This window comes from Grus americana, chromosome 2, assembly GCF_028858705.1.
Source record: "Grus americana isolate bGruAme1 chromosome 2, bGruAme1.mat, whole genome shotgun sequence".
In the NCBI taxonomy this organism is placed as follows: domain Eukaryota; kingdom Metazoa; phylum Chordata; class Aves; order Gruiformes; family Gruidae; genus Grus; species Grus americana.
The window spans coordinates 52,933,869-53,078,047 of record NC_072853.1 but is presented as its reverse complement, the minus strand read 5'-3'; the positions used below and the strand labels follow the sequence as shown (position 1 = coordinate 53,078,047).

The following is a 144,179-nucleotide window of genomic DNA, read 5'->3' as shown; positions in this document are numbered from 1 at the left end:
AATTTGGACTACCCCTTCTACCATAGGAAATTCTAGTCTACTTTAGAGCAAGGCATCAGTCCTTGCCAAGTCAAAGATTTCAATTTACCCAAAACAAAGCCAGTTCCTGCATATTGATTGCTCTCCCTAGCTGTAAATTATCACTGATTACTCTGAGAGCAGAAGTGTTGATAGTTTCCTGCCATTACTGACCTAACTGAAATTAAGTCTACAGTATAATTTTGTATTTATAGCAACTAAAATATGGCTGGAGTGCCTTAGTGTTTCAAAGTTGTTGTTTTCTTTTGCTTTAAATAAAGCCCTACAAAATAAAAAATACCAATCTCTTTTTTGGTCAGCCCTGCTTAAATGAAGTCTATAGATTGGTTCAAAAGTAAGTTCTGGAGGACTGATAATCCCTTAAAATATGTATAGGATTCATGTCAGTAATCTTAATTCACAATGCTTAAGAATTCAGCATTCCTTCATATCTGAGGCTTAAACATCTTCATGTGGCATGGTGCAGTGAGAGGGAGGAGGATTTTGAAAATATTAGGTGATGGTAGCTTGGGATCCATACTGAAGTACAAGCCCCCAGACCCTGCTTGTCCAGAGAAGCTCAGGACATGCAGTAACACCAAATCTATGTTCCCTCTGGTCAAACCCCCTCAGATTATTTCCTTCCAGACAGATTTCCACATCCTCTCAACCACAAGATACTGGTCCCCTGTTGGGCTGCTCCTCATCACAGCCAAGCACCGACCTGGCACAAATCCTAACCTGTAGGGATTTCTCTAATAAAGAACTGGAGCATCTTAATGGGGTAAAGAGAGGGAGGACTGCACAATTATAGTTCATATGCAGTTGACTGAATGAGTACCTTCAGTTCCCAGAGCTGTCAATCCGATCTTTTTCACAGATCACTTTTTTCCATCTTAAGAATACACATGTCCATGCTAGACCAAATTGTAGTGTCTCTTTTCAAGTAAAATGGGATCAAATGCATCAGCATAGTCAAACAGAAACAGACTGTGTTACCCTTTTCATTTGCTTTCAAATTTCATATGGGAAAAATAATGTGTCCAGAAAAACAGAAATAGAGGCAAGAACAAATAGCTGAAAACTAGAACTGCCTCTTTTGGGATCTTCTGTCAGCAACGCCAATGTTCCTAAAGTAGCTCTCATAATCTGACTCCTTCTGAAAAGTAGACGGCAAACAGTACAGTCAAAATAAGTATTTTACTAAAGGATCTTTTGCATGGCTGGTGATACTAAGTAATTAAACACATAAAGTATTAATTTATATTTTCACAATTCTTTCTCCATTCTTACTATGTGCAGACAGAATTAATCATCATAGGGAGAATTAGATCTCTACATACGAATGAATAAGAGTTGCTGTCAAATACAGAAAAATGAACTAACATCTCAGAAGGGAACCTTTGCAGCGCAATCACATGGAGAAATCTATGCATAACAGAGGCTGATACAAAAACCACTTCATTATCACTTTTAGGGAAAATATTTTTAAAAATCTTAAAATCTGCTTTCTTAATTCTATAAACGAATAAGTGCTGCAAACATGCAAATCTGCAGTGTACCATCTGCTGTTCGCTTTCTTGAGATAGATGATTATGCCATCCTCCTGAGACACAGTGAATAATGAAGTTGCGTAGTGTTGCTTTATATTGTTTGTGAGGTCATATCTGAGGCCCACTGTTCTATGTAAGAAGCAAAACTGTAGTCACAGCAGCAAATTCCCGGACAAGGTTTAGATTCAACAATGCAAACTAATTTGGAGTTCACTGTATCCATTTGCTTCTTTTACATTCTGCTGGTCATAAAAAAGAGCAAAGGATGTAACCAGGGTTGATGGAGGTGAGGAAAATTCACTTGCACCCTTTGAAATAAATTACAGAGGTTCCTTTTCACTTATTTATGGTGTGATTTTTTTAAAAAAAATTTAACTTCATGGAAATCCATCTAGCCTGGAGAAGGGAGATGCTGGGGGGGACATGAGAAGGGGGAGCTCCATCATGAGTACCAGAGAGCTCAATCTCAGGCTGCTGACCATGAAACTCGTCCTGTGGCCTCCTATGAGCCTGAGGTCAGGAGCTGAAAGTAGAATAACAAGGAGGGGAAAGGAGGTTTTGACAGACATCTTAAATACTCTTGGATTTTTTTTGCCATCATAATGCTTAATTCTGCGAATGAATGTGCAGTGTTGAGAACTACAAAGTAAATGGTGAAAATAGGGAATGTGGGGGTTTTTTCCTCTAGTAAAGAAGTATTAGTAGTTTGGGGGGCTTTTGTCATATCACATCTGTAGCCTTGTGAAGTGTGCTGAGCTCAAGCTGTAATCACAGGCTGGGTCAGCTGATTTAGATGAGTAGTGCTCAGGACAGTCAGTACAGCAGCGTTACAGGAGGTATTGTACCTCCTGGAGATCTGGACCATTACCTGTTTGTGATTGAAAGAGGTTTGGGTTAGAAGATAGCAACTGCTAGAAAAAGATTATTGACAGTAGCTACTCAGAGCAACACTCATGGCCTAAAGCAGGAAGAACAGCAAGTTGCAGCAGAAAATGTTCATCTGACCAGAATAAGCATTCAGCAAGACACCCTTACCATCCATATCCATTTATTCTTAATACTGTTTTAAACTAAAGTAACTCTTCAAAGTATAAAGACCGGAAATATGCAGTAGAAATTTCATTATTAGGGAAGCATTTTTTCCTCTGTTAAGTTACCTTCAAGTGGATTAATAACTAGTGCCTGTGCCTGTTCCAGCCCTTAAAGGTCTAGGTAACACATTTTTTTTTCCCTAGATGTCAAAGGACTGTCGTGATTTAACCAGGCCAGCAGCTAAAACAACCACACAGCTGTTCGCTCGCTCCCCTGCCCCTTCCCAGTGGGATGGGGGAGAGAATTGAAAATCAAAAAAAAGATGTAAAACTTGTGGATTGAGATAAAGACAGGTTAATAGGACAGAAAAGGAAGATAACAACAACAACAATAATAATAACAACAAGTGATGAACAGCACAATTTCTCACAACCCAAAAAGTTGATGCTCAGCAAGACCCTGAGCTTCCCCACCTCCTGGCCCACCTCCCAGCTATATACAGAGCATGACGTCATATGGTATGGAATATCCCTTTGGCCAGTTTGGATCAGCTGTCCTGGCTGTGTCCCCTCCCAGCTTCTTGGGCACCCCCGCCTTCTCGTTGGCAGGGCAGTACGCGAAGCTGAAAAGTCCCTGACTGCTTGGCAACAATTAAAAACATCAGTGTGTTATCAACTTTGTTCTCATCCTAAATCCAAAGCACAGCACTGTACCAGCTGCTAAGAAGAAAATTAACTCTATCCCAGCTGAAACCAGGACACCAGAAAAAAGCATTCAAATGCAGCACTTGCTTCTCTAGGCAGGAGCAATTCAGCCTAAAACTGTAGAAATGTCAATCATAAGACACTACTGAGCAAGAGCTACCAAAAATATGCAATCTTGCCATGAAATTTAGAATCAAAATCGTTGTGCTCCCTCCTGGAACTCCCACCTCTAATGGGACACTTAGGAGAAAACAACATGCAGAGGAAATGCTTTTATTACTGCAGAATTAATTTTAATTATTGGAAAGCCATTTTTTTCTCACCAGTCAGAAAGTACATATAAAATCACACCACCAACAAATTTCATTTATGCTCTTACTGTGTCTGAGTTTGAGCATTTTTACCCTCTCTCTCAAGTGAGAATTATAGCTGAGATTTTCCCCAAAACATTTAAAGGAATTAAGCTCTGCATTCTTGTTAGACAGCAGCAGGACGTGAACGTCTACATTCTCCAGGTAACTCCAAAAGTCCCATCAGCCACCGTTGACTATACCATCGTACTGCTGGAGCCTCAGAAGAAAGCATCTCTGGATAGTAACCCATCATTTAGCACAAAGGCTGAACACTCAGATATGCCTCTGTGTCTGTGCTTGTCCCGCTTGCTTTTATGATTTTTTTTTTACGGGGCTGATTTTCTGCAGCAAAGGGGGAAAACGCCTGTAATGAGATAAAACTTTGCAAAGACAAGTATCATCTGTATTACGCAGACAGGAGGTTCCCTTGGAGATCTTCACATGAATTCTTGCCACAGACAAGACAGGAAACTTGTCGCTTGCTCCAGGAGTGCCTCACTGTGCACCTGGCATTTCAAACCAAGTTCAGTGCGCACGTTCAGCAGACTGGATCCCACACACCATTTCTTTGGTATACTTGTTTTCCTCTTATTTTGGGCAGTGTTGCAGAGAACCCTCTTTGGGGACCAGATTTCATAAGTTAGGCATGATTTCAGTCATGGGACCCCTCAGGTTCAGTGAAATAAAACAAACAGATGTTTCAAGTTTGGGAAGGAATGGAACAGTGGAAATCAAGAGTGAAGATGCTGACAAGATCTAAAAATTAATAGCCAACTTTTTCTACTACACAGTACCAGATTCATTTTTCTCCAAGTCTAGTCACAAAATCTAATTCTCAAAGCTATCTGTTTTATTTCTTAGATCCCAAAGTGATGCAAGTGAGGAAGGGGGAACCATTACCTTTAGGGCATGTCTTTACGCTTTTGCCCAAAATTGACACTTTGCCTAGCACAGTGTACATCAGTTTAGAACACAAGGTTTAGGGGTAAGATCCTTCTTTTTGCTTTTGCTCTGTTCAATGCCCAACAAAATTAAATCAATTTATTTTAGATGTTTGCTAAATGCTAGTAATTAGGTAAAGAAAACACAGGGCTTGAAGATAGCAGCTAACCCAAACTTCGCTTTGATATTCATTCTGCTTATGTTGTTGACTTTGGAGTCCATACATTTTGGTGTTTAAACATGTCTAACATAGGTACACCTCCAAGGAGGCTTCTGTGAAGGAAAGCCTTGGAGCACCCCAGTGGCTAGTGGCAGTGCTGGCAGAGCCCAAGGGCTCTGTGCTTGGCAATCCAACCAGGTAGAAGACATAATGCCAGTGAAAATAATTTGTCACGGGCTTATTATTACAAGACGACCATCAAAGTTGGAAAAGAAAATAAGATATACTTGGGAAACCCACTCATTTGCATATGTAATCAAACATTCAGTGGGGCTTGCAAAAGTCTCCATTTCAAGTGATGGACCCTTGAAATAGCACTAATGAAAACACTTCTGTTCTATATTTCCTGTGTGTACTTTAATTTCATTTATGAAAATGAAGGCTTGATTGTATATTTTCCTCTGCCATTTGGTAGCCTGCCATCAAAACTCTAAGTGACATGACACACAATGGATTTATGCACCATGAAGCAGGCACAGTAGGGGTTTGGGGTATTTGTGTTTTATTTCCAGTCGAACAATACACAGGGAGCTGTCACACTAACAAGGTATATAATGATTGACTTGCTCAGCCACTCTGAGACCTTTACTCTGATACAACTGAAATCTCAATAAACAGGAAATTTATATTTGAACAGCTGCTTGTTTTGAAATGCTGTGCTTTATCCGCTTCCTTTTCTGAACAGTACATATGGTTCATTCCTATTTAATTGAAAAAAAATTTCATTTGTTCAAGTTGAGCCATACTTGTACATATTGAAGTTCTTAATGTGAGGTTTTGCTTTGTTCTTTTCACACTTCTCTTTTTATTTAATATGCGATTTGTCCTTTTGATGTTCACAGTTTGCAGACTATCCATAGCACTGTAACTCTGAAATCTCTAATGCTGCAAGTCTCTTCTATTGGAGGCATCATAATACAAAAACATGAATACAGCCATCCTGTATGTCCAAAATCCATAGAATAATTTCACTATTGTTACTTATGGGCTCATTAAACATCAGACTCGCAGCCTTGTAATGGTGTCTATGGTCCTTTATCTCCTACAACAATCATAAGACAACAAAGTCTCTGCAAAGCAATGTCTCCCTGAAGCTTGGTTGTGTGAGTTTTGGGTGCAGGGATGCTGCCTGGACCCCTCTCCAAACAACTCTAGAACAGATTCAGGGACGTATAAACTAGGGCTCTCCCACTCTTACTTGCTGCATAAACAATCGTCAGTAAAAATTAGCATTAAGCAATTTACATCTAAAGTAAGGCAACAATTTCATCTTTTAGCTGTGAGGAGGGTTTGATCCAGCTAATTAATTTTTATCCTCAAATTCTGAGGCAAAAAGTCCTACTTTGTAAGTATTAGGTGTTGCACAGTACAATTTTAATTCCTTAGGCAGTAGGGATAGACTTCTTGCTACTGGATCACACAACAGCTCAGCTGAGTTTGGAAGGCACCAAAGGTGCTATTTGTTCTTTATTGAGTGCTTCGATCCATCTTAAAGCTGATCTCCTGGTCTAGGAATGATCAAGGACATCAGCCGTGACAGCTACCATAACCTCTGCAACAAGCAGGTTATGCAACTGCAGCACACGGAGCAGGAGCTAGTGCCCCCACCATGACAGATGTAACTCAGTCTATACGTGCAGTCTTTGCCATTTCATTAAATATAAAGAGTCAGTTTTAAACCTTGAAAGTTCTCCTGTCATTTTTCTGTGCCCACACATTTGAGCCAAACAGTGGGGCTCTGTGCAAAACGATCACTCAACTACTGAGCATTTGGCAAGTGAGGAGGCACAAGTCAAAATCCTCAGCCATGATAAATCAATACTCCCTGATTTATATTAGCTGAAGTTCTGGCAGTGCAAGCGTCTAGGTAAAGCAGCCACGCTAGACGAAGTGAGGAGGTGTGTGCCACTCTTTCACCACAAAACAAGGCCCAGCATTCAGCTTCTCATCTCCTAGCATCATTTTATATGAATCAAAACAGGCTCCAGCATGAAGAGTTCGGGTTAGTTTGTCCCTGAGCAGTGATCTCTCTCTCATATCTTTTAATTTACATAAGAATACGTCGGTAATAAATCATTTCTGTCATGTGAGATGTGCAGCATTCATTGAAATTCACTGGCAGCAACTGAAGAAACATACCTGCAACAGGCAACTAGGCTACGCCTTGTGGGTGAGCTTTTCTGGGTGTAGATGTGTATCACCCAACACTCTACTAAAACAAGATTGGCCACTGTCTGGTTTTATACCAACAAAGACTGGAGAGAGGGACACGTGGAAATATTAACAAAGGTAGAACTGAGCACACATCATTTCCCTTTTGAACCTGTGGAGCTTCAGCTCATTGATCTTTTTCCTAGCACTGGGTATTTCGCTTAAAGGAGGGAGGCATGGGTAGAATTCCTCTGACAGCAGGAACTTTCTACATCGGACAGCACTGACCATGCCTGTGGGTTGGTTTTTTCCTTAGTTAACTATTTACCTTACTATAATGTTGCTTATATTTTGCTTTGACAACAGTATGTAAGTGGGTAGATTAAAAGCAGGGCTTGATATCTCATCTATGTCAGCCAGATGACACATCCTCTGCTTCTTCAGACAGGTTGCAGATAAACAAAATGCTTCTCCTTAAACACAGTTTACCTCGCGTGAACAATCTATAAGTAACCTACAACTGTTGCCAAACTGTAACAGCAGAAGTCCCTTCGCGTTTGTCAGGAGGTCAATCTTCCCTCTTTTCTAACTTTTTTGCAGTCGTTCTGTTGTAAAGTTTCCCTGTCTTTCAAGGTGGCCAGTGGAGGGAGTTGGCAGCACATTCCCCCTTTCCATGCTGAAGCTGCCCTTTCAATGCTCCCAGTCCATTACAGAGGTTGTAATAGCGACGTTCTGCACTGGCAGCTTTCCCGCCTGAGGCACAAAATTAGGTTTGTTTTGTCTTGCAGTGGAGCATATATTTGTGATCCACGATTCACCTCAAAGGCCATAGCCAAACTAGCAACAGCAGCTTTAGGAGCTGCTGTGATTAAATCAGCTGCAAAGACAAAAGGAACCAGAAACGAGCTTGCTGCTTGCCAGAGGAGCAACAAGAAATAATTAGCTGCAGATTGGGATGTCCCAGGGTCTCTGTGTCTGTATCAATACTGGTAAAGAAAACTGTGACCAAGTGCTTGCTCCTTTTGCGTACAATTCTTTTAACTCCAGCAAGGCAGCCTCAGACAGGTGCCTCCCGCCGCCTCTGCTCCTGCCCATCCCTCCCTCAGCACCCGCGGCCGTGCTCGCAGGTCCCCGTGCCTGGTACGGGCAAACCGGCTCCTCGTGGGGCCGGGAGGCAGTGGGGAGCCCTGCCCTGGGGTGGGGAGAGCTGTGGGATGGCTGAGCACACGCTCCCCACGCCTCTGGGGCTGCTGTGAGGGGAACAGCTTGCTAATGCCTGCAGGGATGGCCGGGGTGCAGAGCGATGCTACACGGTGTTTTCAGGCTCTGCATGCGTGTTCACAGGGAACAGCCGTGCTGCGTTTCGTAGGTATGCTGAAAGCTTTAGTCCACTGAGAGAGGTCCTTAAGGATTCTCCATTGCTTTTCCTGTTATCTGTACAAAAAGCCAAACCAGACCTATTTTCTTTCATTATAGCAGGGGATGAAAAATAGCCTGGAAGCCTGTAGTCAGTTTTGTCAGCTGAATGAAGTATTTGCTCTCATCGGGACTCAGAAATACTCACACTCAGCTTTGGATCCTCACCTTCCCTAAAACACGTATGTGTTGATGTGAGCCCCTGGGTTAAAACCCTTCCTTGCAGACTTCTTCCCAGAGATATGGGGAAGGAGGGGTCTTTTCTTCTTCTTCTGTACTTGCATTGCCACAGGTAACGCCAAAGAAAATGATTTTGTGTGATTGCAATTTCTTTGGACAGATATATGAAGTCTGACTTGCCTTTCAGTTCTGAACAAATTGTTCCCTATGTTGTTTTGCATTATGAATATCTTGGGATGTTTGTTTGGTTTTTCCCTGGCTTGCAAATTAAAAAAATAATATAAAAGGAAAAGTATAGTTATGTGTTTAAGCCATCTTTTAATCAACACCGCACAAAAATTGCTTCCCTAGATATTTGAAATAGCAGCACTGCAATTCTTATATACCTTTAGATACTGAATTTAATCAAATGAAATCTAGTTAATGTAGAAAAATACTCCCAAAATAGGCTTTAATGACTGAGGACTTACCAGAAAAATCTTCGGAAATACACAAATGCAACAAAGCACATTAGATTTCAAGAAACATAGTCTTATGAGAGCCACCCAAACTCAGAGTTTGTTCACATACCAATGAATGCTACATAGTCTTGTCATCTTCAGGGAAAATCAGCCTTTAGGTCCTACTCTGAGTAACATCCCTGTTTAAAAAGGGTGCAGCCACAAACACTCAGATCCCACTGAAGTCAACGGCACTGAAACGATATTGGCCTGTGGGTATGTGACTCAGTGCTTTCCTGAACAGGTGTGGGTTTCATCTCGGCTTAAAAGCATCGCCTGACCGAGGGTTTAAATGAACCCTGTCAGCTCAGTCAGCAGCTGCTGTGAGCCAAACTGCAGCATCAGTTTTTAAAAAGAATTCCCTGTTCCTCAATATTCTTCATAAAGTCTAAAGAAATAAAGAAGCGGTGCTTTACTCTTTACTGATATAAAACCTTCGCCTTTATGTTATACGCTGGAAGAACATAAAACATGCCTTTCATCCAAGGCCTCCATCGATTCACCTTCAAAAATTCTTACTTCCATAATTATTAATTTTCCTTGTTACTTTAATATTTGTGTCCTGTTGAACTCCAAATGTCTAAATCAATACATTTTTATCTTTTAAGCAGCTGACAGAACAGGCATGTATTGGAGCACAGATGCCACTAAAACTTGTCTTCGCATGCCGAGGTAACTGCTGGACTCTTACATTACTGGCACAGTGACTAAACCATTTCTAGTCATCAAACAGATTCAGACATCTTTGAACTGTCCCTCTTCAGTAATTAAGTATTATTATTCTACATTACCAATGGGAAGCGAAGGCCAAGGGTCCCATCCAGCAAGCTTTGAGGCTGGATGTCTCGGTGATTTACTCCAGCCTCCACAGAAAATAAGTGCAGAGCAGGGACTTATGCTCATATTTCTGGCAGGAGTCTAACCCCTTCACATCAACTGCTCAGAGAAGTAAGCACTATATTTATATTTAGTCCACGCTAATCTAAATTTACCTCACAGCCTCCTAACACTGTGAACCTTCATCTAGTTTAAGAGTCTGTCACAAAGGTTATCTGAAACCTCATTCACTTTTTCATAGATAAAGCTCTCCTACCAGATGCAGCTTTGACATAAAGCAGGCAAGAATTTCAGATATGCTTTCCTGAGTGTTAGTAAAAGAGGCTTGAAACTTTGCTACGACGAGGAAGGCAGGCTTGCAATTGCCTCAGAGTTGCAAATCAGAAGCAATCTCATTACTGCTGGTGGCATTGATCTCATCAGTATTGGTGGCATGGCAAAGGTACAACACCGAGGTGAGTCCGGACGCAGACCCATCCCTTTCACTAGTAACCCTCAGAAATGGATTGCGATGCAGTTGCAGCTCAGCTCTTTTATGACGCAGTACATAGAAGAGCATAAAGCTGACAAGCTTTATAGGCTGGAAAAATTACAAGAAGGCTCAGGTTCTCAAAAGAACTTGGGAGTTTTAATGTTTTGTCCAGACTGAGACGTCTCCAGAGGTCCAGAGCTCCAGAGAATGATGAGCTCCTGTCTTATGAATAAAAATCTCTATTTTGAAATTCACAGGTGGAAGCTCCCAAAATAAAATTCATTTTCAAAAGTTTTGGTCACAATATAACTTCTTGCTCTGTTCTCTTCTTAAGCCTGAGAACTAAATCTGGTTTTGAGTGTGTGCGCATGTACAGATTTGTGTTTGGATATAATACTTAATACTGTACGCTCTAGTCAACATATAACAAGTCATAATTGCATTGGAACTGTCAGAACCACCTGTCCATTTGTATTTTAGAAATTCTTTTTCTCCTGTACATAGACACATGGCCACTTTGCTTCAGGTCATTGCTTGAGGGTCTTTTTTGTACCATGAGGCTATCAATCAATATGCAGTCATGGTATCAGCCGTGCTAAAGCACTTAGCGGGGAGGATCGTGTAAAATTTCCTTTCTTCCAACCTATTCAGACAGAAGAAAAAATAAATATAAACTGAATTTTTTTAAGGCTCCATTAAATGTTTGTCCACGTTTGAGGAGAAAATTCAGGTCACCTATCCCTCAAGCACTCCTTAGAGTTCATTAAAATAAATAAATAAATAAATAAATAAATAAATAAATAAATAAAAGGCAGTGCAAACTTCTAACAGTTATAACCATCACTTAGAAAGGATGAAAGTGTCCTTATAAACTAATAAGTCTGTAAAACATTGCATAGGGAATCACAGACCCTCTGCTTCTCTTAGCTTGTTTCCTAGAGATGGCTAGCCATAGGAAATAAATAGAAAAATGGCATTAATCTGTTGTTATATTTTACCCACAAGCCTATTTACTTAATATTTTCTTACTGCAGGAGCTGTAAAATGAAGAAGTTTATGGCTTGTATGAAGCTCAATAAGGATGATGATTCATCTCTAGAACAAATGTTTGGACATAAAAAAAGGACGATTCAAGAAATTACATCTGCCCTAATATAGACCCGTTTGTGAAGAGTACTGTCCCTACCTCTACCACTGACTGACTCAGTTCACCTTTTCACTGGTGACCCACCAACAGATCACTTACTCCTCTTCTAGATTTTCCTGACACAGGTAAAGTGCTGGAAGGCTCCTTCACATTAGTTAATTAAATTTGCATCAGTCTGCACTCTGGTACTGAGAGCTACAGGCATGGACTAGCCCTGTCCATGCCGTTCAACTCTCCTAGCCTCCAAGAGGCCAAACTGCCTTTTGGGAGTTGCTAGCTCCTGAGTCACTCCATGAGTTGGCTGCGAGCTGTTATTTTCTGTGGGTCACAAGCGTGCCATTCATAGGCTGTTGCGGCAATAACAATACAGACAATCAGGTGCTTGTGCCCTGGAGCCTTCCCTGGCTCCACTTAATTTCTTTGCATAGATGTAGCCATTTGCTCAGCTCAGCCTTCCCCAAGTTCATCAACTTTTATTTTTTTTGCACCTCTCAAAAGCAGACGAGGTTTGCAACAGCTTCCCAACTCTGATCACCTTCATAACAGTAAGGGCAAATATTTCCTACATGGTAAATACAGGCATTATATTTAGGCATGAACAAGCAGATGACTGGTTTGGGGCCTGGGATCATCACTTATTTGATCTTTTAACAGCTGCAAGAGTTTTAAAGCAAGGCACGGTGAGGGACTGCCAAAAAAAACAGCGAGCGTGGTCCTGACGTGTCGCCACCACTGGACAAGGAGAACTAAACCCAAGGGAAGAGAGACCCAACAGCATGCATGTGCTATGGCTGTGGCGTACACATGACCACAAGAGACCAGTTTACCACCAGTTAATGGCTAGCCCTGGTCAGGTGACCTACAAAAAACTGGTTCTGGGTTTCCCCTTGCCTGTGTCAAGTACAAAACAAAACACAACCGTTGAACACAGGCAGAATTCCTTCTAATTCAGTGGTGGGGAAGACTACATGCTTTCATAAGGTCTGCAAATGCAACTCAGCTGACAAGTGTTAACTCTCTAATCTACGGTAACTCCATCTTTTGTGTTTCTGCTTGCATTCCCTAAGATGAAAAGACATTAAGGATCTTTTGAGCAAGAACAACATTGAAAAGCAGGAAAAGAGACATCACAGCTCGTGGAGCTGACACCGTGCTTTGAATTCTCATCTACAATCAAGCCAGTTTGCATAGTTTTCTGCCCATGAAGAAAGGGCTTGCAGTACTATACATGAGATTTATTTCTCGGTTGCAGTGATATAGCATTATCAAACAACCCCTCCATAAATAAGGATCACATCCACAAGAAGCCTTAACAACTACCCATGAGAAATTTAGGAGAGTAAACATCAAAGTGAGGCACTTTAATTAAACCTCTAATATAGCTGAAAGCCAGTTTTGGAAAGAAATGGCTGGATTACGAGAAAACATTAGATGACTAAGGGAATCCATTCCAATGGAAGTGAAATCTTGTGCTTTTAATGGAGAAAAAAAAAAAAAAACCAAACAAGTCTCAATTGGAAAATGACAGTGACACTTCTCATACATAAAGTGTCTGGGTTAGCAAGTAATTTGTTGATCTCAGCTACATCATCAGATCAATGAAGATTCAGAATAAGAATATGCTTCAGATTTTTCCAGGATCACAGCAATTTCCAAATTCCAAGATTTCTCTCTCCTGATGAGAAATCATGTAGCTTCTACTTCTAGCTAGGTATATTTGAGGTGCTACACATTTGTTCTTTATCTTCTACATGCAGCTCTACAAATAAAAGGTATCTATTTCAGTGTTGACTTTCATCATCATTACTCTGGCATTCATAAAAATTCTATTCAGTTTCCTTCAGTACATATTTTCCTACTAATTCACAGTACCTATTGATCTAGGCAGCATTTTGTGATTTCTTAGCCATTGACTAATGATTTAAGTTAATACATTGTTCAGTAAGCTTAATATTTAGTATTAGTATAATATATATATTATATACTTTTAAGTTCTAAGGAGCTTCTAGATATAAAGGAGTATATCACAGGCTCTGCGCTAAGGAGATAGCATTCTGGGGAGAATGTTAATGAGACCCCACAGAAAATTACTTTAATGCATTATGTATGGACAAATTGAATTTTGGAAGGAAATACCAAAAACTATTTAATAACATTAAGCATAACATTAAAAAGCAAGCCATTGTTATCAAGCATTATAAAGGCAACAGCATTATCAGAGGTATCAGAAGTTACAACTTCATTACACATAATTCCTTTTGCCATAGATCAGCTTTGCTTTTCCATTTGACTTGTCGGCCTGGTTTGAAAATTCCTTTCCCTGTCTTGACAAATGAGCATCAATCATCTGTCTCCTCAGTTTACCTTGTTCCCATGCCCAGATCACAAGCGTAGGTAACCCTCCTTCTGCTTTTCAGTGTCTCCTGCTCCCCCCTTTCTCTTCCTTCTGTTGGCACGTGCTCATGAAGTTCTCCAGACCTTGCCTCTCTCTACTCTCACTTCTTTTTTCCCTCTCCCTCGCAAGGTCTGTCCCCCTGACCCACAGCATACCCCCACCTCCTGTTTCCTCTGTTGCCCCTCTCCCCAGCCTGGGCAACACTGTCCACTCTGAATTCATTCCTTTCTCCTCCCCTTCTCCTTCAGTTCTTCAGTTCTTCCACGTCCCTAGCCAAAAAAAACCCCTCTATACTTCTATACTTTACTTGAATCCCACATTTCCAAAGCTGACAGCTTTTCACCATCTTTAATTCAGTTCTTTGGCCATCTTTTCCTTTTCCTCCTCCATTTCACCCTTCCCAGTCATACACTTCTCCTGCTGCACAGCATTTCACCAACTTATTTTGAATTAAAATTGTCAGGTTTTTCAAAACTCCTTCCTTTCCAAGACTTTTCTTCTCCTGCAGGACATGTAGGACATGTAATCTGCAATATTCATTCTAAGCAGACAAGCATCTCATTAGTTTCTTCCAAGCCTGTCTTTTAATCCAGCTGGCACTCTTTCACTCCCTATTACTTCTATTTCTCAATTTCCTCAGGATTATCCACCTCACTATATAAGTGTCTTTTTAAAAATAAACCATCTTTGACTGCACTCTCCTGTCTACCAGCCATCCCATCCAGCCTTTTTTGTCTGCAAGTGTATTCTGCAGCTCTTCCAATCAAGTTCAGTCTTAAGCCCTCTTTTTTCTAAATTCTTTCCTTTGCCCTCCAGTGAAGAAGCCACATTTTCACCAAAGTCCCTCAAGAATCATTCCTCACAAAAGCCAGAACTAATATCCTTTGTCACCCTCTCCAACCTGCCTGCAAGACTCTTCCTCTTGGAAAGCTGCTCTCCATGGACTTTGACTCATCTATGTCTTGATTCTCCTCTTTTCCTTCTAACCGCACTTTCAGCATACGTTTCAAAGGATTTTCCTCATTCTTCCCTCCAGTTTTCTACAGAAGCCTTCTACACCTGGGCTCTGTCTCTGTTTCTTTTCATGTTGTCTCCAGATAATTCATTTACAGATAATTATGCAGATAATCAAATTCCAGATAATTTCATCTGCAAAATAAATAAATAAAGTACCTGCTCCATGTTTCAGCCATCTGCTTAAGAGTGGCACGGTCAGAGTAGGGCTCTTCATCTTTCCCTCTGACATTTTTCCCTTTTTTCTGTCACTATGGAAATACCACTGTCCTGCCTCTTCTCCAGCTCCTCACACCCATAGCCTTGGCACAGCCTTTACCTTAATCCCTAGTTGATTCTTACTCCCTGTTTTTACATTACAGTTATATGTTACATGCTTTTATTCTCATTCATAACCTAAAACACTCCTCCAGGCTCTCACCATCTCCAGTCTTGCCTAACATCATCTTCTACAAATTCATCAAATATAACATTGCTACCTATTTCCATTCATAACATTACAGCAAAGAAAACTTTCCTTGCCTTTTGCTCTGAGCATGTGATTTCACTTTTCACAGCCTTCCCCCTCTCCATTCACACCAAACATCAGCTTCTTGTCTCCGTTCTTCACAGCTTGTCTCCGCAGTATTTATCATCTTTCATATACTATAAGTGACAGTAACATTTAACACCCATTCCCACAGCACACTTGGCAGGAACAGGCATTCAGGGCCAAAAGCAGAAGAGAGGTGAATTAACATGCCTTGCATGAAGCCGACGCGGTGTGCCCAAGCACAGACACAGCCACTTATCCTATCTTTGCTGGGAATTTACTCATCTGTAGCCTGGGGAGCAAGAGAAAGCTTAATTCATGTGAGATAAAGTAGGAAGAGGCATCCCTTCTGGATCAGCCCCTCAGCAGGTGGTAGTGTGTGGTGAAGACGGAGTCCAGGAGCCAGAGGTAAAGAGCCACTGGGCTGACATTGGCAGCATTGGTCTGTGCTCAGTTATAAAATATCCATCAGCCATCAGAAGTATCCCTAAAAAGCTAAAGATGGAAATGACCGAAACTCAAAGGTGTGTTGTTGGCGGAGAGCTCAGGTACAGGACTCCATAACAGACTGTGCCAAACAATCTCCAAATACTCAAACGCAACAGCTCAGTACAGCTAGCAGGTAAATTTTTTCCCAGAGTCAGAGCTGAGTTAACACCTACAACCAAAAGGGTCTTACAAAAAATATTCTCCAAAGTTAGCATGTCAGCCTCTTAGTCTTTCTTTTGAGCTGTCCTCCTAAAAATATGCATAAAAGGCAGTCACCAGGTATGGATGCATAAGGTAGCTGAAAGAGACTCTGCCGAACTGTGCAGTGCACGCAGCCTGTCCACTCATCTGTCCCTCCGTCCTCAGATCAGTGCTGTTCACCTGCCTGGACTGAGCACCTTCCCCTCATCCGCTAGGCTGAATGTGAAGCTTTTGTATCGATAAATGACAGCATTTGGGACTTCAGCTACCTAATCTGTAGATGCATGCAGATACAAAATTATGACAGCTAAATACCGTCATTTAACCTGGAAAATTTTCTGGTATCAAATCTGATTTGGTTTCCCATTGGTTTGCCCATTAATAGCAAACTGTCTGGGCATTTGGGTTAAAAAGCCTCACACACAGAAACGGGCTTTTTTGTCCAAATAGAGATTGAACAAACCTCAAAGGTTTGCCCTTCATCAGTTGTGATGTAATGTTTTTCATTAACTGTATTTCTTTCCAGTACCTATATTTTTTACCATATAACAGAATGAACAAAAACTAGGATTGTCCTTACGGTGTCCGAAGGGCCATGCTTCTCAAGCAGAGGAGCCCAATCTGTTTCTGGAAGCCCTGTGTTCAATCAGAAAGTCAAATGAAGTTATTTATAAATCCATACTTGTTAAAAAGGAAGAGAAAATGAGTAAATCTCCCTGACTAAATCTTCCCAAAATCTTGGGCGCCTCTTCCACCTTCAAAAGGTGCCTTTAACAGGCTCATACCCTGTAGAGACGGTTCCTAGAAAGCCGGGCGCAGCCTGCAGCGCTGGCCAGCTGTGCCCGTGAACAAAGCCGGGCTCCAGGCACCGCAGCTCACGCGGGGCGGATGAGCAAAGCCCCTGCCTTCCCGTTTCTGCGGGGTGATAAGTGAAACTGCTTGCAAACAGCAGGGCTCCATACCAGCTCAATCCCCCTTCTGCAACAATATTGCAGGCACTCCTGTTTTCTAATGTCTTGCTGGCTTAAAACACTATGTTTTTTAGTTGTCTCTTCTACTTTACAGGGTGACCAGGAAGATTTATCAGCAATTTAGCGTGGAGAGAAAAGGGGCAGGAGCAGTCGACTGTCAATGTTAGACTACCAGAGAAGAACACATCCCCCACGAGCATAGTGCCTTCAGAAAAAAATGGAGGGCCTCCCTGCACAGATCCTTACAGCAATTGAGTCTGAAGAAATATGCCTCCCCCGAGACTCTTCTTATGGCTGCCAGAGTTATGAGGGCCACACGCTGCCACATTAATAAATGCGGTGTGTTTAATTAGCACATACATGTTGTCTTGTATTTGTTTTGAAATCATACAAAACTACATGAATTGTGCAAACTCCCTGCATTAAAATGACAAAATAAATTGTGTCTTCGTTCGGCAGCAAGTTGTGCCGGTAACACACTGCAGAAAAAAAGGTTGAAAACGAGAGAGAGGAAGGAAAAATAAATGAGAAACTAAATTAAAGAGATACTGAAGGAAGGGAAAGAGTTAATCGGCTTCTTCTTAGGGCACTAAAAATTGAAGGAAGATTTCAAGGCATTAGCAGAGCTAGCATTTCTGGAATGTAAAATAGCATTCGTATTACACAGCTCAATACCATGCTAGGAATCGATACTCTCTGAAATGCAGGAGAATTTAAGAAGGTCGTTGCTTTGTGTAATCATGGTCCTTTCGGTAGCGCCTCCCCATGGGATTAGCAGGCAGATAGTTTCTTATGGAGGGTTGACAACTTTTCTTCTTAATGAATATGAAGGTTCTCTCAGGTCAATGGCAAGATAATGGGGAAAGGAATATTTCCAGATCCCAGGTTCATTAAAACCTGAAATCTGTACTGAAGAGCGTAGCATAGCTTTCCTCATGTGAGGAGGTCGTGCTCAGCCGTATCAGCAGAGATGTTCCCACTAACCATCTACCCGGTGAATGCGGAGGTGCTGCAGCGTGAGGTCCTTGGCTGGCCCTTCCTTCTTGGCTTGATAGAGCCTGAATTTATTTCCTTAAGGGCATGGTTCGAGGTCTGCTGATAATGTCAGCATTTCTCTGAGGGGTTTCAGTGGACAGCCAAGTTATCACTGATGGCCTGATTGTGATTTTATTTATCTGTTTATATTTGAACTTGCTTTACATTTATTGTCTGCAGTTGCATACGTGACCTCAGAGACCTTTCAAAATTAAGAACACTTTATTAATGCAAATATGAGCTCCATGTCATTTTTTCTTGTCTGTGCAGTTCCTAGCAGAGTGGGGGTTTTGTCTGTGACTGAGCTCCTAGTTGCTATGGCAATAGAAGTAATAAATAAATAGTAAAAATAATACATTGGAATAAAATATTCTGATTTTGTGAGCATGTTCTCTAGAACAGTAATAATAGCACTTCCTACATTTTAGTGTTTCTGAGCAATATTTCCATACTGGGGTGCCTCAAAACACTTGTTAACAATGTCATGCCTTATACACGCTATAAAATGGTAACACAGCTCTACCACATATTGCTGCAGCTTTTTGGCAGTGCTGGTCATGGCTTTGGTTCTCTGTCGTCAGAGGTGTACCCGGGAGAAGCTATGTTTGCGTGTGTATGCGTGCACGCACGTGCGCGTCCCAGAGCCAGGCAAGTCCAACCTGGTGAGTTCGTACATATGAAGGACAAGCAGTAACTTCATGGGCTTCTCTCTCTCTCTAGACACCGTAATGTGCAATGTTTCATTCGAATAAAAACTCTTTTACACTTCTCTGGCTGTGCAAGAAAGCCACAAAATAGCTATAATTTGCATTTATACTCACTTTAAAGATTTTTATTTATCTTATAAAGAAGAATTAAGCTCATCGAGCCAAGATATGATTTTGCAACATAAAGCTGTAGATCAAGAGTCATATTAGGAAGTACTGCACAATCGATGCTTCCTGAACAATCTCAAAATTATGAGATTTCTGTCTCCATTTTTTCTGAATATGTACAAATATGCATCTCCATTGTAGATGGGCATAAGAGTTCTAGAATCAAAATAATGCAGAAAAATAGCAGGGTTTCTTCCTGTTTTGCAGGAAAAATAACAAATACTGGTGAAAACTGAAGTGTCTGCAGATTTGTTTCTTTATTGAAACAAAATTATATTTACTCCAATAAGAACGATACATACAGAGATAAATAGATATGTTCACATGTGAGTGCGTTTACCTCACAGAAACTGCTGCTAAGTATATTTATAAAATAAGGAAGTATAAACCTTTGTTCTTGAATAGTGACAGATATACCTGATAATACCCAGCAACTCTGCTGGTCATTGACATGCTTAAGTATATTTTTGCCTGTTGACACATTTCTAAAATATGTGAAAAATTAGATGTTAAAAATAGAAAGCATAAACATTAGTGGCTTGCAAACAAAAAGGAAGGTTAAATCCACAGGGCTCAGACACAGTACAAAGACCTGATGATACTGCGCAGATATAAAAGAAGCTCATATGTCTAAAGATAAACCTTGAAAAATGAAGTTGATAACTCTATGCGTCTTCATTGCAATATATTTAACTACATAGGTCTAAGGACCAGAAGTAACACAGCCAATCGAATATGGGAATTGCAGTTGCTTACTACTGCAAGTTTTAAAATAAAGTGACTTCTTCTGAAATAGTTATTAGTTAAAGAAAGCATTTCTGAAGAACTAAGGTACAGCAGTAACAATATCATAGTAAACGGGCTTTTTTCAGCTTTTTTCTAAATTTCTTTTGTTTCTCATAGCAGGCCTCAGCAGAAAAAAATGGGAAATTAAAAAAATACGTATATTTTTCCTACCTTTTTCCAAATCCTCTGGTTACAGAAGACTCCTTCCTCCAACTCACTTCTTCATACAAGTAGAGTGTAATATGACTTTCCAACCTAACAAACATCCTTTGAAAGAAGACATTACATGGGAGAAAATTTAACCTACAGTTCAACCCCACCCAAAGGAAGGTTCTGCTCTTCTGCTCCTTCGGGGCAGCAGGTTGTTAAAGATCACTGCAACTTTCTCATGGGGAAACAAATGGCCAAACATGCAACAGTGGGGAGCAGTAGGATGTGACCCCCATTTCTCCAGCTCACAACTTAATCGGGCTTCTGCCTGATGCTGTGTCCCGCAGGGGTGACATCCCTCCTAACCGTGCCTAGCAGATGACACCCTGAACAGTAAGTAGGTGAGGTAACAGTAAGTGGATCCTGCCAAACAGCCAAACGTTTGGTTATGTCAGGACTTTAGGCAATCAAGTGGGTGCCTGCCCACGGAAAGCTGCTGTATGTTACCAGGACAAAGAGAGAGACCAGTGAACTTCAAACATCTGTACTGCTGGGTGGGAGGTACATGAACACAGTGCTGTCTTAGGCACCAAGCCATCTCTTCCTCCTGGTGGCTCCAGCCCTCAATGTCAAACACTAGGATACACCTACCACCAACCTACAAAGCAAATTTATCATGACAAGCACAATGATCCAGGAGCAACAGCTGCCCAGCAACTTGTCCCTGCTCTCACTCAGATCAAAGAGACAAGCTGCTTGTTAACAAGCAGCAGTAACCTAATGCACACTTTTAATGCCAACTTTTACCAAAACTGAGAGTCTTCTAGTGTATTCCAAATCCAAAATCCAGCAGGAGAAATGAAGGAATAGGAGCTGATAAAAGACAAGCCTAATACTTCTTCTCTGTATCTTTATCCTCCAAAGGTGGAAAGACATTCAGTGTTGTTGGTTAGGGAGCCAAATTTTGAAATGGTAAGTAGAGGCAAGCTTAAGGTACAGTAGCAAGCCTGTGTCATTTATACTTATTAAGCCTAAAAATCAAGATGTAAAATAAGATCTGCATAGTCTGTACAGAGTTAGAATAAAATATAGAACATAATCTGAATTGTAAGGCTAAGTTTGGTTACTCTTCGTCTTTCCTGTTGAGCAGAGCCTAGCTTACCAAAGGGCCACTCACCCTCCCTCCATACCTTGGGCGAAGGCATTGGGCCACCCCTTCGGCACTGATCCGCTGAGAAGGTTTCCAGGTTTCCCTGTTGAGACTTCATTAAACAGAATAGCGTTCGTGCTCGATATCTTTTTACATCAACGGCCACATTAAAGTACTGCCCATGTGCAGACTGAGAAAGAAAGCAGAGGGCCTGGTGGCTGCAAGACTGGGGGGGTGGGGGGGAATGCAAGTAACTGTGGGGGCTGGGGAAAGGCACCTGGTTTGGAGCTCAAGATCATTGCTACAATTACTCCCAGCAGAACTGGAAGTCATAATTCCCTCCTTTATCTGCTGAAACTCTTGACAAAATGCTTCCCAGGTCCTTAAAAAACAGATCTGCTGGCTTTCTGCTGGCTTGGAAACATAACAAAACCCCAGCACCCAATCTAACCTCCATGTGCATGTCACTTGTGATTCATCTGATATGAATCCAACCTTCTTTTCCACCTAAGATTATATATTCATTACAGAAAGAAGTCCCCTCTGCAGCCGCTTGGCCTTTCCCATGATGAATGGTCTAAGATACTCAACAAAGCGATGGATCTGTCAACACAAGACAATTTGATTTGTGTCTGTCCCTATCAGAACAGACCTCAGTGCTGAAGCACAGCTCCTTGTCAGTCCAAACCATTACCTGAAGTTTTTCCTGGCCACGTTGCCTGTCTGCTGGCACCGACGGATTTTGCTGGTTGGGTCAAGTCCTCTTTCCTGGAGGTATCTTCTTATTCTGCAGCACTATTTCCCTCTTTGAGCCACAGAACAGAGCTCCTGCTGAATTCACAGAGTCCCACTCACCTTTGCTTGTGATCATTAGAGACTCTCTGTTGTGGAACGTGCCCCAGTGGCAGCACAGGTGGTATGTTGTGGAAGCATCGCTGACATGGAATTATTTCTCACCATAGGGGGAAGGACACAGCCTGTTATTTTTATCTTTATAAACCCATCTGGACATCTTCAGCTCACCAGATTTTTTTTCTGATTAAGGCAGCCAGACTCTAACAAACTCCTGCTGGCTTATGTCTTTCACTGCAATGTGGAGCATCTTAATTCCAAGTGGTCAGAGTAAGGCAGCAGCATTTCCCTGCCCCTTTCGCATTCCTACAGCAATGAGCCTGGGCTGATTACTCTGCATGCAGAAAGTCATCGAAAGCCAAAGGGAATTCTCTACTTGAAAGGATTTTAGCCACAAAATGCAGCAAGCACCAGCAACTCTCAGTGAGCTTCAAAGGAATAATGGGTGCATAGCATATCTGATGAACAAATGATATAGTACATATGATATTCTTTGGATATTCTAAATCTTGGCAGGTATTTTAGCAGTATTTCTTTTTGCCTAGGTGGTAATGCTATAGCTTTGTACAACTGGGTGTGTATACGTAGGAAAAGAGAACTGTTCGAAACAAAAACAATTAAAGATTTTGACCAAGCTGGTGAAAGTCTCACACTGGGTGAAAAATTGTGTGATTTCTTTAATGTTTCAGTGTAATCACTGCAAGTTATTAGGCAAGTTGCTGAACCAGCTAAAGCTGGTATTCAAATATATGGCTTTGCATTACAAAAGTATACTGAAACACTGTTAGATTTACTTGTGGTTTAGTTGCAAAAAATTCACTCCTAAATTCGAACTCAGGCATTGGAGTAGTACGGAAAGCATAACCATGTTGTCATACAGTGCTTTCTCATGGTGCTTGTTCCAGAGGCATTGTTATAGAAACAGAAGTCAGAATGCTCGTGATACATAAAAAGTAGCTGCACTGGGCTTAAACACAAAGTGAAATAACTTGTAAGTCATAACAAGAAATTTAAAAAAGGTCTAAATTGTAAACAAGGCTGGAAGAATGGACAGGAAAGAATAACTCAGATAAAATTTGGGGGTTTTAATGAGCTGTGACTTTTCCATAACCTCCAACAACAGCCAGCCTGTATCCTGCCTGGGAATATGCAAGAAATGATACTTTGACTATAGATACTGAGTCTTCAGGGGTGGTTATGCATGTAAAAATGTAATTTATCAAATAGCAAGATCATATAGTGCATAATTAAAATGGGAAATTCATTGTTAAAATAAAGTTAAAAATAAAAGTGGATGTTAAAAGGGAGCCATCAGATCGATGGAGGTCCAACTGGTCTGTTAAATGGTCATTTAAAGGCAGCTTACAGAGTAGCAAGTCCTTAATTTACTGATGGCCAGATGATCATTTTGGCAAAGATGGTCCTTCAACATGCCATAATTAAACTTCTCTTAACCTGTTGGTTACCACCAGAAACAGGCTGCAGGACTAGCCTTTGGCCCTGTCCGTATGGATGCTGTTAGGCTCTTGCCATTAGAGCTGAGCAGGAAAGTAGTCAGTCCCCATTTCTCACAATTCAACTGTGGAGAAACCAAGTTCTTCCCCTTGGATGCCTTCTGAAGGTCTCTGGGTACAGCAGAGCCTTTGGACACCCTCTGCTCCTGTCTCGCACTCCCAGGCTGTGCCCGCCTGGTCCCCACGCAGGTGTACGGGCAAGGCATTTGTTGCCATTTAAAGCCCATTTTTCCATCTGGAATCCACCTATAGCAGGGGAATCTAACAAACTCCTGCTGGTTTGTGTGTTCACTGTGTTACCAAGCATCCTAATTCCAGGCAGAAGCATTTCACTACAGAGTCAGAGGACACATATACCCTTTTTATCAGTACACAACCCCAGTTGTATGTATGCCCACAGGAAGAAGAGTTTTCCGTGCAGAGAATGACTCAGACTAGGTCAAAGCAGAGATATAAGGAGAGTAGAGAAAAATGAACAGTAACTGCAGTTTATAAAAGGTGGCATTTATCTTACCAGAGTGACAGATGCTCACTGTGAAGTTACAAGGGAGTATTGTGATTTTCTGACTCTGAAGCCCACCCTTTAGGAACCACTGATCTGGAATATGAAAAGACTGCACATGCTGAAAAAGTCATCTTTAATAAGACAGGGTCAGATTGCAATGAAGCTCACTCACATTGAGTGGCATTTTCCTTCTGCTTGTGGCTCCATTGACATTAACACCATCAGTATTGGTAAACATAAGGCGTTGGCCAATACTGACTGCAGCTGCACTCCTGTTGGGTGTTGATAATGGATAATTAATAGTTTTCAATAGATCCAATAGAGTTCAGTATTTTTATTTTCTCTGAGTGCCCGGCTCTACTAGATGGTAACAACAGTATGGGGTTCCCCAGGTTATCTAATTAATTTTACCTCCCTGTCCCATGGTACCTCCGGCTGTACTAGGGCTCAGGAGCATGAGCTGCAACAACTACCAGGCATGAAGTTGACTCTCTGTTTATAAGATTAAACAATGACTAAGCTTAGCAAAAGGCATAAACAGTGGTGTAATAAGGCTGTCATGGCACTATAACTAGAATGAAATGAAACTGTTATAAAACATAACTGCATTTTATTATAGCAAAGTCAAACGCAGTCAGAAAACTGCTTCCTTTCAGTATAAATGTTCCACCTGTCTGCATACAGCGTGCTACACAAAGTCCCCGGTTTAATCACCTCTTAGCTGTGTCATGACTCTTTCCTGATACAAAACACAGCAATGCACCCAACCAGCTAGGGAAACCAGAAATCATTAAACCATAGTCTGAAAAAGTCTGGCCAGTCTTCCTTAGTTTTTGTGTAATTATTGGCCGGGGGGGGGAAATACGTAAAATCTGTAGAAGCTGTACAAAAGCAGATTAGCCATTCAATTTGTACCAGAGACGAGTTGTGCCTTGTAATACCTATCTGTCAGACCGTGCTGGGGAGAGATGCCACGAGAGCGGAGAGGAACCTGGCCGCAGCCTGCTTGTGGAGAAAGTGCACTGGTCCTCTCTCATTCCGGCCACAAGTTTGTTTTCAGAGGCACCTCTCCGAGGAGGAATGAGCTGGATTTCACACAGGCTACGGTGCCCCATAACCTGCATGATTCCCGCGGTCTGGCAGGAAAGTCATCGACGCACAGAAAGTCTCAGGAGGAAAGGGAGCTGAGGAGAATGACCATGTACAGTTTTACAGCAGGCGGGTAGCAACAGAGGTTGGACTGGGTGGGCTGGGTTGGGCTGGCCTCGCTCGGCTTTGCTTGGTTTGTTTCCCTGCAACTGAGGAACATCTCTTTGCTCAGGTATCACTTGAACAGGGAACCTCCCGTTTTTCGCTTATGCTTATAAATCTTAGCTCTCCTGAAACAGGGATGTCACAAGGTAATATTTGCAAGGTCATGAGGTAACCTGATTTTAAAAACTCAGATCAGCTCATTAAATTAAACTCGCTGATTTACCATACAAGACCAGAGAATCCAGGATACATAAAAGCCAAGTCAGAAAAGAAAAGAAAGAAACTGTGAAAAAAGTTTCTTCTTTTTTTTTTTAAAGCACTGAGAATTTTTGAGAAAAGCAGAGATGTAAAGCAAAAAACTTGGAACCAGAAGATACAAACTTCCCCTTGATTCTAAACTTAGCTCAGCCACTGGCCCACCGTGCAGATGACTCACTGCACTTCCTTGAACTTAAATCATGCCTCTTACAAAACTTGTTAAAGAAAGACGTCACTGTAAATTAGATGTTGTGTCTAAGTTTAGCTATGGCCAATACATAAATATTGGACCTTTAATGTGTTATCATTTTTGTCCGATTTAGAAATATGTGTATATACATACACATATGTGTATATACACATAGCAAGGGAGAGAAAGATTTCTTTGCGTTATTTTTACAATTTAATTTACATATATTGTTATTTTGCTGGTGACATAAGAGCTCACAACCGATTAAAAGTTTAACCATTTTCAGAGCTGATTCCCACACCGCCCAAGCACTCTTTATTCTCTCAAACTGTCAGGGAAGTTTCAATCCCATCCAAGCGGTGGGAGCTGAGAGAGTACACGTTCGGCATATAACATACATGAAGGCTGATTTCTTGTGACACTAATCTTCACTCCTAAGGGAAAGGCAGTCATTTATTCATCACTCTACCACTCAAAAGTAACCATTCTTCTCACCATGGAGATAAATGTCAAAACAGAGATCAGCCATAGGCTGAGTCTAATCTAATCTGTCCAAAATGAATATATATTTAGATCTGTTGTCAAATCTTGAATGGTAAACCCTTTAGCCTGGGCAACTATTTTCTCAGTCTGCCCTCTCCATCTATAAATATACATACCACATTATCAGAGGAGCATATTGACCCTGCAAAAATGGGCAGGATATGAAGCTGACCAACCTTTCCAATGTGAGCAAAGAGTCAGAGGACAAAGCCCAAGACTTTCAGAAATGTGTGATAGAGAGGAAATAACACAAAATTTTTGTTAAAGTGTCTCTACCCTTTAACACCCATCTGAAATCAGCGGGCCCTTCACTCCCAAGTGGTTGATCCAGCAAATGAGAAAACAGGCTCCAACCTGGCTATTTCTTTTGAGGGACCTGTGGAAGATGACAATAGAAATTCCCTTTCTTGTAAAACTATTCATTCTGAACATCCCTCTCCTTTCTCCATTTCACATGTCCATGTTGAGGATGTCACCTGGGAGGAGTTTGTTCATGCTAGACCCAATTATATCTATGCAGTTCCTCATATCCTGACCTTGAGATCCTGGAGCACACCACAGAAGAACCAGAAGTGACTGCTATTTTTCTGTCCAACTTCTTTACTTCATACTACCATAAATCTCCATGACGTTCTTTTTGGAGTATCTGAAACTCATCTCAGAGCCTGAAGAGAAAGAGGTCTTCTCTCTGTGATCCACATAAAGAAATTATACTGTTTCAGAGATCAATACATCTATCTATCTTAGATATTTCATTACTGAAGTTGTAAAACAGTCTTGTATAAATGGCAAACATAAGATGCTTGTCTCCGCTGCTTGTAAAGCGGCATATTTCTGGTTCTGAAATATCCTTGTTCAAAACTAAAACCCATTCTGAGGCTTTGATAAACCCTATGAACAGCCAGTTAACTAATTATTGCAAAAGATGCATTAGGTTTTACATTTATACTGCCTTAGAAGTTCAACCACCTTACCTCTAATATATCATGTACTACTTCTCTTCCTCCAGGTAAGTAACTGAGCCATGGTCAGCTTTAGCAAAAAGCACTTCCAGACATCCCATGTATGTTTAGAGTGATCGGGCCCTCAGCTACACCAGGATGGGATTGCTTCTAGGAACCCAAGTGCAAAAGAAGGATATTTGGCCAGCAGCCTGCTATGAGTCACTCTGACTTCGTCTGTCCCAGGATTTGCACTTAGACTGGGCCAAATCCTTCTCTGGCATAATTACACCGATCTGCACCAGAGCTGGGTTAGCCCCATGTATCACGATGCACAAATACACAAATGACATTGCTGGAATTGGTCTGCTCTTTCTAAAGGTGACAGGAACAGGTGCCAGGTGACAGCTGAGGCAACAAAACATGGTAAGTGCAGGAAAAAAATTAATGTCTCCCAGAGTGAGCTCAGTAAGGTAAACTGTCTTGAAAAAGTGCTTTAACACAACTTAACATAAAGTAGTACAAAGTATGAACCAAGAATAATGGCGTCACTTCCAGGCCAGGGCCTCTGTGCATGTGAAGTAATCATCTGGAAAAGAAGCTAGGTGTGGGAAAGGATTATGAACAGATCATCAGCAAATGCGACCTTTCTTAGCAATGAGCAGCACCTGAGGAAGAAAAGGAAAGTTACTACTTTTTGCCACATCCTCGAGGTGTATTGCTGGGTACTGTGACCGTTTCTAGTCTCAACACTTTAGCAAGGATGTTAATAAATACAAATGGTTCAGCAATAATGCTCTCTGTGGAAAACCTCCTTCATGGTGAGCCCTTAAAGATCAACCTTGCTACCTCAAAGATAGGGCACAGAGGAGAGTAAATCTTTGCCTAAGACTACCTACATGGAGGGGAAAATCTACAGGCATTAGAGATTCTTCAGCAGGTTACAAATCTCTTTGACTGAAAAATGAGACAAACTGAAACAAGGAACAGAGTGCTAAACTGCCACATTTGGAACAACTTATCCAGCAAATTTGCCACTCCTGCAAATCTTGCAATCGATACTGCTGTCATACAGAATAGCTCACTCAGAAATTAAATGCTAAATGAAGGACTCCATGAAATCCTATGCCCTGTATTATCTAAGATAGAGTAGATGATCATAAGAGTTCCCTTGGGTCTTAAAAATCTATGAGCGTAGTTAAGAGGACATGTACTTCTAGAAGCTAAGCATGAGATCCTTAAAATTTTCAGGGATGTGCTTTCCCTAAAGGTTTTTCCTGAAGAAAAATGAAATGATTTAGCCTAGATCTGGAAATTAAGCTGCAAAAGTATCAAGTAACAAGCCCCCAAAAGATGAAAGTTCTTCCTGATTTTCTGTTTTCCTTAAGTCTAGGTGAAAATGTATAGAACCAATAGATGAATTTTGGTTTTTGAAGAAGGCTGAAAGGCTCCAGAGGAACGTGGAGAGGAGGTCAGCACCCTCACAAGCAAATCTTGCGAAAGGCAGATGCTGGCCACAGCCAGGTTCACACCAGGGCTCTACAGAAATTGGTTCTTTCAGGCTGTTCTGGTTTTGATGACCAGTGTAGCTCTGTGACAGATGTGGTGTTGCACCACATTTCTGAGGGCTGGAATCTGGAGCAGTCTGTACTGTTCTGTTCAGCCTCTTTCACTGACTAACTGGAGTTTGTCATTTTGACTGAATGTCAGGAAGTTTTTACAATGCGAGGCTCCAAAATCATGTTTTGTCTAGTCATTCTTGGTTCCTCAGCCAGCTTTCTCCATTTCTGCTGCTAGTCATATAGCAGCATATAGAACATCAGCAATCCCCACAAAACTCATCCCATAAGACTCAGTATTGCACATTTTCCAAGTGCGTAATTTCAGATGGCAGTTTAAATCACTGGGAATAGACCTAAGCTTCTTCATGAAATCATATTTGATTTCTAAGTTCTCTCAGTGTTTTGGTAAAGAGGAATTTCAGTAAAGTGAGGCTAGAACCATCTCTATGTCATTTACACCAGAATTTCCATCTTCTGCACATATTCAACAGGTGCCAGGACTTGATGAAGAAGACCTTATTTTTCAGGTCGATCACTCCCAAGTTTCATCCTCTAGCTACCAATACCAAGAAGGTCTTCAGCTTGGATCTCTTAAGCATGTTTTCAGTTTAGATGGGCAGGAAATGTAGTGTGTGTGATTATATGTATGAGCAGTGCATAATTACTGAATAAACCTAACAGCAGTTTTTCACTGTATGGTGCCTTTGGGAAGCAGTGACTTGATTTTCTTACGCTATCAGTCTGAGAAATCATTGTCCTCTCCCCCCTCCCCCCATAGGTATTTTTTTGCATTCTTCTCTGACCCAGTCTGCATTTAATCAGAACTTTTATCTTACTTTTCACTAATTCCTAACACATACCACTGATACCACCCACTTTCTAAGTTCTCTCAGTGTTTTCCAGTTAGCCGGTAAAATGCGGTTGTTGAAGCTAGCCCGTAAGAAGAATTCGTGGCAGAAAAGATATGACCAGTTTGTTTCAAATTCTGGACTTAGAGTTTTGAAAAATAAATTGCTAGGAAATTGTCATTTAATTCCTGTGCTTTGTTTTTTAATCGTATGATCTTAGAAGGAAATGGAGTTTAGTTTAAACTAAATTGCTGTTACTTTCCAACATACTTGAATAAAGTCCCTGAGCTACAATAAAAATAATAATCATAAGCAGCTGTTGCTAAAGTGAAGATGAGAGGTCGGATATTCTGACCTCCACTTTGTGCCGACAAACTACCCTGTCTGTCCTTTTTCGTTGCAGGCACCTATTACCCTGTAAAACCTAAGTAACTCTTTGTTGTGTTGCAGTATCATTTTTTAGGACAGCCCAGTACAATTTTAATCCAAAGAAAGATGCTGCCGTTGCCCAAGACGGGTGACGCTGGGAAGCACATTATCACATACAGAATGTTCATTAAAAGCGGATTAGGTGAAGATCTCATCAAACATACCGATTCCGCTTAAAATACAGGGCTTCTAAGCACAGGAATTGTTAGAGGAATGGACGATAGGCACCGACTGGGTTGGTCTGCATATTTTAGAAAGTAATATTGAGCTGGTGTGTGTGGGACTAGGCTTTTTACTTTGGCAGTTCTGTTTAGTTTACTCGAACAGAGGAGTAACCATCAGTAAAAATGTTAGAGGTTATTTGATGATAAAATGTGCAGACTTAATAAAAAGATATCCCAGGCATGAAAAGTTAGAAGAACGCTGCTTAAAAATGAACTAATTTAACAAAAAAAAAAAAAAATCATGAAATGCAGCTTTCACTGTTAGGTTCCTCTCCCCCAAACATTAGACGAAATTGCATTGTTTACAAAAATTTATTAATACAAACTTTACACACTTTATATAACAGTTATCAAAGTCCTAGTTATAGATATCATGTGTGTAATAATACTTTAAGTTCTTTTTATATTCATTTGCACACAAAATAAGTTCTCCAAGACTAACATCTACCTACTATGACTGTATCTCAAATCTGCTCAAATTTTGGTAAGGCTGTTGGCGCTTCTGAAAAAAAAAAAAAACACACAAAGAATAATAACCTAGGTGATCACTTCATAATGCTTGCGACTAGCCACTGAACTCTAACTGATAAGGTCATAAATAAAACGTCAAGAGAGCCCTATGTCATTAACACCACAGCCGACACAAACACAGCAAACTCTGCCCATTGCCAAAGAACAGAAGTACGACTAAAACGCAAGCCGATGTGTTGCAGCATCGTAGGGCCACTAAATAGCCATCCGTGAACTCGTGGCGATTTACAAGGTGAAGAGAAGGCACGAAAGCTGCAAACTGCGCCCCGCGTTCCTCCGCCCCAGGACCCCGCACCGGCGGCGGGCGGGCAGCGCCGGCAGGGCGGGCGGAGCTGCCAGGGCAGCCCGGGCAGGCGCTGCCGGCAGTGCGGGCAGCCCGGACGAGCGCCAGCAACGCAGGCAGCCCGGGCAGGCGGTGTCGGCAGTGCAGGCAGCCAGGAGAAGCAGTGCCGGCAGCGCCTGCCCGCTCCGCCGAGCTCTGCCCGCGCCTTTGCCTCCTCCTCGGCGGCTCTGCCCGGCCGGGGAAGGAGGTTTTTTACCCGCGACTTTTTTTTTTTTTTTTTTTGGGGGGGGGGTTGCTTTCCGACGTCTTGGATGCGGGGCTCGTTTTGTGTCTTTGGAAAGACTCCTCTAAGGTTTGTGTGGTGAGCTGGAAGGAAGCAGGTACCTACATGTCCTCCTTCGCCACCTGCCCGGGCGGAGGGACGGGGCCAGCCCCCGGCCGGGTTCGCTGCTGCTTTACTGTCCCCCGGGCGGAAGGTAAGATAGGAGTCCGTACATAGAGAGATGAGGTGAAAATGGTTTATCTCGTTAGAAACCGGACCACAGGTGAACACTACACATTCTTTTATGACAAAAGTTTGTTTTATGAAACAAATTTTACTAAGCAATAAGCCAGAATGTAGAAAAATACATTTTACCTCCAAACTCAATAAACAAGGAACAAAAACTTTCGTAGTAGTGCATAATTCTTTAGTGGTAGCTACAACAGGGGTTCCTAAACTTGTACAATAAGAGCTTGCATAAAACAGAACATAGGAGTGAGAGAGCGTTCACAATCTTTTTTTTTTTTTTCCCCCAAAAGAACATAACCCAAAAAGGTGACTCAGATGGGTTAAACAGAGCTCGGAAAAGTGCGAAGAGAGGATGAGAGGCGGGAGGGTCTACGAGAAAAAACAATCAAAGAAAAGAGCAACTCCGACCGAAAAATGCAAAGGCGAGAACCCTGCTCATTACACATGATGAGAAGCATGGACAGCACTGGAGAGTAACACACTGTACTTTGCATCCAGGTCCAGTACCGAGCTGCCCGGGGCAGTTGGGTAGCGGATCGGAGGTGGGATCGCCTCATCTTCCCTCGACCCTGCGGTACCGGCTCCGGCACCGACTCGGGCACCGGGGGCGCGCCGAGGGCTCCCCCGCTCACTTCCCCACTCTTTCCAAACGGGTCCTGTCTCCGCTTTTGCTTTGTTCTGCAACTCTGCCCAGCCAGCCAGAAGAGCAGTGCACGGGGCTTAGTATTTACTATCCTTGCTGCTGGTTTGGGATTTAGGGGTTGGGGATTTGGCTTTGGCTTTTCTTTGTTTTGTTTTGATTTTTTTGTTTTGGTTTGGTTTGGTTTTTTTAACTATTTCTCCCTCCAATAGACAACAGAGATGCACAATTTGGATCGAGCTGTTGTTTTCACAAGAGAATTATCCTCTAAGCTCATTGTTTGAGGAGACACTAATACAGATACAACTGGAATCAAAGAAAGCAGGAGGGAAAAAAAAATCGAAATCTAGAGGAAAGGGGACGCTGCCCCTTCAGAGAGGCTAGTGGCAAAGGAGCCTGCCTTGAGACTCACCGGGGGAAGAATCTGCTTCACCAATTCTCCCAAATCATTTTCCTCATAATCCCCTGGAAGCAGGGCATCCTTCTCTATGTACAGTAGCAAATGGTGAAAATTAATGTCTTCGACCCTGTCGCGGATAAAAATACTATCCTTTTAATTTCCATTACAAAAATAGGAGTAATATTCAAAACAATGATTGTCTTTTTTTTTCTATTTATTTTATATAAAAACATAAACAGCTCAGGCGAATTCTTGTTCTTGTGCAGGCTTTATATGAAGAATTGTTCTTTAGTATTCGTAGTAGTATTTATATATATATATTTATATATTATATATAACTTAATGATTGGTCCACAAAGTAGATCTGTGCGTTTCTCTAGTGCTTTTGTACAAAAGAAAAACAATATTATTATCAAAATATTCATTTAATGGCTTTACTTCATACATAAATACATGTTTAGATAACACAGGAGCGGTGATTGTTCAGTCAGTTTGGAAATGACTTTTGTTTTTGTTTAGATTTTTTGTTGTTGTTGGGTTTCTCTCTCTCTCTCTCTCTCTCTCTCTCTCTCTTAGGACTTTGTATACACAGGAGTGGCTGGTTACTCATCGCTACAAATACGCTACTCGGCGTCCTTTGTTTTTAACTCTTTGTTTATACCTTTTCCCCAGGACGGCTGCTAAGTATTTCTTGACAGCCATTTGTTTCCGGTAGCGGCTGTAGCTGTCCGTGAAGATGCCGTCTATGTGCCGCTTGGTCAGCGGTTCCGCCTCGTCCCCCAGGCCGCCGCTGGCACCGCTGCAAGCACCGAGAAGCACAGCTGCATCAGGCGGGGCCGCTCCGCCCCTTCCGCGCCCCTCCGCGCCCCTCCGCGCCGCCTCTCCCCCCCCCCCACACACACACACCCCGGCCCTAAGCAGCCCCCGGCGCAACACGTTGCGCGGAAGATGCGCGGGGAGACAAAGGCCGCGCCGAAACCCGCTCCCGACGTGGTGCGCGCAAGTGGCGGCGGCGGCGGGAGAGACAATATCTCCTCGCCATGAATTATTCATTGCGGCAGGGAAAGCTGCTCTCCCCGGGGCTTTATTAACGTGTTACCTTCTGCCGAAGGGCGGCGGGTGGCACCGGGCTCGCCCCTGCCCCGCCGGCGGCGGGGACCCCCGGGGACCCCTGCCCGGCGCCTGGGGGTGCGCAGGGCTGCAGCCGAGTCCCCCCCGCCCCGCTTCAGCCAAGCCCTCGGTCATCGCTTCCGACAGACTGCTCCACCCCCCAGCAGACCGGGGAGGCTGCCCAACTTCTTAATTTTAAACCAGCCAGTTGCAAAAAATTATAGAGACATATATATGCACACATATATATGTATATACACACAGACATATATATACACGCATATATGCATGCGTGTGTATATGTATGTGTCCGAGCGTATTAAACCAAACCAAGCTCCGTGACAGCCGGGCTCACCCTGCGCCGGGAGCGGGCTGGGAGCCACGGCCGGGGGCGGCTGAGGTTTGGGGAGCCGGACTCCCCCAGCCCCACCGCCGGCGCAACAAATTCCCAGCCCCGGCCGGGGCAGCTTTGTTCCCTCCAGCCGCGGCCTCTTAAGCACCTCCGCTCCAACAGCACCAACGCCCACCGCGGAACAGAAAGAGCAGAAACCCTTACCCGACCCGCTTGGCCATCAGGGAGTGCAGATATTTCCTGGCGGATAACTGGCCCAGGAGTTTCCTGTAGGCTTTGTTGAAGATCCCATCGGCGTGCCTGGGCGGAGGGAAGAGCCTGCGGATGAGCGGCGAGGCCCGGGAGCGGGCTGCGGCGGGCTGCGGGAGCCCGGGCGGTGGCGGTGACCGTCCCTCCCCGCCGGCGAGCGGAGGGCGGCATCTCCCCGCGTCCCCCGGGACCCCTCTTCCCCACCCAGACCCCTCCCCGCTGCACTTGCTCGGCTCCGCGCTGGCTGGGCATTTCTGCTCCGTTTGCGGGAGCATCGCTAGCCCTCCCCGCCGCGGGCGGCTCCTCCGCTCCCTCCCCCGCGCTGCTGGAGGTAAGGCGGCTTTTCCATTTCTTCTAAGCTTTGACCTGGGCACCGAGACCCGGGCAGCATGGTCGTTTGTTTGGGCTCGGGATTTATTTTTTGTTGTTGTTGTTGCTGTTGGCTTGTTGGGTATTATTATTATTATTTTCCCCCAATCGGCTCGGCCAGACCCGTTTTGCTCCCGGCTCAAAATTCACGCCTGACACCCCGCGAGTTGCAGTCACCTCTTTTCCGGTGGGTAATACAAGGTGTACATCTCGCCGATCATGGAGGACGGATTCGCTATACCGAGGGGCTCGTGGTCATACGCGAAGTCCTGCAGGGTGTTCCCGTCCTCGTCGTAGACTTCATCCTCCAGCCTGGCAACGAGAGCAGCAAGGGGAAGGAGTCAGCCGGGCTCCGCGGGGCGCTCCGCTCCCCGCCGCCGGCTCCCGGCTGCCTTGGTGGTCACCCCCCGGCGGAGCCGACCCGGGCGCCCCGGGAGCCCCGGCCGTCTGCCCCCATCCTCTCCCTGCGCCCGCCCGCTCCCCATCCCCGCCCTCCGCCTCCTCTGCGGGGCAGGACCACGGGGGAGGGAACACACCCGCCGTCAGACGTGCTCCGAGAAAAGCCCCAAACATCCCCCCACCCCCGCCCCCCACCCCCCGGTCCTCCGCCCTGGCCCGAGAAACAGCCCCTCTCTGCCACAGCCACGGCTGGCGTTTCCCGAGCGGAGCGCACGCACAGGCGTGCAGGCTGCCGCGCATACACGCACACACACGCGTTTGTGTGCCAGGAGCTGGGCGGGAGCCAAAGCAGCCTCTCCGGCGGAGACGGGGCGATGAGCGGCAGCCCCCGCCGCCGGGGCCGGAGGCCGCGCCCCGCTCCTCCCCGTAGCGCCCGCCGGGCCGGGGGAAGGCTTCGCCTGTTGTTGTTTTTCGTTGAATGGTGCCTCTGCCCTTTGAGATCTCGCCAGTTTTGTCCCCCCGCAAGCCCTCCTCCACCCCACCCCCGCTCTCTGCCTCCCTCTCTGCAGTACGATGTAGGTCATTGTACGTTACAGGCAGCTATTTTTGTCTGTGAGCTTTAGCGGAGGTATTAATAATAGATGCCGCTAAAGTGTTTCACTCCTGCTAATTCAGGCGTTTGAATGAAGAGAGCCGGATCGCTGCCGGCTAATGGCCCCGCGGGCCACCGAGTCCGCTGCCCTGCAGTCCCTGTGCCCGGGGAGGGGGCTGCTCTGAGCCAGCCTCGACGGGCTCCTGGTTCGTGCAAGGACACCTCGAAGCCCCCAAAAGGACACCCTCCTCAGACAGTCTAGCGCACCCGGCATCGCCCCCCGCGCACAGCTGAGCCGCCCGGCGGTGTCCCCCGTAGGGCACCCCGGAATAGAGCCAAGCGCCGGTGGGGCAGAACAACAGCACCGAGCCCAAAACTCCCCCCAAGCCAAGCAACACCAGTCGCCCAAAGCAGGCTGCAAGCAGGGTGGGACCAGGCTGCCAGCGGCCATCCCGGACCTGGTGCCTTGCGCCCCCAGCCATGTCCCAGCATCGGAAATTCGCTTCTTCCGACGCCTCTGGGGGTCCCCCACTCCCGCCCCAAACACAGCGGGGTCCAAACGCTCCCGGCTCCCAGGTGAAAAGGGACAACCCAAGCATCAGCCTGCGCTGGAGTCCAGCAAGACAACTCCGAACAGGTATAGACAACCAAACAACCTTGTGCCAGCCGCTTTCCCCCTTGAGAAGGGAGGTCGTGTAAAGACAGGTAAAGACGGGAAGAGACTGAATCCCCGTCAACTCCACTGCTGCTACAGGACCCATGACAGCTCTCGCATGCTTGCAACCAACGGCGCCCCCTCCCCCGCCCCGTTACCCCGCCCCGAAAGCGGCCCGGAGAGCGCCGGGGCCCGTGCAGGACAGGGGGCAGGCGGGGGGGAGCTGCTGGGCCCCGCCGAGATGCCTCCGGGACCTCGGCCCGCTCCCGCCGAGACGCAGCAGAGCTGGTGTCCCTCTCCCCGGGGACGAAAGGCTGCAGGTTAACTGCGCCGGGATCCCGGGGAGCGGCCCTGGTGAAAGCCAGTGCTGCAGCCGGGGGGGACCCCCCTCCCTGTCTGACCCTCCCTGCGGCTCCTCTCCCGGGGCGGAGGGAGTGGGCACGCAGCCGAAGTGGAGGGGGTTTCGTTTGTTGGCTCCCCCTCCACATCCCCTTCTATTTTCCTCCCCGGTAAGATTCCCCTGCCCTTAGCAAAGCCGCGGTCCCGGCGGAGCCCCCGGGGAGGGGGACGGACCTACCTGAGCGCCGGGTACTGAAGTCCGGCCGCAGGTGAGCAGTAGACGCTGCAGTGCATAATTATGCCATAGACCAGGAGTGCTAGGATCGCTTTGCTACACATTGCCACTCTGTGCGGGAGGGAAAGGAAAACCGCTGTCAAAAAAAAAAAAAGCCCCCAAAAATACCACCCCACGACCCACCAAGCCCCCGGCCGAGCCTGCGGGGGAGGGAGGGAGCGCGGCCCCTGGGAGCAAACGCTCTGGGCAGCGGGGTGCCGGCGCGGAGCGGCGCGGAGAGGCGCGGAGCGGTGCCCGGCGTAGAGCGCTGCCGCCGCCGCCCGCCCCGTCGGTGCCCGCCCGCCCCGGGAGTGCTGCGGGAAGGCCCGGCGAGCCGCCTAGTGTCCTTACCATTAAACTCTAAACACCCGGCACTAAGAGCGTTTGGCTGCGAAACTAAAAGGGCAGGTCTTTAAAAAAGAAGAAGAAAAAAAAAGACCAAAATGGGGAGGGGGGGGGAATAGAGCTGTCTCCCAAGTTGCGGCCGAAAGGAGTTAAAACCCTCGTAGCATCGCCTCTCCGATGGGCGAAGGACCCGCGGGATGAAGACGACGCAAAAGCAGCAGTTAGTTGTTTGCTGGTTTTAGGGGAATCCACTCCAAAAAGAAAAAGAGAGGAAGGAAAAAAAAAAAAAACGGGAAAGGAAAAAAAGTTTGCAGGTAGCAGCGCAGATCTGGAGTGGAGTCTGCAAGGGAAGGGAGAAAGAGGGATGGAGAGAGATGTCGCCGGAGAAGGGAGCGCAGGGGAAGGGGGAAGAGAGCGAGCGAGCCCGGGAGGGAGCGGAGGCGGGGAGCCGCGGGCTGGCTGCGTGAGATGTTGTCTTCCCCAGATCTCTCCCCTCACTGAGCGCCTTCAGCCTTCTCCTCTTCTTCTCTTCCTGCTCGGTGGCTCCAAACTTGACCAGCCTTCCGCAGCCTTCCGTCTGATACGCAATTAGCAACAAAATCTTTGCAAACACCCCGTTTCAGCAAGAGCCCTCTTCGTAAACATTTGCCTGCTTGTTACCTTAGAGGACGGGCAATATTGTTTGTTGCCCCCGTGGTGGTGTCCGGATTTTTATTCATGAATCAAATGCTTTTTTTTTTTTCCCAGTCACGTAATAATCGGGTATCAGAAAAGACGTCACCACCCCAATTCCTCAAGGAACACAGTTCTGTGTCGTCCTCAAAGATGAGCTTATCAGGAGTCATAAAGCTTCTCATAAACATCAACTCACACTTCCCCCCTCCCCTGAAAAAAATTAGAAAAAAAACCCCAAACCACTAAAACCAACAACCAAAACAGCAACACACAGAAAAACCCCACAACCTACCCCACAAACCTAAAAGGATGCTCGCCACGGTCAAGTTTTACCTGCCGTGGGAAGGGACCAGGAGGTGGAGGAGGGTGGTTTGGGTTGGGGCGGGGGGTCCCCGGACTTGGCGGGCTCCCCCGCGGCTTTGCTCCGCGGCTCTCCGCGGGGCCAGCTCACCGGCACCGGAGCCCGGGGCCGCGGTTGGGCGCGGGCCCCCGCGGAGCCGCCCGACGCTGAGCGCGCAGGTGGAACAGACCCGACGCGGAACCCCCACTTCCACGGAGATTTGGGGATCGGAGTGCCTTTTTTTTTTTTCGCTAAGCCCCCTCTTTTTTCTCTCTCTCTTTTTTTTTTTAAGGATTGTTAATATTGTTCTCATTACGCAAGTCTCCCCCCAGGGAAACCAGCAGCGCCGTAACCGCTCCGCGTGTGCCGCAGCCGCGGGGCGCGGGGGACGGGCCCCACGGCCGCCCCGTGGGGAGTGGCCCACGCACGGCCACCTCGGCCCGGGAGCGGTGGGATCTGCTTCCCCCCCCTCAGCCCCTTGGCCCGACCCTCTCCCCTCCCCTCCTTGTGCAGAGACAGATGTGCGACTCTCAGCGCTTTGCAGACCGGGAGGGGAGAGGATCGCCATGAGAAAGAAAAAAAATGGAGAGAAAAAAAAAGAAAAGAAAAAGTTGATTTGCCGGAGGGGCTGGGAGGGAAATCCCTTCTCTGGGGAGTTCCCCGCCGCCGGGATTATTTTCCCCCAAGTGATGCGGTGGGCGGCGAGCGCCGGACGCGGACCACCGGCCGGCTCCCGGCCGCTGCGATTGCGCTCGTCTGCGCGCTCTCCTCCCTCAGCGGCCGAAAATCAGCCTTTCATTTCCGAGAATTACCCGAAGTAATACAGGCTGCAGGAGCCATTACTGCACATTTTAATTATTGGGATCATAAGCAGAGAGTTCAGGAAGCAGCAATAATTTAGTTCTCCTGTTTCCTATTTGAATGGGTTTGGTGTAACATGCTTAGACGAGTTATTTGAACCCAAATCGATTTCTCAAAAAACAGCAACAACAAAAAACACACCATACAATTACATTCCTATTATGGTCATTTAAGGTTTCGATATTTTTTTTCCGGATATAAAGGAAATTTAACGTGAATTAATTATTCCCGTAGAAATGGCCACCGACGCGATGCCGGGCTCGGGTGTGACAGGACTCAGGACTCAACAGGACGTTATCCCAGGTTGTCATTCCGTCACGGGCGTGTCGGGCCGGGAAAGGCTCCCGACGGGAGAAGGGAATACGCATGGGAACCGGCGGAGCGATGGGTTTCCCCGCCTGCGGGCGCTGCGCCAGCGCGGATCGTCCGTGAGCGGAGGGCGCCACCGCGCGGGCAGCAGCGCGCCTGCGGCCGCCGCCGCGGAAACACCGTGCCGGGGGCGGGGGGGGGGAGGGGGGGGGTAGGTGTGCCCGTTCGGGAGAGCCCCCGCGATTCCTCGCCGGGGTTCCCGGCCCCGACTTGTGAAAGCAGCTGGTGGGGAAAGGGCTGCTCTGTGCCTTAACCGGGTTGTGGGGGGCTGCTGGGTTTTGGGGTGTTTGGGGGTTTTTGTTGTTGTTGTTGACTCTGCGATAGCGGGTGTAAATATAGGCTTTTCTAGAAACAAGCGTGGCAGGGATTAGGAGGATAATTTCAGTTTGCAGGCTTGAATTGCACAATCGGCCTAAAGAATAGGAAAGAACTATACACCAGAATCACGGGCCAGAATCACGTTTTTAAAGCTGTGGCTGTTTTCACTTTAGAAAAGCTACTTTCAGCTGCTTTTCATTTACACCATCTCATTTGCTCTCTTCCTTCCGCACTCCCCCAGTTCCTTACGCAAAGTACCGGGATGCCTGAAATACTGGGCATCAACAGCACAGAGAGACAGATTCCTGTAAAATAGACCCAAAGCTCCAGACCCTGTGTAGCAGCCCGGTGCCTCCCCTGTGGTACTGCACACGCAGGAGCAATGTCAGGATGGTTTGCAAAAAAATACAGCTTCTAGGCTTCTCGTTTGGGGTGAGTAACTCACACGTGATTCAAGCCAATAAAAGTCTCATAGCATCTCAGTCTACTTCACGGGGGGGGGTGGGGGGGGTGCAGCGTGAATATGCATATGACATGATTGCAGTTCAGGCTGAATAAGTAAAGGTTTAAATCTGGTCTCCGTGTATAAGTAAATTTCTAGATAACTCTGTCATTTCAAGGCTGAGAGGGATTTAAGGTTTATAATAGTTGCCTCTAAGGCAAACTCCTAAGGCAGCATCTGAAGAAAAGTAGGTTTTTCACTGGCAGAATTTCCATCATCCCAGCTTAAATTAGACCTTTTAATTTACCTGACTATGCTATTTAAAATATCTATTTTATTAACTAGAGTATTATAATTCTACTGATATTTCTAGGGGAGCTTACATCTTCTGAGCCTTGTTAAGCCTGACCGGGACTGACTGCTCTAAAACCCACTGCCATAGGTTTAATTCAAAGGAACATATTTCATCATGTATCATGATGGGTATCTTTTCCACTCTTCAGAAAACCCCTTTTTTTTGCATAATTATGCATATTGCTATAAAAAATACCACTAGTAATCTATCAAACTGTCAGGAACTTTATTGGTTCATAAAGCCGGATGGTATCTCATGCACACTTGTCAGAAGTCCAGCCACTATATTCATATTTTCTCAGTGCGTCCCACCTTAGCTGCGAATTTTAGAAGGAACCTAGAAAACTGACAGATCTGGAATGTGTGATTTTATCATGAAAGGGCACAAGTTTTTCTGCCAATATAGAAAAGGATTAATTCTTCTTTCTCAAAAGTAAACAATCCTGCCAATCCAGCTGTCTCTTTCTCTCTCTCACACAGTATGGGTTTATCATTTCTCTTGTTATTACCTTTCCCCAGCCCTCTTATTTTACTGGGGTGGCTTGGGGAACCCATTGCAGACCAGTCTGCCGATGAGTACATGTCTGCATCAGCTTTATGAACATAAACACCAGCCTTCATATTTTCTTGGCTTTCCAGTCTCCTCCTCCCCGACAGCTAGCTCCTAGGAAGGACAGACTTGTCAGAGGGGAAAATAACTCATCCATGAAGTCATTCAGGTGTATCTGTGGTCATCTGATAGCAGCTTATTAGGGGATTGCCTGGCAGAAGAACAGAAGTTATTAAAGCTCAAGCAGGGGAAGCCAGGGCTGGGTGGACATTTCAGCACCTCCAGCTGCGACATGGCACTCGCAATGGAGGCGGGAAATTCCTGCTTTCCTCATCACGGCTATATTGCAATCGACTTGGAGACAGAGAACACTGAAATGTCTTATTTGCAAAGTTGTTTTTCTTTTATTAAATTGTCCCCTCTTGTGCTTTCTTCTTTAAGTAAAAGCAGCGGCATGTTTAGGCACACTGTGGAAAGCATATACATCTGTATGCTTCCTTGCATCTGCTGCAGACCAAAGAAGCAAAGTTATAGTCCATCCTACCCCGAGGGATGTTCTGGGCAGGAGGTACAAACAATGGCAAAAATGGAGAGCAACAACCAGGTTGCAGTACTGGGACTGCAGCCCTCTCAAGACATGAGAGAGGCAAGCCTTGCCTGGTGGCCGGGACCCTGGCCAGCCTCTTCGCAGGTGACCGCCAAGCATTAGCAAAGTCTTTGTGAGGATCTTCTAAATAATTCCTTGCTGCCTTTTATCACCTTAATTATATTTCCAAATAAACAGTAAAAAAACATTCTTAAGTATATGCACTCTGTGGAAAAGGGCTGGGATTTTTTTCTCCTTTTTTTTCTGAAGTGAGGAGGCAGGACAGCGTTTCCCAGGGCAGCCATGTGGGAGCACCAGGAGTGCAGTCATCCCACTCTTGCCCCTGCTTAGAGCTCATGGTGAGAAACAAGGCCAGGGGGTTGCCAGTGTCTTGCAGGATTACCCACACAGAAGCTCAGTTTTCAATCTTACGTGGTGGGCGTCCTCCTCCCCCTTTTCAGTAAATGAAGCCGGTTGACAACACAGAGGCAAAGGAAGAGTCATTCCCATTCAGACACAAAGGCAAGAAAAGCACTTTCTAGATGAATGAAAGACCAAACAGTGGACTTGGTTCCACAAGGAGGTACCACCACGCTGTGCATGTGACAGCTCATTTCCTTGGCTGGCCAATACAGTTGCATAATGTCCCGTCTTTCACCCAAGTAAATTCATATGCTACAAGAGAAGAAAAAAAATATTTTCTTTGATGCTTTTTGACAATGCATCTTTGATCAATCATTTATACATGAAAAGTAGAGAAATAAATTATGAAAGACAAACAACAACAACAAAATCACCTTTGAAGGTTTAATATTCCGAAGGCCTCCTCTACACTAAAGCCAGCAACCTATAAAAATGCCACTACAGGTTTTGCTAGTCCGCAGGGCAGAATAAAAGCCTTTAGCACTAGCAGTAGGTCTAGGTCTATTTCTATGGTCTCATTTCCATTTTTGTCCAGTGTTCAGAGGAGGGTAAATCCTTAAGCAGATTGAATATACAAAATTTCACAGAATGCTGCCAAGCTACAATAATTTATACCGGACAAATAATGGCCACAGTACCTTTGTGTTCCAGGCTGTTTCAGATGCAGCTGTAACCCAGTGTGAACAGCAAGTACTGCTTTTGTACCCAAATGTGACAGAATTTTGGGTACACTTTTAGAAACAGTGGGACTGCCATGTGCCTGTGTCCAGAAACCAAAATCCATCTGTAGTTCTGAGGTATCACTAATGGCATAGCTAAAGTTATTCATAGTTTAGATTTACCAGAAATAGTTGGAACAAATTAATAATGAATTAGAACATTTCTTATCATTGCAGGAGTGAGAGGGAATAAATAGAATCATCCATATTTTCTTATTACAAAACAGTGTGCAGCCTATTACCAAACACTAATCTGGTGTTGCTTGTGCTGGAAAACTGTTGAAGGGTCCCTGGCTTCTGACAGCGCAGCTTAATTCAGTCTGACGGGAGCAAGGCTGTGCAGAAGCGGGCCAGGGCGGGCAGGTGAGGACCATCCCAACAGGGGTGAATCCCAGCCTGCCAGAGCCGGGTGCCGCTCAATAATTCCAATTAACCATGCTAAAGACAACAGAGATGGGTCATGCAAAGCCCAGTAAATATCAATCAGAACCGCATATTGTGATGAGAGAATAACAAAGTCTGTCTCATTAAGGAAAAGAGAAAAGACATTTGGTTGGGCATAGAAATCTGTCCTTGGTGACTCGTGCACCCTGCAGTGCGGTGTCTGTCTCACGGGGCTGCAGTCCATGCTGGACACAGCCGAAATTGCCCCATGTGTGGGAGCCCTTCATGCAGCTTAGCTCTCCGTTTTGTGTGTAGTGAGCAATGGGAAGAGCTCCTGCATCCCAGTGCAGCGCAGGAGGGTCCCCGCTCGGCCAGACGCATGGCTCCAGAAAGACGCAGTGTGTGGGGTGAGACCAGGAGCTGGGTTTGCTGGCCTCCGTGCCGGGAGCTGGTGGGACAGCAGACACTAGGGCCGTGAGCCAGACACCGGGGCCAGGAGCCAGCATGAGCTTTTTGGCTGCTGTTGTAACTGGGCTCGCAGAAAGCACTGGCACATTTGCACGGCGGCTGTCCCCAGCGAGGTCAAGAGTGGGATTTCTCCATCAGCAGCCCACACCAACAGCCACTTCTCCGGCTGTGTGAGACCAGGGGCTATTTTAGCACCTGATTGCCTTTAACTGCTGGTTTCTGGGCTTCCCAGGCTCTGAAATATGCCATAATCAAACAGCATGAAAAGAATATCTAACTGCAGACATGACCCACTGGGGGATATTTAAGGGCCAAAGCCTATAATTATAAGGCAGCATCACTGTTTTAAAACATTTTGTATTCATTTAACTTCAATATAGTACTTGGGTCTACTTAGCCTAAAGAGAAATGGGTGATTCTTAGTTGTTATATTTAAAGATAGCACAAAGAATTTCTTGTATGTGGCCTTATGGCCTGATCCATCTCTATCCTCTAATAAAATGTATTTCTGTAACAGCTGAGGCAATTAATCACTTAAACAGGATTGGATTACAATCTCCATTACTTGAAAATCTTTAAAGTCAGGCTTGCTGTCTTTCTAAAAGATCCCAAGGTATTGAGCCAAATTCTTTGCCCTGCTTTATGCAAAGGTCAGACTGGATGTTCGTAATGGCCTCTTGTAATGTCAAAAATCAGTCTCTGACCCTTGTAATGCCACAGGAAAGACTCTCACTGATTTCAGACAGAACTGCACTAGTTTTATTGACCTTTCTCATTAGGAATGAAGATCGTTGCAGAAACTCCTATGTGATTTCATAACTCCAGGTACGTGTCTATTGAGCTCATTATGTAAATACTGCTGCCTTTGGTCCTTTTTGAATTTCATAGCAGATTACAGAACTCAACACAATCAGAAGTTGCTAGGACACTGCAACAGTGAACTTTCTCTTTCAACCCCCAAATTTGTGTTGAATCTCCAGAGGTAACTGGATTTTTCAACAGCAACAATGAAATAATACATTATGATACTCTGGATATGTTTAAAATCCTGAAAGTTTAATATAGTATTTTTCAATGTAGTGAAATTCCTTTTCCTGGGGCTTTCTTTACCAAGTGTAAGTATATTGCTGACTTCTCACATGGGTGTTCAGAAAAAGTAATTAATTGTATATAATTTGGGGTGATTCTCTGACATATTTCAGTCTACAGCAAAAACAGTTTTCTTCCAAGTCTCAGCAACACTTGAGATTGTTCTAAGATATATTCATTGGTTTTGTTTTAACTATCATCTGAAATGAATGTTTTACCACTGGTTAAAGACCTTTAGTTAGCTTCTCTGATTTAAAATGTGGGGGTGACAAGAATTTGCTCTCAAACACAATAGACAAGAAGTATGAGCAAGGAATTATAGAAACAACATTATCTTGATACCTAAAGCTAACAATTAAAGACAGCTTGGCTTTGGGATTTTGGTTTAATTTATTTTTTTTTTAATAAGTACTCCACAGGGAGATATCTTTATATGTTGCATTTACCTCTCTGGGAAAAAAAAAAATCCTTTCATTCCATTCAAAAAAAAGCCATTGCCAAGAACATTATCTATCCAAAGCTCTCTTCTACGGAAAGTAAATAACTCTGTTTTGAATATAAATCATAACTTTATCTCCTCAGATCATTCTACCATTTCTGTTCTGAGCCAGGGATTGCTTCTTATGTACTGTTCATTTCCACATATCCTCTGTTTCTTTCCTCCCATTCCTAATGTAGAATATTTTTTGCAATTATCCCAGAGCCTGAACTACAAAGTAAATACTGGAATATGGGTATAAAGTTCTATTTATGAAAGGGGCAAATAGTTGTTCAGTACTGAGAAAATTATGCTAAAACCCCTACATCATAAATTTAGGAAAAAAACTTCTTTCTAAATGAAACACGAGCTGCATGTGGTCTGCTGATGATATGCCCATACTTATTCTATGGGTTCTTCATCATTATAAAATATGCTATAATTATGTAATAACTTCAATCCAAAAATATTACTACTAATCTCACAATGCTCTTATAAGGCATATATTTATTAATATATTCCATTTATTTTACCCAGTACAGTATGAAATACAGCAAATTCAGTGACTTCCTTGGGAGCAGATAGCTAAAAAACAGAATAGCTCTAAAATAAATACCTGATCCCATTGATGTCAAAGGCAAAGATCCTAATGACCTTAGTGAGGTCAGATGATCACTTTTGGTTATCTGACTCCAATTTTTTGCCAGCAGTGGAGGTTTATTACGCAGGACTAACACCTCCCTTGCCTCCAAACACTCAATGCCATTAATCTATAAAGTAAATATCTGCTGATGAGTTCTGTCATGGATTCAGGGGAGTCTAGTATTCAGTCTCTATAAAGAGTGATTTTAGTTAAAGAAGGTCCTGTCCCACTCCCCAAAATAGCAGTCGTTGGGTCACGGTCTCCATGAGTGCATGTAGAAATCAGCATCACTTAAATCGCAAAGAAAACTATGCCTCCAAAAAAGAAAATGTACTGTGAATGACATGAAACACCGGTGAATTCTTGTAGTTGTTGTTAGTTTGAAGATGATTAATATCTGGAACTAAACTAAAAATAATTAAAACCACATTACTCATCTCAGAGAACAAGGTAATCAAAGGAGACTTTGCAACAGAGCAAAAGCTGCCCTTCAAAAGTAATCTTTCCCCATCTTCCAGTGTTGATTAGTGAACAATACTGTTAGTCATTACACTCAATATAGTTGGTATCCTTCCTTGATTTTCCTGGGGGAAGAAGAGGCAGTAGGGAGAGCTGAATCATGAGTTTTCCTCATATTTTTTCTTAATGACCAATAGCATGCTCTGCTGTTCTGGAACACAGCACCAGGTAATGTCAGAACAGTCACTGGAGTGTGTTAGAAAGATGGCAAAAATTCCTAAGCATTGATTCACAGCCTAAAAGCATAAACTTGCTATGAGGATGTGAAGAGAAGGGTTATGTCCAATGATTCCTCCTGTTTTCAAAGGCTGCATTTGGTTTAGGAAGCTAAACCTCTTGTAAATTCTTTCTCTGGATCACTCCTCCCTACTTCTATAGATACTAAAGCATGGCAGACAAACCACCCTAGAATGCATGATTCATGGTTATAAAATTTAGGAATGGTTAACAGGGAACAGCGCTGCAAAACATCAAATCCTTGTGGTATTCTGAGCTGTGCTACATTAGTCCTAAGCCTAAATGAGCCTGCATTGAAAGGGAAGCTCATCTTGAAGAAGAAAATAGTTTCTCTGCTCCAGTTAGACGATATAAAACTGAAAGGTCACAGAGATATTAAACTCAAAGTTTTAGAACTAGTAAGAAACAGAGAAAAGGTGAGGGGGTTGTGGGTTTCTCTTTTCAGATGTTTCTGTGGAAGGAGCAAAGTGGGGTGAAGTTGGGTACGGCTCTTTAATTCCACAGAGATCTGTGAGCAAAGCCCTCGCAGTTGCTTAAACTCACAGCTACTGCCTTGCTCTTGCTGAGTGCTGCATAACCTGCAACTCCCAGTGAACTATTATTACATGTCACTAGTATCCTTCGGTGGCCTGGAGTCCTGGTTAGAAATGCAGCAAGTTTTAAATATGTAAATACAATGAATGGGAGTGTTGAATACTTGACTTCCTCAGGACTGGGCTGTTAATGGTGCCTGCATAGTACCGGGTGTAGGAACTGTTTATTTCACATTATCTTACAACTTCAGACTGTCTTCTAAGTGAAACGTTAAGGCAGGGGTAAAAGGAAAGCTTTCTGGGGTAAGAGCTTTGCACTAGTCTCCTGAGGGAACCAGCAGAAGCTGTACCTCTGATGGAAACTCCTAAACATCATTTCTACAAAGCACCTGAAAGTATGTCATAAGGAAAACCCTGGCTCTGACAGAAGCAGTATTGCACAGAGAACAGTAAAGTTCATATAAATGTATTTCAAAGAAGCCCTGTGACGCACTCTTTAATAACTCAGCCCCAGATTCCCCCTCTTTCTATCACATCCACATCACTGTTTTGCTTTGGCAAAAGCTACAGCAGTAAAAGATGCATGCATCCATCCCATCCCATCCCATACCATCCTGTCCTGTCCACCCTCAGCCAGCCATAACCTGCTAAATGTCACAGACACATCATATACAACAGAGGTATCACAAATATACCAAGGAGGGGTTGATTTGCAACAGAAAAACCCAATTGTACTCCCACCATAGCGTCACCAAGGCATCGGCACAGAAGACAGTTGCAGCCTCCTGTGTCAGTGATTTTCTCATTTTGCTGGCTGCTAGATCTGTTACAGATTAGGTTGAGAGCATCAATATTAGAAGAGCTGAATTGGGAGTATCTGCTGCTCCCCTGGGCTCTTACACCCCTGCTGCGTGAGACCTGTTGCAGCCACGCGAGCGCTGTGGGTGCAGGGTACGCTCGCACCAGAAGACGCTGGGGGTCTGGCTAACTTACCCAAGGGCTTGACGTTTTACTGTGTTTGCACGGCATCTTCAGATGCCACTGACCCTAGAAGACAGAAAGTGGTGGCCCTGCTGTAGGGCATCTGAGTGACAACAGGAAGGGAGGATTTGTGCAGGAGCAGGCATATGCCCAGGCTGGTCTTTATTTAACCAGACTGAGAAACAGCAGCCCCGAGGACATCATAGCAGCCCCAAGGACATAGCAGCCCTGGCTTTTGTGCACCACAATCCTTAGAGTCCCCATAAACAGCTCTGCAGACTGGGGGGTACCAGCACACGGTGGGAGTACGTGGCCAGATGCTACTTTATGTCAGACATTTCGCCGAGGAAGCGCAAATCCGTCGTGCCACCTTGTGGCTGCTACATTACAGCTGGCACAGGGGGAAGGCACCCCTCCTTCTGCTCCGCAGACATGCTCTTAGAATAAAAGCACTTTGCCTCCTGCAAGCCATGGGGATGTCAATCTATCACTTTCGGGCAGGTGTGAGCCCTCGCCCCGAGTATCTCCTTCGGGCACGTTAAGGGGCCTGAGTCATCCTGAAGAGCACTTGGAAGAAGCAACCGGGTCTCCAAGGTGAACGGGGGCAGACACGAGTGCCGATCCCGCTGGCTCTGCCCGCGAGCCGCACGGAAAAATCGCCTCCCGGTTTGGGTACGCGATGTTCTAAGTGAGGTCCATGGCTGGCCATGGTGAGAAAAACATTTTCTTGTTCTCTCCCGGTGCATTATGAAAACCCACTAAAAGGAGCTTTTCGCACCACAAAACCTTTTAAAGGGATTCTGTCAACACAAAAGCAAACATTGACAGCAGTTGCCTTTAAAAGTACTTGAGTCTTCAAACTCTGAAAGATACTTCTTAATTTAAAATTTTTATTTTTTTTTTTAATTTTCCAGACTTGGTCTACTCTGAGGCTTCAGAGAAATGTTTTCTGTAATTGCATGAGTAAGAAAATGTATCATGAGATTAATTCCCATAACAATTTTTAAAACGATTTGTAAACATATTCTTCACAAAATGGATACTCAAATACATGGATCTTTGCCTCAGTAATAGTATAAAATTGCTGCAGGGAAAATTTACCAGACATATTGAGAGGAGTACAAGTCCCATTAGTATGTGGTGTCCATGGCCCAGGTCATGTCACCAAGCAGTCAATATTCTGCTGTATTTTCTTCCTCTTCTCCTTTAGCCTTCATCCATGTGTATCGGCATCCGGCACTGGATGATAGGATGCACAAAGATGATTTTTCTAACACAGATTTTCCTCCACTTTTGATGATATTAAGAGGCAAGTTGCCACAGAGAGAGCAACGTGCCCATCTCATATACTTCAAGTACAGTGCTACCATTGCCGTCTCTGGGAAAACATATGGATGGGCCACCACTTTCACCCCTTTCATCTCTCAGCAATTAGAGAAGTCATTTTTCTTAAAAAGGGGTGGGCACTCAGAGTTCTGTCTCCTGAAACTTCTCCCTTGGCTGCCATTCTGATCATCTCATTACTGTAAAACTTGTATAAATGCTTCCTACAGAGCAATTTCAGCATAGGAATTTGCAAGTCAAAGCAGCCTATTCATTTATAAATTACCAGTCTTCCATATTTTGGAGATAACTTCCAGCTCTGGCCACTGCAGCATGCAGTTAAGTAAGAAAAAACTAGAAGATCTTAGTGCTGGTACTGTTGAGAAGGAATTGTGTGCTACAGTCAGTTTTTGTACTGAGAGAAACTAGTATTACAGTAGGAAGTGTCCACTGTTTTGGAATAGTACCAACCACCAGCTTATTTTGTGTTTGAAAAGGTTTTTATTTGTTCATTCAATAGGAAGCATCAAAGATGTTAATAGCTAAAAATTAATCACCCTGCACGAAAATATCCTGCTTCCAGAAATAATCATGCAAGTGATAAAACCATGGGTCAGCCATTGCTTCGCAAAGAGTTTTTAATCTCTAACAAAAGGGCAATCCACAGCTTGCATTGATATCTTGGCACCCAGAGAGTGGCCAACCTGGTTGGACAGCTAGTGAAAATGAAATTTCAGATTTTCAGAACCAATTCAGCCTGTAAAGACTTTGGAGCTCAGGTTGACAGCCAACCCTGACACCTGTCAATAACAGTTACTTTGCAATGTTATGCACAAACAGTTCCCAAAAGGGCTTTAATGTTTTGACCTTATATCATGAACTCAGAGGCAATCACTGGAGAACATCCTTTTGTAAGACATAGCTATAAAAAATGCAAAATACATAATACAAAATTCAACTCTGGGATTTTGGGTTGGTTTTTTTTAGGATTAAAATAATGCCTCCAAAGAACAAGCAAAACCATTTCGTCTCGGTGCAATGCAAACCCTGAAGAACTATACGATGACTGCAACACACTAACCTTTGAAGAATATAAAGGATCCATATGGAACATTCTGCATCTGAGGAATATCAACTCTGGATCATGTGGGAAAGTCTAAAATAAGGACATGACTAAGCTGGCCTCTTTAATGACTAGAAAATGAAACAAAATGGAAAATACCCACCTTCCAGGCCTCACCCTGTGCAGTGACCTGGAAAAGAAAACCAATTGGCACCAGCAATCAAGTTTTCCTGTATTATCTTCCCAGGGGGTTGATTACACCATCCTAAATGTGGGTGACTGCTTGAGGTCCAAAATTCTTTACACTGTAGTTATTCCTCAGAAATCCAAACATAATTAGAAAAGCAGAAATATAGAGTGGTAGCCAGTACACAGTATGGCATACAGCAACAACAGTTCAGAACTGCCCATCAGGAGGGGTAACAAAACAAGGCTACCAGCATGCTAGCTGTGAAGTTTATGATTTTCAAGGCATCTTTTACAAAAGGAGTAGGAAAGTAGCTCAGAAATTAGAAAAGAATTGCAGTATCACATCTGTTTCTCCCAAATGGGCAATTTTTGTATTTCAAAAAAAAAAAAAAAAAAGCACATATTCTCAAAGTACCATTCACCAGAACTCATTCTCTTCTAATCTGTTTCTAAGAAAAAGTGCTAGTTTTATCTTGCATACATGAGTTGATCAAAGAATACTTGAAAAGTAAAGTTCTGAAACCAACAAAAGCCTTTAAGCATGCTAAATAGGTGATAGGTTTGTTTCATTTACATTTCTACCTTGCATTACTCTCAAACAAACAAAGAACAGCAAATGTTCTTCCAATATTAGCTTATTACACTGACAGAGAGTTTCTCAATGTTCCCCTCACATTTTTATTCATATTATGATCAATTCACAACGTACTGCTAGTACAGGCAGTGTATTATGCCAGGCACTGTATGCACCTGTTTGAAACAGCTCTCATCCAAAGGCTTCACAATCTGAACAGAGAGGACGGGCATGAATGAGAAACCGTAGGCACAAGAGAGGTTGCCTTCCCCGTGATTATCCAGGGAAATTGGTCTCAAAATGGGAGATCAACTCCACATCTCCAAATCTGCTGTTCTGCCTCTTTCGCCACGCTACTTCGCAATACACAACTGGGGTTTTTTTACTTTTTCTTTTTTTTATGGTTTGGGGGTTTAATAAGGCTTGGTCTCACTGGCAAATTCCAGCTAGAGACCACAGGGAATGTTTTCTGTAAAACGCAAGTCCAATGTCTCTGGCCAAATTTGTGCCTGCTAGCTAACCCACGCTATTACTGCAGTGTTAACTACTTTGCTTGCGGTGTTCACACTTGAAACAGAGATCAAATTGTATGGACATTTTTTTTCCCTACAACTTTGATAAACAAGCATTCCTGCTGCTTGCACTCCTGCAGGGAATTCTCATTCAGCACTATCATTTCCAATTCCTCAGCCTATTGAGTACTGTTGACGTTTTATTTCATAGCAGACAGAAGAGCATGAAGTGATTTTTTTTTACCTACAAGCTTGTAAATCCTCTTGGAGGCCTTAAGGAGGAAACAATATCAAGCTATGTAGGAAAAGAACAGTAAAATTCACATGAAAACTGCATATATCCTTATTTTTATAACTACAGTGGAGGTCAGCTGGTATTAAAGATGACATGTACTTATCCATATTTCACTTTATATGCTAATTACACGCACTTTTTTATTACAAGGTCTGGAAAAAAATGCCCTTCTGTAACAATATGATGAACCTTCATCTTACATAACTTTAGTTGGAAACTGTTCTCAGGAAAGATTGGTTAATATTTATAAAGTGCTTCAAAGATGAAAGAAGCATACTTACACATTTTGTTGCATTCATGGCATTACTATAAGCTTAAACCTGAACTGAACGTTTCTTCTGTTGAACTGGAATCCGAACTGAGAAACATTTTAGCAGTAGATATTTTTCTTCACTTCTACTGAGAGCTTCAGCCCTGAGGTGATGAAATCACCCTGAATGCCACATGGAGAAAATGCCATTCAGTAAGCAGTGATTTTCTAGTTGGAAAGACCAAGAAAGTAATTTGTGGCCTTTTACATCTTTAATGCAGGACAGAGTTTAGTCATTTTGGACAGAGATGGATTAGATGTGTCTGGGTGAGTGACCTGAGGGCAATTCATTAATTAGGAAGAACATGCAGCTGCGTATGGGTAAAATTAGGAAGGAAACACATTTGCAGATGCATGAATGACAGCATCAACAATTCCTTCTCAATTCTTGCTTTTATGCTATCATAAAATCTTGATGTTATTCTGCAAATTGATAATTTATTTTTACAGATTCTAGAGGTGCCTCTGTAAGTACAGGTGGATGAACTCCACACAAGCGATATCCTATTCCAAATTGCTTTTATCCAGCTCCTCATGGTTCATTTCAGATCTGCAGTCCATGGTGTTTTGGCCAAGACAAAAAAGTGTGGTTAATTGACATATGAAACTAGGTGTGGGAGCTGAATGGCCTTTCTCGTGGGTAGCTGTACCCAGAGCACAGGTAGTGGGTGATAAGTAAAAAAGATCAGACTTAGTAGTGAGAGAGGTCAGGAAATTAAGTAACTTTTATGAAGTTGTACACATCCGATGCTGTCTCTCAATTTGCAAATTTCTGATGAATAAGAATGCTTACAGAAATCCTATTTAACCAATACCGCCAAAATAATGAATGTCATTATACCAGTCACCATTTCCCTGCTCTTCTGAGAAAATAATTGTTTAGAGACTACAGACTCAGGCAGTTTGAAATCAGCTGTCCTTAAACATGATGGAAGAGGAGGAAGGGTTGACAGTGCAGTACGTTCTCATTTAAAAGAAGATTTTTCTCTATATACTGTGCTTCAAAGCTCAGCCATAATTTCCATTTGCACTTAATTTCATTAGTGACAGAAGATACTGAAAGAGGGGAAGAGAAAACAGCTAAGCAAGCAGAATTGCAAAATTCTGTGCTTAATATGAGAATTGAGGATATCAATATTTTCCTCCATATGCTTTACAAATTAAGAGGTCCCGGTTCTCATATTTAGACCACCTGGAATTGCTTTGAGGTTCTAAAATATTAAAAAGAAAAAGATTTAATATGCTGTATTTTCCACTCATATTTCATGCCTTGGAAGTTTAGCCAAGGTGTATGAACTAAAAAGAATACAGCAAAGTCCTTAGACATTTGATGCAGTAAGTGAAGTAGTTTTCTTTGTAGCCAAAGGTGCTGTTGGATTATTCTTCCCTAAAATGATCAGGAGTATCTCTGGTTGAGATAATCGTTCAGTCCCCTACCAGCTCAACTTTCAATTCCCGTTCCTCCCAAAACCAAAAACATTTGCAATGAAGACGGATGATGAAAGTTAGAAAGGCAAATAGTGAGATTGATGGTAACACTGAGAAGAAGCCACAACTGAAAGGGTAGGTGTTTTAAAGGTCAGGCTCAGGTGCGTTGCCAGAGCTGGAGTTTACACAACAGACTCATTTGCCATGTCTAATGAAAGGTTAACATTATTAATTTCTGTATCAGAAATCAGTCAGATGTAATACAGGCTCAGACTGTCAGAGCTTCAGGTGATTCCTGTGTATGGGAACAGATTTTTTTAACAGAATCCAGTACTTATTTTGACTGTGTTTAATTTAACATGGTAAGTCATCTTTCCTTCAGGACTATACATTGTGTTTTAGAAGCCTGATGTCAAAGAAAAGGCGCATATGAATAGACTCTTAGAAATACCCATCTCCCACTTGGGCATCAGAAGAGGTACCCAGATTTTCACGCAGTTGGAACTGGGTGCCGGTTTTATTTGAAAATCTGGACTAAAGTACTGCAAAGGTGAGTTTTTACAGTGTTGAAAATCATTATCTTTTTGCAGGTGGGTGCTGAATCTTTTTGATAATCTGTCTCTTAGTAAGCAGTTGAAAACAAATATGTTCAATGACATACAGAAGAAACAGTATGTCAGAAAAGATAAATCATAACACATTATTAGAGAAATAATTTGACATGGGCATGTGCTGAAAGCCTCTGTGACTCTCTTAAGCATCTGAACTATGAAAAGTTAGCATTCCTTTTTTTTTACTGTTTTATCTTAATTGCACAATAAAAGCCTATAAAACATCACAGCGGTGTCAGTTAATATTGGAATGGAAGCTCCATATAAAAAAAAAAAGATGTAAAGACTCATAAACCAGAAATGCCTAAAAGGAAATCAGACATTATTAACAAATGAATTCTGTATGTGTCTGATGAGAAAGGGCACAAGAGAATTACTTACATAAGTTGTGCATATACTTATGGGAAAACAGATGCATACAAACTTTGAGAGAGAAAACCAACTATAAAATCTTTCAGCCACTGTAGTTACTTTGGTACAGTTTGGATGGACCTGAGGTTAGCAATTTTGAACATGTCAGAGTGATAAATAAAATCCTTGGCAGAATGTAAAACTGTGATAGCTTAAAAGAGGAATTCCTTGAGGAAATGTGAGAGGCAGAACAGATGTTCCACTTTCCAGATAAAATATGTTCAGCAAACCTATGTATCCTGTTGTTTAATTAAAGAACCGTCCATCCTCCATTTTCACAAGGTGAAGCAGACACTTGTTTACTGATGGAAGGGAGTTAACGGTTACTCCTTCTTTTTCAATAAATATTTCATTATGTAACTACAAAGAGCAACAAATGAAACCTCCAAACACAAGCTAATAGGTCCAGAGCTTAATGGTTCTTTACAAAGCAAAGGACACATGACATTTCTTTCCCACATTTGCTTAAAATGATTAAGCACCACCATTCCGGGAAAAAAAATTATCTTATTCCGGTAAATTACTTTTGCAACATCAGGAAAAAAATAGACTTCTTTGCAGACGTATAATAGTCTCTAAAGGCAAGATATTTATTTTCAAGTAAATGTAAACAACAAGCTTGGAGTTTAGACAATTCCCAGTTCATTTCAGCTAACAAAGCTAGAGATGAGAGCAAAAATTAGTAATTGTCAGCTCACAGTATACCATGTCTCACCTTGATTTGCAACTTTGGAAATTTAAGAACCAAGTTTGGAGAGAAGCTTTGCTTTTACCCAGGGGGCTGTATTCCTGTAGTCACAAGTGGCTTGCTTCATCCCCCGCTTTATAAGGGAGCGAAGGACTGTGATTCATACCCACACCAGTGGGCAGGAGGAACCACAGCTCCGCTCTTGGCAGCTCTGATCCACGATCCTTAACATTTTTGTTTCATGCCAGAAAGGAGAATTCAGTTGTTTAGTTTCACCTCTTCAGTCTCATTTAACCAAATATTGAACCAAAAAAGTTATATGAGTTGACCAAACTTCACTTTGTTTGGTGAAATAAACAGATAAGTCCCTGAGTTTGGTCTGAAGACATTTAGGAACAAAAAACTTGTCTGTCATGGCTTGTTCCAAAGATCTTGGCAAAGCCTTGAAAGAAATCTGACACAACCTGAAAATTATCCAGGCAACAGAGAGAAATGTGATGGGATTCATTCCTTACTACCTGAAGAACTCCTTATTTGACCTTAGTTTCAACAGTTTTTCATGCAAAGACATGGGGAGGAGACAATATTGGAGTAGCACACAGACAATTTTGAGACAAAGGTGAGTGTGGTGTCTTCGGGTGTGCTTGGGACGCATGGTGCCCAGACACTTGCAACTGTTGCTCTGACGTTTTGCATGCTGCTAAAATGTGGCCCACCTCAGACAAAATATGGTTATAAAGATATTTTACCAGCATGACATTTTTCAGCTTTCCATGTCTTGTGACACATAGAAAGAGCTTTTGAAGAAGTGTCCCTCATGTTTTTCAAAGTTGGATAACTCTGGACTGAAAGGGACTGTGTTTCCTCTCACAGAAATTGAGCTCTCTGCCTCACAAAACATAGGTAAAAATAGTGTGTTAGTCAGGACACTTGTGCCAAAGGATTGTTTCAAATTGATTAATCTCAAAAGCCTTAGAGTCAGACTCCCGTATCCACCAGCTTTTAGTGTGAGAAGTGTGACTAGTTGAGAAGGATGGAGAGGTGAGAAAGCTCGAAAATTCAAGCAATGCCATAGCCCTGAGGCACCGCCAGCCCTGCCCATCCCTGCCCACCCCCTGCCCGCAGCCCAGGACCCCATGTCAGCCCCTCAGGGCCACCAGCCCCTGCCCCAGCGACACCGCAGCAGGGCTGGTCTCCAGCTCCCCACAGCCCTGTCCTGCCCAGCCATGGGCCCACCAAGCTGGGTCGACCCACAGGCCCATGTCCTGGCCCAATGCCTGGGGCTGGGGCTACCCCAGTGCCCCTGACTTCCCTGCTCCTTCCCCTGGCTGGGGCAGTGGGACAGGCCATGGCTGCCAGGCCCGCCCTGATGGACTTCACAAGGTGCCTCCACGGTCTCTGGGGAGCCACCGGTCCCATGTGGTGCCATGACAGGAAGGGAGATAATCTGAGTTGGGATTTCCAACATGTGCAAATCTCATGGGATTTTCCAGTTGTTTTCCCTGAGGAAAGCTGCAATACAACCCCGAGGTGAACCCTTTCGAGGGGTCCCTGTGCTGCTGCTTCAGCACCGTGTGTGGCGGCAGCAGTGCAACGTCTGCTGCAGCTGGAGACCCTCCAAGCCCTGTTCTGCTTCTCCTACCCTTCCAGTTCCTCCAGATCAAGCTAATTTTGGGCTTTTTTTTGTATCTTCAAATCTTCTTGAACAACCTGTTTGATTAAAACAAACACACAGGCACCCCAAGGCTACAGCAGGAGTAAGAAGCAGCCGTGGAGATCAGGGAGCTTCTCTGGTCCCTGCGGGTGCTTCTGCAAGGGCTGAAGCCTGCCCTGCCTGACAAGCCCTTCATGGAGCTGGTGGCACTTGGGCAGTGTCAGAGTGTCGATGTAAGGTGACCTCAGAGCCTTATTTCTGGTCTTGCTTACTTTCCCGAGAAGGAAGGATGCATTCGCACATGTAGTATGGGGCAAGCTGTGAACTGCTGTTCAGTGGAACAAGAGTGCTGTTGACCAGTTGAAAGAAGGTGAAGACATCATTTTTGATTTTCAGCAAAGATTAGCTACATTAGATACATGGAGGACTTTCTAACTTGGAAAGACAATGAGTCTCAGGACCAAGGGGCAGAGAAATGCTGAGGGACCTTCTTCATTCAAGGCATTTAGAAATAATTTGACAAGCATCTTTGCCAGTGGCCTAGATATACTTGATGCCTTTCACCAAAGAATTAGATTAGATGATTTACTGAGGTCCTTAACACATTAGGTTTCTATGATTTCTATTTCTACTACTGCTAAGAGCAAGTTATTTTTGCACTATAGAGCTATGAACAGTTTCTTATCCATATTTCTTACACAGTATCTAACCACATGTGTATTCTGCAGCATGAGGCCCCAGTGGCAGTCTAAAAGAAAAGAAACAAAACCATATTTTGCTTTTCCCACTCCTAAAAGAAGGATTGTCTTTGTTACCTTTGCTTTAAAATAAAATTTTGAAAAGCAGAAAATTTTACTGGTGCTTACCTGCAAAAAATAAAAACAAAATAAAATCCAGAGTGAGAGGTTGGCTTATTTTTCCATTTAAAAAAAAAAAGAAAGATGAAATTGTCTCTTCTGAAAGTGCTAATCCCAGCAGCATTGTAATAGCTGAAAAATATCTTCTTCAAGTTCTCTATGCAAATAATCTTTATCCACTTTTAGATAATGACATTTGGGTAGAGAAGAATAGATTTCCTGCGGGAATGCTTTTATGTCACATGCAGTATTCAGTTCCTGAAAACAGCAATTGATCTGTGGGGGTCAAATCTATTTAAACCATGTTTAATATTACCAGAAATTAGTCCCTCAATAGTCTCTTTTTCAGGCAAAATATCAATAATCAGCTGGCTTCTTTTCCGTACACACATAATACATATAATATTGCTGTTACTTTGCAGAGTTTGTATTTAGCATTTTCCCCATTTTTTTGATTCACAGTTTTGTTGATGTTAATAGATATAATCCCATAAAATGAATTTTCACCAAGATTAGTACAATCTACGTGGCCCCAGGCCTTCAGTTTTAGCAGTGTTTATACTATATTAGCAATGGGTCTCTTGTGCGAAAACTGCTGTACAGAAATTTCACCACACTCGTGTGATAGCTGTTGCCTATGTGTTTGAAAGGAACTATCAGGTGTGTTTGTAATTAAAGTGTTTAAGGAATTGTCAACAGAAAATGGCAGCTGTCAAAATCTAGGCTCTCCCCTAGTCTAAGACAAAGTTTTGGTGAGAGGAATTTTTGCAGAAACACTAATAGCAGAGACTAACAGCAGTCTGCTGAGATACAAGTTTGACACTTGGCTCTGATTTTCTAGGAGCACTCTGGTATTTGCTTGTATAGATACTGAAGGAGTTGCACAAGACCTTATAGATGCTACTACTTTCTGTGTTTTCTTATGAAAACTGTTCTGCTTAGAATACTTGTACAAAAATGCATACAGCCCCTCCTTTGAGGTGTCTGGTTGTGATACAGGACACCCGGATTGAAGTCCCTGGGACTACAGGACCTAAGAGTTGTAGTGAGCAGAATTGGGGATGAAAGAGCATAAAAACTGCCATATTGTCTCAGACCAGTGGTCCATCAAACCTGCTTGCCTACCTCCAACAACACCTGCTAGCGAATGCTTAGGAAAGAATCCAAGAACAGGGCATGCCTATATTGATACTTTCTCCTCATGCACTTACAGCTTCTGGGTGTCTGTGGCTTAAGGAATTATTGAGTTATTAAGTGTATCCTCATTCTGACGTTCTGTCCTTGTTTGACTTTTCCCTATGAATATGTCTAATTGCATTTTGAACTCTTTCATACCTTTGACTTACATTAGATATGTGAAACGAGTTTCACAGCTTAATTAGGAGTTATGCCTAATCAAGTGTCTATTCTGGATTGGACTTGAAGACCTCCCCCCCCCCCAATCTTATTTCAAAGGCATCTTTAATGTAACTAGAATTTCAAAGTTCAATACTCTTCATAAACCAGAATTTGGCCCATTTCATCCCTTTGCTGTGATGCTCTGGTACACAGGGCAATGCAAAATTGCCCTCTGTTGATGACAACTAAATTCTTCATCTGCATATTATTAGCATTATTGACTTGTCCCTCAAACATAACCAGAGTCCATGGTGCAGCTTGGAGACTGGATACTGCAAAAGCTGGTGCCAAGCTCTCTGCAGGGGCCTGAAGAGAGACATGCTCAGAACTGATTGACAAGCAGGTTTAACTTAAACTACGGTTTTGCTACTGATGTGGATGGGAAACAACAGAGCAGATAATGTTCAAGCTTTCTACAGTGATCATGGCTGCACTCCCCTTATCAGGCAATGGAAGAGATAAGCTAATTGTTTGATCAGGCTTATCATTCTCAGTTAACGCTGTGTCAGCAATGCCTGTTTATAAACAAAATTCAGTCAATATCGTAGCTTTTCATATTTACATGTAAATATTTACAAAATATTAATTTACACATTAATTGCTGCTGTGCAAAAAAGGGACTATTGTTATTCCACTTAAATACTGTACAATAGTCACCTTTGATATTTATCTTACATCTATGTAGCTGTGTAGCACAGAAACCAAGTGACTTGATGTAGATTAGCAGAGACTGTAGCAGTGTAGAAAACTGAAGTAAAATATCCTGAATCCAAGAACAGATCTATATTTTGTATTTTTGAACCAATGTGGCAACATAGCTGCAAATCTAGTTTCTCGCCTAGAATGAAGCTGGGCTTGCACTGAGGTGATCAACTACAGTGTGAATACCTAAATTGCACTGGTTATAATACCATTTTACGTGGAGAACTGTGTTTCTGCAGTCACTTTGCCAATCTGATTGAGGTACAAAATCTGTCACCGTGACAAGCAGGCATAGATTTTGTATTTAAGTCACAAGCAACATTTTCTAGTGAAGCCAAGAGTACACACTTTTGATATTCTTTGTTTTGAGGACTTTTTCATTTAAACATAGTTTTTGCAAATGCAGTGTGGTTTTTAAGCTTTTTTTTTTTTTTGTCTATCCTTAGAGCGTGATGGAGAAGACTAAGAAAGGGACGATTTCACTGTTACAGAGACCACATCACTTCGTGAAGAAAATTACATACTGAAAAAATGATACCCATTCTACACAAACAGAGCCAGGAAGAAGAAGGAAAGAAAGTAGTTTGGATTATCAGTGCATGCCATTTTTATTTTCCTCCTCTGTTCAGCCCTGGACCAGGAGCAGTAGCAATGCCAAAGAGCTACATCTCAGTTTTTACATCAGAGCAATATATCGTGCTTTCTCTATGCTGGAGCACATATAGGTGTCTCTGAGACACAGGAATTCCCTTCTTGCAGTTTGTAAGGACTCCTTGGAAGGCCCGGAGTTGATGTGGATCTGTCCATTGTTTGGTAGATAAGGACAAGGGCTGAAAAAGTCTTTCAGATGTATTAGGCCATCCATTTTAATATTAGTGCTGGCTAGAAAGAAGACCATGGCCAAGAGCCACATGGAATGAAACTAAAGAAAAGCCCCCAGGCCACAGCGCATCCTCTGCTGAAGCCCCTAGCACAAGCAACATTTCAGAAGAGACAGATTTTGGGTTGCATGGGTCTTTCTCTTAGGCCAGCCATTCCCAGCTGTCGCAGCAACCAAGAGAGGCAAATGCAGAAGAGATTTAAAATAACCAAAGAGTGCAGTCTAGGCTCGGCTCTGTGTGGCTGGGGAGCAGCCTTGCTGAAAGGAACCTGGGATCCTGGTGGACAACAAGCTGAACGTGAGTCAGCAGTGGGCTGCTGCAGCGACGAGGGTGAATTGGGTCCTGGGCTGCATCCCCAGGGGTGTTACTAGCAGAGATAGAGATGTCACCATCCCACTCAGCACTCGTCAGGCTGCAGCTGGAGTGCTGTGCCCAGTTCTGGTCCCCACAATTCAGGAAAGACATAGACAGACTGGAGAGGGTCCAAAGGAGGGCCACAAAAATGATCAAAGGGCTGGAGAACCTGACCCTTGAGCAAAGAGTGGAGTTAGGTCTTTTCTCCCTGCAGAAGAGAAGGCTTGGGGGGATGTCATCACAGTATTCCAATATTTAAAAGGTGGCTACAAAGAGGATGGAGGCTTTCTTTTCACAAGGAGCCACATGGAGAAGACGAGGGGCAATGGGTGTAAGTTGCAGTGGCAGCGGTTTCATCTTGATGTAAGAAAGAAATTTTTTACAGTGAGAACAATCAATCACTACAACAACTTCCCCAGGGGCATGGTAGAGTCCCCACAGTTGGAGGTTTTACATATGTGACTGGACAGGGTGCTAGATAATCTCATCAAGGCTCCCTTTCCCACGAAAGGTTGGGCCAGGTGACCTTTCAAGGTCCCTTCCAACCTGTGCTGTTCTATGGTTCTGCGATTCTATGATTTAAATCAGGGCAGGCTTACCCTGCATGTAGGGCCACAGCAAGCTCCAAGGAGATCAGAAAGACCAGCCTGTGTTTGTGCCATTTCCCCAGTCTCGCTCCAAGAGATCTTGCTGGGGACACGCTGGCTCCCACATTTGTAGTTTGCATTCGGTTACAGAAGGGTTGTTCTCTTTTGAGGCAGCGTGTGCAGAGCTGTTACAGCTATATACTGCTGGGCCAAGTATTGTTTCAATTTTCAAGGAAGGGGACAAAACTTAGCTCTAAAGGACCAGTGAGATTTGGTTTATAGAGCTTGTTGGGAAAACAATGTTGGGATAGAGAATTCACTTTCATTATCATTGACAGATTTGCAAAATGGCATAATTTTCTTGGTAATTTCATTCAACAAGGGGAAAGAAAAGGGAGAGAAGTTGTAAAAATGTTGCAAAATGCCTTTTGTCACTTGTGAAAATATTCTGAGGTTTGTTTTTTTCTTTCTTTTTTTTTTTTAAGAATTGTTCATTTAATTTTATATTTTAGTATAAAATCTAAAATGTCCACATCTCAAAATGAAATATCCAGGTCGACCTGACACTAATCCTTTATGAAACACCCAGCTGCATAGAATTTATGAAGCTACTGGTGCCACAGCTAATGAGGACAAGTGGCCAGTCCTTTGCCAAATGGAATTTCCATCTTCTGCAAGCTTCTATTAATAAACTGTGATTTCATGGGGTCTGGAAGGTTACAATTTTTTCACTGCACACTTGCAAGAATCACAGTTGCTCACCATGGCTAATAGCAGCTTGGGGACAAATGATTACTATACGGTCTCATTACCAGACTGCCTGGCCTAAGACAGCTTCTGCTGAACGGTTTGTGTAGTCAGCTTTTGTTACCCATTTTGTAGGAGTTAACTTTTGCTGCTGCTATTGTTCCCAACTCACCTAACATCAACACTCATTATTTCTCTGCTCTCTCACAAGATTTTTTAATAGCACAGCATGGTGTGGTGATGAGTTTAGAACTGCACCCATCCTTTTATTGCTGTTACCACGTCTTCTGTTGCCCCATCACACTCCACTTATTTTTATCATTCATCTGCTCTATCGTGTCTTATAGCTGATACTCTCTTTGAGGCAAATACTGTCATTTCCTATGTGTATCTGAATGGCATCCACTGCAGTGAAAGGCCAGGCCAGCTGAGAAATGGTGTTATGTAATTCTGTAATAATTGTAATCGTCACTGGAGACAGGTACCTATTACCATAAAAATGTCTAAAACAGCCTTGTCTTTCTGCTTCCCTGTGATGTTCTTATCTTCCTTCTTGCTTTTATTTATGCCTTTTTTAATCCACTTTTTTTTCTAAATAGATACCTTTAAATAACAGGCTCCCTCAGGGGAAATCTCCTCTCTGTATTTATCTGGTACAAGTGCTGGGTAGCACCCTAATTCCAGAGACAGTCAAGAGATTCAGGTAACTGGCTGAATGATGTCCATCTTCACGGTGTCACAGCAGAAATACTGTACCAAAGTTAAATATGAACGCCCTCTCATTTGTTGTGCTTCGCCTCGTTTCCCATGCTCTGCAGCATCCCGCGTCAGTGCTCCATGCCGGAGAGAGGTGGCTGCAAGCAGGCAGACACTCTGTTAGCAAGGCCATCACCTCATCTAAGAAACATCTGACTCCAAGCAAGCTGCAGCAGATTTCATAGGTCCTACCGAGATAGAAGGCTGACAATGTCCCACACACTGCCTCTGTAGCCTCAAAGCTCCTTTCTGTCCCAGCTCAGCCAGTCTGCCCTAGTTCAAAAAGCCCCTTCAGACAGATGGATAACTTCTCCTTCCCTTACTCCCTGGCAGTGAAAAGAAAAATAAAAGCTTGGGAGGCAGTGGAAGTCTGAGCACTCTTCTGAGCCTTCGCAAAAGAAAGACTATGCTCTGCACGCTTTGTGATTTTGCTTTTTGACCACAAGAGGTCTCCAGCAAACCATGGAAATAGCAAAAGGCTGTCAGACTGGGGAGGTGGACACGTGCAGAGTAGGCAGGCCTGGCACTTAGGCTCCGTTGTTCTTACACCTGCCTGGTATGAAAATCGACTCAGATCCATCCCACTTGTTCCAGCAATTCCAACAGCAAGAGGTCTGGAGCATGGAAAGGATCTTTTAATTTTATTTTAACCCTCATACTAGTTTCCTATAAAAGTTTACAAATGTTGTGAAAATTTCAGTCCCCGTGTGGTAGTGGTGAAAAGAGAGCTTATCACAACAAGCAGCCTTCAAGAAACACCTCAGAGGAGCTTCCCAATGAATGTCCCATCTCCCACCCGAGAGAATAGCCTCCCAGAGAGCAATGGTCAGCTTTGAAAAACGAAGGAAAACTGCTTAAGCTTGTCCTTAAAGGGGACAGACTAACTGAAATAATCTTTAAGTGTTCACAGAGACAGTTTATAAATGTGCAATAAGAGACCAAAAGACTGACAGACACAAGGTGCTGAGAAACAGCTGTGAAATACGACGACATGCACAGAAACAAGAACTTCCTTGAACTGCAACGTTTCCAGGATGGGAGCTTCAAGAACAAGCATGAATTGGTTTGTGCAAACATAGCGAGTATTTAGCTTTTCTTTCAGCAGAGTTATTTTTAAGCTTGTCCAATACTGGTTATTGTCTCGGTCCACAGTGGAGCGGCTGTGTGCGTAGCCTGCATTCATCCTTTCCTTTCATGTCTGATGAGGCCCTCAGCATGTAGCCACTCTTTTAGTTAATGTATTTCTTCACCCGTACTCTAATGCTGCATTAAAGGGCAGATGTGCCCTTGGACTGCTCTGTTTCTAGTGCAGGTTCTCCTTTTAGGAATGTAATTGGCCGTAACTTGTAATGTAACTGGATTGTCCACTTTGAAGTTAGAGCTAGTCAGGATGCTTGAGAATATTTGTTTCTAAAACTTTCCATTAAAAACGAATGGGAAACACCCCCCAACCCCCTCCCCCATCCTATATTTAGAAATTCAGCACATTTTAGTTAAAAAATGAATACATTTATTGGTACTTTTTCAGCTTAAGGTTTGGGGGATTTTTTAAAGAAACTGGGAAATCTTTAGAGATGTTCCAAAAAAATATACATTTTTGTCCTCATCAATTATCTTTTGGTGGAAAAAACTCATATTGAAATGAGTTCTTTAAATTGAAAGTGTCAGTTATATTAAATGATACATTCTTTTAAGTGTGTCATTCAATTAATATTTATAATTTATAATTGCAGCTTGTAAGGCACAAAGGCATGCAAAAAAAAGATTAAATATTATTAATCGCATCATTCAGATTGACAGGACAACTCCCGTGACTTAAGCAAATCACAGAGAGAGAGGCAGGGAGAAAATCCTGCTCTCAGGATTACCGATGCTGTACCAGATCAACAGACCTGCACAGATTTCTAAATCAGGCTTCCCACCTGAAATCAGTGTCAGAGCGGTTGTCGCGGATCTGCCTCAGACAGCGAGCTGAGCTCTGCGGGGAAGGAGCCTTAAGGAACAGAGAGCAACGTGTTGGGGATGGTGGCCTGCAGCGTTAACTCCCAAAGGCTGTGCTTACAACTAGAGCCACCACAGAGAGAGAGGAGGCTAGATTGCTCCCCCCTTCACAAACCTTGTACTCTACTATTAGAGCACCTAGCCCAGCAGTAGGCTGCTGCTTACTCCAAATCTAAGGATGTCAAAGGGCCTCCTCTCTTTCATGCATTTGTCTGCTATTTAAGCCAAGCACGTGTGATACTTGTGATGGTGTATTTGAAGGCACAAGTGCCTGTGGCAGTGAGGAGGAGGAGGGTGTAACTTCACTTTGGTACTTTCCAAGTTACATTCCTTTTTATTAAAGGGTATGCTCACCTCAACAGTATTTTCTCTCACGAGCAGCTGCACTGAGGTTGGTGAGACTGCTTTACGGGCTGTAGGATTCCACTCTTGTTGAACATAAGCAGTTACCCAAAAAAAGGCAAGCAAAAAGGCCTACTGGATTTTGAAGAAAGGTTTTATAAGAAATCTAAATGATACTAGGGGCTGTTCTGAGGTATAATACATAAACTGATTTGTGGTCTTCATGTGAAATTGAATATATAATTGCGGCTTACCAGTTTCTGGAGGGGGCCTACAGGAAGGATGGTGAGGGACTGTTTACAAGGGCACGGAGTGACAGGGCAATGGGTAATGGGTTTAAGCTGAAGGAGGGTCGATTTAGATTAGATGTTAGAAAGAAATTCTTTACTGTTAGAGTGGTGAGGCACTGGAACAGGTTGCCCAGAGAGGCTGTGGAGGCCCCCTCCCTGGAAGTGTTCAAGGCCAGGTTGGATGGGGCTTTGAGCAACGTGGTCTAGTGGAGGGTGTCCCTGCCCGCAGCAGGGGGTTGGAACTAGATGATCTTTGAGGTCCCTTCCAACCCAAACCACTCTATGATTCTATGATTCTATGATTCTATGATATACCTCCAAAGTGTACTATTAACTATTGTAATATGAAAGAATTGCTCTAAGAACTTCTGTAAATTTCTATTCTTGAAATATTGATTCAACAATTTTGAAGGGCCACTAGGATTTTCTATAAATACCAAACCAAGTTAGCCACAAAATTTATTGTATAAATGCATAGGCTACTGCATTCCTCTACACAATGAGCATTATGCAATTTGTTATTTATGCGTGATGCTTCTTATCCATCATGAATCATTGGTAAAAGGAGATGTAACTCAGAATACTTAGAAAGATGGGTAAATGTGTTTTAATTTCAAATTAACTGTGGAAAATGTATAAATACATTGGTAATTACTGCTGCCTGATTCTGTGATGGTAACTACAGGAATTAATGACAATTTAATTCAGTGGTAGCCACTGTCTTTGCTAAAATTGGTAGCTAGGCCTTGAGCTGAAGTATTCTGATTTTCTGAAACCTTCCCACAGTGATGCCTCATTTCCTTAATTTTCTTAGAGCCCATACAATTAACCATATGTGGGTATACATATATGTGTGTGCCTGCATTTCCATATGCGTGTCTATATGTGTGTGTGTGTATATGGGATCCTGAGAATGCTAGTTAGTGTTTGATTTGCACAAACACTTTTATACACTTTTGTTTTTCCTAGTGGTCTTAGCCAGCATACCTGGAATCTGACTAAAACCTTAGAACATTTAAGTCTGTGGAGTCACAGACTATGTTCACTCAGAACCAATTCCAGCTTTAAACTTATCAAAATTGGCTTTGCCCAGTCTAATCTCTCCTCTCCTTCCCCAAAAACACAATAGCTGAACTCACATCAGGAGGTCCCTGCCTTCCTTGTCAGAGCCAACATAGAAAGAAGCAAATACTAACCAAAAGAATCTTAAATCAGTCTAATACTTCTCATCTTAGCTTCTAGGCTTAACAAGTTCAGCAAGAAACCAAACTCTTTTGTGCCAAAGTAGAAGGAAATTAAGCCCTGCTGGACTTATCCTTAAATGTAACTGTAGAACGAAGTGTAAATCATTCCTTTGCTTGAAAGCAGCTGCTGCACTTAACCTGAAGTAAACTGAGTGGTTTAGCCTTCCGTGTCCTAATCCTTACACTTAACTATTATCCAGAAACTCCTAATTGACTCTGAATGACCCATAAATTATTTGCCAGCATGGATTGTGTTTTTCCTGCACATCTTACAGAATTCAGCAGTAAACTGAACCCTCAGTTCCTGATTTCCTGAACCCAAACCACACCTCAAATCCTTGACATAAAACTAATTTTATTCTGTTCCAGAATAGATCAAGCTATCTAGCTTTTGTTACCCTGAACTGAAATTCAGCCTACCCTTGCTTCATTCCTCACCAAAGTCCTACAGGTCTTGGAAGATCCTGATTTTTCCTGAATTCTTCAGATCCCCATGAACCGAACCCTAACATTAACGCTAAACCAACCATATCCCCTCCAACACCAGCCCAAAGCGTGAGCTATTTTCCCCTACCAGGGTCAGTCTGCAGCTTAACCCTGTGTGCGTCTTGGATCCAGCAATAATCTGAGTCTTCAGCCTTCTAAAGCCCTTTTGGGCCTCTTAGGCCAAACTCTAACCCTAGCTTTAATCAGAGCTCAGAGTTTAATATGCAGTTGTGGCTAGCATCTCCATCCCCTCCTACCCTTCTGGATCAGCCCTTTCCTTCTGAACCTCTAGCTGCAACTCCAGCCTTCACTGCCAGGACCCACATCCTATCCTGTCCTGTTACCCCAAAATGCCCCCTACCAGCAGTAGTCCCCATTTTAGATTTAATGTCCTTGTAGGAATACACAATAAACACAGCTTTTCATGCTTTCTTTTTCAAAACCCAAATCTTTTCCCCAATCCCAAGACTAGGCTCAGAACTGACCCTTCTCTCTTCATCTCCACCACCCCCAGCCATCACCCCATTTCTGGGACAGCAAGGAATGAAGAAATTCATCAAGATCCTGCAGCATCCATGAGGAGAAGGGCTGGGGTTACTGTGGGAAAGGATAATGTTTAGATACAAGGAGTTGGAGATCTGGGGCCCGTGATGCAGTCAGGATTATGATTAGAGCTAAAATTCACCAGCAATACCAAGCCCAATGAGACACATTAATTCCTAGTCCCTGGAAGGTGCATGGTGCTAGGTGAGAGCTTCTGCTGGGAGGGATGTGTGACGCATGCAAGATTTGGGAAGGCTGCCTCTAACAGACGATGGTTAATATTCAAGTTTGGATTTCAGAAGAAATGAGCTGAGAAGGAGTTTTGCTGATCGTTGAGTTTTGCAAAGCCTAATGCCAGGAGCACTCAATTATCTTAACTGGAGCACAAGTAGGGATCCATGGCTAATGTCTAAATTGGAAGGAGGGATAGGATATTTGCTAGGATTCAGGTTGCCTGTAAATGAAGATCTGGGTTTCTTTGTGGATTTTCCAAGGCCAAAAGTCTTGTGAAGTAGAGTGGGATGGGCACTGTGGGTTCGTTTGAGATGAGTTGGGAGAAATGGAGGCCACTGCTTTGTATTCATTCTATTCTGGGTTTGTGGATTCTGGGCAGAAAGAAGAGAAAAAAATTGCTTCCTGCATTTCTTAAGCCCAGTACATCCTAAAGCAAACTTTTGATTAAAGCTAGGGTTGGAAATGACTTTACATTTGGAGTATGGGATGAGGAGTTCAGGCCAGGGATGTGGGGTTGTATCTGATAGAGATTATAAACTGGGGCATCAATACTAGGAGTTGAAAATGGCTTTCATTTTTTATTAGCCACATGGGAACTGTTTTAGGTAGTTGAATCTGCTCGTAGGTCCTTGGCTTTCAGCAATGGGGTTTTTTAAATGAGACTGGACATGCTCCTTTTCCCCTAGGGAGACTGGGAAATCAGCTGAAATCATGCAGATACATGAGGCATGGCTACAGTGACGAATTCTGGGTATGAGAGCTTGAAAGAAACTCAGATTACAGAGGACTAGGTAACGTGCCAGGATTTCAGCAGGGAGGCAACCTCTGCGGCAGGCGCCCAGGGAAACAGGCAGGCTGGTTCAAGCGCAAGGCACTGCAGTGGGGGATCATAGCTGAAGCGCTTGGAGTGATATAATTAACTTGAAAGAGGGATGCAGCTGCATAAACTTCACATTCATACTCGCTCTAGAGAAGGAGCAAGCTCCCGTGATTGAAGCATGATAAAAGGAGCCCTCCTGCTTTTGGCGGCATGAAGAGATGCACGATGAGGTCCAAGAAGCAGCTTTCCCGTATGTGAGCGTGCTCATAACTCCTTTTGCCCATCCACCTGTGCGTACTTGCATGCCCTGCGGAAAGACGTAACAAAATTATGATGTCAACAGTCACGAAAGTACTTGACCTATTTCTTTGCCTTTGTGATAGCCCACAGAGCGCAAAGCCAGCCGGGCCGTGTGAGCCGCCCCCTCCAGAGACCTGCAACCGTAGCTGCTCCCTCCTGGGTCAGCCGGCGCAGTGCCAGGCTTACTGCTGTTCTGCCCAAAATACACAAAGCACAGCGTACAGGATGAGTGCAAATATCTGAGAGAGATAGTAAAATGAGGCTCATATCCTCATCTGAGGTGAAGTTCCGTATTGCTGCCTGCAGAAACATATACCATCTGAGAATGGCGAAGGGCCGTTTAAAGCACAGAGCAAAAGCACAACAGAGAAGCAAGTAGAAATACAAATTTTAAATACTCTGATGATCGCTGTGGAATTTCAGAAAGCGTAGAAGCCCTGTCACAAGTAAAGTACAATGTTAGTATCTGACAAGGACTCCTTAAACGTGACTTTCAGACAAACATCTTGAATTCTGTTACCCCACCCAGAGGTGTCGATAGGTTGTATTTCACCGCTCGGTGAGACATGCTGGCAGTGCAAGAACATGTTCAGACATAAAAATGCAAATCAACCCACCTCATTAAATTCTACTTAGAACAGTGGATCAAATGCTGTACAACAGTTACTTTTTTTTTTTTTAAATTAACCATTTGCAGAGAGCAAGACAAATTCTTCCAGCTTTCTAATTGACATCAGAGCAGGATCCGAGTTAATTCTTTGCTCTGAGAAAGAATAGCACTACTCTGGCCCATAAAAAACAGCCGCTGCTTGCATGGGAGTGTAATGTGTCTCAGTACTTTGTGTATTAAAATTATACAATTTTTTTCAGTCTCACTTCTTTAACATTTACTTGTGGAAAGTGCTATTTTCACAAATACCTTGTTACTTTTTGGGTATTTTTATCCTTTTATCAGTGTCTCTGCTTATGGAGGACATGATGAAGTATTCTTTCTAAAAAAAATCTCTATTTCCTTCATTTTATCTTAGGCAGAAACTCATTGTTTTCACACTAATAGTGAAAAAAAAAGAGTTCAAGGCTTTTTTTTCCAGGAAAATTAATTTCCTGTATACTTTTTTTTTTGTAAGTAAAGGAAATAATGTATGAGCCTCTCCCTGTGAGGCCCTATACTGCAGAGTAGGAGTTGGACATACCTATATACTCGCTTCATCATTTAAAGTTCTCGCTTCCCCTGCCACCGCTCCTCAGAGACCAGAGTACGAATCCGTTCATGAATTTCAATGCACTTATTTTAAATAAAGTGTCCACAGGGGTCGCAGAAAAACCCCCAATGTGTCCAGACTTACAAGTGTTCAAAGTTAAACCTTTAATGGGTGGCCTCACCTACTCCCTTCACAAGCGTATTTGCCTTCAAGAACTTGCAGTATTTCCATCAGCTCATACTGGGAGACAGACATCGGTGTTCATGGATTTGTACATACAGAAAATGAACACAAACTATTTTTCGAGTCCATGCTGGATACTAATATTGAATTATTTTCCTTAGACTTAGTTGTAAATGTACCGTTTCTATGCATATAGCCATACCAACTCTGTTTCTCGTGAAGAATATATTATGATAGGGATCCCCACAAAAGCCGAGGGCAGGAAGGTTTCCTAGGGTGCCTTTCAAAGTCTTCCCCACAGAAGTTTGTCTTCAAAGGCTGTCCGAGTTCAGACATTCCTAAGTTGCAGCTTATTTTTTTGAAGTTCTCCAGGAAGCTTTGTTGCTGTGTGGCCTCAGGACACTTCTGCTGTTTGTTTTCGTTTGACTCGTTCAGAAAAAATACACCAAGCGGTACCAGGAAACCAAAATAATCTCCTTATTAGCTTCCACAAGAGGGTGCAGTTGCATTTTCTTAAATCCAGAGCCAACCACAACTAATAAATGGCTTGCAGCAACAGCTGCCAGGCTGCCTACAGAAATGACTAACGAAACAATTATAGAAAAAAACCCCTCATCGAGAGCGGTGAAAGACGAGAAAAAATATATTGAAACACACTGAATGTATTAATAAACAGCACTGTTTGTCAGGTGATGTTGACTAAAAAAACCTCATGCACTTAAAATACCTTTCAAACCTCAGCGGGATCCATTTGTAATTTGTTTTCTTTGAGCTAGTGAAGGGCTACAAGTGCTCCAAGGGGAAGCCCTCAGCTATGAAATCTACTCTTCCATTTTAATTTGACTTCCCAGACATTCTCAGAAACTATCATGCAGCAGGTAGAGCATTTTCTGATTTTACCAGCGTATGCATATGCAATGACCCTGGGCCCTTCAATAGCTCACTGCGCATTTGCAGGAGTGTGATGAAACTGAGGTTTTTAGTGGTTAGTTTGCGTGTCAGATTAGCAAGGGTTGTTTGTATTACTATAGTTTTTACTATCAAAGCACCTAACAGACTCGCCATGGGGACTAGCATCCCGGTTTGAAAACTATACACACAAAGAATGAAAAAAGTGATGCATGCCGGCAAGAACCAGATGAAAGATCATGTAACTTAGCTGACAAAACGATCCGCGTGCCAATAGGCAGTCATCTTCAAACGCCTGGCACTCCTGATTTGGTTTGTTGCTTTGCTCTTCTTGTTCATCAGTCCCTTAATCCTCCCAAAGCTGTGCACTCCCCATCTCTCAGTGCCCTCTGATCAATACGGGACACTTTGGTTTGCACAAGGGACTGGGCTCAAGCGAGGGTGAAATCTGCGAGGTGGTCAGAGATATTCAGAGCACCTGACGCTGGCTGGTCTGTTGGTCACTTCTGCTCTTAAACTCAGTGATTTGCCCATTTGTTGTACTCAGCAACACATGCAATTAACTTGGGCAATTAGAAATAACAGGCTCTGTCCTCTGCTCACTATTGTCAAGATGAAGCTTGCCCCGATACCAATGAAGCCAGGACAAAGTTTGTCACATTTAAACCAGAAGTTGCCCTGAAGAACAGATACCGAGTTGGCCACCAGTTCTAGAATGTCAAGTGACTCATGGCCACTTGTACAATGCCAAGGCTATAAAACAGCCTGGCAGGTTATCCTACCTCCCTCTGTCCTAAAACTTCAGTAAGAACACCATATCCCATATCTTTCCCCAAAATACTTTGCTGGCACTGTAAAAAAGTTTTGTGCCCTTTTTTTTAGAACTTAATTTAGCAGTCTGTTTCTAAATAACAATGAATTCTGCTGTATGTTTCTAAAGCTAAAAGTACGTTTCTAAACATACAAGCTTTTGCTTGGCGGACAGAGATTTTTTTTTTTTTCAAAAGCAGTGTTCAGTTTTTAAAAAACGTCCAGTGCTAGCAAAACAGTTGTGAAATCTCAGATTTGATTCTTCACTTCAAAGGCCCAAGCTTTTCACCAGCGTTCTTTCACATTTATTTTTTTTTAAACAGAGGTTTCAAGTGCCTCTGTAAAACATCATATTTTAAACGTGTTGAAACACACTAAGTCATGCCACATGGATTTCATCACATTATGTTCGGTGTCTATGAAATACACTTACCTTAAAATAAAATTCTTATTGCTAGGTTGGAGTGTCCTAAGATTCTCCAGGGAGGACATTTTCATATGTGCTTGGTTTTGGCTTGACTGCTTCCCTCTATTGCTGCTCCAGAATTTTCTGTTCAAATTTTTCAATAGAAAAGCGGTTTCTGCAATATTGACTTTTTTCCACAGGAAAAAGTTGGTTATGCCAAAACAATGTAATGTCCCTTTGGGAAAACAAAAGAGAATCCAAAATGTTTTGAACTGTCCAAGTGAATCTAAATATTTTGCTTTAGGATGGTTTGTCATTACTCATCACGAGTTTGTCATGGTTTAGGTCTTTCATTTCCCCCCATCATCTGGGGTTCCTGAATGGATTGCATTTTCCACCAAGAACAATAGAGTCCCTTCTAGCTGTCTTATAATGATGCATCAAAGATGGCCCAAGCCCATATTTCAAAACCCAAATATTTTGGAACTTTTCATGTTTTATTTTTCTTCCCAATTAGAAAACAAAAGCAAAAATGTGGGACAATGTAGAACAGTCAGTCTGATTTTCAATAGGCTCTTCGAAAGGATCAAGCAGTAGGATAAGCAAATTCTTGTGCTTTGGAAAATCTGACTTTAACCAAAAGTGAAAGGAAAAACAAGCAGGAGGAAGCAGCATGTGAGCCACACTAATGTGATCTTTAATGCCATGTATTTATCTTTAGCTAGTATTCTTCTTTTCCTTAGCTACATTTGTCTGCATATTAACTTAGGTTGCCCCATTATTATGAGGAAAATGATAAATGTATCTTTTTAACTCATCATTTACAATTTAGTCCATGAGCAATGAAATACCAGCTATGCAATGTTATCTGGCTTCCACAAACTGTTTAATGAAATGTAGGAAACATAAGAAAACAGTGAAATACGATGTTACTTTTACAAAATAGAAATCAAATATTTTGATATTCCCTCCAAAGTTTTACAGTTCTCTGAAACAACAGGATCAATTGCTTCAATATGCAAAGAAAAGAAAAAAAAAAAGGAATACCTGCCAGCTCCCTTTCTTAAAATAACTCAAAATTTGGAGAAATGTATGTTGGTAAAAGCTCTCCTTTCAAAAAAACCCAAAAAACCTCTATAGCTTCCAGTTCTGAATTTATGGCATGTACTTAGTTCTCCTGAATCCTTACAGCAGCCTTTTTTTTCCTCCTTTTTGAAGACTATGAACAAAAAAGTTCTGAGCAGCTGTGACCTATCATCACTGGCTTCAGCACTCGTGCAGGGGGGCTCAGGTTGGGTTCTGTCTCGCTCCTTTCCCACCTTGTGAGCCAGATGCTGGAGAAACACGGTGATAAAACAGCAAGACAAATCAGGAGCCTGCAGAACAAAAAGAGAGCAACTCGGAAGCAGAGTCTTCCTTATTTATTCATCCCTGTATGTTTTTTCCTTGTAAGCAAGGGGTGGAGGAAGGGAAGGGCCGCTACCGCTTTCTCACTATAGCTGTTGCGTGGTGGGAGGTCCATTCCAGCTCTGCATTCCTACCTAATTGCAAAGAAATGCTGGCTTAGCCTTTGAAGCCTTGGAAAGGAGCATCTTCAACCTCCTTGGCGAGTAGGACTTGGAGGAGGATATGCAGATAGAGTTTTTGGAGAACTCAGATCTACTAAGCCCTTACATGTGAAGCAAGACTACGCAGAGGTTTACTTACCACCAGGTCAGATGTGGATGTATTATTAACAGACACTGCAAAAGGCATATCCCTGACATCAGCATAAGAGACTTGCTAAACCTCAAACGACTGCGCCCAGTTTGGAAGCAGAGGTGATTCTCTACAAATGAGCCGGCAAAGTTGCTTCCTTCTAACATGAGAAAGCAGCAGATTTTCACATTGCAAGTGTCAGAGCAGCGAGGCAGGCAACTGCCAAGAACAATCTTAGCCCAAGAAGTTGAAGTTGGGTGGTTACAGGCAACTGAAAACTCTTACAAACAGTACTAGCCACCATTAACCACAGGAAAGGCTACTGGCTCTGCTCTTAATAAACCCAGGCTTCCTCCATCTCTTCCGTCAAAGCAGTCACATTGGGGTTTCCTAAATTCTGAAATTTCTGAAATTTCAGACTGTTCTGGCTGCAGCGGAGGTGGAATAAGAAGTAACTGGTCTCCTCCCTATGTTGTTACATCTTTCCTCCTATCAGTGAGCATAACTGTATATATATGTCACTCCCTGCCAAAGTTACATCAAGATAGTTTCAGTTTTTAGAAAACTATTAGGAGATCTAAACTGAGATAATGCTGGCAGAACTGCAAAACTATAGGAAAAAAACTATAGTTGTAGTTATGCCAGCAGACCTGAGGGGACTTTAACCTCCAGTTGAAGGGATGGTGATGAGAAAATGGAAGATGGGGAGAAGAGATATAGGGTGTGCTGAGAAAAAATGCACACATCTGATAGCTGTCCAGTTTTCTGAGATCTCTATATGGTGCACAACAGTTATCTCCGCCTGTAACAGTGAACACCGTGACAGTGAACAGCCCCGTCCTGATCGAAGCTCCACTCTAAGGATTTGTCTGGCATCCCAGACTGAGGGGATGATTTTGTTCCTGGAACTATGCCCAAAGTAATAAACTTCATCACATTCATCTCTAAATTAAGAGGGAAGGCTTTCTGGTGCCCAGGGTTGTGACAGACAATTATTCTCAAAACATTTGGGCAAGACTAACAACCTGGCACAGAAAATTCAGATCCGTTAAGGATTAATGCATAATAAAGGGCACTGACACAGCCCTGAGGAATTTGTCCATCTTTGGTCAGGGTGGGAGCTCAGAGGAAAGGACCATACAGAGTCTCAAGCAAGGCTGAGCATAGGAACCAACTACCGACAAGGAGGAGGAGGAGAAGATGGGAGAAGACAGCAGGGATGAGAGTAATGGGGTGGACAGAGGAGGGGCTGATTAGGAAGGACTGGTCCCATGGGGCCCCATTAAGACTCCGTATGTAGATGCTATGTCTTTGTAAAAAGAAAGTTGTGGAATTCTGTTTCACCTGGCTTAATTTTACAAAGTCATGTGTAAAAGCACTGCAACAGCATGTGTATTAAACAGCTGAAATTCAAGGTGGCCTGGAAAAGAAGAGAATTTGATGCAGCACTCCCTAAATGCTGTATTAACTTGGATTTTGCAGCTAATAAAATTATTAAACATTTCTTCCACAATAATATCAGTCACCGCAATGTACGAGACTAACATAGTAAGTAAAACCAATACGTGTACGTGCAAGTCTCCCAAAGTCAGCAAAAATTGTTCCTTTATATTGGCTACCAAATGAGGTCAGAAGTCTCTTAAAGGCTATGAATGACTTTAGCAGTGATGTCAAAAACAAAGTAGTTCAGGTCAGCTTTACCACACATACTTCTTTTTCTCCTACTGTTTGTCCCTTTCCTTTCTGAGTAAGAGTACATGACCTGCTTTGTGAGGAGCAGAGCATGCATTACAAATCTCTCCGAAAAGCACAGTGGTCCAAATAAATGCATTAAATTTTTCTAGACATGTATGACTCTACAGGCTTCAGATTTTTCAAATACAAAATTTAAATGAAAGATGAGTCTCTGTGCAGCTTCCAAATAAAATCATGCAAGAACCAAATATACAGGATGTGTAGCCACTGCCAAAGCAGGGCTGAGTGTTAAGCATATAGCACTGCCCTTGAAACAAAAGCAGTAGTTATTTTAAGTAACCATAAGCAATACTCATGTGCAATTCAAAGGAGATCGGATATAAAGAGATAAAGATTAGAGTACAGCAATAAGGCTTTCATTATACAATGTAATCCAGTGTGTCTGATATAACTGGATGTGACACAAATGTAAATAGCAACAGGTTTGGAAACAGAGGGGTTTCCATGATAAAGTCTTTCAAAAGTAACTTTAAATAATTTCAAAAACAATGTCTGAAACAACATTTTTTGAAAATAACCCTCCGCACACTTGCTAAAAGTATAATATCCCTAAGTAATTAGCCATGTTACACAAGATCAAATAGAAATGCTATTTGAGTAAGAAGGGAATATTTAATCTTGCAAATAGGTGTGCACACCAAACACAAGGATCCCGGCCGTTTGGAGATGCAGAAGCATTTTAAGGTAAAATGGGATATTTGTGATGAAACCATTTTGAAGTGTGACATAACACTTGAATAGAATACTTGCTTCAGAACCGGAAACAATGACAGATCCACCACGCAGTGACTTAGCACTCCATTTCCTTAACTGAACTACTATATTCATACGTAATTTGCATTATATCCAAGGAAGACGTTTCACTTTTAAAAATCAATGATTTTATTAATAGCTTCACTTGAAGAAATTAACATGACAAAACTACCCACTTTTTCAACTAACACTTAGACTATTCAGATTCAAAAGAAATATCTGTGCTTTGCTAAATTCCCTATTATGAAAAATATTTATGCAAACATTTAAAAGCAAGCATGTGATTAGTACTAATTACAAGAACTGCTTCTTGTAATATGGTCACACAGTACAATGAGCAATGGGAACTTGGCCCATGAATTTTGGGAGATGCTGCTATAAAATGGCATTATTTAAAGAGTAAGTGATAGCTAGGATGAGGCCTCGCCTACCATAGTTATTTCTCAAAACAAAGGAATTAATTTAGGTCTAACAAAACATTTTATTTCTTGTAAAATAAAAAATTGTTTGCAGGAGACCATGAAACACCACAATATTTTTCTGTTTATTCCAATTTATTGGAGAACAATCCCACCAAGTGTTTTCAAGAATGTCTCAATGTTTCCAAGTTACTATAATGTGTACCATAGATTAACCTTTGGCATGTACTGTTAAAGCTCTTCAGAAAAATCAATCTGTCTGTCTCCTTTAAAATCTCAGGATACAAGTCCTGTATTTCTCAATCAAAAATCACTGATCTCACATCAATGCCTGAAATAATTCAGTCTGCCTTCCTCCACCTCTATTCTGTTCCTCCTTCTTTCTGCTCTTACACCTGTATTCCCCCTTATATCCCTAAAAATACTTCATTTGGCGTAATATGTACTTGATCCTACCAATCATTGAGTAATTTGGAAAAAACCCAACATTTAGGATTGTATAAATGATCACCTTGCTTAGAAATTAATTCAAATGTATGAGAATTGTCAATATAATGACCACGTTAATGCCAATTGAACCTGCAACACGGTTCACAAGTTAGTGAATGCTGAGCCTGTCTGAAGGGCGATTCAGGAAACTGTATCCAGCGGTAGCACCTTACAGCACGTTCCAGGCATGCTAAAGCATACGAGTGCAGCTCCTCCTTCCCCTTCCTGTACAAAATAAACCATATTAATTTCAACCAAAACAACAAAAGGGATGGGAAATTCCTAAGAGCAGGCACTGGCCTGAGCTGACTCTCAGCTGCGACTGGTGCCAGTTACAGCCGATGCCTCCCGAGCAAATCTGGAGCGGTGTCAGCCCACCTGCACGGCTCACAGCACCCTCAGCACTGCAACAGATTTGAGCCCACTCAGGAGCAGCAGAGCAGCAGCGTAAGGGAGTTTTACCAAGGTAAAATGTGGCAACAGGTTGCAGGCTGGCACACGGGCAGAAGGTGGCAATGACACCCCGAGTCCCCTCCAGTGCAGGATTAAACGGACTGAACTACCAGCAGTTTGATGGTTTTAAGTCACCTGTTCAACATTTCCTTATAAAAATGAGGAACACTGAGAGTGTCAGTGACAAGTGCAAGACAATTTAAGAAGCAGCCAATTTTTCCACTGCAATGAAAGCATGTCTGGCCTCCACGTCTCCAGACTCAAACCCTCATCTATTCTTTCATGCCCATGTGGTGTGGGTCTGAGCTCATTCTCAGTTATGAGACCAGTCATCTCGTCTTCTCCCCAACTGCTCTGCTATTTTAATCACACTCTGCTTGAAATTAAACGTGCCGGTCTCTCCACTATTGCCCAAATCTGATCACTGGTGCAGCCCCAGTACTACAGGTGGCAGCCGATAGCACACATACACGTATGACACCAAAGCAGAGGCCACGACTAACAGCTCAGTCTTTCAGAAACCGATTCATTCCTTACATTGGTGCAAAGGAGAGAAAGCAATAGCAGAGGTGTGACAAACCTTTTGGTGGCACAAAGGCACAGCCAGGTGCTGGGACAAAGGACAGCAATATAAGCCCATCCATCAATTCCGGGCCTGAAAACTAGAAGTCAAATTACAGTGGCAGCTGGCAAGAGCCAATATGCCTCTCAACTGTAAAGCTTTAGCCCAAAGCTAAAAAAATGCCTAAGAAAAATGAGTAACTTTGAAACATAATGACATACTTAAGGCTCATTCTGGTTTTACCTTTGCACTGCAAAATTAACCATGCACCAATGCTTGCCTGTGTACAAAAAACCCACGACTGATAGCGGAGGTCAAACCTTGCTCTCACTGAGGACTACCGTAAGCCCAGCCGGTGTCATGAAGCCATGGCAGACCCAGAGCTCAGACCAGTCTGCAAACACTCCTCCTCAGTTAAGTAATTCATCACCCAGGTCAATTTGTAAAACTCGCTGTTGATTTCTAAATTAAAAATCAATTCTGTATAATGTGATTTAGGCTCCTGACAGAAGAGGAACATGATAAACTCCACCGCTCTAACAGGATTACATGAGTACAATTTATGGTAAGGAGTCTCCAAATCTAAAATACTTTTGCTTTTTTTGCATTTTGCTTAGTATATTTATGGTCCCATAAAAGCAAATACATGTATTTGCTTTATCTTAAATTAAGAAATACAAATGGCTTTACTCCGCAGCATTGCCTGGAAGATAAATTGGACATCCCTTTTTTTTTTTAAAGATTAAAATTATATTAGATTATCATTAGTGATCAATACAACTACTGTTTTATATTCAGCCTTTGAACCAAAAAATAGGCAAGAAACGTAAACACTATTCCAGTGCCAAATTTGACTATTAGAGAGCTGAAAACAATAAAAGATAATGCTGAATGAGAACTGACGATTTGCCCGTGTAAACTTGAATAACTTTGGCTCTTTAGGGTTATTTTTCTTTGCTGCTTCCTGCAGTCTGCACTTCTGAAGGCTGGATGCATTTGAACCACCTTTCTCCGTGAAGCCCACCTTGACGCAAATCCGATTTTTTATTTCTTAAATGCCAAACGCTGACTTCTGAAATTGCGCTGAGTGGGAAACCCGTACCATCAAATACCACGGAGTTAGTGGCGCGTTATTTACAGGCTGGTTCTTTGTTTGCTCGGGGTTTGGGCGGCAGGTTTGCTCAGCGGTGCAGCACCGGGCTCCCCCGAGCCGCAAGCGCCGCTGTCCCCTGCGGTCCCCACACTTCGGAAGGATCGTTTTGCATCTGTTTGACCCAAAGAAATTAAATTTACCAAGCCTAAGTCGCGGCCCACCTGTAGATGCCTGGTTGAGGAGTTTTAAAGTTATTTTTGTTCGCCTTCCCCACAACACGCCGAAGGGTTCCGCTGCCGAAATCTTTGAGGTTCAGCTTTTCTGTCGAGAGAGGCTTACCAAGGGCACATGCCCGACACGGCGGGACGCGGGGGAAGCGGCTCGGGCGGCACCCGGCACCTGCCCCATCGGCCGTGCCCCCGCATTTACCCCGACAAGGGTCCCGCGACCCAACCCCGGGTCCATCCCGGAGAGACAAGGACGGGAATAGGCGGCTGCCTTCGGCCGAGCCTCGGCCCACGCCTCGCCCCCGAAGCCGCGGGGCAGCGCAGGGCAAGGCACGGCAAGCCCCGGCTGCCTCCCCGCCGCCCCCGCACCGCGGGGCCGCCGGGGGAGCGGCAGCTCCGCTCGCCTCCACCATGTTGCTTCCGTGCGCACCACCGCGGAGGAGGGGGCCGCCGCCGCCAGTCCGGCTCCGCGGGGGCCGCCTGGCTCCTCACCACGGCCTCTGACTCGGGCGCGGAGTCGCTGCCCCGGCCGGGAGACACGACGAGCCTGGCCCGCGGCGCATGGGGCGGGGGAAAGAGAGCCGCGGAGGAGGGGCCGCGGTGCCCGCCGGAGAGCCCGGCCGTAGGGGCGGGGAGTCTCCTCCTCCTCCCGCAGCGAGGCTCCGGCTCCCCGCACGCACCGGAGCGCCCGGCTCCCTCCTCCTGCTCCTCTCCCTCCTCCCTTCCCCTCCTCCCCCCCTTCCCTCCCCGGGTCGCCACAGCTCCGGGAGGAGCGGGGGGGGCCCCGCTTCCTTCCCTCCCCCCCTCCTTCTCCCACCCGCCACGCCGAGGAGAGGCAGGTGAGGACCCGGCCGCGTCCCCGCTCCCCCGCCCCGCGGGAGAGGCGGCCGCGATGGCGGCGGCGCCCGCCGAGGCGCTAGGCCCCGGCCGCCCGTCCCCGGCCTCTCCCCGCCGGGCGGCCCCGCCGCCGCGCCCTGGAAGGAGGGGAGGGTCCCTCACCCCTGGCCCCTTCCCCTACAGAAAGTTTCTCGGCAACTTTCTTCCGGGCCCAAGCCCCCGCCCGCGGGGCCGAGGGGTCGGGCGGCGGCGTTGCGCGCCGCCCGGGGCTGGGCTGGCTGCGGGGGGCGGGCGGAAGGGAAGTAAGTTTGTGAGGGGAGGCCGCCCCCCCCTGCCGCCGGGCTCCCTCCGCGGCCCGTTCCCGCCTGGCTGCCGCGGTCCCGGGGCGCTGCCGGGCGGTTGCTCCCTCCCCGGTGGTGGCGTTCACCGCCCGGGTTGGTGCTCGGCATGAGTCGGGTCCCTGCTCGGCTCCCGGGCGCAGGCAGCCCGGTGCCGGCACCGCTCGGCAGAGCCGGCCGGGGCCGGAGCATGTAAAAAGGGTGAAATTCGGGAAACTGATTTGCGAGTTGCCTGTAGCTCGGCCTGCGTGGAATTATTTTCTTCTTTTTTAATTTTTTTTTTTCCTCAGTGTTCTGATTTGTATCCCTGCATGGAGCAGGAACACGACTGCTTTAAATTTCTGAGTCATTATCTTAAATGTTCAATTATAACACTTCATCAAGCCTCCTCATCTTCCTTATGGTTAAAAAAAATTAATGTATTAAACACAGGGAGGCCCCTGTTTCTGCGGAGGCTGCACGTAACTTTCTGCGCTGCATGAACCCGCAGGCTTACTGTGTGTAAAGTTGTGTGCGCATCCCCCAGACCGAGGGCTAGAGCGTCTTCTCCATTACACAGTATTACAAATATATGGGTTTATCGCATTTCAGAATGGTCTGTTCCAGATGTCAGGTATGCATGTGGGTATGGGCCACTTTGCATTGGGAAAACTAGGTTATACGTATTTCTGAACCATCATGGTTGTTAAGGAGGTGTACTCAGGCATACCTGCTGGATTTAACCCTAAGCAGAGGCTGGCCATTGATTAAAAAGTAGATACTTGGATTTACTTAAACTGGCAGGATGATCCAAACCAGTTTAAAGCTTGGAGCATGTTGCCAGGGAAGGTGTATGGTCTTTCTCCTAATAATTCATAGACAGCTGAATGAAATTTCAGGCAAATTTTGCAAGCAAAATTGACCTTTAGGTCAGGGAAGCAAGCTATGAAAGTTTTACCTCAGAGTCTTTTTCTTCCATTTCTGAAAAGTAAGCCCTTGAAGAGGGATTTCTAGTAAAATTGCCTTGTCAGTTACATTTGTAGTATCTCTGTTGGTAGGTAGTACAGTTTTACCATAACTATACATTTCTGCAGGCTCATAGATGTAAGAACTGTTCCTTTCCAAACAACAAAACCTTGCACTTCCACTCATGTTTCTGATGCACGTCTGTAAATTTAGCTATAGGAGGTCCCTGCTGAACATGGGCGTAGAGCAGAGACTATGGGTGTGTTTTGCACAGCTTGGGTATTGGGATTAAGTTCAGGACGAGGTAGCATGTGTGATGGGAACAGCACTGGCACTGTGCTGAGTTTCAAAGAAAGAGATCCAACGATACCAGGCATGTGAAAGGGTGACAATAGTTGGTAGCAGCTATTGCCAGTAATTATTTCAGGGATTTCGTTAGCTTTTTTTCCTCAGGAGGTGCAGCTCAAATGCAACTGCAGTTTCTGCGTGCTGTCAGTCCCTCTAATAACTCTCTGGCTGATTTCAAACAAATTTGTCAGGAGAGGTCTCCCACATGAGCAATTTCTCCAAAATTTGTGAAAGTAAGGAAGCCAGGTAAAAGAAGGCTCTTAACCCACGTGCTGGAGAGTTCACATCGACGCTTATCTCAGGCTGGAAATTGACACAGGAAATGGGGCCTCCCTGGTTTTGCTGTTCGCAGAGCTACTGGTCCAGTTTTCAATAACTTTTTAATATCTGGACCCCAGTACCGCTCTTTGAAAGCTGAAGAACTTCATTTGGAATGAGAGTAGTGAGCCCAAGGTAGCTTTAATCTTTATTTCATGTGATAGAGATTTTCAGAGGAATATTTATTGCCTAACAACAGTTCTTTGGCTATGACACAAATGAAGGAAATCGAAAGTATATTTAAATTGCTACATTATTTGAAATCACTAGTAAAATAATAAATCTTTGGTGTGCTGTGTACCAGAATTATTAAAAAACTGCAGTTCACAGTTTAGGTTTTCTATCAATATTCATGTAACAGAACAGAGAACTACACTTCTGCACTAGAGGAATATTCTTTATTTTGAGCTTTGCATACTTCCTGCAGCTCCTGAAGAATTAATTTGGCACTCTGTTCACTCCAATAAACCATAGCTGGCATGTGACAGTGATGTGAAAGTCTGCGGTGTGGCACATGTCATTTTATGTGGTCAAAGTTTACTTTATGAACAAAGTAGCTGCATGGTTTTACTTTTCCATATGTGCTGTCTGTGGACAAAAGCTGTGTATTTTCAATAGGTAATTCCTTGTGTTCAAACCGTTAGTTAAAAGAAATACGTTCTTTCATCTGTATTCCCTACTTGGATCTAACTGGTTTGCCTTGTACTTTGATCACAGTTTGAGTAAGCTACCTTGATGTTAATTTAAAAATTGGTGTCAATGTGAACACAAAGACTACTTCAGGAACACCTCTTTATTCTGCCGCGTCACGTCAAGCAGCCTTTTTCAGATAGGACACCTTCCGTACATGCATACACAGTCTGTGGTTTCTGTGAAGCCCTCGTGAAAGGTTTTGGGCTTCTAGTACTGGAAGTCCTCTGCTAGTTGATGGAACAGATTGATTAGTGAGGGAGAAATGTAGTTTCTCAAACTACTGAAACAGAATGGTTTAGCTTTTTCCTGAAGGAGCCACCTCCAAATACAAGTAGATATCTCGTTCTTGGTATTTATTTCATTTTTCTTCTCCTTGAGAATGCCAGTAGGATGCTGTTTTATAGTGATGTATTTTATGATGTGGCAGCCACTAATTTTTTAATTTTTATTTAATACAAACTGCTTTACGGTTGCCATATGGTAACTTCTTTCAATCACTACAGTCCCCAGCTGCATTCAAACCAGTGACTTAGAGCTGTAGGGTGCCAGATTGTGTTATCAATTGCCAGGTTTTGAAGGCAAACCTGGACAAATTCCCATGTGTATGCTGAATTTAGTAGGGATAAAGTCATATTGAAAAAATGCTGTCAACTAACTGTAGGACAAGTTTAATTTTAGGTTTTAAGAGGTCACTCTTACTGCCTTTTCCACCTATGGGGGTTTATTCTTAATGGTGCCAATGCATCAAAACAGAAAGCGGCACCAAAGCAAGTTACTGAAACGAGTGGGACTGCACCCTTAGGTAAAGTTAGCATGCATGGCTGATTGCAGGATCAGAGATCAAGATCATAGTAACATTAATGCTAGAAATTAAGTAAGTAAACATTATTACTTATGCATGAGTTTTATTCCCTTTAGATTTAAACACATAGCCTTTAAAAATGTAAAGGATAACTGGAAGTAGGATGGGAAATACTCTTTCTGTTGTCGCTTTGGGTAGGCACCTGCCTAGACTACTGGGTTTCATGCCATATCCCAAAAGTCAGTGGATCAAAGTCATGCTCAGCTGAAATGAGCTTACAAGCTGAGGGTCTCCTGCGAGGACTGCTAGACCTGGCTTGTATACGAGCTCCGCAGCCTAGTGGGATACTGCCATAGGGATCATCCGTAAGCGGATCCAAGGTCACGTTGACTGTTGTGGCTTAGACTGGGGTTTTGTTTCAATTTTTCTTGACTGTAGTGTTTAGGTAATGTTACAGGGTCTGGTTGGAGAGTGCCAAGGAAGTAATGACCACCAAAACCTCAGACTGGCATCATCTGTATTTCAGCTTCTTGAGTACTCTAAGATGTTGCATAGGAAATGAGGTAACTTTTTTTTCTAACTTGGCTGTATTTTATCTTTGTATTTTTGGAAGGCAAATGCTATTGTAATAGCGTTATATGAGACTCTAATAAGTATCTGTATTGACAATGTCTGTATCTTAGATGTTTATGTAAATTTTGAATTCTGGTGGTGCTACTGAACTTCGAATAATTTGTCTTTCAAGCTGGTACTTCAGGGGGATGAAAGACTTCTATGGATTAAAATACATGTTTCTGTGGCTTTCTTCACACCAGAACTCAAGAGAAGTCTGGGAAAAAGAAATGATTCTTCAGAAGTGTTGAGCCACCCCTTCAGTTCAGATTTTAGGATTTAGGTAGCTTGACTAGGTTTACAAAAGTGAATAACTTGATTTACTTTCGTTGACAGGGAAGTTGAGTAAACACACCCTTGTAAGTAAATCTTTGAGATCAGGGCCTTTAACTGTGTTTTGGGGAAACTTTCAGGAGCATTTTGTGGCATAAATCAGACATTTAAAATCAGTCTTCATATCAGAAGACCTGGGTTCAATAGGGTTAATTTCCTTTGTTTGCACATGCCCAAAGTACTTTTTAGTCTTGCAAAACTGAGACAATAATAGTTGGTGCGAATGACGGAGCATAAATGCAGTCAGGTCTCGGGTATGCTTACCAGGACTGATGGCCCCGTAGCAAAGGAAGGGTCAGAGTGGAGGAGGTCGGTGTTCATGTTCAGTCCTGTTCCAAATGTTTGCCTGTAGTTCAGGCAAACTTTTTGATGGTGCATGTGAAGTTCAGCTTCAGGAAGAAAAATACAGTATCTGGGCTAAAGGTTTTGAAATTTTCAACTGTACTTAATGCCCTCATGATATTAAGAAAAGGCAGCACTTGTGTGAGGTATTTAAAGACTAATTAGAGGGTACTATGAATCTCTTGTGCATTGCAATTGTATAGCATTATAACTGTTTTGGCAGTCAGCCAGGAAAAGATTACTTAAAACAAATTAATAGTGAACAATGCTGGTTTAATAAGTTATTTTAAGTATGGTTAGATAACAAAATTAATATTTATGCTTAAAATGCAACAAAGGAAAAACAAGTCTGAGTTGTTATGTGTATCTTCTTGCTTTTCAAGAACATTTTATTGGAAACTCAAATCGCAACCTACACTCGTAACCACAGAAGATTCGAGAAAATGCCTCCAAAGTCCTTCTGTATACCTTGCTCTTCCTTTCCACACTCTTCCTGTTTCTGTTTGGATTTTACCAGCTTAGCTTGTTCAAAGTAAATACTCTGTTTTGCCAGTAACAGTACCCCAAAGTCCAGAAGCTAAAAGACTGTGCCAAGGATAGCATGGCCACAGGCTTTCCTGGTTCTCACGCTCCCTTCCTGAGCATCCAGTATTGCCCAGCATCTCAGACGGTGGGGAACCTCTGGTCTGACTCAGAGGTATTTGGGCTAGATGGACTTCTTGTCTGATTCACAACTACTGGACTTTCAATAGGCTTAGCTTAATGAACACGTGCCTCAGAGATGAGCAACACTGTTAAGGTGTTGGACCAAGCATGCTCCACTGAAAAATGAATATAGAATTAATGTCTAGAAAATATTCTCATTTTCAAAATATAGATTTATCTGAAACTAGCATTCATTTGCCAAACTGTGGGAAAGACAACGCTAACCAAGAGCTGTGATTGAGGAAAGAAAATTGAAAATAAATACAAAAGTTCTGTATTTCATTGTAAGATGTTTAAAATAAATCAATAAGTTTAGTAGTACATCTTCCAAGTTATTTTTTCAGTTCTCTTTGCCTTGATTCTAATGCTGTTTTTCTGAATGTCTGCCATTTGAGATTAAAACCTTACCTTACTGATTTCCAACCCAAAGTCTTCAGAAGCACATTAACAGGCACAATTTGTAGTGTTTCAGTTAAAAGTTTAACAAGGTTAGTCTGTGAGAAATGGAGAATTAAGTGTGACACATAGGTCTGAAATTTGTGTAAAACAGTGGTCTCCAAACATCTTAAAAATTAAAAATCTGCACCAAACCTAATAGCAAACTGCACATTTTAGAAATCTGTAAAGATGTGGCATTTATATTCATGTGAGGACTAAGCAAGGGTGAGGTGAAATGGGAGGAAAGCTTATGGTGATAAAAGCGAGTGTTTTGTGCCCCCTTTCCCATAACTTCTTGAGCTGAAAACAGAATGTACCAGTAGAATATTTTACTACTTCTGGTTTTTTTGTTGATACATAGTATTTAGTGTTTGTGACTAGCTCTGATTCCAGTAGTTCAGTTGAAGTATTCCACGTTTCCTTCAAGATATGAACTTACATTGGTGCTGTGATGAAGCTGCAAACATATGTAATAGTGCATCTTAGGCACTTCTAGGTAATTTCTCTTAATAGAGAATCTTGCAACGCTTCAGTGACAAGTGAACTTGAAAATATGGATTTTTTTTCTTTTTCCTAATGCAAATTTATGCAAGGCTTAGATAAGATCTGTAGGGCAAAGACCATTCTCTACTTTGATGACTAGCCCAGGTGAGTTGCGTATCATTCGTGTGGCTGTTCCATACTACATGGAGATGGGAGACTTGTGGTTTTCTTGTTTGTTTGGTTTTTATCCTAAATCTTAACAGTGCTTCTCCTCTTTGATGCACATGTTTATTAAGTAAAGCCTACTGAAAGAACAGCTGTCATGAATCAGACCAGAAGTCCATCTGGATGAATCTCTCTCTTTTTTTTAAATCCCCCTTCCCACCCCAATTCAGGAGAAATTCTTAATGTCTCCAGTAAAAGTTTTTGGAAATTTAGTTAAAGGGAAAAATTCAGAATGGGTTCTTTCAGCAACAGATGGCAGTTCTGATTCTGCCTGTTTTAAATAAAAAGTATTCAGGTTTTCTTCCAGCAGTAATATCTTAAAATGTAAGTGTGCTCTCTGGTTTCCGAGGCACGTGATATTTGGGATTTTTGCCAAAGTACATTCTTTGGTTTTGTTTTTTGGATTTCCCCCATCCCCACCCTGCCATAAGTTCTAGGTAGAAGATGCATTAATAGAATGACAAAGTCCTGAAAGCGAAGAGAGGGAGGGGTTTGTTTAACTGATATGATGTTAAATATTTGTTTAAAGGATTATTAAAGGTTATAATAGCATTGGCCAGATTAGCTCATCCGTATCTAACTGGAAAACATGTATTGGAGAGACAAAAAGAGTATACTAATCTCACTGTGGTCACCCATGTTTAATTCCATTTTCATAGTAAAGTTAAATACTTTATTCAGGAACACTTACAGCATAGAGCAAAATGCTATTCCTTATGACAACAATTACCCTTGAAGGAAAGAGAAGGGAAAACCAGGATAATTCCTGAGCTGTTACTACTAGTCAGTCGGGGAAATTTTCCTGAGTAAAATTCCCTTTTTCAGCAGCCACACTTTTTCAAGCCTGAAAAGTATTGTATTAATATTCTGTAGGTGGTGAAAAAAAGGGTTATGTGGGTTTGGTTTTTTTTTTGGTTTGGGTGTTTGTTTTTTTTGTTTTGGGGGCTTTTTTTGTTTGGGGTTTTCTTTGGGGTTTTTTTTTTAGTTCTGTGGTTTTTCAAATGAGTGAGCAGTATGCGAGTACGAAATTCTTAACTTCAGAAAACACGAAAATTAAATGCTGACTTCTATATGGCTTCAGAGACTAAGGTGCGATAGTAATATGGATACTTTTTTTACTTTCAAGTACAGTTCTGTACTGTATTTTAAGTACAGTTATACACTTAAAAACACAATTCATAAATCATAGTGGTTGAGGTTATTTAAAGTGGTAAGCTTTCAAAATAGCTTGCTGAATAATTATATATTATGTAATTTGCTAAAGATATCAATCTTCCTTTTCATTTTAGGAAATACTTCTTAGCTTGTATGCTGTAGAAACCTGTAGAATTGATTGATTCAGGCTATCATGATGTACGTAAAATGAGACAAGTGATAGTTCATAGATGAAAAATTATTTCCCTGGAAACGTTTGACTTGTTCATACAAAGTAGGTGTATTTAAATATTCTGGAATTAATTCGCATTGGTTATTAAATCTGAGGCTCTGATTACGTCTTCCCCCTTTTAGCTTAGGTCTGACATACCTTCAGAATACTGTTTAAATTTGGTGCATACATGGTGAAACCATATCTAAGTTAATACAAAGTGACTTACATTAACAAGCATGACATCTTGATATAGTTATTTTAAATTATTATTTTAACTTAGTTTTACACTTGTGCTTCTTTGCTCTTTTCCCAAAGAGGTTGAGTCTTACTGGTCAGTAAAATACATGGACTCTAACTGCATACTAGGTTTACGCTAATCTTGTTAGCTTTTTGCCAGGGGCATGGATTTTCTGCATGTGTATTTTATTAAGACACTTTATTATTACATTATTCTTTTAAGCTGTATATATAATTATTTAAGCAATGAAAGTCCAATTTATATGCAAGACAATTTTTTTTTCTTCCTAATTTGTGTTCAGTGGCATTTGAATGGAAATTCTGATTCAAATTCATATAAATAACCAGTGTTACATGTTAAGGTACAAGTTAATAATATGGTGCTTTTTAGATAACGATATAGAAGGCAATAATTCAAAATGCAAAACACATTTTCTTTTAAATCTGATGGATTAATTTACAAAAGGGAATGTTAGCTTTAATTTGTTACTTAATTTTGCTCACCAAAACCTCTAAGGTGTTAGAATGAATAGATCTCATACTCGTAAGTTTTTGTTTTCTTTGAAAATGGGAACAAAAATCTCTTCTCTGCAATGAGAAGGGTGACTTTCGATTATAACATGGCATGTGGTCAGTCAGCGTATGACTTAATTTGGCTGTGCAGGTCTGTTCTGTTTTATTTTGCTGTTATACAAATACTTAGAAGTAAACATTGTTTACTGCATTATATGTAGTGTACTATAGCCAGGTAATTTAGGTGACAGAATCAAATTATATTCAGGCTGACAGAGTAACCTGCCAAAACTTTTGAGCTGGTGGACTGATCACTGTGTAAGATGTGTTTGGGGAAACCGCGACAGCACTGATGGAGAATTGAAAAGTTTGTGTTACTGCTGTGTGATTTCTACAGCTTGGAAAGCATGCCATTAAACTGTTGCTTCTCTTAAAGTATTTCCTAGACTTGAGGGATTGTTTTGTTTTCCCCCTCAGTTCCTCTGAAATTGAAAAGATGAGGCAGGTGCATTAGATAGTACAATCTTACACTCAGAATATTTGAATGAGATTATATTCTCTTTTTAAATGTTGCCATGCAAAACAACTTTTCACTTGCTTTAAACTGAAATGGAAATTAGACTTCTTTCGGGTTTTTTTAATTGTTTCATCGAATCAATTGTATTTTTTAAATTTTTTGTTTTAGCTAATTAGGAAGTGGAAAATCTGAACTTATTTTTATTCACAGATAGCGTGACTGTTCTAGGACCTGATCCTTTTTCACACTGAAGTCAAGTGCAAAATTCCCTTTGACTTCAGGGAGAGCTGGATTAGCCTTACACAAAAGGACCAAGTTGTCCTCTGGGATAAGTGGAGGCAACTCTATTGAAGTAGACTTCATTAGAGTATAAAATAAAGAAATGTTGCCTGCCTTTACAAGCAATGAAATTGGATCTGTTAGCTCAAACAGCTAGGTTAATTTAGTAGTTGAATCAAAGACTTTTTACTTTTTCCAATTAGAGAGTACAGTTATACTAATTCACTGTGTTGAGCAGTGAATAAGATGTCACTTATTCTTGACTACAAATATTTTACAGAAGCTAGAATCTGTTTGTAAATTCTTTTGTCTATGTGGTATAAGAATTATCACAAGAAAACTCAAAACACTTTATAAACTTAGGAAATGTTCAAGCAGGTTATCCAATAGGCTTTATATGACAAGTTGTGTGGGGTTTGGGGGAACTTTGTATTTTCAGCATCAGGCTGGCATCCTGAGTGGCTTTCTGTAGTCTTGCTGGGGTGGGAAGTGGGTGATTAGATTATACCAGAAGTTGGACTGGATGTTATCTCATGTGTTTGCCGGTGGTATCCGGAGTAATCTCACTGATTTTCACAGTAGAGCCTTTGGCATCTTTTTTATGCTCCGCATAACGGTATCTGTATTGTGTACACAAACAATGAAGAAATAGTATTTGAAAAATGAACTCAAATACAGTAATTACTTATGTAGTACTCTGCTATGCTACTTGTAAAATATATTGTTTGTCCTGCTTGCATATCAAGTTTTACTTTCAGTGCCTCCGGTATCTGTTGGGATCATGAATTAATTCAACAGTCTGTGTGATTATTTTGACCGAAGCACTGTATGGCTTTCTTGTACTTTCTCTTTGAAGTTTCACAAAGGGAAGCAGGGCTGGAACGTTGTAATCTCCTCAGAATAATTTGAGAATGAGTCCTTAAATGCTGCTCTGCGTTTCTTTATTAGCATTTCACATGTGAAAAAAAAAACCCCTCCCTGGGAAGAATGCAGATCCACAGAGCTCTTAGCCATTTAGCATACATAGCCCTGTGAAAAAACCCTCCACAAATAAGTGCTGCTGCAGTATTTAGCTGGTGTTAAGGGGTTAAGTAGTAAACTGAAATTCTCTGAAACACTTGAGGTGCTAAATTCACAAAACAAGACACAAGAACTGTTTTAAGATTAGTCATAGTTAGGAAGCTTATTGAACCACCAGCATCTTCCCAGAAACATCCTGTACTTTTGTGTCTTCAGCTAGCTCCATCTATTCATGGTCTTAACTGCTTTTTGGTTTTTAGAAACTCTTGCTACAACTTCTTTGTGACTAAGGCGCATTGTCAATCAGTCCCGTCCTCCCCATGCCAGCCAACTGTCCCCTTAATGCGGCAATTCACTTGGATGAATAGTGCTCATACTTTAAGGAGACAATTGCCTACCAGAGAGAGTGCCAAGTTGATTTAACTTTGCACAAGTGTGAAAGAGTTTTTAAATGGATGCTGTCAACTAGCTTTGGCCTAGGGCTTCAGCTGCCTGAAAATTGTTATAATCTGATTGGGAGTATGTCCAAATTTGTTTAAAATATTTTAGTCAATCACTTGGCTGCAGAGAGCATTAGTGTCCCAGAAACTGTTGTCAGACGATCGTCCTTGGTCTGTCGGAACTGCAGTGGACGTGTCCTGGCCAAATGCACAACACGGCTTTTAAAATGGACTCTTTTTTTGGCAGTACGTCGCTAAATTGATGAAAGAATACGGGATTCATGTTGTAATCTGCTCTTCCAGTTCAGTTTAATGCCACAGCGTGTGTTTGAAACAGTCAGATGTATAATACAGTGTAAAACCACAACTGTAGCCTGCCATTACTGTAAGACTTACAGAGCTGAGCTGCCATTTAGACAAACCAGCTACTGGATTATCCACTACCTGGAAATGTTTAGAACTGGATAGAATTTAGGAAAACTGCATTGCTGCTTTGCTGGCCAAATTTTTTTGATTCATTTTTAGGTTTAGTGGAGGTTGAAAGGATGCTTACCTTCTAGGTACACCATCACTTGAATGCAGAGGGTTTGGTGCTGTGCATTCCTTCCTTCCCAGTAAGTGTAAGCACAGGTCTTTCCCCCAGCATAGTTTGGGGTCTGCAATGCACTTCTGAAGGGAAGACAAAAAGAGGGAAAAACATAGGGAGAAGATTCTCCCTAAAATTCCTCATGTCTGTTTCAGGGAGGCCAGGAAATCTGAGAAAAGGAGCTACTTCTGTCAAGAGCCTGAGAAAATATGGGAATTATACTAGGTGTATAGAAAGGATGCTATTAACAAAACGCTCAGTTTAAAGGGGGCAAAAATTCCTGGTAAACTTGTATTTTCCCAACAGTAAGTAGTGAGTATATTTGGGGATGGGGAGGAGGGTGTTTTCCTTGCTTCTCTGAGATCATTAGGCAGTTACAGCTGCAACAACATTGCTACTAGTTTAGATACATTTCTGGAGAAAAAAGAAGCATTGTTATTTCAGTGCCTGGCTGGAATAAGTAGTTTGTTAAGCAGTGCTGTGAGATTGTTAGCTGTTTTAAGCACATCCCAATTAGTAGATGTGCAACTGTTAATGAGTAAGTGGATTGTATACATCAGAAAAAAATACTTAGATTGGAAAAGATGAAGAACAGGAGCTAGAATAAATTCCAAATATGAAAGTCTAGAAGTTGATTGACAGCTGTCAGCATAGTGTGGATTTGTGAAGGGGAAATCATGCCTAACAACCTTCTCTGACGAGGTGACTGGGTGGGTGGATGAGAGCAGAGCAGTGAATATTGTTTATCTTGACTTTAGTAAGGCTTTCAGCACGGTCTCCCATAGCATCCTCATAGACAAACTGATGAAGTACATGCCAGGTGAGTGAACAGTGAGAGCAACTGCAAACTGAACTGCTGGGCTCAGAGGGTTGTCATCAGTGGCACAAAGTCCAGCTGGACGCCAGTCAGTAGTGGTGTACCCCGAGGCCAGTCCTGTTGAACGCCTTCGTTACTGACCTAGGTGGTCACACAGAGGTGCACCCTCAGCAAGTTTGCAGAGGATACAAAACTGTGAGGAGTGGTTGATAGACCAGAGGGTTGTGCTGCCATCCAAAGGGACCTCGACAGACTGGAGGAATTGGCTGTCAAGGAACCTCATGAAGTTCAGGAAAGGGAAATCCCAAGTCCTGCTCCTGGGGAGCAACAACCCCAGGCTATGTCAGTATATGGTAGGGTCCAAGGAACTGGAAAGCAACTTTGCTGAAAAGGACCTAGAGGTTCTGCTGGAAAAGATGTGTGTGAGCCAGCAATGTGATCTTGCAGCAAAGAATGCCAGAGGTATCCTGGATGCATTAGGAAAAGAGTTACCAGCAGGTTGAGGAGGTGATCCTTCCCCCTGCTGGGCACTGGTGAGGCCACACCTGGAGTGCTGGGTCTGCTTCTGGGCTACCCAGTACAAGACAAGACATGGACATACTGTAGAGAGTCCAACAAAGGACCTCTAAGATGACTAAGGGACCAGACCATCTCTCCTATGAGGAAAGCCTGAGAGAGATGAGACCGCTCAGCTTGGAGAAGAGAAGGCTCAGAAGGATCTTATGTATATAAATACCTGATGAGATGGAATAAAGAGGACAGCTCCTCTCAGTAGTATCCACTGACAGGACAAAAGTCAATGGGCACCAATTGTAATAGAGGAAATTCCTTTCAAACATAAGAAAAAAAAATGTGGGGTTTTTTATTGTAGGGGTGATGGAACACTGGAATGGGTGGTCCAAAAACGTTGCGGAGTCTCCATCCTTGATGATAACTGAAAACCCAACTGGACACAGCCCTGAGCAACTTGCTGTCATTGACACGGCTTTGAGCAGGGGGGGTTGGAGTAGGCATCCTCTAGAAGTCCCTTCCAACTTCAGCTGTTCTGTGATTTTCATGAAAGCATTTAAGAGGGCCACAACAGTAACTGTGGTAGTTAAAATTAAACAAAACACAGGTGTTGAAAGGCAGAATATTTTTGTTTGTTTTGACAGCCTCCTGGTTTTTTTGTTTCTACCAGATTTCTTATGACAGCTTGGGAAGAGGGGAGATAACTCTTTGCAACTGCATTGTTCTCTTGGGTTGCTTAGCTTTCTGCTAGTAACATCAAGTTTGTTTATGGTTTTATTGTCTGCTGTGTCTTCTCCCCACTCCCATGGCAGCAGTGGCGAGGATACTGTTAACATCTCTGCTGCCTGAAAAACTGAGCAGCAGCAGAGGCTTTTAAGTCAAGGAAATGTTTTCATCTTGTATTTGGAAAGGTGTTTTTTCAACATCTGTGATAGGGTAATTTTTGTTCTTCTTAATGGTTGGGATGTGACTGCTACACTTGCTCCAACAGTCTCTTTTATCAATGGTGGTAAGATGGAGGTTTTGTTTTTCTCCCTACATTTGACTAAACATACTGAATTAATGAATCCGTGCTGTTGTTCTGGTGGTGTTAGAACTACAAACACCTGTTAGACTAACACAAAATATAGAGGTGAAAAAGGAGTTGAAGCAGTTGCATATGGATTTAAACACACTATTATGTTTAACATCTTACCAATAGAAATATGGTCACCATGAAGCCTAGCGTTTGAGCTTGCATCACAGAAAGGCACCTGATCAGTGAAGTAAGATGGGACTCATTTTCAACTGTCTTTGGACTTGTGAGTAAAAAGTAAGATGAAAGTCAGCACTACGCTGAAGAAAAATTGAGTGAACTTGGACTTGAAATTTAGAGGGCATTTAGAAACCTTGTGAAACAAAACTGCGACTTCACACAACTGGTGAGGATGAAAATACTTGTGTGTATTGAAGATTGGCTGGGTTTAGTCCTCGTCTCAAGTTGCCTGCTTGTTGGTTGTAATGTCAGCAGTTCTCAATTCCAGTCTTCTAGCAAGATGTTAAAAGTTATACTTCCCTTTGAATGCTATCTCATTTGCAAATGAATAACTGTGTTTTCACAAGCTCATTTGTATTTTCTGGTAATTAGGACAGCTATTTAATAGTTGAACTATCATTTGCAGACTGGAAAGATAGGAGAGTTCTTTTGCTACAACTAAATGTTTGTAGTATTACTGTTAAAGATAAAAACAAAAACCACATCTCTTTAGAGAGGTTTGCTTTTGCACAGCTTTCCAAAGAGCAAGCGAGCAAGCAAGGATCATTGTGCAGTAGACAGTAAGCAACAAATACAACATCTAACTAAGATATAAATTCATTTCTGTATGATTTATAATGTCTTAATCTGTATGTGATACTGATTTTATTTTACATTAAAAAAAAAAGGCTTCAGGAGAGATCTGGGGAAGTATCGATCACTAAGTCTGACATCTGTACTAAGTAAATCAGTGGAAATAATAATTAAGATAACATGGATAAACACGATGTATTGAGGAAGAGTTAAGAGCCTGCTGCAAAAGGATGTCATGTTTTGCAAACTCACTGGGGGTTTTTTGAAGGCAAGCACATGAATAAGTAAGATCTGACAGAAATAGTTTACTTGGATGACCAACAGGTGTTTGACAAGGACCAAGGAATTTTGAAGGCACTAAGCAGCAATTGGCTAGAGGAAAAGGACTTTATGTGGTTAAATTAATGACTAAAATATAAGAAAGGGAGAGTTGGAGTAAATAGAGATGAGAGGGGTCCTGGGTAACGATTCTCCAGGGTTATGTTAATGAAGAATGTTCAAGTTCATAAAGAATATGGAAGAAAAGTGAGTTTACAGACTTTACTGATGGGCAGCAGATGCAAAGGCAGACCCTAGCATTGCACAGGGACTTGACATTGTTCAGCAACTGGACATAAAAATGGCAGATGAAATTTCCCATAAATTGCTTCATGTGGTGTATTTAGAGGTGGGTGGGAGGAAGCTTGCCTTCTCATCTGAAAAAATGAGCTCAAAGCTGACTATTGCCACTAGAAATGGTTAGGAAAGAAAGGGAGAACAATGATTATACTGTTGAAAAAAAGAAATTTTAAAAAATCGGATTATCTTACATAGTTCTGCCCTGCTTGCTCCTATCCCTGTCATCATCTCAAAAAGAACATAGTTGAAATTTTAAGGAAAAGCAAATTTGAAATATGAAACAATTTCTGTGAGAGGAGCAGTGTGAATTCTTTACAGTAGAAAAGGTGACCAAAAAAGTGGTGTGACAGAATCCTGTGAAGTGTTCAGCAGCCAATGGGACATAAATAGGGAGGTTTTTATTCACTGTCTTTTTTTAGTGCGCACACACTAAGAGGTATCTAATGAAACTAGCAGCTGATGAATTGAAAACAGACAAAAGGAGGTGGTTCTTGACAGAACGTGTAATTAAGCTATAGAATTTCTTGCCTCAGGAATTTAAGGAGGCTAAACATTACATCAGCGCAGAGGGAAACTGCCGTTTCATGGAAGAAGAATCATGAAATGCAAATACCTATTCTTGTTCAGGAAATCCTGCTTCTGCAAACTGTTGGGGGCTCAGGGAGTGTTCTGGGGAAGTGTTACTATATATTTGTTGTGTTCTTATGTGCTTCACTCAGTATCTAGTATTGGCCGCTGTTAGCGAGAGATTATTTGAATGGACATGGACCTTTGAGTCTTGCTTAGTACAACCATTCCTTTGTTGTAAAGCTTGCCCCTTCCCCCCCGGCCTTTTTTTTTCCCCATTTATCTGTTACTCATTTTCCAGAATCCTTTCTAGCAGTAGCATACAAACTTTGGCCCAAAATGGGGTGGTAATCTATTTAGGGGGTGTTTTAGGGCCACTGGTTACGTGTTCTTTTCTTCGTGTGACCTTGTGCGTGCCACCAAAACATCAAATCTCCACGAAGCAAGGATCCTGTTCAGAGGAGGGATAGGACTGCAGGTGCATGTCAGTCAATGGCTTAATTTCATGGGGCTTTGTCCTCTTACTGCTGTATAGTACTTATTTGGTCATATTTCACTTCCAATCACATCTGTCTCGTGTGCTCCTTGCACAATAGAGACCCTTTAGGGAAAGAGATGTTTTAAGGAAGAGGCGGTTTTGAGTGGGTATTGGTCGAATAAATGCTTGGTCTGGGCTGTCTGTAGGCTGGTTATTTCTGCTCTCCCTTCACACTCCTTTGTGGTGATTTTGTATTGCCCATCCCTCCCCCAGACATGCTAAACCCCCGTATCTCTCTGTGTGTGACCAGCTTATCAATAAAAATATACTTCTTTGTGTCTGTTATGACTATGGAAATAATCCCTACTTGTAAAAAAGAAGTAATATTAAGAGGACATTGTGCTAGACAGAAGTACTGCATTTGAGAAGATTCACACTATTTGAAACAAGAGGCTGCTATTCCATATAGCTGCCCTGTCCCTTTTGTTATGGTGGCAGCTGTGCAAATCACAGAAGATTTTTACTCTTTTGTTCAATCTTAATAGATTATTTTGACTTGGTAGTATACTTTACTGCGTCACTGATTTTTGAATCCTAAGTCCTCACTTTCTCTAGAAACATTCTGAAAGTTTAGGCTGAATTTAGGCAATTAGTAGACTTGGTAATATATTTTCATCCAGTTATGCAACATTTTATGAAGATATGGGCTTCTGGATAGCTTTCTATATGTGGCTGCATTATTTTAAAATAGTTCTTTCATATTCAACAGGTGTTAAGATTTGTACAACGATGTCAGATGTGTGGGGGCTTTATTTGAAAGCTGTGCTTATTTTTCCACTAACAGACCTCTAACTGTTGTGTGAGGGGAAAATAGTGACTGCTAGTGTTTACGTACAACTGAAGCTAATTCCAGATGCTAATTTAGGGCAGTGCTTCTTCTCGCCTTGTTGAAAGAAAACTTTTCTAGCCTAATTTTTTGATTCAGTGATAGAAGACGACCATTAGGCATGCTATGCAATATAAACTTGAGCATTAGTAATCAGGAGACAGGTTGGTGAACACCAGCTTTGGCTGCCTATACGTGAGCTAGATCTGTAGGCTCCCTTTATAGTCAGTGGAGAGAAATAGGCACTTTCAACTGCATGATTCATCTCACCCCCAGATGGATGTCTAAATTTGGAAGATGAATTCCACCTGAAGTCCATTACTGAATATAAATGTCATTAATTTAAACTAGGGAATTATTTAAAAGGACACTAGCTTGACTGGCACAGCAATTGAGTAAAGTCTTTTGTTTTCTTCCATGAAATAGGTTTCAGAGATTTAAAATCAGCATTCTGTAGTCTGTTTTGTATTTTGTGTTGTTTGAAGCTGCTCTTCTTTTAAGGCAGATTTGAAACTTAACAAGTAGGGTATATTCACATTGCCTAATTTCTAAGCATCTAGCTCTGTGAGGCTATCCAACTAGTCTTGTTGCCAACTGGTTTGATTTTTGGGGTGGAGGGATGATGACAGGGACTAGCATAATGAGAAGAGCAGGGCATATAACACAATTTTCTTTCTGCTCTAAACTTTCTGTTAAATGTTAGGGATGAAAAAAAATTTAGATGTCCTTAAAATCATTGTACAGGCTGTACAGGAAGCCTGTATAAGGTGATCCAGCCTTCAAATTTTCATGATCAAAAGATAGGCAGTGCAGATACTTTCCTTAATTTTTGTTTCTGTTTGTCTGGAGCAGACACATGAAATGGCTTGTATCCTTTTTAAGTACTTTTCATGCTGTGCCATGCTTGTTCACTCTGCCATGCTTGAGAACTCTTCATTTTTCACCCTCCTTTTTTTTTTTTCCTGTTTATAGGTCTTGATTCCTGTCAGCAGCAACCTCCTGTTCTTTTCTCTGTCTTTCGTTTTGGAAACTCTGCTTTTTATGTCATAATTTGTGGCAACTTTATCCTCTTGATCACACTGATCAAGTCCTGCCATCAGACTCTGTCCTTATACCTGGATCAAAAATAAGAAATTATTACAATCTCATTACTAGTGTACCACTTCTATTTTTCTATCCTGTTAATTATACTTACGTTCAGTTATTTGTCAAAGGCTGATGGAGCTCTGTCAAGTTTGTTGGTTTGTGGTTTGTTTTGTGGTTTTTTGGGTTTTTTTTTTACATTAAAGTGAGTATTCTTTTATTTCCTACATCAGCCTGAATGTTGTAGAAAAGTAATTCAGGAATAGAAAATAGCTCAGAACAACATTTCAGGTTATGTATATCATAGAAACCTGTGTCCTTTGATACACCTGTATCTGGTGTATCCTCCACCAGATACAAACGTGGGGGGAAGAGGAGTTCACCACTAGGAGCTTAGGGGAAAGCACTGGTTGGAAACTTATCACTGAAGGGTTATTGGGGTTCCTAACTGGGAGAGCTGGATGCTGTACAGATACTGTGTGGACTCCTTCCTTGTACCAACAAGGATGCAAAACAATTCTCAGCTCTCTAACAAAAATAGCAAAAATCAGAAGTTACAATTATGACATGCTATGGGAAAATATGGGGACAGATGAAGTACATCGCCAGCCCTTAACACTAGCAGAGCGTTTGTCAAATAGAAATTGCCAGGCACTCCTAGAAAAGAATAACCTTCCCCACAAGAGGCGACATGAAATACCCAGTAGTCTCCCAGCTGGGAATGGCTGGATAATATTCCCCATCCCTAATCTGGCAGTTTAATGCTGGGTGTTGTATGAACAGGAAATGCAAACCTGTCGATTTGTGTGATAAGGAGCAGTTGCTGAGCTCTCCGCTTGATATCAAGTAGGACTTTGCTTGGGGACAATACCCCTCCTTCATGTTGAGTTACAACCTGTATTTGGTAGAAATATGAAGTGCTACCTAATCCTTCCCTATACACTGTTCCAAGGAAGTTACTCCCTTCTGGTTTTTCCTTTCTTCTTTCTGTGTATTTGGGGTTTAGTGCTGTATTGTGCAGATCTTACCTGCCTTTAGACCAGTCACCAGTGAACTATGCCACTCCTCTGGTGGCTGAAGGTACAGGTATTTACTGCTTCTAATGCTGCTCAGCCTCAGGGTTATCACTCTTAGTAGTATTATTCTCTGTGAATAGCAGTGGATTCTGGCAGCAAGCAGTCCACAAATTGCTCCGAACAGCAGAACCTGTTTTTCAGCAGATTCATTTCATGTTTAGTCTAGAAGATGGTGTTTAAAAATATGCGAAATTGATTCTTAAAGCTAACCTGTGGGATGATAGTATTGCATTGCTTCCTGCTTGAAAAATGACATTTAGAAGCATTAAGTTTATAAAACTGGTGAAGACTTAAGGAATTTTTGAAGTTTAGACGATTTGAGACTTAGCAAAGAAATCCTATTTCTGCTGGATAGGGAACACAACTTTCTCTCAGATACAGCTTCCTATTTGAGCTTATGAGAAGTGAGAAATAGGAGGGTTTAAGTATTTGTAAACCATTAGTTTAGATCAGTGTAAGAAGAACCAGAACACTGAAATGAATAAGAAAACCACCTAAAAGGACTTAAAATACCTCTCCCCCACCCTCCAGGAGAGGAGACTTTCTTCCCTTTCTCTTTTTTTATGGGAACATGATAAAATAGATTTTAAATGTTTGTATTTTGAATTTTTTTTTCAAGAAATACCTGTTTTTATTGAAATTTTCAGTTGGAGCTTATCAAATGTGTGTCGAGGTACATACTTCAGCTCTTTTAAGCATGCTGCTTATTTCTGAAGATGAAAAGTTCTGTCACTGCAGTGTTTCTATCAGGCAGCATGAATTCTTTTTAAATATTGTTAATTGTTGTTTCCTTCATTATTACTCATAACTTAAATCCTTCTGACCTGTGACCAAAATTTAAATAACTCATGGAAGTTACCGAGGAATAAGTTGTTTGACATGCACGCTTGTGCTGAAACCCTAATATCTTCCCCCCACCCTTCAGTGTTTCTGTCTTTAACATTTAATTAAAACGGAAGTTTTCCTTCCTTCTGGCAATACTTTTGGAGTCAAAAGAGCATAGCTAAAAGCTCTGCTTACTGGTTAGAAACAAGAAAACTTGCTACTAAACAGTAGTTATTTAGCCTGAAGGGAATCTTTAAATATACATTGTGTACTCCTGATAACAAAGTACCAGAGTGATTGAGAACACAAAATGGCCAAGGCATTTTACTAACCTGTTTAGAAGAGCATTGTCTGAACCTGTTGATAAAAACTGAAGGATGTCTTTGTGCTGTGGTGCACTCTATTGTAGCTTAACAGTATTTACCTACACAGAAAATGTCAAAACTCTTCTATTGCTCTTTCCTTTGTTCTTTGATTACTAATACTCTGTTTCTTTATTAAAGAGAACTCGTAGCACTCCAGTTGTTGCTCTAGCATCTCTTCACGGTCCTCTTCACGCCCTTCTCTCATCTATCACTGTTTTATTTTGTATCCCGTACAGTGGCTAACTTATCAAAGTTATCAGCTGTGTTCACTTTGCACATCTTTGGAATCTGTTTTACATGCTGCTGGCTAGTTCATGCTTGGATTGTGTTGCCTGCATGGTAGGGAGTAATCTGAGCTGGAAAATGCTAACTTAGAGGGAAGGCCCATTGCCTAATATGGAAAACATCTTAAAAAGATGAACAGAAAACTGATGTCATCTTTAACGTATCCTTAGAAGATGTCTGAAGACTTCAACATTTTTTCAGCTGTATTTTGATAAACCTCCCCATCACAGGAGATGCTGAGATGGTTCCCCTTTGTTTCACTCCATCAAATAAGAACGCCCTCAGGAAGAGTTTGTCTTTGACATCTTTTTCAGAAATGCTTTTATGAACTGTGTTTAAAGCCCTTTCCACAGTTGTAAGTGGTAGAGGAAAAATCAGCGGAAGATGAGTCTAAAGGAAAACCAATAAGGAATGGTAAGCAAATGCTATGTGGTTTTCCATTACATGTCATCATTGCAGGTTTGGTACACCCCATACATGTCACTCTAATTGCTACTCTGGAGCTGGAAAGAATTGAGTAGTTTGATTCCTTAGGCAAATGTAGCAACATGAACATGAGGGAAAGTAACAACTTGGTTTTTAAAGCAAAGAATTAAGATTTTTTTTTTTCTTTTTTTATGGTAGCAGGCTCACAAAATTGCTAGCGAAATGCCCACATTTGGAAAAAAAACTTTTCCTGTTGAAGACAGAGGATAAACCTACTTTGCAGGAACCAACCCTGGCCTAGGACCAGTGACCGTAATCTACAAATAAGTCAGTTTTGCCTCCCAAGAAGAAAGTGAATGCTTTCTCTCTGCAGTGTGCTTGCTGAGGTGCAGCAGAAATGTATTTCTTCTGCAGACACAGATGAGCTTGGAAGGTAGAGCTGCTGCATGGCTGAGCTCCATGCACATTGCAAAATATAGTGCCAGGTGCTCACAGGGTAGGTGATGAACAGGGCAATGGAGTATTGGAGATAACTTTAAGAAACTCTGGGTAGGGTAATGGTGAGACTCTTACTGTGTCCTGTTGTCTCCATTTTCAGATGAGCGATAGACTTTTTTCCCCAAATTTGTCTCACAGCTCCACATAGTTGAGAGTCATGCCTCTTTAACATGGCAAAATTATTATTGTACTTCTAGCAAGAAGGATCTGGACATTTCTGTTCTAGAACAGTACTGAAAATTACCTGAGAATCATAAGGGACAGTGGCTGCTGCCAAAATAAATACTAGAGTCTCAAATGGGCCCATGTGAACCTCATGATGTTCAGCAAGGTCAAGTGCAAGGTCCTGCACCTGGGTCAGGGCAATCCCCAGTATCAATACAGACTGGAGGAGGACCTAATTGAGAGCAGCCCTGCAGAGAAGGACTAGGAGATATTGGTGGATAAAAAATTGGATATGAGTTGACAATGTGCACTTGCACCCCAGAACGCCAACCATATGCTGGGCTGCATCAAAAGAAGTGTGACCAACAGGTTGAGGGAGGTGATTCTGCCCCTCTACTCTGCTCTCATGAGACTCTACCTGGAATACCGCATCCAGCTCTGGGGTCCCAAACATAAGAGGGACATTGAACCATTGGAAGAAGTCCAGAGGAGGGTCATGAAGCTGATCAGAGGGCTGGAGCACCTCTCATGTGAGGACAGGCTGAGAGAGTTGGGGTTCAGCCTGGAAAAGAGAAGGCTCCGGGGACACCTTATTGTGGCCTTTCACTATATAAAGGGAGCTTATGAGAAGAATGAAGAGAGACTTTTTACCAGAGCCTGTTGCAGTAGGACCAGGGGCAATGGTTTTAAACTGAAAGACGGTAGATTTACATTAGATATAAGGAAGAAATTTTTTACAGTGAGGGTGGTGAGACCCTGGAACAGGTTGCTCAGAGAAGTTGTGGATGCCACATCATTGGAAGTGTTCAAGGCCAGGTTGGATGGGGCTTTGAGCAACCTGATCAGTGAAAGGTGTCCCTGTCCATGGCCATGAGGGCTGGAACTAGATGATCTTTGAAGGTCCCTTCCAATCCAAATCATTCTGTGATTCTGTGAAAGAAGGATTAAGAAATATTGCTTACCTGGAATACCACATCTGTTCTTGGTGATCCTTGTTAATGGGAGGCACTGAAAAAACTGAGAGACCTTGGAGAAAATGAGGTGGTTGAGTGACTGGAAAGCCACTTGTTAGGCTGGAGTCTAGTGGGACTGCATCAGTCTTGCCAAGGGGATCTGCTTACTTGCGCAGGGAACAGGAACAGGGTGGTGGTAGGGCTCCGAGGCAAGGGTGGAACAAGATTGCTGGTCAGATGTTGGCGTTAAATTCAGGTGGGACAGGAGGCAGGTACTTCTAGTGGTTACTGTGTTTAAAGTTTAGGACTTGTCCAGTGTGGGTGAACTTTCCGTAATTGGTCACTTTGAATTTGAGCATGTGCATACATTCAAAACCGTAAAAAGATAAATTAATTCAGGGCAGCCCTATAGCCTCTGTTGTGCAAGATGCCTGACAAGCTAATTAAGGTAATTTCTCCTGGTCTTTTTGCCTGTGAATGCTATTATATCTGTCAGTGTAGAAAGCAATGGAACAGCAGTAATGATAGCTACTAGGGTAATAATTCTTGTTTAGTTAAAACGTCATCCAGCTCTTCCCTTTTAATAATGGTGTTATTTAGCGGGTGTCATCTTTTTTTTTTGTTTAATTTTGAATTTCTTTACAATTTAATTGTACTTTTCACTTGTTTTTTATGTACAAAGGAAAACACAAGCTATTGAATCATGAAGAACAGTGTACATCTGTAGTTGTAATTGTTTATACATACTTTTACTTTTTGTTTTAGTTAAAAGGTTGATATTTCCCAGCTGGCGGCTTGAAATTCCTGTTGTTCAGCAAAGAGCTAATTGCTGAAGGAGATCTGGGTATATGGCCCTTGTATAAATGAGTGGCAACATTTTGTCAGTAACTGGATTTAAATACTTTAATTACTGATTTTTGTTAACATGCTAATCATGTCAATTATATTCAGATAAAATAGCATTGAGAATAAAGGGGGATTTACTTTCAACTTAGGGTGACATTTGGCAAACAGTAGCTGGGAAAATTAATCTCTACAAAGCAGGTATGTGCAAATGTAAAGTAGCAGTGTGCCAAACACACACCAAATAAATTATGTCTGAGTTCCATGAGATTCCGTAGCAGTGTTCCTGAGCTATAATTTGAGTGGATATAAGTCATTTATTATAGGATCTTTTTTTTGATTCATCTTTTAAGTTCCTGTGAATCTTCTTTTCTTTTATGTTTCTAAGTTGACTAAATGAAGTTCCAACTGGATTCTTGCCGATACTTAATTCCTCTGTCATCTTAAAATGTAATTGCCACTTCAGCTGTATGCCCAGCTGAGAAGATGAAAAATACTATAGATTAATAAAAATTTCAGTATCTCTGAACTTCTGAGAGCTTGCAAATGTTGTAGTCCATTTTTCATATGTAGTTCATAGTTGAACTTTGAAAGAAATTACTTCTTAAATTTTCATAGAATTTTTCAGGACAAAAATGCTGCAAAATGTTCTTCTACTATGTAAGTTTTATTTCACTTTTCCTGTAATGCAGATGTCCCTTGGGAAGGTGGTTTGCATGCTTCCTGCTGCGAGACCCAGAAAACGGAATGTTAGTTTACTTTAGTAAACAATATTTAAAAGTTGCTTTTCAAATAACTTTTGGAGGGATCCTTCTTTGGAAATAATATACTTAAATAGAATGGTTGAAAACTGAATGTATGAAATGTATGGAGTACTGTATCCAGCTCTGGGGGCCCAGTACAGGAGAGACATGGAGCTGCTGGAGCGAGTCCAGAGGGGAGGGCCATGAAGCTGATGAGAGGGCTGGAGCACCTCTCCTATGAGGACAGGCTGAGAGAGTTGGGGTTGTTCAGCCTGGAGAAGAGAAGGCTCTGGGGAGACCTTATAGCAGCCTTCCAGTACCTGAAGGGGCCTACAGGAAAGATGGTGAGGGACTGTTTATCAGGGAGTGTAGTGACAGGACAAGGGGTAATGGGTATAAGCTGAAGGAGGGTCGATTTAGATTATGTGTTAGAAAGAAATTCTTTACTGTTAGAGTGGTGAGGCACTGGAACAGGTTGCCCAGAGAGGTGGTGGATGCCCCCTCCCTGGAAGTGTTCAAGGCCAGGTTGGATGAGGCTTTGGGCAACGTGGCCTAGTGGAGGGTGTCCCTGCCCGTGGCAGGGGGGTTGGAACTAGATGATCTTTAAGGTCCCTTCCAACCCAAACCATTCCGTGATTTTATGAAAATGTTCTATGATACCAGGCATACTTTTTGTTGTTTTCCAAATAGGATTCAATGAAAAGAAAATCTTTCTATTTATAAATTGGTTCCTGAATCCTGTCTGGAATGGGCTAGATAGTTTTGACAAGGTATGACATGCATCTTATTGTAATCTGAAACAATCTTTTGGCCAGACTTCTTGAATATATCAGAATTTTAGTTTTTAAGATAATTGTAATTATTTACAAATTAATAAAAATAGCTATTGCACTGAAAAAAAAACCAAAACAAAAGAATTGCCCTTTTCTGCTTGCATTTATTTATTTGACTGTGTACTTAAATGTTCAAGACAATGGAGCAGCAATAATGCTGTCTAGACAATATATTGGTTGTTTTGTCTGCGGTGTCGTCTGTTGTCAGAGAAAATGTCTTTGTGTGGTAAAGGCTTGAAATTGTATGGCTAGACATTGTAACTCTACATTTTAAAAATGGTCTCATGTATATGCATTATCTATTTCAGCACATGAAATTGCTTTTGCAATTCCGATATTTTAGTTAATCTCTCCCTTGTGATCTTGACTGCTGGAATAAAGAAAATTAAACCATTGTTGTTGCAGATTTTGCACCATATGCCCTAGGTTTGTCAGTAAGTTTTTTGTTTGGATGTACAACAGCACAAATTATTTTTCACTCTTTCTGGATGTGAACAATATGCTGACTTCACTGAAAATTCAGAATAAATCCTGAAAACAAACTTTCTTAAAATAGAAGTTCTATTTAGAATTTTTTTAAAATGAAGTTTAAACATTTAAATTTGATGTATTTTGTCTGCTCTGGAAGTTAGAAGCAGCTCCCTCTGGCTGTCAGTCAGGTAGCCCCATCTAGGCGTTGTGCCTGCTGCAGGTTGGTTTAGGGTGGTGGGTATTTTGGGGGGGGGGGGTTGGTTTTTTCCACCCAGCATCTTCTTTCTTTGGTGCTTTCTGTTGCCTTGCACACGGGGTAGGCATCTTCCAGCTGATGTGGAGATTGCTCTGTGAGCAACTGGAGGACAAGGAGGTTGATGATGGGAGTGTGCTTTTCAGATGCTTGAACAGCTTTGATGAGGAAGCCTTGCTCAAGTGTATCAGAATAAGTCAGGCTGCTACAGTCGCACTTGGAAGATCTCGGTCCACAGTTGGCTGTGACACTCACCTCTTGTGGGTTTTCAGAAACCTTGTCTAGAGCAGAAAGTTACGATGTTTATATCATTATAGTAATAACTATTTTTATTTTCTTGGATGTGATTATTCTGACTTAAACTAGTCAGTACAAAACAATTCAAGTAAAGGCATACTTATACCTGAACACAAATCCTGTGCGGATGTTGCATCAACATCACTACATTAGTTGAAATTCATAAGCTAGGTCATACCTGTAGGACTTTTCTCATGTAGCAGAGTCCCTGGTCTCCGTCTGACTGTGGACTTTCTGAGCCACAGATTGGTGGAGGCTGGAGCAGTCTGTGCTCATTCTCCTCTCATCTTCTGAGGCATCTCCTGCTGGTTACTCATTCTACAAAGAGCCAGCCTTATTTGTTGTCAGTCCATGCCCAGGCCCATGGTGAAGGAAATGCTCCTGGTTAGAGGCAAAAGCCACTATTGAAGACAGGATACTGAGCTAGATCTTCTTTGATTAGACAAGTCTTTATAGTAGGCTTGCTTTGTTCCACCTCTAGTCTGTCTTTCCTGACCACTTACTAGTCCGATTGGAAAATCCACCTTTTCTTGCTACGCTTGCATACATCTGGTCAAAGCAAACCTACGCTATCTCAGATAGCGTAGGCAAAACTGGTTATAAACAAACATAATTTTATCAGTCTGTATTTTGCAGAGCCAGCCATGCGTCATCCATGACATGATCATTGTCTCCAATATGCTCCTGCAGCCTTTGCCTACCTGTAAAATGAAAGATCACCTCTACAGATTCAGCTGTCCAAATACAGAGTGAGTAGGAGGAGATCCTACACGTTTGGTCCAGATGAAAGGAAGATGTGATCGAAAGGGAAAACTGAGAGTGCTCACATTTCTCCTAACTTTGCCTCACTGATAATCCTTAATTCCACTTATTTTTTGTTAGAACTTCTTGTCACAGTAGTTAATTTTTCCTCCAACTGTGTAACCTGGCATCCAATAGGACCTTGCAGTCTGATGGTAGGGCCTGATACGGATTGGTACCAGAGTTGTACTGCCTGCTGGGGCAGCTCCATCTCCTAACTGTTAGTTCCAACAAGGACAGTAGATGTTTCTTCAGGAGAGAAGCCTTTGGGATGATTCAAATTGGAGGACTGGAAATCCTCAGTCTCCTTCATAGATCTGATGTCCAAGGTCTGATACAAGTCTCCCACATCTAAGCCATTCAAACTTCAGAGGAAGCACACTTCCAACAAACTTCTTGTCTTCCACTAAAAAAAAAGACTAGAAATTATGGAAGAACATGAAGGATTGAAGGACCTTATTCTTTTTTATGCAATTCCTGCTTATCCTAATTTTCCAGGTAGTGTTTTGAGATCTGGTGTTCCTTCAGAGCACAGTTGTTGTAGTGATCTTGTCAGCCAGGTAACTAGCTCCTCCAGTAGAAGCATCAGTCTTAGTCATTAATTTAATGCAAACTTAAAATTCTGATTCCTGTAAAAAACGTGAACTAGAACAGAAATATGTAATATTTCAAACAGCTTTTAACTCTGAAATACAAAATGTTCAACTAGAAAAGCAGTTTTATACTCATTGGTTTTTCTCTGTTTGCTATGCTGGGTTTGCTAGCTGTAGCTTTATTAGCAAACAATCTGTAGTTTGTTCTGCTTCTATGAAATCAAAAACATTACCACAGCAGCCCCTGAATTTTTCCATGAATATGTTTGTATTGTCATGATAAAAGCAGGATTTGGTTTGTAGAAACATTAGGATCAAAAATTTCAGATTGCATTAGTCAGTGATAAAGAGGATTTTTCTTTACTTTTAAATATATTTTTAGTGTATGGGCAACCTAAGGTCTGTTTTATAGTTATTTTTCTGGGCAGAACTGCACGAAGATGTGTAGCAAACATTGAAATTCTAGTAACCTAAATCCTTGCTTCACTATCTTTTTTTTTTTTAAATGCTTCTTCCTTTATCTTCACTTTTGCTCCTTATTAGATCATTAATTACAAGGTCATGTCAGTTGCACTTTAAAAGCATAACGATGCAGACTCTCTAAGGTCTCATTACACTAATGTTATTGCTAATTATAAAACTGAATCCAGTAGAACATTGTTCTTTGAAATGCCGTGGGTTGTTCATGGTAAAATAAGCAAGCTTTGCAATTAATGACAGCTCATAAAAGATAAATTATATCACATCATAAAAACTGCATAATTTTAAAAAAGTGTATATACTCTGCAAAGAACACAGGGCAATTCTTTAGTTTTTTTTCCTTTACAAACATGGCAGGTTGCTTTGTAGACAGAAAAGCCCACCCATATTTTCATACCTGTTAAAGATGGACTGAATTAATTGAATGTTATAGTATTGGCCAAAGGGGTTGTTAGTCTTTTTTCCAGTTATCTTTGTTTCTTTCAGTCTATGTCATCTCTAATAAATGAGTTTTCGATACCACCGGATGAAACCAGCTGTTTGGCGGATGCTCTGCATTGTTTGCCTAGTATACGAAAAGCCAGTATAGGTTGCGTGTCTCCCGTGGCATACAGAGTCAGCTCTGCTCTTTGAGCAAATAGTCAGCTGTCAGCTAATGGATCCATTAGTGAACTTTCCGCAGAATATCCTGTGTTCATCATTGCATGAAATTTTAATAACTTTAAATCATGACTTTAGTTGGAAATTAATGTAAGACATGCTTCACATTCGAGAAGTGAAGGCGCTTCTTTTCTTGACAGAAACAATTTAATTTTTTTTTTGCTAACACTGAGAAGTGAAGGTAGAATAGCAGTGGAAATATTAATTTTTTTTTTGGTCCTTTTATTAGCAATTTGTGAACCTAAAGTTAAATTCTTTTTTATGTTATGTAGCAGAGGTGTGTGGTTTTTAGTTGAGTTTTTTGTTTGTTTTTAGGCAGGAGGATATTTGCAGTCTTGCCTTATCCTTCTGAAAAGAGATTTGACTTGCTCGTTCTAACTTGGCTCTTTCTTTGTAGTGAAAAATGACTTATGTGTTCTTTTGGGCTGTATGAACAATTTCAGTAATCAAAAGGAATGGAAAAAAAGAAATGTTGCAACCCACCCTTCCCCTTAGCAATTTTTCTTTTCCCCAAGCCTTGCATTTAGTTCTTGCACAGTTTTAGTACAAGAGGTTGAAAACAGAGCAGCTCCCTAGAGCGTCTTTCCCTTTGTGGCATGTCGCAATGGCTACGTGCGGCTGTTGTTCTGGCCTTACATCATGATGAAGTCTCCAGAAGGCATCTGGGGACGTGCTATATCGTAACAAAAGTGCAAGATCAGAAGAGTACCTCCAGTTGGCCCCAAGAGGAAACTCATTTTTCTTGTTGTTTTTTTTTTTCTAGCGAATAGGATTTGCTATCAAATCCATTCCAGCAAATGAAACAAATGCGAGGCTTTCCCAGCTTTTGGTCTTTGGGGTTTCAGAGGCTAACATCTAGCCCTCAAAATCTTGATGTCAATGAGTAGAGTAAGGGTAAAAAATGAATACAGTGGCTTTGCAGCCTGCTTTGCTCTGAGGCAGCTAGCTGTAACAGATTGTCAGTTTATTCACTTGAGTTAAAATCACCTCTTTCAAAGAAAGCTCTAGCATTTTCCTTCATGCCCAGTAGGAGACCTTTATTGAAGCACTCCCAAGAACCTTGTGTCCCAAGGAACCAGTGAGTAGGTAACTTCTGTAACTATCAACTGGAAAGATCAAAGACACATTGGATGAACGAGTGGTTCCCTTGTGACACCCACCTCTCCGGGCTGGATGGACAAGGCTGCAGACACCCTGAGGGAACCGTTTGTCAGTATCCTAGGATATGACGACTCCTGAGGAAAAACTCAGGTTTTTTTCTTGGGCTGATAGGTCATCCTTCTGAAAGGAAAGCAGAAGAAAACCCGACAAAGACTGTACTGACCACGCTTCTCAATTGTTGTTGAATAAAGCTTTCCTTGTGATCTGGCACTCTGCTATCAAATGGAGTTGGGAAGATAAGAGGGCAGCATTAACTTTCTTGGAGCTCTCTTGTTTGACCTCTGTCATTATCTGAGGTTTTAGAGTATTGAATGACAATGAACTTTTGCCCTTTGTATGACTTCTCCAAAAAGCCCAAGTCAAATTAGGTGTCACCGAATTCTCATTTGATGTCTGCTTCCTGGAGTACTCTCATTCTTCTATTGATTTTTGTGGGCATCCTGCTAACCTTCAGCTGTCCTTCCAGTAATCATTTTAGCTTCTGTTCCTTCTTGAAAACATTCTAACATAGGATTGTTTTCATCTAGAAAGCAGAACAAGACATCTGTGCTTTTATTCCATGCCTTTCTGAACATGATTTCTTGATAGACCTCCAGCAAGCTGATTCCTAACCCCCCCCCACCAAATGCGTGGGCATGCTGATCAGAACCAACAGGAGAGTATTTGTTTCAAAGAAAGAACAAGTTGCTAAAGTTACTCAAGTAGTTCAGACACTAGTCTGGTCTAAAATAATGATTTAACTAATGAGAAATCAGTGGCTTGTGAATAACATACCTTGGGCCAGCATTTCTTTGAATAGATGGGCTTCTACAGGGCAAACAGGAACTTCTCATCTGTATTTCTGAAAAGAGTTCAGTGCTTCAGAAAGAGAACTGTGAATTTTGTGATAGAGATGTATTCCTTAATATTTTGTTGCTGGTCAGACAAAGGGTGATAAAAATAGTTGTAAAGTTATTTCAGTTATATACATTTTTTATAAGAAATGCAGTACCAGAATAATCAAATCCAACATTGCATACCAGCTGCTTAGGGATTTTTTTTTTCTTTATCCAGTAATTTATTACAAGACTAAACAGTAATGTCATTGGGTTTTTCCACCCATAGGGTGGGCAATCATTTTTTCCTTCCCTACTACTCACTCTTGGTTTATGTCATCTTCCCTCCCTCATTCCTCTTAATTTCTCCTCATAAATCCATAACAGTATTTTATAGTATTTTCCACCTATGTTTTTGACTTTTTAAAACTAAGGAGTTTGCTTCCTTAATTTTGTTTTGTGGGTATGCGGTTATAAAAGTAGAGCTTTTAAAATTTTGTCTGCTTATTTCTGAATGTCTTTCTCTTTGAAGTGCTGATTAAATCTCTGTTGTTAATCTCTTTAACCCCTGAAAGAAGATTACCTTAACAGTGAAGTGGCTGGGGAGGGGAGAAGCAAGGCAGAGGCTGACTCTATTCCTCTAGAATGAGTCCAGGTCTTCAATAAAGGCTTTTCTTTGCAGCACTCAAGTATACCAGTGGTAACTTCTTGTTGCTAATCGCAGCTTAAGTGGGTGAGCACCTATGGGTGATAGCAGTTATAATTGCAGTACAGGGTAGCATTGTCACCAACCATTTGGTCAAATCGGCAGTACTGTGGGCAGAATCCAGCAGTTTTACCAGACTTGGTAAATTTATTTCTTTATTTTTTTAATCTTGAAATCTTATCAGCCTGTTACAAGTTAACCAAATGCCAAAAGTAAAGGAGGAGAAATATTTGTGATGAACACATAATCGTACAAATGAAAATACATTTCCCTCTAATCTACTTTATTAACATAAGTAGTGTGCTGGACTTTTGAATCATGTACAATGCTTAATTTTCAACTAAAGGAAGGATTCAGTACTATTAGCAAACATTTTCACAAAGGTGATTGGACTTTTATTCAGTGCTAGCAGAAAATTTTGATTGCAGTTTTTTAAAGAGAATCAAAGAAATATGCCTCAAATTAAGGCAAGAATTCACACTAGGCAGCCACGTGGCCCAAAAAAATCATTCTAATTACAGCATCTATTTGCAGCGGTAGAGAAATTAAAAGGATGTGATTGGGTGCTTGATTGACTTGTATCATCAATTAACAACTGGCTTTTCTATTGTAGATTGCAAGACTTCTTTTGTAAGGTATTTAGACACATTAGATTCTTCATGCATGTATTTGAGTCTTGGTCTATTAACATTTGTGCACAATTGGTAAATTGGCAATAATAGTATCAGAAGTAAAAAAAGAAATGGATACGGTGTGCTTTTGTGATGATTCATTATTCCATGTAAAACTCTTAGACAAGATTTGTAACAGTGCAATTATTTGACTTTGCAGCTTGTTTCTGCACCAGTATTGTATTACATTACAGCGTTAGGGGCTGAAATAAGGCAAGTATTCTTAATTTTATGAGCAGGAAATTTCATATGGTGTTTTACCAGCTACAGACCTTCCTCTTTCCAGGAACTCTGATTCACAGTTCTTGAAAATTACAGTATCTTTAATATTGTAATGGTTAGTTATACAAAGGGAATTAGTTTCTCTCAGTGAGACTATGTTAAGGCAATGTTTGTTAAGTAAGATTTACTTTGTTACATATTTCTGTGTCTGATAATTAACGAGGAAAGAGAGAATTAAAAAGGAAAAAAATAGGGAAACTGTTTCCCATTGTGTGTCTAACTACTTGTTAGTTACAGTCCATGAAACTATTGTTGTAATTATCAAAAGCCGTATTTTTAATGCTTTCAGACTGCTGCTGTTTATTTTCTTAACTGATTTGGTAGAGAATGTGGAGCAGTAGATTTCCTGCTATTTCTGTGGAGGTTTCTCTTTTTGAAGTTAAAGTAATTTCCCCCCCCCCCCCAAGAATATAGGAATTTTTATGCCAGACTAGTGCTGCATCTAATAGAGACTCTTGTTTTCTTCCTGATTTGTTTCCCAGCTGGGGTAGGCCAGAAAATGCTTGCTCTCAGTTGTCACCACCTGATAAATGGCAGGTGGTGACTTCTTAAGACCAAGTAATTTTAATTGTTGGCGACACTGATTATCTCCATCAGCAGGTAATAGGTGTCCCCCTAGTAAACAGCTCTGGCATAGTCTGCCTGTAGTGGGAGCTGGTGGCAATCTTGGGCCATCAGGGCTGTAAATTGTCACCTGTCCAGGCTCAGTTCAGTTTCTAAGCTACTACAGATATTGTAATTACTATTATAATTTTTTTCCTAATTCTAGTTAGACTGTAGAGCTTAACCCTACCCTGTGGCCCAGGGAATATCCCAGGTTTGTTTGTGAGTTGCTTTTTGGGGCTGGCAATGGATGCAAACTGCTCTACACCTTTAAAGATATTAGTTGTAATACCACCAGCAGGTTAGGACTTTATTGCACAGGTGCTTAAAAAAGAAAGCAGGAATGCTCCACTTGTTTTCTTCGTATAATTGCTTTGGATTTGCTTTGTATAATTGACTCTGGATTTGTCACCTCTGTTTCCCCTTCCACCCTGCTGTAGAAGTCTTCAGTGTCTTTTCCTCATCTGTTGCCTAACTCCTTTTTTTTTTTCTTTTCTTTTACTTTTTTACTGTTTACAGTCCACCAAGGAACTGGGATGGAGAATAATCCAAATGTGCTGTTAATATGTGATATTGTAAGGGAAAATAATGGGGTCTTCTCTAGTCTGGGAATGGTTTAGATTTTATTCCAGAACACTTCTTCATTGGACTTTGTAATCTGTACATGGTAGCAATTGCTGGGGTTTGTTTGGGATTTTTTAAACAGTAATAAATGAGCATTTTTGGTAACTTTTTGGGAATCTTCTGTTTTAACTATCAAAAGATGCAACGTGGAGACAAACTCATTTTTTTCCTCTCATTCTCACAGAAGCAACCATGGGGTGCATTAAAAGCAAAGAAGATAAAGGTCCAGCCATGAAATACAGAACTGAAAATGCTCCAGAACCTGTTATTTCCCACGTCAGCCATTACGGATCAGACTCCAGCCAAGCAACACAGTCACCGTCAGTAAAGGGATCAGCAGTTAATTTTAATAGTCATTCCATGACTCCTTTTGGAGGGCCCTCAGGAATGACACCCTTTGGAGGAGCATCATCCTCGTTTTCAGCTGTGCCAAGTCCATATCCTAGTACTTTAACAGGTGAGTGTTACATAAAACACTGCTGCTGTTCTTATTATTAAAGCTTGACATTCATATGCAAAAAAGTACTATGACCCCTTGCCACACATAAATAAATTGCACATTTAAAATAAATTGCCTTTTAGCGATTTCTGATGGTCAATATCTTTACTGCTCAGATAATAATTCAGCCCATATTTACTAGTCACTGGGGCTTGGGGATTGGGTGTTTTGGCTTTTGGTTTTGGGGGAGGGAGGTTTAGGATCACAGCACAGAGAAATTTAAGACTTATTAAAGGCGGTAATGGGAATAGTTGATAAAATTGTGTTAGAAGTTCTAAGCTATGGAAGGGATGCACATGGGATAATGGCTTTAAACTTTTGGAGACAGGTGCAAAATGAAAAACTTCAATTTCAGGAAATTGATATTTTAAACTGATTTTCAGACTTATTTGATTAGTTCTAAGTTACTTAATGCAACATTGAATCTGTTCATTTATAAAGCTAAACAGGATATGCAATATATGTGTACTTTACTATATGAACAATACGTGTGAAACAAAAGACCAGAATTTTCATTATTGGTGGTCATATTAAAACCAAAGTTGAAAATGTAAAAATAGAAGTTACAGGATGCAGAGACCTTCTTGGCTGAGATATAAAATCTCTGAAGATACAGCATTTTAAAGCAACATGCACATTTGATGTTATAAACCCACCTTTATATCAAAATCTTAAAACTTCATTACAAAAACATTGATTTTGTGCACATGGTTAACTTCAGTTGTTTTGCTGGCTATATTTGAGAGGAAGCTGTTATTTATTCTTTTTTTTTTTATGCAAGAGAGAGGAAAGAGTAATGTATTCTAGAAGCTTTAGACAGACACTTCACAAAACATGGTAAATAATTCCTTATAGGTCTATTTCTAGTTTTCCCATAAACTTCTAATGTTAGCACAATTACAGTGCTTAAATGTTTACTTTGTTATAGTGGCCTTTAAAAATCTTTTAAACACAAGAAATTTGAGATCCATGAAAACCCACTGTGGCCTTGACATTAAGCAATCCCGGAAATATGAATTGTCAGGTAATGATCACTTCATATTCCCTTTTTGGGAATTCATTAAAAACAGAATAATTAACATGAGCATCTGTCCTGTCTCAAAATTTTTGAATCGGCTCTGATTCCCTGTTTTGGATGAACATATGCAGAAATTAAATAAGGGCAGCATTTCTTTTTATTCGTTAGCTCCACTAAGGAAAGTTTACCGTGCTTAAAGAAATCTTCATCTCCTCCAAGAACCTCTGTGTATTTCTTCTTACTAAATCTGGTTCTTTGTTCATGTGGGAATCTCCAGCAGTGCGTGCAGGCACTCCTGGGCATTAGCAGATACCAGGGATGTAGCTGCCCCCCAGGTACAACAAATCCTTTGCTACAGAGAACAGAAGGGGTGTGCTCTTGCCTCTCCTGGTTCCTGCTGGTAGTTAAGCATGTTATATCTTGGACCAGAGTCAACAGGAGAGATTGCCCATGAAAAGATGGTCTGCTGTCTCATCAGTGTGAATTCAGTTATCTGTAGGCAGGCTGATTTGGGGGAACAACCCCATCATTTTGTGATCAGGTAAAATGATACTGCATAGGTAATTATTCTTCCTCATTCTGTAAAACCAGCCCATCCACAAACACGCACACACTTAAATTAAAAAAATTGCACCAGCAATTGTTTGGTACATTCAGTACGGATTTTTCAGATCAAAGTTGGGTGTTTTTGTGAATGAGTAAGATGACGAACTTCATCTGGCTGTAAGCTTTCTGTATTTGTGAGGAATAAAACACTGGATCCCATTCTGTGGACCTTTGTTTCGCAAGAGAGGAGAATAGATGGGCTTGTCAAACAGGACTTAAGCGTCAGTAGTACTTACCAGTCCATCCGTGTTGTCTGACAAGAGGATGATATGGTTGTCATCATGACCTGCAGTGCAGCTGAAAAGCGTTGAGCTATCTTTTATTCTTCTAGAGCAGAAAAGGAGAAGAAATCTGAGTTAGTCACGCTGCTCCTGTATTACACATTCTCAGTCATCAGATACTTTGAATACATAGAATATTACTGAAAATCAAAACACAAAAATAGACCGCTGTTCTTGCCTTTCATGAAGCCATGTAAGCACTAGTGCGTGAGAATGCAAGGAAGTTTTATGGTAGCTGAAGTGTTGAAAAAAAAAATTTCCAAGGATTATATGGTAGCTTTTCCAGTTCTTTCTTTAAAAATAATTAAGAGTACACAAATATTGATAATTACTAATAATTCTCTTATTGCATGGTTTACGTTTGAATCCATTACTTTGACTAGTGCTACACTATCTAGAGGAATTAATCTCTCTCTCTTGTTATCACATTAGTATCTTTCTAGACGTTGTACAGTTTATTTCTAATTTCTTGGAGTCTTCTAGTTTCTTTATATGGTGCTAAAAACTTTTGAAGTATTGTGACTTGATAGTATTGATTTTTTTTAATCTGCTGAAGAACTCTCTGGGGATGGTTTATTTCTCTAACTTCTGGGTTCTGTTTGTGTGACTATGGTATGTATCCCCACAATTTTCTTGCTCCGTGTAGCAGTTTGTGTCATCAAAATAATGCAGTAACATAGTGATGCAGGCAAAAAATGGTAGAACTGTGTTGATTTTTAACTTGGATTCAGAACTGTTAACTTCTAGGGAATATTCTAATTCATTTTCAGTTCATAAATCACACTTTAAAAAAACTCTGTCACTTACTCTAACCTCCTATGGGGATTTTTTGTTGTTATACCTAGAGGAACTGTAAATTCATTTCCAGCTGAGGCCTGCTGAGATAGTGTAATTACAGGAAGACTCTAAATCAAATGAAAATATTCCAGTGATTAGGAGCTCTTACATCAGAAAGTGTTCATTGTAAAAGAATATTAGATGTAGACAATACCCATTGCATTACGTATTCTTCCTTTCTGATCACAGTCATGTTAATTGTAATTAAAATTAGATGCAACATGTTTCTGTTGGTGGTCTTCCCTATATATCCTGGTACATACATATGCATGTTAGAGATGTAATATTATACTTTTAAAAATAAGTGATTGCTTGGACTATCATTAGGCTTCCTAAATGTCCATTAGACTGTGAAATACCATTTCTAGAGCTTAAAAAGTCTTTCTGAATTGCCCATCTGCAGTTTTCTATTTTAACTTTCTTCTAATTATGGTACATAGTTCCTTATTTTTGCTCATAGCTTGTACATCTCATATAGCCTTTTCTCCTTTCCCTCTTTCAGCTCAGTTTTATAGATTAGTTCTTTCAAGCATAGAAAATGTTTTCCTACCGTAAATATAGGAGCCTTCCTACCATCCATCTCTCACACTTGTGTCCTGTTTGTGGGACATGTTCAACAACGTGCCCTATACCAGAAGTGCGCTGGGGAAGCAAATTCCTTAGGGTTGGTGAAGTGCAGCTGCTTATCTGTGACCTCAGTCCTTGTTCTCTAGAATAATGCACTGATGGGTCATCCGCAGCAAGGGTCTGCTTCACTGGTGGGGAGACTCGATGGAATTAAAATACTCATTAGTCCTGAAGCAGAGAAATGTCTTTGTCCCCAACAGAATACTTTTATTTGTTCATTATTACTTGATTACTTGAGTAGATCTTGATGTGTAACCCCAGAAAGTTGGGAACACTTCCGTTGTTTATAGCTGAGTTCAACAGGAAACTACTTCTGTAAAAATTAGTGGCTGATAGTTTGCCATTGTGGTGTTGTAGGATCTTCTAGAATTGTACTTCTTAACAAGAAGGTAACTTAATAAAGAAGCTAGCTTTTTTTTACTGCTGATGCGTTGCACAGGTTTCTGTATATAAGTGCTCTAATTTTTAATGTACTTCTGGTGATGTATCTAGCTGCCTTTTGTGGTGTGAAAGCATATTTTTAGGGTGTCTGTTTATAGGCTTTCCTCTGTCTTAATAAATGAGCTGATTATTGATCCAGCTTCCAAAATGAGATGCAACCCAGAGTGTTTCATTGCTTCCAAATCAAAATTGATGAGTTGCTTCGCAGACAAGTTCTTAAATCAAGTGTTGTAGCGTTACTGCTATATGATTTTTTTTTTCTTTTTCCTAAGGTGGTGTTACTGTATTTGTGGCCTTATATGATTATGAAGCTAGAACTACAGATGACCTTTCATTTAAGAAAGGTGAACGGTTCCAGATAATAAATAACACGTAAGTGTTCTCATTCACAGACTTCATTTGGTTGTTGTTGGGAATAAATAGATCCTCAACTCTTCTTGAAATCTTTGTATCCTATTTCAGTGAAGAGCAGATGGATTATTCTTTTTTATTTTATTTTTTATTTTTCTTGAATGCATGCAGCGTTCAACAAGCATGAGGTTAAAATATTGATACTGGTGAGACAGTAACCTTCAGGCTGAGGTCAGGGTTTGGGTGCAGGTGTAGAACTGTAGTGATGGGGGCAGCGCCACACCTCTCCTTCTCAGCTGGTGGGTGGCATCCTTCCTCTCCCCACTCCAGCAAGACACAGCTACCCCCTTCAGGGCAGCGGAGGTGGAGACACATGCTGTCCCATCCCAGGCTCTGCACCTTGCCGGTTCTCTCTGACAAGTTTCTATATCTCACGGGGAGGTGAGCCCAGCCGGCAGCATGGCACTGCAAATGCTGGAGGTGAGGGTATTGCCGTGGAAGGGACATCTCGCTGTGGAAGTGCGTCTGGCTGGCCCCCACAGTAAATCTATGCTCAAATAGTTTGAGTAGGTTGATGTTCCAGTTCAGTTGTTACAGTATTACAGCCTGATTTCTAGAAGTCTAGTGAAAAGGAAATAATTTGTTCACCTTGGAGATTTCTTTACATGCAGCTTTTGGCTGTGTTAACAGTTCTAATTCATACATGTAGCAGTTTTCCTTTGTCCAGATCTCTAATTTTATTTGCTGACTTCATGCTTCCTTTGTTGCTCACTGTCAGCATACAGGCAGAGTGATCTGGGAGAGGCAGATGAAGACTAGAGAACTGGGAGGTTTATTTACACATTTCTGCCATAAAACATTTTGTTGTAGGTTTGCATTTTGCATATATTGATAAATTCCTTTTACACTAAAAAACCCCCACCAAAACCCAAATCTTTAAAGTACAGAATTCCACTAAGAGGCACTCGTGTTTCTTACAATGAAAAGAAAAATCTGTTTAGGTGCAGCACAAACTATTTTAGATGCCTTTGAAATAACAAGTTACCTAAATTTAACCTGCCTTTCACATGTGAGAATGTTATAGGTGTTAGGGAATGATTTATTGTTTATTTGTGGAAGAGGTAACTGATTTTTCATTGCAGGGAAGGAGACTGGTGGGAAGCAAGGTCCATTGCTACGGGAAAAACAGGCTACATCCCAAGCAATTACGTAGCTCCTGCAGACTCCATTCAAGCAGAAGAGTAAGATATTGTACCCTGTCAATCTGTTCTTATTATCCATTCCATACTTTGTGCCCTATGGTGATACTATTCCTTTAATTTGGTATATGTAACATTTAAGGGTAAAGTAGGATAATACTACTAATTAAAAGACAGCAATGCTACTTGGATGATGTCAAAGGTATAATTATAAGTAAGTGTGAGGTGGACACTCACGCAAACGTTTTACACCTGCTTGCTATAAGTAGGGCTAAAGGAAAAAGGATGGGAGAATACGATAATGAAGATAAAAATTGGGGGACGTGCATTGTATTTCATATAAAGCAAAAATGGATGTGTTTTAGTTAAAGACTTCACAAACCATCAACTTCAGGTTTTTATCCTTATTTTTGCCAAACGCTAATTCAAGATCAGCTATATCCTTGGTAGCATCTAATCTTACATTCTAAAAAAACATTTGTGTGGACAGTTATTGCTAATCTATTAATCTATAACAACTTTTTTGGTGAGAAAATTGTTAGGCACACTAAGAACTACTATGAATTGGGGAAATTGTATTGGTTTGGGTACCAGCACTTCCTACATTTATTTCCAAACAAAGATCCCAGAGCACTTAAAGAACCACATAGAGTTACTGTGGGAACGGTGAATTGGGGTACAGTTTCAGGTGATACTTGTTCCGAGGGATTAATTGTATTTGTTGTACCAGAAATACAAAACTCCACAGCTCTTGCTTCAATAATACGGGCATAGTACTGCCAATAAGCAATTCTCTGATGCATGATTTGGGCACTTCTGTGTTTGCTACTGCACTTCTGGGAAAAGTGCCCGATTTCCAAGATGCTTCCTGAATCTCAAGCTGAGACTTTAGCATGTTGCTGCTGCTCTCACCTGGCTCTTTGCTATTGAAAAGCGATTGCATCAAAGACACACTGTTATTTTATGCCCTTGAGTAGTTTCAGCTGCTGATAAAATAATCAACGTGAGATTTTTTGAAAAAAAAGTTGAGGGTTTTGTGGTTTTTTGTTTTTGTTTTTTAAACTATACACTAAAAGCATATTGTCATTACAACAGTAGTGGTAGTAAAATGGAATCAATAGCCTTTTGCAAACTAAGAATGCAGTGTTTCTGCAAAGAAAGTATTGCTCCTAAAGACAGGCAAAATGGGGTGGTGGGATTTGTCATAGGTTTATGTGATGACTAGAGGTGAGAGTGAAGGGTGATGAGCGAGGACCCTTTTTTAAACTGACTATTTTAAAGAACTAGTGCTAATTTTATTAAATATCACCACAGCATTTGGAATAGCATTCATTTGCTTTAGAGTTCATTTGTTAAACCTGGGTTTTGATAGTGTTTGTAAATTTTGTGTTATGATTGCAGTTGGAGTTACAAGTGCAAAACCAATACACAGCCCCAGATTGCTAGGATTTTCTTTAAGTGCTCTTTTCTAAGCCTGAAGGCATTTATATCAAAAACTGCTTGTGACAGGATCTGTATTATCTGTGTGGCTTTTGAATGATGTCCAAATATAAATGTTTAAATCTCATTAAAAAACCCCAAATAAAGCTTACTATTATTTTACAGGTAATGAAATAAAATAACACTTTATGATATAGTTTGTAAATCGTAGTCTGGGGAGAAGGCATTTTCATGCAAAGTAATTACTAGGGTTCTGGTTCGTTTCAGTAAGATTATAGGTTACACCCAAATTGTCTCAAGTGTATGTGCTGCGATACCCAATTCTAACTTTGCACATCTACTTAAGCAGTCAAGCTGGAAATACAATAAAAAATAAGAATGAGTTTCAAATTCCCAGGTGATTGCACAGGCCATTCTGTTCACAGGCCAACAAAATGATCCCTCCTTACCTACGTTCGCCCCCCGCCCAAATGTTTCTCCTACAAAACCATTGTTTTGCAGCAGTTTCCAGTTTTCTTCTCCCCACACTTATGAAGCCAGATTTGCTTGATGCTATGACAGTCCCAACTGAAAATGTTTGAAATTTACACTTTGCATCCTTTTTAGACTTCTGAGGTACACAATCAAAATAAAATATAGTTAGAAATAAGTGTTACTCCAAGGTCTGAGGATTCACTGGGAGATGGACCTTAAAATTATCGCTGGTTCAAGACAGAGCTGTGTGCAGGCTGCTCATCAGGATGAGCACACTTTGGGAGCGTAGAAGAAGAAATTACTTTCATGAAGGAACTTAAGGAAAGAAAAAATGCAGATGTTTTAAAATGCCTGCGTACTTTCGGTCTCAGAATGATGCTACAAATGGAGTGTAACTCGGAGGCAAATGATACCTACCACAGGGTTGTTTCTAAACAATCAGTAGAAAAAAGTGCTCCCTCTACTGAGGTACAGAAGGACAGGAGGCAATAGAAGTTGAAACAGGGGAGGTTCCAGCTGGATAGAAGAAACCTTTTTATCCTGAGGACAGACAGGCAGGGGCACAGGTTGCCCAGGTCAGCTGCGCAGTGTCCATCCTTTAGGGTTTTCAAGCCTGGAGTGGACAATGCCCTGAACAACCAGGTCTGATCTCATAGCTGACCCTGCTTGCAGCAGAAGGCTGGACCAGAGACCTCCCAGGGGCCTCTTCCAACCTTGAAAGAACCTGTGATCTGATGATATTTATACCCATCCACTTTTCATTAAATATTGGTTTTGAACATATAGCTGAAACTTCTTAGAGAAGGTAATTTTGGTTGCTGCAGTGTTTTGAGTGTGCTACTAACACTATTAACTACATTAATAATTTCATCTGATTCAGCTTGACCTGTGAACTTTTTAACCTGAAGGAAGGTGTTACTTTCGGTGATGTGTGCTGTTTATGTCCGTTGTTAAACCATGAGAAAAACATAGTATTTTCAGATAGAAGCTTCTTTACGTGTATTTTGAAAACAATAGAAATGAAAGTCATACAGAAATAGGTCATTGTAATCTTTTGATTATATGGATGTCATTACTTCTGTTGATCTATAACTGCTTTGGGATATTAGTAGTCCAGTCAATGCTCAAGATTCTAAATCTTGTGTTTATATGACTACCAGAGCATTGGCAGCTTTTACTTACGCATGTTGCCTTTAACATTTTCTAGGTGGTATTTTGGTAAGATGGGCAGGAAGGATGCAGAAAGGCTGCTTTTAAATCCTGGGAACCAGCGTGGTATTTTCTTAGTAAGAGAGAGTGAAACCACTAAAGGTATGTATATTTATGTGTATCTCTCCTCTCTCCCATTGTCCCCGGCCAAGATGGAAATAATAACCATTTTTCTGTCCATCACATTTTACATATGCATGTGCACAGATGTATGTGTATAATGGCAGTTGGGGAGATATGTTAAATATGCGTTCAAATTTTTGGTGAAGAACCAAGTATGACTTGTTTCATAGGTGCTTACTCCCTTTCCATACGTGACTGGGATGAGGTCAGAGGTGATAATGTGAAACACTACAAAATCAGAAAACTTGACAACGGTGGATACTATATCACAACCAGAGCACAATTTGAATCTCTACAGAAGTTGGTGAAACACTACAGAGGTAAGCCCAAGTTCTAGTGTCCCAATGCTTCCTTGTGCCCATTGTGAGGAAGAAAAACTGCGTACATGGCTTTTAAAATTCACAACTATCAAATTTCTTTTTGATTTCGACAAACAGTAAATGGACTAGTTCTTTTTATCCACATTAGGATGTTACTTTTGTTACAGCCTTACCCCATTTAACTACAAAGCTTATCTTTTCTGTTTTCCAGAACATGCCGACGGACTGTGTCATAAGCTAACAACTGTGTGTCCCACTGTGAAACCGCAAACACAGGGACTAGCAAAAGATGCCTGGGAAATTCCTAGGGAATCTTTGAGGCTGGAAGTTAAGTTGGGCCAAGGATGTTTTGGTGAAGTATGGATGGGTAAGAGCTTAATGTGACACCTTTCAGTTGTTCGTGTTAATGTTTTAATAGTAAATCAGTATCGGAATCTGAAAAGATAATTTGATAAAAGAATCGATGAGAAAAAGTACCAATTTATTATCAGTCACATAAAGGTAAAAATAATATTCAATATAGTTCTGATTTATACTGTTAGCTAACAACATGTAAGCAAAAAGCCACATTTTAGCAGAAAATCTCTTGGGTATTATAGGGGAGAATAAAATATAATTTGTTTTTTCTAGGAACATGGAATGGAACCACAAAAGTAGCGATCAAGACACTAAAACCTGGTACAATGATGCCAGAAGCCTTCCTGCAGGAAGCTCAGATCATGAAGAAATTACGACATGACAAGCTTGTTCCATTATACGCAGTTGTTTCTGAGGAACCAATCTACATCGTCACTGAATTCATGACAAAAGGTGTGTGACAGAATAGTTTGAACATACTACATTTAAAAGATTATTTAAGATCCCAGCAACAAATTAAATGTTTAATTAATGTTAGGATCAAGCTGACTGGAGTATAAGTGGTAATTTGATTAAATTCAAATGAGCCACGCTTGACCTACTTGAAGCAGTTCTGATTTAGATTGTGGGTGGAGGCATGATTATTTTTTTTGCACATCTGTGTCACCCTTGCTAATCTTCCAAGTACAAGATTGGTGGTTTTTTCCTCAGCATTTTTTAGTGTGTACGGCCTGTTAGGTTTAAATTGGATGGTAGAGCTGGGAATATCATGAGAATATGCCTGCCTGTAGACCGATCATGCTCACAATGACGGAATCAGTTGGGTTTGGGTTTTTTTGGGGTTGGGGTGGTTTTTTTTAGTTTTTCTTTTCCAGCAGCGTAATAGTAAATTTTAAAAAGGTCAAGGGTTTTTTTTCCAGACTCCCTCCTTTATCTCCTTGTTTTCAGTCCTTCATCCTTCTTCCCTTGCTCTATATCATTTCCCCCCACCCCCTGATGCTGAAATAGAGATTTAGAGATTTAGGCTGAATGTAGAAATAAGCATCATAAGCATATTAGTGTGAAGATGCAGCAGATTTTCAAGTCAATTATTCCGGTTTTATAAAATGCAGACTTCTGTTCACCTCACAGAGAAATTTAGCTATCCTGGTAAGAAACAGAAACAATGTTAAAATCCAAGAGAGTGGCTACTTGTGTCAGAACTCTGCCACAAATAGGGAGAGGGGTGTCCTGTTTGGATGGGAATTTTAAGTGTTGTATAAGTTTGAAAAGGTAGAAAGGAATAGAAAATATAAAAAATTCCTTCTGTGTTGCTGTTCTTCCTAAATAAGACTAGGCAGTCTCTCTGTCAGATCTTAAAGCTGCCATGCAAAATCAGTTTTCATTGTTCAGAAATCACATTTTTGGCAAGACAATCAGGATAAAAAGATGCTTTATAGCATTCTACGTAAAAGTAAAGATTAAAACAAGAACTGGGATGTTACCTTGAAAAAGCAGAAGCAAAGAATTGGAAAGTTGCACATTTGTCTAAGTTATGGATTCAAAATGCCTTTGGAAGCCTCTGTTTTCATTTGAAAAATTTCTCACATTTTACCAAAAAACCATAAAACCTCTTTGATGGTTCATACTTGAAAGTTAGTAGAACAATTTTTTTTTCCTTTTCTTTTTCTTTCTCTTGTAACAAAGAAAAGAGGTGGGTAAGAACTGCACAGTACCCCAAATTTCTTTCCAATGTGGACAGGTTACTAGAGGTCAGCATGAAATCACAGAATCATAGAATGGTTTGGGTTGGAAGGGACCTTAAAGATCATCTAGTTCCAACCAACCTGCTGCGGGCAGGGACACACTCCACTAGACCACATTGCCCAAAATCTCATCCAACCTGGTCTTAAACACTTCCAGGGATGGGGCCTCCACAACCTCTCTGGGCAACCTGTTCCAGTGCCTCACCACTCTAACAGTAAAGAATTTCTTTCTAACATCTAATCTAAATTGACCCTCCTTCAGCTTAAACACATTACCCCTTGTCCTGTCACTACACTCCCTGATAAACAGTCCCTCTCCAGCTTTCCTGTAGGCCCCTTCAGGTACTGGAAAGCCGCAATTAGATCTCCCCGGAGCCTTCTTTCCTCCAGGCTGAACAACCCCAACTCTCTCAGCCTGTCCTCACAGGAGAGGTGCTCCAGCCCTCTGATCATGTTCATGGCCCTCCTCTGGACTCACTCCAGCAGCTCCACGTCTCTCCTGTACTGGGGCCCCCAGAGCTGGATGCAGTACTCCAGGTGGGGTCTCACAAGAGCGGAGTAGAGGGGCAGGATCACCTCCCTCAACCTGCTGGTCACGCCTCTTTTGATGCAGCCCAGGACACAGTTGGCTTTCTGGGCTGCAAGTGCACACTGCCGGCTCATGTTGAGCTTCTCATCAATCAATACCCCCAAGTCCTTCTCCTCGGGGCTGCTTTCAATCCATTCCTCGCCCAGCCTGTAGTCGTGCTTGGGATTGCCCTGACCCACGTGCAGGACCTTGCCCTTCGCCTTGTTGAACTTCATGCGGTTCGCACAGTCCCACCTCTCCAGCCTGTCCAGGTCCCTCTGGATGGCATCGCTTCCCTCCAGCGTGTTGACCACACCACACAGCTTGGTGTCGTCGGCAAACTTGCTGAGGGTGCACTCGATCCCATTGTCCATGTCGCTGACAAAGATGTTGAACAGTGCTGGTCCCAGTACCGACCCCTGAGGGACGCCACTCGTCACCGTTCTCCACTTGGACATTGAGCCATTGACCACAACTCTTTGAGTGCGACCATCCAGCCAATTCCTTATACACTGAGTGGTCCATCCATCGAATCCATGTCTCTCCAATTTAGAGACAAGGATGTCGTGCGGGACAGTGTCAAATGCCTTGCACAAATCCAGGTAGATGATGTCAGTTGCCCTTCCCTTATCCACTGATGCTGTAACCCCATCATAGAAGGCCACCAAGTTTGTCAGGCACGATTTGCCCCTAGTGAAGCCGTATTGGCTGTCACCCGTCACCTTATCATCTTCCATGTGCCTGAGCATAGTCTCCAGGAGGGTCTGCTCCATAGTCTTGCCAGGCACGGAGGTGAGACTGACCAGCATGTAGTTCCCTGGGTCTTCCTTTTTTCCCTTCTTAAAAATGGGGGTTATGTTGCCCCTCTTCCAGTCAGCGGGAGCTTCGCCGGACTGCCAGGACTTCTCAAATTTGGTGGAGAGTGGCCTGGCCACTTCATCCGCCAGTTCCCTCAAGACCCGCGGATGCATCTCATCAGGTCCCATGGACTTGTGCACCTTCAGGTTCCTTAGATATTCTTGAACCTGATCTTCTCCTACAGTGGGTGGTTCTGCATTCTCCCAGTCCCTGCCTTCTGTGACCTGGGCAGTGTGGCTCAAGCATTTGCCAGTGAAGACTGAGGCAAAGAAGTCGTTGAGTACCTCAGCCTTCTCCATATCCTGGGTAACCAGGTCACCCGTTTCATTCTGGAGGGGACCCACATTTTCCCTCGTCCTCCTTTTATCACTGACATACCTTCTTGTTGTCCTTGACATCCCTGGCCAGATTTAGTTCTATCAGGCCTTTGGCTTTCCTAATCTGATCCCTGGCTACTCAAACAGTTTCTCTGTGTTCTTCCCAGGCTACCTGCCCTTGCTTCCACCCTCTGTAGGCTTCCTTTTTTTGTTTTGACTTTGCCCAGGAGCTCCTTGTTCATCCACGGGGGCCTCTTGGTGTTTTTGCTTGACTTCCTCTTTGTTGGGATGCAAACAATGTGAAATTGAGCTTGGAGGAGGTGACCCTTGAATATTAGCCAGTCGTCTTGGGCCCTTCTTCCTTCCAGGGCTTTGTCCCATGGTATTCTACCAAGCAGATCCCTGAAGAGGGCAAAGTCTGCTCTCCTGAAGTCCAGGATAGTGAGCTTGCTGAGTGCTCTCCTCGCTGCCCTGAGGATCCTGAATTCCACCATTTTGTGGTCACTGCAGCCAAGGCTGCCCTTGAGCTTGACGTCCCCTACCAGGCCCTCCTTATTGGTGAGAATAAGGTCCAGCATGGCACCTCTCCTCATGGGCTCCTCTGTCATTTGGAGGAGAAAGTTGTCATCGACACATTCTAGGAACTTCCTGGATTGCTTGCGCTCAGCTGCGTTGTCCCTCCAGCAGATGTCAGGGTGGTTGAAGTCCCCCCACAAGGACCAGGGCTTGTGAGCATGAGGCTGCTCCTATCTGCCTATAGAGGGCTTCATCTGCTCGGTCCCCCTGGTCAGGTAGTCTGTAGCAGACCCCCACTATGATGTCTCCTGCCCCAGCCCTCCCTTTAATCCTGATCCATAGGCTCTCGGTGGGCTCCTCATCCATCCCCAGCTGGAGCTCCATGCACTCCAGCTGGTCATTGACATAGAGGGCGACGCCCCCTCCTCGCCTGCCCTGCCTGTCCTTCCTAAAGAGGCTGTACCCTTCCATCCCAACACTCCAGTCATAGGAGCTATCCCACCATGTCTCTGTAATGCCAATAATGTCATAGCCTTTCAGGCGCACACACGTCTCCAGCTCCCTTTGTTTGTTCCCCATGCTCCGTGCGTTCGCATAGAGGCATTTCAGTTGTACCCCCAATGAGGCTGACTTATTGGCTGGGGTGGCTGGGATTCTTTTGATGTATTCTCCCAGTGTTACCCCATTGGTTCCTGTTGCATCCAGACCCCCCGGCTCGTCTCCTCTAGGCTTCAAGCGTGCTGTAGTGCGTCCAGCATGTCTCTGAGCAGTAGGCCGAAGGCCCTCACCAGCGCCCCATCCCTCCAACCTGGGCACATCGTCCCACAACATGTCGCTGGCAAGCCTGTTGTTATCCCCCTCCCCCTTTGAGCCTAGTTTAAAGCTCTGTCGATGAGCCCCGCTAGTTCCTGGGCAAAGATCTTCTTCCCCCTTTGAGAGAGATGAATCCCATCAGAGTTCATCGGGCCTGGTGCCGTGTAGGCCGCCCCATTGTCAAAGAACCCAAAGTTGTGGCATTGACACCAGCCATGGAGCCATGCATTTATGGACTGCATCCGCCTGTTCCACCCACCATTGCTGCGTTCAGCTGGAAGGAGGGAGGAGAATATTACCTGTGCCCCTGAATCCTTCAGTGACTGTCCTAAGAGCCTGAAGTACCTTTTGATTGCTTTCGTGGTACGTGTCTCTGCTTCATCCCCACCCACAGGGAGGAGCAGCAGTGGGTAGTAGTCAGAGGGCTGTACCAGGCTGGGGAGTTTCCTAGCGATGTCCTTGACATGGGCCCTGGGGAGGCAGCAGACTTCTCTGAGAGGAGGGTCTGCCCTGCATATGGGGCCCTCTGTACCTTTCAGAAGGGAGCCCCCTACGACTATAACTCTCCTTTTCTCCTTTGCTCCTCTTCAGTCCTTTGAGCTCATGAAGCAAGATGGGGAAAAGTGTGTGCAAACACACACACCAAACAGCAGCACAGCATGGGTCTGGCCTGCCACACTTCTACTTTCAGTGCAAATACATAGCAAGTGACTAAAACCACATCAGAGGTATCTAATTCACGGCTACAGCCGTGAACCCACTGCAAGATCTGCAGTTCAGTGTTTTGGGTTTTTTCCCTACCGTTGCCATGCTTGTAATTTTGTCGTAATTTTGACTGTGATTGGACTGATTAGTTGTCAGTCTTCAGCAATTTCTTAAGGCAGACATGATGTTCCTATATCATTACAGCATAACACCTGTAGGGAAAGCTGTTACGTCAGAGACAAAGTTTTTCCATGCGCGTAGAGTTTACTGTCTTAAAAGGAGCGCAGGTCCTTTGGAATTTTGGAGGTGATTTCAAATACTATTCATGTTGTAATGTTCTGGACATGATTGCATTATATAAATGGGAGAAGATAATGTATTGTGAAGAATGGAAGGTACTTTTGTTATCCCCTGTAAGGAAGAAAAAGCAACAAAATAAAAGCAAACATTTCAGAATAATTTCTCTAGTATATAATTGGAGCTGGTGGAAAAATTTAAGTAGTGGATGGGAGGTTTTTTGTTCTTTAATTATAAATCTCACTGTGGAGAAAAGTCCAGCTAGGAAGGGCGTTGATTCCAGGAATATTGGGAAAAATCCTTATGTGTTGCCATAGAATCATCAAGCGGCAGTTTGTTTTATTTGTGTTCAGTTATCTGAATTATTGAAGTGGATTCCAAAATACTTGGATAAAACTTTTACCAATGAGTTGTCAGGGCAGAGTCAACTACAGGCATAGTTATGTATTCTGTTAAATGACAGATTTTCAAACACAGATTTGGGGAGATGAATGTGTAAATCATAATGTCTAGGAAGAAAAATCTCATTTGTGTTTTCAGGTCAAATTAATGCTTTGGGTTTTTTCCCCTTCCCCCCACCCCGACACGTGTCATCTGTTACAGGCAGCTTGCTAGACTTCCTTAAAGAAGGAGAAGGGAAATACTTAAAGCTCCCACAGCTGGTCGACATGGCTGCTCAGGTACGTTGTGTAAACCAAGAAAATAGTATTTTGTGCTTAGAGAAGAGATTTAAAACTCTTAGTTGATATCAGACATCAACAAAGTATAAATATTGAACGCTCTGGCTATTGTTTGCTGTTCTATCTTACATCTGTCTTACATTACAAGTTTGTAATTTGTTAAAAAGAAACAGTCTAGTTCCCAATTAGCAGGTACTGTATAGGCAGACACACTCTAATCAGTGCTGTCATAAGGTCTTGCTGTGCTACACTTCCTATACTTATACAATGAGAACGGAGCTAAAATGAAGGGGTACAGCTTAGTGTTTGGGAGAAATGTACATAGTCATGAAAAATAATCTTTTAATAAAACTTTATTTTTAAGATTGCTGATGGCATGGCTTACATTGAAAGAATGAACTACATCCACAGGGATCTCCGGGCAGCTAACATTCTTGTAGGAGACAATCTTGTGTGTAAAATAGCAGACTTTGGTTTAGCAAGGTTAATAGAGGACAATGAGTACACTGCAAGACAAGGTAAGATCAATTTATTCACTGAATAAATAAGACCAGTTACCTTGAAATTACTTAGAACTATTACATTTAGCAGAATGTATCTGTGTATTCTGTCCATGTGAATAAAGATTATGCATATAAGGTGCTTTCACAGCTATGTTTACGTGTCCCCCTCACCTAAGTGCAATTTTAGTAAACTTTTTAATGTTCAAAATTATCTGGCGGTTTGCTTATGTTTTCCAAAAATGCTTTTAGTTATTTTTTTCGGGTAAAACTTGCTACAGTTTGCAGAGAGCTGAGATTCCAGAGAGGTTGCTCATCAGATTCTGAAGAGCGTCCCACTTTTTTGAAACATATTCAATTAAGAATCCCAGATGTCTTAGCTGCTTCCAAAAATTGTAGCCAGTAGTTGCTGCCCTGGTTTGAGACTGGTTTCCAGTTTGAAATATTAAAATACTAAACCAACTCAAATTTTGTCAACAAAGCAAAATGTAAAAATTTTTTGTGTGTGGTATTCTTTTTAAAATATTTTGAAGTGTAAGTAAATGATGCGTAAGCAAGAGAAAATTGAGTATCTGCCTTTCCAATGTTTGTAGGAGCTAAATTTCCAATTAAATGGACTGCTCCCGAAGCAGCATTGTATGGTCGGTTTACAATCAAGTCGGATGTGTGGTCATTTGGAATTTTACTGACAGAGCTAGTAACAAAGGGGAGAGTGCCATATCCAGGTAAGATGAAAATTTAATAGATTTTTCTTTTCTTTGTTGTATTCTGTGCTTCTGAAGTTAGCTTTTGTACTTTATGCCATCATTCAGAGCCCACAGTTGACAAGCACAGACAAAAACTTAGGCACATTTCACTAGTTCCTTTGTTAACACAGCTACTTTGTTTTATTTACGGATCAACTGTGATACATTTTTAAAGTGTTTTAAGATAGTAGTATTTGTAAATGTGACTGATAGTTCATTTCAGATTAGTAGGTATCCTTATGTTTTCCTATCTGTCCCTGAAATTTCTACTTTTGACATTTTCCCAGGCTACAGTGAGGATCGGTAAGAGTGAACCTGCTAGACAGTTTTTGAAATTAAACATATGTAACCTATTTTGTCAGATATTTTGCTGTGACTGGAATTTGGAAGGGAGTTCTGTTAGGTGTAAAATGTCTTTTTCTTGGCCTAATTTCGAATGAAGCAGTCCTTGAATGGAACCTAAGACAGGCAGAAGGTATTTGTGTTTGAGTCTCCATTTTGAAAGGACAGGCCTAAGGCAGTGGGAAAGTATACAGATGAGAAAGCATACAAATGGCAGAAGGACCAGGTGTTGAGGAATTACCAGTGTAATGAAATAATTTTCAGAAAAGGTATTTAATGCAAAATGTAAAAAAAAAAAAAAAAAAAAAAAAGTAAAAAAAAAAAAAACCCACTCATCATAAAGCGTGTCCATGAAAGGTTCTGTTATGGTAGGTTCACATGTATTGTGGCTGGAGAGACACTTGAAAAACTTTGGGAAACTGTTCCTTGCATGATATCTTTCAGTGCTAAAATGCTTTCCTTTTAGGGATGGTGAACCGGGAAGTTCTGGAACAAGTGGAACGTGGCTATAGGATGCCTTGCCCACAAGGCTGCCCAGAGTCTCTCCATGAGTTAATGAAACTGTGTTGGAAGAAGGACCCTGATGAGAGACCAACATTTGAATATATACAGTCTTTCTTGGAGGACTACTTTACTGCTACAGAACCACAGTACCAGCCCGGAGACAATTTATAAGCCAACAGTCTATATAATGTGCACAAATCTGCCAAATGTAAAGACTTGCAAAGAATTCCTGACGTCTATAAGGAATCAAAGGAAAGAAAATCTTCGCTACTTTGCATGCTCTTAATGGCAAACTGGAATTTCATAATGCAGTTGCACAAAACCACTTTTTAAGTGTTATAATCTAATTTACCAATGACATGTTTTTATTTTTTTTCCTTTTTTCCAACTTATTTTCAGGGTCCAAAGGAAGCTTACTGAAAATATGGGGTAGAAAAATGAGTGTTGGTGTGAACAATAGCGGAAAAAACAATGTTTCAAATCCTTTATTTCCCCACCATTTGATAATCATTCTACTAAAGAGGGAATTGTCTGGAAATAAAGCGATCTTGGGGTAAGGCATTTTTAAAGCAGAAGAACTTTGTGGGACCAAGCAATTCTATTCCAGTTCCGTAAAACTCCCTGTGTTCAAAATTACGTGTGTGTGCCCCCCACTCCCCCCTCCCCAGAAGAGATGGTACAACTGTATTTGATATATAGTCTTGATCTTTAAGCTTCCTCTTGCATGGACTTAATTTAGGGTAGGCAGGTTAAAAGAGAAATTGGAACAGTGACTGACAAACTTCATCTAAATGATAGACCTCAATAGTGAAATTAGAGAGCATAATGCACTGTGTTAATATTTGTGTTAATATAACTGGAAAGTAGCATGAGAGATTTTTCTTTTTTTCTTTCTGCATAGCTAATTAAGAATAATGAAGGTAACTAGAAAATGAGGTAATATTTTATAAAATGGTGTTGATAAAGTATGATGATATTTGAACTTGAAGCTATGTAATACAATCAGCGAGGGGGGGGAAGCCTTTAATCTTTTAAGCTCCGATCCAACAGCGAGCTTTTGTATGGGAAGACTACCTAAACAAAGGTCACCAGGAAAGCAAGACTGAAGCTGGTAAATGGCCACTCTTTAGTCCTTTTTCAGAGACAGGTTTGGTACTGTTCTATGTGGCTTATATGCGTTAACAAGGGTGGGTGCCACAAATGCTAGCTGTCACTAGTTCAGGGATTTGATTGCACTTTTACTTTTTCTTGACTATTAAGACACACTTATACGCAGTTGCTCTTCCCATTTCTGCTCTTCCTACAAAATTATTTAACTAAAACAAAATGAAAGAAAATGTGAACATTTAAAAAAAATAAAGGGATGAAATATATTTAATATTGTCCGAATATAGTGACATTGAAATTTGCTGGCATTTAGCCCAGCTGACACTACATCTAGATTTATTTTCTTTGGCTACTGACATATCAAGCAATAACATCATGTCTTTTACTCAACAATTTGCATGAGGTTCTTGAATTTCTGATCAAGCTTATGTACTTTAATATTGAAACACTAAACTCTTACTTAGCTACCAGGTTGGAATTCATATTATCATTGTAAAGCTATCCAAGAAATGAGTTTCAGAAAAGCTGGTAATATAGTTCTGGTACTAAACATTCTTCGTGGGTTTACACTACATTGAATTCAACTACTAAACAGATCTTTGTAAGAACAGTGCCATCGTTTTTCATTTTCCCTCATCATCACTCATGACCTGTGTACATCTGTGGTTATCAAATTTTAAAAGGGCTTTATGTAAGAAAACAAAACAAAAAAACCCACACAAAAATAATAAAAAACCCCAGAAAATACAATGGAATTTTAATTTTTCTAAATATTTTAAAATGAATAACACAATCATATGAGTTTATGTATTGATACAGTTATAACAAAAAATGCCAAAAATGACACTGGCATTGTTTGGATTTTTAATTACTGAATGGAACAGTTCATTGTAATAACACTTGTATAGTAAAGGAATAAAACACTAACTTAATGAACGTGTTCATTGTAAATGGTTGTGTATTATAAGACTTCTCCAAAAGAGTTTGTATGTTTATGAAAATTTATTTGTTTCACCTGAAGACCTTGATGTGGTTCTTACCCTAACAGAGTTTAAAATTCACATTCACACTTTTTATATAAATAGTAATAAGTTTAATTATGTAACTAAGTATTTTTATAAAGTTATGGCATTGTTGAACTGTTTTGCAGAATTGGTTCAAAATAAATTTCTCCTTGATTGCATCTGCTTATTTGAGGAAAATAAGGGGAGGGGGGAGGAGATGGGAGGGGGACAAAAGCAGAGTAGCTTTCATATAGAGGGGAATAAAACCTTCATGAGTTTTGGGTGTATTTTTATCCTCTGTAAACTATTTTAATGTACTTTCATACAAGATGCTGGGTTCATGGTGCATTAGTGCTGTGGAAAGGGAGACATTTTCTAGAGCAGTTCAGAAGTCCTTAGCAGGAATGGGATAGAACCACCGTCTGTCTAGACTTAAAGCCAAACCCCCGTGACGGACAGACAGACAGACAGACTTGGGATTCTTGTGAGGGCAAGTCCAACACGGACTCTCAGCTGTCGGCCGCTGCCATGCTGTAGGGCAAATGCGTTTCCTCTCTCTTGCCTTCTCTGGCATTAGGAGCCACCATTTGCTTCTGTGCCATTTTTCAGGGAATTTTATACATTTGTTCTTGCGATAGCTGATGTTTTATCTCAACTTCATCGAATGTTACCTGTCTCGATGACCAGTACAACTCAAACCGCAAATCCTGACATGTATAGACAGTGCCACCGTAGATTAAGGAGCTAGGACTGTTTTGAGTTTCGATAACTAATACAGCACCGTTCTTCTTACAGAACCTACAAACAGCAAAGTTTACTGTATTTTTAGTATTTCCTGTAATGTGATTAATGTTTTACTATTTTTAATGACAACAATAATGTAATTTCTGGTAATCTGTACTCTCTCCGTTGTCCATCAGAATGTTGTGATACCCATTCCACATGCTAGGCCTGCAGATTGTTTCTGTCATGCCTTGCTTCAAGCTGTAGTATTTTAAGAATATTTTTATACTATTTTTAAGTAAACTTCCAGACTATGATCCTCCTATTTAGATAAAATACATCTCTATTGTAGCATAAAGAATTATGAAAAGAACCTTGTGTGTTCTTATCCTTGCAACCACTGAAATGTCATTTCAGTAGGCTTGGCAGTAGCTCTTACCACTGAAAAGTAGCCTTGATTATTATTTTTTTTAAAGAAAGAAAGTCTAGAGTTTGCTGATGGGTAGAAACAGCCGGAATGGTATCTTACCTGTAGTCATCCACAATGCTGTTTATTCTAAAACACATTCTCCACAGCTGGAATGAGTATAAATAAAGGTAAACAACTAAACTTAATGAGCCCCCACTTTTGTTATTTATTTGGACCTGTTCAATCCACTAAACTTCTCAGTTTTTAAGTTTTCTGTGAAGATGCTGTAGATGTTTGTGCCATCTTTCCCCCAACACACAAGACTGGTTAATCTACCAGTCACGTTGGGTTTAAACCACAGGAGCACTCATGGTCAGCAGTACATGGCAAACAGGAGATTCAAATTCTCACACCTTGCTAAGGAATTTAAGACTAGGTTTGCATAACTGATTGGGGCACCCACCGTAAGCAGGACTGAGAGGATAACTGCTGAAGTCCAGAATTGTGATTCATGCGATAGCTATTGTCTTGTGCAGTAGGTATTTGGACTGTATTTGTGAAAATGCCTAGAAGTACAGGTGCCTTCACAGCAGCACATCTTGCACCTACCTCAGCCTGATCCTAACGCAGGAGCAAGACCACTGTTGGCCTTGCAGACACGGCGGGAGGCTGGGGACCCTCATCTTGTGCATCTCTGGCAGGTGCCTTTTCAAGGCAGGGTGGGAAGAGACAGTAGATGGGAAAGGGATGGTTGTATCTAATTTTGGTATCATGGCCTTGAGTGGGAAACCTGGGCTCTGATCTAGAATCCTGGGTTGCTGCCGGATCTTATGTAGGTGGTTGCTAGGTAGTTGAGAGTGGGGAGCAGAACCCACTGCAGGACTTCACCTGCAGCCACAGGCTTCAGCATTTGCTCTAGGCCCAGGTTCCCTTTTTTCTCCACACTCTTCCCTACTGACTCTTAGGGGGGAGAAATATCAACAGCTTCCCTGCTTCTTCCTTAGCATAGGGGAGGGAAAGGGAGAGCAAGATGGAAGGCTGGAGGCGAGGGGCTGAAGTACTAAGTTCTGCACTCCTTCACAGGGCAGAGGGAAGCAGGTGTCTGTTCTCCTCTGTGCTGGTTTTGGCTGGGATAGAATTAATTTTCTTCATAGTAGCTAGTATGGAGCTATGTTTTGCAGTCATGCTGAAAACAGTGTTGATAATATGGAGATGTTTTTGTTATTGTTGAGCAGTGCTCACACAGAGCCAAGGCCTTTGCTGCTTCTCACCCCACCCCACCAGCGAGCAGGCTGGGGGTGCACAAGGAGTTGGGAGGGGACACAGCTGGGACAGCTGACCCCAACTGACCCAAGGGATATTCCATACCATGTGATGTCATGCTCAGCATATAAAACTGGGGGAAGAAGAAGATGGGGCAGGACGTTTGGAGTGATGGTGTTTGTCTTCCCAAGTAACCATTACGCGTGATGGAGCCCTGCTTTCCTGGGGATGGCTGAACACCTGCCTGCCCATGGGGAGTGGTGAATGAATTCCTGGTTTTGCTTTGCTTGTGTGCACGTCGTTTGCTTTACCTATTCAACTGTCTTTATCTCAACCCAAGAGTTTTCTCACCTTCCACTCTTCTGATTCTCTCCTCCATCCTGCTGGGGGGGGCAGTGAGTGAGCATCTGCGTGGGTTTTAGCTGCCAGCTGGGGTTAAACTACAACATCCTCTCTGTTGTATTTTCAAAAGCAGGTAGAACCGTAGCGGAACTGAGGAGCATCTGTTCCCTTGTGCGCAATGGAAATCGAGCAAGGCCACTTCATACTAGTTGGAGAGTCCCAGTGCAAAAGGAACATCACTCTGCTGTCATTTGTAAGAGTGACCCTTGATCAGTTCTTAGTAAAAAAAATGATACAGAGGTCCTAACCAGGTCTCTGGAACCCAAATTGACAGGGATCGTAGAATGAATCATAGAATCATAGAATGGTTTTGGTTGGAAGTGACCTCGAAGATGATCTAGTTCCAACCCCCTGCCATGGATGCTTGCCTCTGAAGCTCAGCCCCAGTGTGGTGGCATTTCAGACACTGGCAAGAGCATTGCTTTCCTAGTGGGTGTATGTGGATATAGGATTTTGGGTTAAGTTCCCCTCCTCTCCATGTGGCTACAGAATGCCTAGGAACTTAACAGAGTTCAGACATTTCACCATGGCACCCATGTTCTTTACTGGTCCTACTCTTGGAGCTTATTTTCCTTGGCAGTTCTGCATGCAAACATTTGCTTCTTTTACATAGCACATTGGTTATTGATCTTTAACATTCTCTTTTAATTTAAAGGCGTGGGTTTTGTCAAATTGTAATAACTGCTCTTGTCAGGGGGGTGTCAAAGAATTCATAGCACCGTGTGCTTTTACAGACCATTGTCCACCTCCTCTTAGTATTTCATTTACTATAAATGAGTAGAAACACATTTGCCATGGTGTTGCTTTTGATTTGTTCTTCTTAAAGGAGAGAGGACAGTTATCTAGTTAAACTCAACAGAGCCTGAGGAACAGACTGGAAATTTCAAAGGGAAACCTGAGTACAGGCACTTTTGATGAATCAGTCATGTACCAACACTGAAGCTGGCTGCTGTGAAAGCATTCCTTTTTTTGTAAAACTACTCTCAGTAGGAGCACTTTACCCCTCTCCTTTGTGCCCTGCTGCTAGGTTATTGAGTCTCTAGCTGAGGCTACTGATGAGTAAATGGATATGGAAATGGATAGATCTGTGCATCTTACATTTGACCCTGAAAATCCATCCCATGCTAACAACTCACTTTTTTCCTAGACGTCAACGGGTGCCAGCTGCTGCATTCACCATGCAGTCAATACCCCCGCATTTACTCACATTTGGGGCAGCCTTCCAGGGGCTCTGTGGCTGACAATTCTTCTTTTGGCTTCAGTGTTTGGAAGCACCAGGGTTGTATTTGCTGGGTGAGGAAGCATTTCTGCTCTTTCAAAAACAAAAAAGGATAAATCTCAGTTCAGCATGACTCCTATGGTAAAAGTGCCACAAATAAGGAGAACATCTAATCATTTGACTGCTTCATCATGAAAACAGTGAGGATGGCTCCCTGCTCCTCCAGCAATTGTGGAATACACCACTCAGAAATGCTTAAGGTGTGCTGTCGGAACAATGAACGATGGTGCTAGATTGCAGCCCCTGTTCTATCCTGGCAAGGAGGCCAAGTCTGTGGCTCTGCCCTTCTGAAGAGTTCCCAAGAGAAGGCAAGAGTGTTGGCTCACATTTCTAAGAGTGGAAGCTGGGCACTAGATGACTTACATCCCTTGTGGCCTCTACCTACCTCTCTCTCCTCTCAGTTCTAGCCTAGGTGCTCGCTCTTCACCATAACTGACCAGCTTTTATTTCTCCATCATGCAGCTGTGAGCATGAACACATATGAGAATTCACAGAATTTAAGATTAGAAGCCTTTAGCAGCCTTATGTACCATTTTTTTTTTTTTTTTAAATACAAAGTGCCTGGCAAATTGAGCAGCCTTATTAAAGCAAAGTCAGATCTGTATCACTTTCACTGGAGTTTTGATTTTGTTCTATATTACCATCTTCACTCTTTCTTTTAAATTGGCTTATGACTAGCATAAATGTATATTCTTTCCATTGTGCTAAAACACTGCAAGTACAATCAAAATTTAGTTTCCATGTTTACCTTTTAACTTACTGTTATTTGCTAAGATGACTGTATCAAAATCCATGCATTTAATCTTGCCACTTTTATCAAAGGACTACCATTTGCAAGGGGAGATTTTTTTTTTCCGTATGAAACTGCAGTTCAATCAATAGCTTCAGTGGGCTTAGGGTTATAATAAGTACATTACTAATAGGCTAAGTATAATCTCTGGTGCCACTGTCATTAGAATGGCCCCAGCCTTTTTAGACTGCTACTAAGTGTTTTGAAGAACAAGCACGTGTATGCTTAGTAAGCGATATGCCCTCTGAGTTCAACTGATCATTAAGGTAGGAAGGAACGACCCTCTCTGCAGCTTGGGGATGACAAATGGCATTCAGGAGGTTAGTGAGATACACATCCACTTTGACAGGCCACCCGGCCTTGTGCAAATGCTCTTGATTTATTGACAAAATAGCACAATCCTAATTTATTCTTCATCCCAAGACAGACACTTTTTATGCCAGGCGACAGGCAGAAATCTACTGATATGCAGCATCTCTCTTCAGGGTTTTCCAAGGCATCTGCCATCTTACCCAACAACTCATTACCTAATATATAGCATTTCTCACTCTCAAACGCTTCACAAATGAGATCAGTTTCATTATTTCTGGAAGGCAAATTAAGGGGAGAAGAGGTATTTTGACTCATCCAGGATCAAGTTGAAGACTGTGACCAAGCAGCAGCCAGAAACTAGCATTTTGTCTACTGGAATTTCCTTTCAGATGGGCAGCTTTTAGCATCACCTACCACCCTTGGCTCCTGGTCTTGAGCTTGGAGAGGTGATTTCCTAAGAAAAGACTGCAGTAAATTTCCCATTGTGCCCCACAATGGACACCTGAGCTACTCCAAAAAAATGGGAAAAACCTGGGTAACGTCTGTGGGCCCCACACAGCAATTTGGCTGCCACAAAGCCAGTGTATCAATCATTACGTGCAGACAGCATGGAGCTTGAGCTGGGAAACAGAATCACAGATTTGTAGGGGTTGGAAGGGACCTCTGGAGATCATCTAGTCCAACCCCCCTGCTAAAGCAGGATCACCTAGAGCAGGTTGCACAGGATCGTGTCCAGGCAGGTTTTGAACATCTCCAGAGAAGGAGACTCCACAACCGCTCTGGGCAGCCTGTGCCAGTGCTCGGTCACTCTCACAGTGAAGAAGTTTTTCCTCATGTTTAGATGGAACTTCCTGTGTTCCAGTTTGTGCCCATTGCCCCTTGTCCTGTCACTGGGCACCACTGAAAAGAGTCTGGCCCCATCCTCTTGACACTCGCCCTTTCGATATTTATTAGTATTGATGAGATCCCTGTCAGCCCCTGGCACGCTCAGCCTGGGGCGAGCCCAAGTGGCCCTGGGGTGCAGCTAGTCACCACACAGGCAGCCGACGTGTGGGTAAGAACTTGACCTCAGCTTCTGAGGATGGCAGTGACTGTTAGTGGCATCCACCTTCCCAGCTCGCTGGGGTGCCACGTCTCAGACACCATGGTACACATGGCCAGGTGGGCAGGAGGCTTTTGTTAGGCAAAGAGTTTGTTACAACAGGATGCAGCTGCGGTGGTGTTCTACGAGCAGTGCCCAGAGAGCACATGCACGAGTTCCTCTGCTGTTCTCGTTGCTCTCTGCTCATATCAGATGTAACTTCCATATCTAACTGCTTTGCAGCAGTGCTTTAGAAGGGCTTTCTAGTGCCCTTTCAGCCAGTCATTGCCCTAGACCATAGAATGAGTGATTCCTTCGTTGCCAGTCAAGTCTGGTGTTTCTGACACTGCTGAATATGTCAAAAAACTCTAAGCAATCAGCTGAATGCCCATAAAACCTGTGACTTGATGATATCATGTCTTTTCCTCCTTCAGTCTACCTTTGCAATTGTTTCTTACAGAAACATCTACAATTTTTTTAAAATCACTTAGCAACGTGGCAAGTACATACTCAGTTATTTAAGCGTTTTTAAGGATAAACCATTATCTTTAGTCAGCCTAAGATTTGAGTCTGTGTATCACCTCGTCTGTTACAATATAAGATGCTGAACAGCATTCATTCCCTCTACTCAGCTCTTGTGAGACCCCACCTGGAGTACTGTATCCAGCTCTGGGGGCCCCAGTACAGGAGAGACATGGAGCTGCTGGAGCGAGTCCAGAGGAGGGCCACGAAGCTGATCAGAGGGCTGGAGCACCTCTCCTGTGAGGACAGGCTGAGAGAGTTGGGGTTGTTCAGCCTGGAGAAAAGAAGGCTCTGGGGAGATCTAACTGCAGCTTACCAGTACCTGAAGGGGCCTACAGGAAAGATGGTGAGGGACTGTTTATCAGGGAGTGTAGTGACAGGACAAGGGGTAATGGGTTTAAGCTGAAGGAGGGTCAATTTAGATTAGATGTTAGAAAGAAATTCTTTACTGTTAGAGTGGTGACGCACTGGAACAGGTTGCCCAGAGAGGCTGTGGATGCCCCCTCCCTGGAAGTGTTCAAGGCCAGGTTGGATGAGGCTTTGGGCAACGTGGTCTAGTGGAGGGTGTCCCTGCCCGTGGCAGGGGGGTTGGAACTACATGATCTTTAAGGTCCCTTCCAACCCAAACCATTCTGTGATTCTATGATTCTGTCTGATGAGTGAAATGTGCTTGGTACAACCTGCCTAGATACATAAATGACGTCAGCCACTGCAGTACATCATTCATCACATCCAAGGAAAGTGCGATGGGATGTTCTTCCCATGGTGCAGGTAGGAACAGCAGAGGAACCGAGGCACAGGCAAATAAAGTGTCTTAGCCAGAATCACACAAAAGGTTTTTACAAAACTGAGGTTCAGACACTGGTGTCTCAGATCTCAAGCAAATATCCTGAAGATGGGAGACCTCACAGCATTGGACTCATGGTCTCATATTTCTTTAGACTCTTTATTCCATGCTGCTAAAGAAAATGATGGTTAGCACGAGGCTTCATACTGTGTCTGTCCTTTGTCTGACACTCTGCAGTTTGTTAGACATGATATTGTGTGGTTTACCCTAACAAAAACCCTTGCTGGGAATATATGTTGACATTGAGTAGTGGTATGTGGGACTGGAGAGAAACAAAATTCAGCCTCAGCCCTGAGTCTCAGGAACTTGAAACAGCTGGACCACAACTGCCATTATCTTGCTGCCAGAAACAGAATGCCTTATGAGGAAATGAGAACTTGAACGTGACTGCAAGTACCAAAACAGCTCTGGGAGATGCAGCAGTTGCTTGAAAGGGATGGTATGTAAAGGCTCTCTCATTTATAGAAATGTTGTTCCCCTCAGAGGAGATGTCAGCTGATGGCCTCGTCTCCTTACCAGTGTTCTGGGCTGCCAGTCTAGGGTGGCTGTTTTCTTCCTCTGTGGAGTGGGAGGTGATACAGGAGTAACTCTTCATCTTGAAAGCCCTTTGTCAGTATTAATTTTTTTGAGCAACGGATCAGCATCTGGAAA

At 42.1% G+C, this 144,179-nt stretch overlaps 2 protein-coding genes across 3 annotated transcripts; one reads left to right on the top strand and one right to left on the bottom strand.

Annotated features, from left to right (window-relative positions):
• Positions 1-33,028: 33,028 nt before the first annotated feature.
• ADCYAP1 (adenylate cyclase activating polypeptide 1) lies at positions 33,029-37,969 on the bottom strand. Of its 2 annotated transcripts, none has more exons than XM_054818480.1 (5): positions 37,953-37,969; positions 36,912-37,019; positions 34,866-35,000; positions 34,275-34,370; positions 33,029-33,407 (listed from the first exon to the last, which is right to left on the bottom strand). In XM_054818480.1, the coding sequence occupies exons 2-5, from the start codon at positions 37,010-37,012 to the stop codon at positions 33,221-33,223; spliced, it is 519 nt and encodes a 172-aa protein (XP_054674455.1). In that variant the 5' UTR covers positions 37,013-37,019; positions 37,953-37,969; the 3' UTR covers positions 33,029-33,220. The 2 variants fall into 2 exon arrangements, with proteins under 2 accessions (XP_054674455.1, XP_054674454.1); XM_054818479.1 differs by lacking the exon at positions 37,953-37,969 and adding an exon at positions 37,299-37,850.
• A 43,396-nt stretch (positions 37,970-81,365) lies between these two features.
• YES1 (YES proto-oncogene 1, Src family tyrosine kinase) lies at positions 81,366-136,079 on the top strand. The gene is made up of 12 exons (XM_054816879.1): positions 81,366-81,659; positions 115,601-115,873; positions 119,998-120,097; positions 121,219-121,317; positions 124,397-124,500; positions 124,692-124,841; positions 125,053-125,208; positions 125,472-125,651; positions 131,621-131,697; positions 132,062-132,215; positions 132,791-132,922; positions 133,752-136,079. The coding sequence occupies exons 2-12, from the start codon at positions 115,609-115,611 to the stop codon at positions 133,958-133,960; spliced, it is 1,626 nt and encodes a 541-aa protein (XP_054672854.1). The 5' UTR covers positions 81,366-81,659; positions 115,601-115,608; the 3' UTR covers positions 133,961-136,079.
• Positions 136,080-144,179: the final 8,100 nt, after the last annotated feature.

Excerpts from the sequence above, each read along its gene's own strand:
- YES1 (XM_054816879.1), top strand. The coding sequence starts at position 115,609 with ATGGGGTGCATTAAAAGCAAAGAAGATAAAGGTCCAGCCATGAAATAC. Across the intron at positions 121,318-124,396 it reads GACTCCATTCAAGCAGAAGA|GTGGTATTTTGGTAAGATGG; the intron begins GTAAGATATTGT and ends AACATTTTCTAG. Across the intron at positions 132,923-133,751 it reads GGGGAGAGTGCCATATCCAG|GGATGGTGAACCGGGAAGTT; the intron begins GTAAGATGAAAA and ends CTTTCCTTTTAG.
- ADCYAP1 (XM_054818480.1), bottom strand. The coding sequence starts at position 37,012 with ATGTGTAGCAAAGCGATCCTAGCACTCCTGGTCTATGGCATAATTATG. Across the intron at positions 35,001-36,911 it reads CTTCAGTACCCGGCGCTCAG|GCTGGAGGATGAAGTCTACG; the intron begins GTAGGTCCGTCC and ends TCTCGTTGCCAG. Across the intron at positions 33,408-34,274 it reads CTGATGGCCAAGCGGGTCGG|CGGTGCCAGCGGCGGCCTGG; the intron begins GTAAGGGTTTCT and ends CGGTGCTTGCAG.